This window comes from Eretmochelys imbricata, chromosome 7, assembly GCF_965152235.1.
Source record: "Eretmochelys imbricata isolate rEreImb1 chromosome 7, rEreImb1.hap1, whole genome shotgun sequence".
In the NCBI taxonomy this organism is placed as follows: Eukaryota; Metazoa; Chordata; order Testudines; family Cheloniidae; genus Eretmochelys; species Eretmochelys imbricata.
The window spans coordinates 23,088,650-23,208,827 of record NC_135578.1 but is presented as its reverse complement, the minus strand read 5'-3'; the positions used below and the strand labels follow the sequence as shown (position 1 = coordinate 23,208,827).

Below are 120,178 nucleotides of genomic sequence, written 5' to 3'. Positions count from 1 at the left end.
GTTAAAACCACAGGAAAGAATTCTCTGCCAGGGTACTGTCACTTATTCACCTTCTTAAATAAGGCAGAGATGTTTTTCCCCTGGTCCCTTCTCTGTCCCCATGCAGACCTGAACTCTGGCTTTTCTTTTAGACCTCCGTTTGAACATGTTGAATCTGAACTTTCCTGGTTTACCTTTCCTGCGCCCCATCCAGAGGAGCAGTCATATATGTAGCTACACTGCGGCAGGCTGGATAATTGTGAACCAGTTTTATAAGGATGCACAGGTGCTTTAGGATGTAAGGTAGATGTGCTAGAGAGTCTAAACAACACATGCTCTAGGAGCCTCATAAAACTCTAAAACCAGGATTAAGCAGTGCTGTCTGGTGTCTAAGCACAAGAAGATAAAATGTTAATAATAGGACAAATCCTGAAGACTTAACTTAGTTCACTTCAATGAGAGCATGGATGGAGTAAGGGCTTCAAGACGTAGCCTAATCCACAATACCTTTCTCCTGAAGGATCCCAACTACATTACAGACCAGGCCGCAGATACATCCAACACCAGAGATGTATGGATCACCCACCTCCCCACTGGAAGGCAGCCACTTCCTTGGTGAAATATGGCAGCCACCACACAGCCGTTCTCAGAAGGGAGGATGGTGAGACTAACTCTGGCTACATCTGCAGGATAGAATTATTACCCAGAGCAAGTTATGGTTATCTGAACCACAAGGAAATCATCTGTGGACTCACAGTCCCAGAGTTTCCTGGGACAGTGGGAAAAGGGTACAGGTTCCGCTATCAGTTACACGGGTGTGAATCCATTGAGTACAGTGGAGCTGCTCTGGTTTTACCCTACTGTAAGAGCAAATCTGGCCCGTTTCCTGTTGGGATGTTTCCCAGTCACTCCAGGCGCGACCCTCTCTCAGTGGTGCAGAAGGAAGAAGGTTTCCAAAGTTGATACTCCTTGGGGGTGGGAGGAGAGACCAGCTGCCCCCACCGTGGGTGCATGGAAATGCTGAAGAGTCAGGAACATGACAGGATATTTAAGGCCAAAGCGCCCCCTCTCCTGGCTGCGTATTGATAGCACTGTCACTCCGAGCAGCCAGCATCACCTCCAGCTTCACTTTTTGATTAATGTTCTTCCAAACTTTCCTTGGCTCCCCGCGCTCCCACTTTCTGTCACACTTCTCATTACGGATGTATCTTTGCATCAAGGAAAGCGGGAGGAAAAATTGTTCTTTCAGGGTGACAGCTGAGCGAGGGCTATATTATTAAAGGTACCAATCATAGGTGCCGAGCTATCATCGCACGATGAATGCACTTGTCAGGAGACCGAGGCAGCCGGGGGAGAGAGGGAGGGAGGTGGCGGGACACCAGCACTTGCTTTCTCTTTTTTTTTTTTTTTTTCTCCTCTCCTCACCCCCACTCTCTCGCTTTCTCTCTCTCTCCTTTAACGTTGGCCACCTCTGCTTGCCTGAACTTGGACCTTCAGCGGCGACAATTTCTCTGGCCTCGACAGCACGATTAATTTCTCCTGCCCTCTGCGGGGCCTCTGAGTGCTGTGGAAGTCCAGCTGGCCTGCTGCTGATAAGATGTACCTTTTGATTTGTTTTGTCTTTGATTGCCTTTTCTGTCACCTACAATGGCTGGCCGCCTAGAGACCTCCACATTGCCTGACTGACGGATCTATTTATCTATAGGCTGCTCCCCAGCTTCTCCTCCCCCCCCCCTTCCCACCCCCACTCCCCCCTTTTGCAAACCACCACCTTGTACCACTGAAGTCCCAGCCTAATAGAAGCCGTGAAGGCTCATCCACCATAAAATACATCTGCCATCCTCCTTCTCTCCAAGATAAAAGCCTGTCAGTGTTACTTTCCAATTCCAGGCAGCTTGATTAATGGTGAAAAGCCACTGCAAGATCGACTTCTGGTTTTTACAAGCGCTGTCAGTCGGCCCAGGGTTATGCGAAACACACACTCGTACAAAACAAAACAAAATGAGAAACGGTTGGGTAGGGAGGAGGGGGGCAAGTGTAACCAAATCATATTAGGCTCAAGACTAAATAAAATAGGAACCTGGAGCCATCAAATTGCTGTCACCCGGGTGCAGAAATACGTGCTGCGGCTCATTGTACCAAGGCAAATTATGGCAATAATAAATCATTGTTGAAGGAAGATTGTTGATAATTTTTTTTTTTGGATGGTGGCATTCAATAGGGGCACTGGGACACCTGCCACTGGGCTCGGAGCAAGAGCTGGAGCACGTTATTACTCTGTCATTCACACCACCACCCCCCCTGTAGGAATCACAGGGAGTGGGACTAGAATAAAAAAAGTCTGGAGAGAGAGACATTCAGAATTATTTGATTAAATAGTGAAAGTGTTCTGAACCGAAAAAGGGGCCGATGAAAAGAATCTCAGCATCGTTTGCAATATTTATTTTTAATTAATAATATTTTATAGCCATACTGTGTCTTCCATCTCAGTATTGCTTCACTAGACACAGGGATCACATCACCAGCCACTGTAATGTAGCTAAGTCTGGAGCGGAGCGTAGCAACAGTTTAACACGGCACAGCAATGCTGCACAACAGTTTAGAAAAGGAAGTGAAGAACCCTATCTCCATCTGAAACCACAGGGGGATTTAGAGAGTAAGAATGAAATTATCTAGACTGGAATTTCAGCAGGATATCCATGCTGCTGCGACCCACCCTCTTAGAACAAGTGACATAGGTGCTTTAACAGCCACAAGTGATCAGGGCTCTGGTTTTGTATCTTAGGTGAAAGATGGCACCTCCAGCAATATAGTCCCCTGACCAACATGCTGGGGCCTTGGTTCAGTTCTGACACAGAGGGAAGAGTGAACTCTACTAAACCACTTACTGAGGCACCTAGAGCTTTGTTGGAAGTCTCCTTTCCAAGTGTTGACCAAGCCAAACCTACTTAGCTTATGAGATCTGACTGCATCACACTCAAAGGTGGAATGACTGCAAACCACCTACCACCTCCCCTATCCCCTCCAACGCTCAGTATTCAGAACATTAAAAGGGGCTTCTCCTAGGCCAGGAATAGTCAAACATGGACTGAAGAGCTAACAAATGCGACCAGTGGCTACCCTCTCCCAGTAACCAGAGTGAGGAGAAAGCTGGTCAATTACAGATTTTATTGCTGGTGACCTAGCACAGTCAAAGGCTATTTCTGTGCAAGTGTCAAGGATAATAAAAGAACCAAAAAATTAAGGGTGGTTCTCAGGAACCTAGCAAGTTGTCAGTTCAGCTCCCAGGGGTGCCCGGGCCAGGGACCACGCTAATCTATCTGCTGTATTGGCATAGTCCTGGAGACAGAATGCCACTGTCGCAATGCTTTATGCTGTATCTACTATCTGGTGGCAAAATGCCAGCGTGGACTTGTCCAAGAATTAGCTCACTCCCTCAGTCTCTGGCTAGGCGCAACTCATGTGTATTCCATGTGTTACTACAGCCACAATGGATCTCTTCTCAGCCATAGGCAACAGCTCTGCTAGTTGAGCCCAAGGGAATCCTCCCGCCCAATGAGCTGGACATTGCTCTTTGCAGATCTCACAGGCCTAGATTCCGTTGTCTCTTCCACTCATGCAGCCCCATCGACTTCAGGGGAGTTGCCCACAACAGGATTTGCCCTGTAGAATCATCAAAGCCAAACATACATTCTGCTCCATGTCTCAGTTCCTGGGGGCTACATGCTGCCAGGAAGGAGCACCATCCGAGAGAGTGGACTTGGCAGTCTGGCAGGAGTGCGGAGGTTCTCAAAATGGGAAGGTCATTGTGAGGCTCCATGTGTCTAGAACCCAGGCCTGCTGAGCTGTCACCCAGCAGCAGCTGTAACCAGCCTGCACTCCACTGCCCATGCCTTGCTGTGGCCACCAGACCATGAGAAGTCACACCTCAAGGGGTCTGACAGGCAGCAGCCTCATGGCTCCTGATTGGCTCCCCACCCTATATAAAACTAAGGGGCATTCCAAGAACTGTCCAGGCAACAGTATGGATCTCCTGTAGCTGCCATGACCATTCCTGGCTTGATTTGGACTTCACCTTCTGATTCTGACCCTCTGGCCTGGATCCTGACTACAAACTCCTCTGCTACTCCCAAGCCTCAGGTTTGCCCCTGCTCTGACCCTTGGTCCCGACTGCCCTTGTTGAGATCCTGACAGTCATCATACCTCTCTCAGGCTGTTGTGCACTGTGTGAGTAGCATGTTGGTCTTGCTCTTCAATATGGGTGTGAAGGAGATAAAGCAGAGAAGACCTACAATGAAGAAACACAAGGAAGTTATTCTGGGCTTGCTCACCCATAGTCTTTCCTCAGTTATCCTCACTTCATTACAATGGTGCTGAAGATATGGGAGAGAATGGAGGGCTTGGTGTGACGAAGCAGGACTGTTCTTAACGTTTCCTCTGAATATTGTGGGGGTGCCTCAGTTTCTCCTATGCAGTTCTTAAGTATCTAGGTGGTGGGATAAGGGTGTATGATCGTTGCAGAGCCTTAGGGGGCAGGTGTGTGCAGGGGTCTGGACACAGAGAATGGCCAACACCCTGTTTCCTGGCAACTGATGGCCTGGCCCTTCCCCCCCCCGCAAGGTGAGAGCTAAAGGATTGGAGAACAAAGGTATCAGGTGCCCTCCTGGCCCGGGAAAGGGACAAAGCCCAGAGGAGGAAGGGCTGGAGGGAGTTTCAGTTTGGGGCTGGCTGGGACCTGGAGTGAAGTGCAGATGTGGTTGTCTGGCTCACTGCCCCCCAAAATGGACCCAGCTGAGGGGTCCTGTTCTCTGCACCTACAAGCTCTGTGTTAGACCATGTTCCTGTCGTCTAAGAAGCCATCTGTTTTACTGGTTGGCTGAGAGTCACGTCTGACTGCGTAGTTGGGGTGCAGGACCCTCTGGCTTCCCCAGGAGCCCCGCCTGAGCGGACTAGCTATAGGAAGCGCACCGAGGGGCAGAGGATGCTGAATGCTCCGAGGTCAGACCCAGGAAGGTGGAAGTTGTGTGAGCTGTGTGTCCTGAAGACAGTCCGCTCGCAGAAAGGAGACTTCCCCAGAGTCCTGACTGGCTTTGTAGGGAGCAGTTCCAGAGCATTGCCCAGGGATTCCTTGACACTTGGGAAGAAGGTAAATGGAAGGAGAGAGTGAGAGAACAGTGAATTTAAGTTGTAGGGGGTAGAGTTAAGAGAATGCAGGTAGCTAATGAGAAAAGGGAGAGATGGGGTGGGGAAGGAGAGAATACAGGAAAGGGGAAAGAAAATCTAGAGAACACAGAAGAAAGAGGGAGAGGAGGGAACTAGGTTAACAAAAGGGAAGGCGGGGGGGAAACCAAAGGGAAGTAATGACAGTGTATTGGACATGATACCACAAAGGAGCAAGCAACTAGTGTGGAGAGAAAACAGAACAGGAATATTTCAAACATGATTGAATATTACAGGAAATCCAAGAGGGGAAGAGACACAGGAGGTAAAGGAGAGGAAAGATGGGATGGAGAAGAGGGCAAGAGAAGGAACAACATTGCTAAGGAAGACACAGCTGATATTCTTTCCTAGAAAGTTCGAGGCCCGTAAAACACAGTGAAGTGTTTGACTAGGAGACAATCAAGAAAGAGAGCAGATAGAGGCTGCTCGTGGAGCTATGCGTTAGATCTACATTCATTTTACAGATCTGCACACACACACACGCTTACTAACCCATTTTGGAAATGTACACACAGGGCCGCAATCCCTGCACTCTCTGCTATCATTTTACAGTTGGCTTCAGCTGCTTTGTATCCTGCAATAATCCCAACTGGTGAAAACACTGTGACAGTTACTCTGAATGCCTTTTACATTTTATATTCATGGCTGTGACATCATGAATCCAGCCTGCTGGGATACAGGGACTCTCTCACTAGCTGGCAATGCGGGGGAGGGGTGGTCTCGCTACTCTGTAGACCAGACAGTACATACAGAAACCTTGACATAATGTCCCCATTGTCAGAGAACGCCTTGATCTTCCTGATTCACATACCAACGATGAGAGAGTCTCAGCAACAGCCATCCAACTGGGACCGTGCCGTACCCTGAAGCCTGCACAGATGTAAAGGAGCTTAAATGAGAAATGACAGAGGAGTCCAGTGGAGCAAGGGAGAACAGAAATGAGAGGAAGGAGCCAGAGGGCCAACAAAAGGGAGCAGGGCAAAGCCACCACTGCATGTGTTCTCCATGCAGAGGAAATAATCAGTCAGCCCCTTCCGGAGCAGGAGCCCAAGCAATTTTTCATTGGGGGGAAAATTAACAAATTCCACACATAAGGGGGTGGAGAAGAGCAGCTTGGGACCACCGGCCTGCATAGATCCCACAGGGAAAAGTTCCCCAATCCCTTCTTCCTTTCTCCAGTCCCATGCACTAGAAGCTAGACATGGATCCAAATTTCACATCCTCTCTGAAGCTCAGGGTTGCTTGGATCCAGAACATGATTCACATTTTCCCAGATTCAGCCTGAAATACTCACTTGAAGGTTTTTAAACTCTCTTGGGTGTGTGCAGCCAGAGCTCCTACATCCAGGTGGAGAAGGGAAGCATTTCACTATAAACTTGTGGTGTCAGTGCTGAGCTCAGAACCCGCTGAGCCTCTAACTTGGCCACCTCCAACTCCAGGGTGCGAATGTGACACAATCACCCTTGCAGCGCTGGAATTTAGCATGCAATCAGGGCCATGAGACTATCCTCTGCAAAACTAAAACTCAGGGGCAAATTCATCCCACGGGTAAGCTATGAATTTGATGCTGACAGCTTGTAGTATATGGCCCCACGTCTTTCTCCCAGTGGTTTCAATGAGAGCAGGAGCAGGCCTGCACCACAGTCACACAAAGGACAGAAAAAGGTGATGCTGGTGTTTCCACCACATCTACACAGGCTCCTCTAGTAAGGTTTCTGCTAAGTGCAGTTCATTCCTAGATGAAGCTGCTTTGCAGTGTCACTGAAATCACAAACTTACTGTCTGGAGCATTAGAAATAGAAACAATAACAAACACCTGACCAGTGGCTCTTTTGTCTAATCCCTTATCAAAAGCAATACTAGCATCAACCATCCATAACATTTTTAGTTGGCATTATTGGAACCTGCAGCGCCAAATGCTGCCCACAGGACAGTTCTCTAGGAACAGAGGAATGTCTAAATTCTGGGTCATGGGCAGCTCATTGCCGCTCTGACTAGACTATTGTCAGCAGCTGGGGTCCTTTCCTTCTCTATCCCAAACTCTACCGGATTCTTAGAGCTGTATGTTATCTCCTAGACCACTGGGAGTGACATGCTAAGGCTCAGTATTAATGTAAAGAACTATCAGAGCAGCTTTATTGAATGCATCCACTCTGTCTGGCCATCTATCTTGTACTAACTTGGATTTCAAGGTGTTAGGCACCTGAGATTAGAGAGACAGATAACTAAATACTCCAACAGAGTCCTGTCCCGCTGGGTAGATTTTTCACGGGCTGTATTTATTTTGCTCAGTCCAGAATGCAGCAAGGCTCTTTCCAGGAACATTCAGACTCTTCTCACTTCCTCCCACTGCCCCTGTTGTTGCCCCCACCCCAAATCCTCAAATCTTGTAATTTTAGTTTTAGAAACTCCCACCCCCCCTAGTCTGCCTCAGGATCAAAGAATGAACCATCTCTCCCCCCCCTCCAGGGGTGGAAGAGGAGGGAATTTTATAAAAGACACAGAATTGGGGGGGGGGGAGGGGAATGGAGGAGACAATTCCAGGCACCTCCCAGAGGGTTTCAGACCTGCATGTGACAGAACAGAAACAAAAGAATTAACTCAGTCAATTGCTCAGTGTCTGTGTGTGGGGGTGGGGGGGTGGCATGTCAGGCTAGTTGCAGGGCGCCGGTCTCTCCCAGGACTCATCGACTAAGGGGATGAAGCTCCTGGTGCTTTCCAGTGCACATTGTATTCTCCATTTCGTACGGGTGCAAAGGTCTGATGTGTGATGAAGAAAGGCCGACTCTGCCCTCCATCGATCACCTGTCAGGGCATTCATCTCCACTCCCTAAATCCCCTGGGACTTTCAGGACACGTTTGGCAGGAAGCTTACGTGCTTGCCAAATGGTTTACAAGAGACACGCAGAGAGGCCGGGCTGTCAGAACTGCACATTATGGCAGCAATAACTACACTGCACATAGAGTCTCTCTCCAGAGCAAAGGCATCCTCCCTCCCACAGGGCTGAGACTGGAGGACATCGCAGGAGGGAGTCAGCATGTGTAGTGCTCACCTTGAGGAGCCTACAGAAGAGCTCCGGCCACACAGAGCTCCGGCCACTGACCCATAGGAATGAGGCTTGTCTAAGCACAACCTACAGTATGTCCTTGTCCTCGTCCTCAAATTTAACCCTTCACAGGCTTGGGCCTGGCTATCTTAGAGACTGCCCTGTTCTTGGCAACAGCTCTGTTCACTGGAGACGGTGGAGCCAACACAGCCCCAGGGAAGGGAAGGGGATTTGGGAGTCATAGAATCATAGAATATCAGGGTTGGAAGGGACCTCAGGAGGTCATCTAGTCCAACCCCCTGCTCAAAAGCAGGACCCATCCCCAATTAAATCATCCCAGCCAAGGCTTTGTCAAGCCTGACCTTAAAAACTTCTAAGGAAGGAGATTCCACCACCTCCCTAGGCAACACATTCCAGTGCTTCACCACCCTGCTAGTGAAAAAGTTTTTCCTAATATCCAACCTAAACCTCCCCCACTGCAACTTGAGACCATTACTCCTTGTCCTGTCCTCTTCCACCACTGAGAATAGTCTAGAACCATCCTCTCTGGAACTACCTCTCAGGTAGTTGAAAGCAGCTATCAAATCCCCCTCATTCTTCTCTTCTGCAGACTAAACAATCCCAGTTCCCTCAACCTCTCCTCATAACTCATGTGTTCCAGACCCCTAATCATTTTTGTTGCCCTTCGCTGGACTCTCTCCAATTTATCCACATCCTTCTTGTAGTGTGGGGCCCAAAACTGGACACAGTACTCCAGATGAGGCCTCACCAATGTCGAATAGAGGGGGACGATCACGTCCCTCGATCTGCTCGCTATGCCCCTACTTATACATCCCAAAATGCCATTGGCCTTCTTGGCAACAAGGGCACACTGCTGACTCATATCCAGCTTCTCGTCCACTGTCACCCCTAGGTCCTTTTCCGCAGAACTGCTGCCTAGCCATTCGGTCCCTAGTCTGTAGCTGTGCATTGGGTTCTTCCGTCCTAAGTGCAGGACCCTGCACTTATCCTTATTGAACCTCAGATTTCTTTTGGCCCAATCCTCCAACTTGTCTAGGTCCCTCTGTATCCTATCCCTGCCCTCCAGCGTATCTACCACTCCTCCCAGTTTAGTATCATCCGCAAATTTGCTGAGAGTGCAATCCACACCATCCTCCAGATCATTTATGAAGATATTGAACAAAACCAGCCCCAGGACCGACCCCTGGGGCACTCCACTTGACACCGGCTGCCAACTAGACATGGAACCATTGATCACTACCCGTTGAGCCCGACAATCTAGCCAACTTTCTACCCACCTTATAGTGCATTCGTCCAGCCCATACTTCCTTAACTTGCTGACAAGAATACTGTGGGAGACCGTGTCAAAAGCTTTGCTAAAGTCAAGATACAATACATCCACTGCTTTCCCTTCATCCACAGAACCAGTAATCTCATCATAGAAGGCGATTAGATTAGTCAGGCATGACCTTCCCTTGGTGAATCCATGTTGACTGTTCCTGATCACTTTCCTCTCATGTAAGTGTTTCAGGATTGATTCTTTGAGGACCTGCTCCATGATTTTTCCAGGGACTGAAGTGAGGCTTACTGGCCTGTAGTTCCCAGGATCCTCCTCCTTCCCTTTTTTAAAGATTGGCACTACATTAGCCTTTTTCCAGTCATCCGGGACTTCCCCCGTTCGCCACGAGTTTTCAAAGATAATGGCCAATGGCTCTGCAATCACAGCCGCCAGTTCCTTTAGCACTCTCGGATGCAACTCATCCGGCCCCATGGACTTGTGCACATCCAGTTTTTCTAAATAGTCCCTAACCACCTCTTTCTCCACAGATGGCTGGCCATCTATTCCCCATGTTGTGATGCCCAGCACAGCAGTCTGGGAGCTGACCTTGTTCGTGAAGACAGAGGCAAAAAAAGCATTGAGTACATTAGCTTTTTCCACATCCTCCGTCACTAGGTTGCCTCCCTCATTCATTAAGGGGCCCACACTTTCCTTGGCTTTCTTCTTGTTGCCAACATACCAGAAGAAACCCTTCTTGTTACTCTTAACATCTCTCACTAGCTGCAGCTCCAGGTGTGATTTGGCCCTCCTAATTTCATTCCTACATGCCTGAGCAATATTTTTATACTCTTCCCTGGTCATATGTCCAACCTTCCACTTCTTGTAAGCTTCTTTTTTATGCTTAAGATCTGCTAGGATTTTACCGTTAAGCCAAGCTGGTCGCCTGCCATACTTACTATTCTTTCGACACATCAGGATGGTTTGTCCCTGTAACCTCAACAGGGATTCCTTGAAATACAGTGAGCTCTCCTGGACTCCTTTCCCCTTCATGTTAGTCCCCCAGGGGATCCTACCCATCCGTTCCCTGAGGGAGTCGAAGTCTGCTTTCCTGAAGTCCAGGGTCCGTATCCTGCTGCTTACCTTTCTTCCCTGTGTCAGGATCCTGAACTCAACCAACTCATGGTCACTGCCTCCCAGATTCCCGTCCACTTTTGCTTCCCCTACTAATTCTTCCCGGTTTGTGAGCAGCAGGTCAAGAAAAGCTCCCCCCCTAGTTGGCTCCTCTAGTACTTGCACCAGGAAATTGTCCCCTACGCTTTCCAAAAACTTCCTGGATTGTCTATGCACCGCTGTACTGCTCTCCCAGCAGATATCAGGAAAATTAAAGTCACCCATGAGAACCAGGGCATGCGATCTAGTAGCTTCCGCGAGCTGCCGGAAGAAAGCCTCAACCACCTCATCCCCCTGGTCTGGTGGTCTATAGCAGACTCCCACCACTACATCACTCCTGATGCTCACACTTCTAAACTTAATCCAGAGACACTCAGGTTTTTCTGCAGTATCGTACCGGAGCTCTGAGCAGTCATACTGCTCCCTTACATACAGTGCTACTCCCCCACCTTTTCTGCCCTGCCTGTCCTTCCTGAACAGTTTATAACCATCTATGACAGTACTCCAGTCATGTGAGTTATCCCACCAAGTCTCTGTTATTCCAATCACGTCATAATTCCTTGACATCACCAGGACCTCCAGTTCTCCCTGCTTGTTTCCAAGGCTTTGTGCATTCGTATATAAGCACTTGAGATAACCTGCTGATCGCCCCTCATTCTCAATATGAGGCAGGAGCCCTCCCCTCACAGACATTCCTGCCTGTGCTTCCTCTCGGTATCCTGCTTTCCCACTTACCTCAGGGCTTTGGTCTCCTTCCCCCGGTGAACCTAGTTTAAAGCCCTCCTCACTAGGTTAGCCAGCCTGCTCGCAAAGATGCTCTTCCCTCTCTTCGTAAGGTGAAGCCTGTCTCTGCCCAGCACTCCTCCTTCATGGAACACCATCCCATGGTCAAAGAATCCAAAGCCTTCTCTCCGACACCACCTGCGTAGCCATTCGTTGACTTCCACTATTCGACGGTCCCTACCCAGGCCTTTTCCTTTCACGGGGAAGGAAAAGTCACTTACAGGATAGTCTCAATGGAAGGACCTCATCAGTGGAACCTCTGGCCCAATCTGCGCTGTCTTCAGGGTACAATGCAAGACCCAATGTAACCCACACCTCCTGGGTGTGGTGCTCTGTCCCCTCTAGTGGCACTGAGACCACTTAGAGATTAATAAACCTGCTACAGCCTTAGCTAAGAGCCATGTGGCTTTTAACTCATGCAGTAGAGGCTCATGCATTTAGCTCCAGAGTAGGTCCCAGATTCTATCCTGCCCACTGACAACTGGGATCTGTCGGTGTTACACCGACTTTTACCACATACCTGCCCAACAATGACGGCAGCAAATTGGCCCTGTGATGTGTAATGGAGAAAACACAGAAAATCACCTCCTCCATCAACACGAGCAGCTTGAAAAACCAAAAGGAAGGTGAAAAGATGATGTCTTTTATGGATACACTCAACCATTTTAATGTTGTCTCCGTCATCTAGATACCACAGGGATGGGTGTATTAGAAATTGGAGAGATCAGAGATTAGATCATGTAGAATTACATCGATATCCGTCTTCCTTTAAATATCCCTATTCTTGATCTGCTTATGGGTTTACATCCGTGGTTTTCAACCTGGGGTCCACAGACCCCTGGAAATCTGCAGACTATGTCTAAGATTTCCAAAAGGACTGCACCTCCATTTGAAATTTTTTGGGGGGTCTGCAAATGAAAAACGGTTGAAAACCACTGGTCTACATTACAAAGATGTGCATACTGTTGGCTTATGCAGACACAAGGTCACTGCTATCCCTTGCTCTCTCCCATTTGTTTGTCACTTGTTGCAACTTGTCTTAAATCAAGACTAACATTTTTTAAAAGTCCCTAAGTGATTTAGGAGCCCATATCCCATTTTCGAAAGCAACTTAGATAAGCGCCTAAGTCTCATTGAAAGTTAATAGGATTTAGGCACCTATGTCACCTTTCAAAATGGGATGTAGACTCCTATGTGACTTAGGAGCTTTTCAAAATTTTATCCTAAGACTGTAAACTCTTCATGGCGGGAGCTTCTGCTTAGTGCAGTGGGGGTTTGATCTGGCTGTGGGGGCTCTTGACACTGTTGTGATACAAATAATATAGTAACTGCATAATTTCCAGTACAATGTTGTTCAGCCTTCAGTAAAAGACCAACTTAAGAAAAGTGGCCACTTAAGAAAATTCACAGTGGAAGGAGGAAGTGACTCCATTTGAGTCATTCATTAAAACAACACATGGCTTTTTTATCCGTGTTTTTCCACACTGCAAGTTTCAGAGCACTTCATACCACTCATGAACGAAGTCTCGCATCCTGGCTTGAGGAAGGTCTGCAGTATCCCCATCTCACAAGCAGGCAGTTATTAAGTGACCTGCCTGTAAGCTATCACAGTGAGTCTGTAGCAAAGGTAGACCAGAACCTGGAGTCCTGACTCCCAGATCCCTGTCTTAGTCCCAGAGAACACTGCCTTCTGTTAACTTTGGGAATGCAAAACAAATTCCATTTCCAGCTCAGTATCTCCAGCATTAGACATACTAGGGAAGATTTTCAAAGGTTCAAGTGAGAGGTAGGCACCAAACTCCCATTGACTTTCAGTGCCTCGCTGGGGGTCTAACTATCATGAGTGCCTTAGAAAATCTCCCCCTCATTTTTATATAGAGAGTGAAATGTGTCTAGTTTCCTGAGGTATCAAGTGATTTCCCCACTACAAGGCATCAGAGGCATAAGAGAATGAATCCTCTCACACTACTACTGTGTCTAAAGACCTGGGGGTGTTAGCAGAATCCCTCACACACATACCATGTACTGGTCAAAGCCACAAAAGAATGAATCCTCCAACCAGATCTATCATACTTACAAGGTCTCTATTACCACAGTATGTGAGCGCATCTTTGATGAATTTATCTTCACAACATCCCTGTGAGGTATTATCCCCATGTTACAGTCAAAAAAACGAAGGTAGAGAGAGATTCAGTAACTCACCTGATGTCACACAGGAAGGGCAGAGCATTGAGATGGTGTCCCCCAAGTTCTAAGCTCACCCCTTACCACAGGACCACCATTTTTCCTTATTGCTAGAGAGCCCTTCTACTTCATTCTACTCATCATATGAGGCTCCCACCCGAGTTGTCACCTACCACCCCACAACTGGAACCCATACAGGGTATCATCAAACAACTACAACCCACACTCAAATACCCCATCCTGAAATAAATCTTCCCTAAACCTCCTCTTCTGGCCTTCATACAACCTCCCAACCTCTCCAAACACATCATCAGAAGCAAACTCTCCACAGACCAGGACACACCAACTCAAAGCGGCACCATACCCTACCAGAACAACAGATGCAAAACCTGCAGACACACACTATACATACATATACCACGGCAATAATCAACACTGCTTCTTTCCCCCCACAACACACCTTGGAAGCTCCATGGGTCCTCCACAGGCATATCACAACATGTCGTCTACTTCATCCGGTGCACTAATGCCCCAACAACTATGCAGGTGAAACCAGACAATCATTATGCTCTTGAATGAGGTTACACAGGAAAATGATAAAATACAAAAACATCACCTCACCTCTGGGTGAATACTTTTCACAAAGTGCTCACTCTATATCTGATCTATCAGTCCTCATCCTCAAAGAAACCTGCACCACACTTTCAAAAGACAACCCTGGGAGCTTAAATTCATAACTCTGCTAGACACTAAAAATCACATACTGAATAGACACACTGGATTTATGGTTTATTACAACAATCTATAACCTGCTAACAACCCCACCCCACCCCCCGGAGCTGCTTTCTCCCCTTCCTTCCTTTCCTCCCTATGAGGGTGTCAACTGCATCCTCCAGGGCTAGCAGGCCTATGAGGTCAAGAATGGGGTCTTCCTCATTCCTTCAGTTCTGTTTGCAGAACCTTATAGCCAGTTCCACGACTGTCGCCTCACTCCAGCCATAAGATGAGGCTTTTTAAAAAATATATTTTTAAGACACAAGAAAATTGTTTTTCTCTTCTCCTTTAGTAAATATAACGTGTCGATGACTCACAAACACTCAGAGCTCTGCCCATCACCTACTGGACTCATCAAAAGGAAGCACTCTCCCTGCTGCTGGGGACATTCTGCATGAGTCAAAAACGAGGCAGGACTGCGATCAGATAATCAGCCAACGAGAACAAAGACATGACTATGCTGAGGCACTGACAGCGCTCTTACCTCACCCCCCTTTTGACTCTCTGACACCCCACCCCTTTGCTTCTTACAGTCTGGGGCTCACTGCAGAAGTAACAAGCTTAGGGTTGAGGTGGAGAGATTATAGTTTATCACTGTCCTGTTACAGTGGTCTCCTGACTGTAAGTTCAAATCATAAGGAATGTACTGCTGCACCACAAGGTAGCTAACTACTAATGATCCTCACTATTTAAGCTATGGAGTAAGCAGGACACTGCGGCTCTGACTAGCTACCAGGGATGGTGAGAAGAAACTGAATAGTAGCTAGGGCTGCTCTGCCTTTATACCCCCCATTGTAAGGGGCGTTATAAGGCAAATGTACAGACCTAAATGACACTGCTAGCTAAACGGTTCCCAGCCTTGCATGCCTATGGCACCTACAGTGGGATCCGGGTGGAGAAATGCTCAAAGAGCCTCTTTTGTTTATTAAGAAGAGACTAACGGACCAACGGCCTTTTGCTCTCTACACTGTCATGTGGGAGACCTGGCTCAGGGCAGCATCTCTCCTGTTCCAGGGCCCAGCAACGGAGGCAGCAGGTTTGCTCTCTGCAGGAGACAGTGATCCCACTTCACCTAGTTACAGCACTCACAGTGGAGTCCAGATCAAATCTCCTCAGCTGGGAGAATGATGGAGATGATGTGGGGCCTGAGGTACTAGAGATGCATAAAACAAGTGGAAAAATTGAAATGCCCCCAAGCTACATCAAGGAGCTGAATATTTATCCTAATTCTTCACCTTATATTTACCCCTCCTTCGCCCTTCATACAAACAGAATCAAGGGCCAGGACCCATCGAGAAAAGCCCTGTTTACACATGCACCCCTTGGTCTCCAGCAGAACAGACTGTCTCCAAAGGGTTAATTCTGCAACTTCTTTTCCACAGAATGCTCTTGAACTGAGCTTCAAGGTAAGATAACACAAGGATTTAATTAGAAAGGAAAATTATTTATTATTTTAAATTATAGTTTATATGGACCCAAGTTGAATTGTAAAAATGTGTAAATATGTAAATTATTAAAAAGCATCCTCTTCCCCACCTTTGTCTTTTTCTAGTATCTTGCAACTGAGCATCTCAGAGCTTCACCAACAAAGGGTGAAACCTTGGCCCCACTGAAGTTAGTGGCAAGACTCCATTGAATTTAATGTGGCCCGGTAAGTGGTTTAAGAAAAAGGAACACTACTTACTCTTGATCACTTATTGGCACAGTCCCTCCCAGTGACAAATTAACCTCTCCTCTTGCCCATAGACTAAAAATAGTCTCCAATATGCATCACAGGAAGTAAAGAGCTTGTCCCACCTCCTCGTCAACTTGGTCTAAAGCGATCATCAAAGCAGCCAGGCAGCCATTATAAAAACAAACAAAAGAGCTTGAAGCAGAATGAAAATATAGAAGTTTATATTTCTCTCAACTGTGGGCAGTTGTCTAAGGCCATGCTCCATAATTAAACCATTACTGGTCTCATCATTTAAGGAGAAAGTTTATTACAAATTCTGGCCTGCTTTCACTATCCTGGACTGCTCCAGAAATGCACAGCACTGAACAAATCAGAAAAAAGCTGAAGAGTCTTGCTCTTCTTTACCCAGCCAGAGGGAGACTCTGTCAGGAAAACCTGCATATGGTCTTCTCTATACCACAGAAAGTACGGCTACCACAGAAGAATCCCATGCACTGCTACAGACTAGGGACTGAATGGCTAGGCAGCAATTCTGCAGAAAAGGACCTAGGGGTTACGGTGGACGAGAAGCTGGATATGAGTCAACAGTGTGCCCTTGTTGCCAAGAAGGCTAACGGCATTTTGGGCTGTATAAGTAGGAGCATTGCCAGCAGATTGAGGAACATGATCGTTCCCCTCTATTCAGCATTGGAGAGGTCTTATCTGGAGTACTGTGTCCAGTCCAGAAGGATGTGGAAAAATTGGAAAGAATCCAGTGAAGGACAACAAAAATGATTAGGGGGCTGGAGCACATGATTTATGAGGAAAGGCTGAGGGAACTGGGATTATTTAGTCTGCAGAAGAGAAGAAGGAGGGGGGATTTGATAGCTGCTTTCAACTACCTGAAAGGGGTTCCAAAGAGGACGGATCTAGACTGTTCTCAGTGGTGACAGATGACAGAACAAGGAGCAACAGTCTCAAGTTGCAGTGGGGGAGGTTTAGGTTGGATATTAGGAAAACCTTTTTCACTAGGAGGGTGGTGAAACACTGGAATGGATTGCCTAGGGAGCTGGTGGAATCTCCTTTCTTAGAGGTTTTTAAGGTCAGGCTTGACAAAGCCCTGGCTGGGATGATTTAGTTGGGTATTGGTCCTGCTTTGAGCAGGGGGTTGGACTAGATGACCTCTTAAGGTCCCTTCCAATTCTGATTTTCTATGATTCTATGATCTGTAAACCAATGAGTGGCTAGACACAATAACATTCAAAAACAGATGTTTCAGGTTTCAGATAGCTAGTGTCTTCCTCAGTGCTCACTTCATACGTGGGAATCATCAGCTGCAGCTTGTCTACAGCATACAGGACAGGGGGGCTGGGACAGGATCCATACAGGTCATCCTTGTGATTTCACTAAAGCAATGCAGAAGTGTTTGAATCATAGCTTATCCAATGGTATTCCTTCTGTTCTTAAAACTAGTACATTCAGATCAACAGGCCTGATGCCTGGAAGAGGCCTTCTTACCCCCCTCATCCCCGATCACCTGTGTCCCATTTTGGACAATGAGCATCCACTCCATGGTGACAAGGCTTGGCAGTCTCTGTCCCTTGCAGTCCTTAGCCTCTCCTTAGCCTCCGGAAACTGCCAAGAGAGGTGCCAATTGCCACGGTATTTCCTTTCTACCAAGTGCTGCCAACTTGGCTAGTATGATATTTGTAACAGCCAGAGGGTCAACAAGAGACTAGACCCTAGAACACAGCCCCGTTTTAGTGGGCCAGTCTGTTCTCATATTGTGAAATGGAAGCTTAAAGTCTTGCTGACTAATTAGGACCCGAACATAGAATACATTTTTGTTTTGTTTTTAAGATTGTTCTTCCCCCTGCAATTTCATGTAATAGTGTCTTCTCAATCCTGTAAAAATTGTCCCAATCCAGGCATCAATTTCCCACAGATTGTGTGGTAATGTTCAGCAGATTAAGTGACACTGACAGCTGCGGCCTCCCTGGGATGCAGGTTGTGTGGCCCAAATGCTTTCATTGATTGTAAACACTAAAATAGGACTATAATTTTATGCATTTGTACAGCTCCCGCAGTGGGGCATCAATTCTGATTCTAGGGGCTATGCCAATATATTTGATAACACTGTTCCCTTCATTTTACCCTGTACTGCAAATCAGTGCAACACATCGAAACAAACAAAAAAAAAAGTAAAAAGACAACTACACCTGTGATGCATGTTTAACTGCGTTTTCAACATCAAGGAACTAGTGCCTTGAACTGCAGTAGAACAGCACCCCCCAGTGGGAAAGCTGCCATTACAATTTCAAGAGAGTTCTTCAGGGATGTTTGGATAAACTGGAAGATCCTCTTTCACAGAACAAAAGAAGTTTCAACAAGCAGTCATTGTTTGAACACCTGCAGATGTCCCTGGACAGCTGGGAGGATGCCAGCGATGTTGATCCTTGCTGGCCAAAGTTCAAACTGCGACCTTTTTAGGCAGGAAGTAGGCAAAGGCTAGAATTTCATGTAAAAAATCTGGCAAAGGGAAAGGTAGAAAAACTCTAAAGGTAGACAGTCCAAGCAGCATACGAAATAAGAGAGCTTCAAAATTTTGTTAGCTTTCCTCCATATCCTTGTACACTTCTTTGTGAAAGCCTCGTCCTCCATCAGTGAGTACATCCACTGGGCCATAATGCCCTTCCCAAGGGCATAAACTTCAGTCAGCATACTGAGATATCAGGAAACTGCGTTAGCATTCCAGACACCCACAAAGCTGACTGAGCACCTGTCAGTTATGTCATACCCTGTCAATAAGCAAACAGCAGTGCACAAAAAGGTGCATGCGACTTTGTGAAGCTGGAGGGAACTGAAGGCCACCAGAAACATGTCAACGCTTACCGACACTGACTGAAAGGGAGATCAAGTGGGAAAAGCAGAGGCTGGAGTCAAGATTCCACATTTATTGAAGATTTAACCTAACTAGCATATTGCGCAAGTCATAATTTGTCTTACACCTCAGTGACAGACACAGAGGTGCTCAGTAGCTTAGCTGCAAAGTGCTTTGCCACTGTAAATAAATTCTCTATAGTGCTAGCTACAGTTGTACCAGGGACTGGCCCCCTCTCCACACAATCCATTTAGAATATTGCCTACAACAGGGGTTCTGAAGATTTTCCTTGGTGCAGACAACTTTTTAACAGAAAAAAACAACCACAAAAAAAGAGTACTTGTGGCACCTTAGAGACGAAAATTTGGGCATAAGCTTTCGTGGGCTAAAACCCACTCCATCGGATGTATGCAGTGGAAAACACAGTAGGAAGACATATACACACATATATACATACACACACAGACACACACCACGAAAAATGGGTGTTGCCATTTCAACTGTAACGAGACTAATCAATTAAGGTGGGCTATTATCAGCAGGAAGAAAAAAACTTTTGTAGTGATAACCAGGATGGCCCATTTCAAACAGTTGACAAGAAGGTGAGAGTAACAGTAGGAGGAAAATTGGCAAAAAAAACTAATTTCCCCATGCTAATTTTCCCCTTACTGTTACTCTCACCTTCTTGTCAACTCTTTGAAATGGGCCATCCTGATTATCACTACAGAAGTTTTTTTCCTCCTCCTGCTAATAGCTCATCTTAATTGATTAGTCTTGTTACAGTGTGTATGGCAACACCCATTTTTTCGAGTTCTCTCTGTGTGTGTGTGTATATATCTATCTATCTTCCTACTGTATTTTCCACTGCATGCATCTGATGAAGTGGGTTTTAGCCCACGAAAGCTTATGCCCAAATAAATTTGTTAGTCTCTAAGGTACCACAAGGACTCCTCGTTTTTTTTGCTGATCCAGATTAACACAGCTACCACTCTGAAACATTTTTGACAGCGATTACCTTATGGATGCCTCCCTTCACATCTACAATTGTGTGGACCACTTCCTCTCATTTGTGATCACAAAATATCCCTCTGGCAACTACAACTATTGCTTACGAATCAAGTATTTACATAATTTCAGATGTCCTTTTTTCCAGCTGCTAAAGTGCATTGAACAGCACCATAACCCCATTCTGCTGCCCACAGCACTTTTAAGAATCTCTACTCTACAGTGGCATTACAAATGACAGCACAGGTTGAACTTCAGAAGAGCAGGGAGAAGAGTATTTTCAGGGGAAGGAAAGAACGCCTCCTAAAAGGCAAATTAACGTCTTCCTTCCCCACCACATCAGAAACATGCAACCTCAGAGGACAGGGCAGAAAATAGTCTGAAACCACTCACCCCTTGATTCTTTTAATTAAATAGGGTTATGCTACACAGGACGTTGGTAGAGACACATTTAGTAACGTTTAGATATTGGGCAATACTTCAGCTGTTATCAACCTCTGTTGGTTTTTTCACCTCATCATCCCCATCTTGATTCTCATTTGCGTGTCTTAGACACCTGCTGAATCCTGCTTTATACCTAGATCTTAAATTTTCTCTGGGGCAGGAACTGTCTTTGTATACTCTTTAGTATGCATCAGTCTTACCATTCATTTTAAGAGTCTTTTAGGCATGCACTTCAGTATTTAAAGCACTAAAAGTCAACTGTTAGTTCCAAAGATGTACTTTATTTAATTATAAAGCAGATTAGAATAAAAACAAAGAGCTAATGCCTAACCAAACATCCACTGTATGATCATCAGATCCTGCCTTCAGGACGTATCTGCTTGAAGATGTACAAAGTTCCACCACTAGGCAACAAAATACAGATGCACAGAACAAGTGCTATTCACCAGAAACTCCAGAACTGTTGGTCTAAACTGCAGCCAGTTCAAAGAGAAGTTCTAACTGAAAACGCAAATACAGTTCTAGCCCAGCCAGAACTGTGTGCCCAGAAGTGAGGCCCTTGACTGGTCTTTCTGAAAGACACCCCCTTTCCCCCACATCAAAAGTCACCTCTGAACTATCTCAGATTTTGCATCAAAAACTCTGTTGTCACATGCTGCTATTTCATAACAGACCCTCGATAAAAAAAACAGACAATGTAGTGTGAAGTTAACAAGTGGACTTTTATGACATTTTCTTTATTCATGGCTACTTTATTCCATTACTTTTGCCCTTTTTCTAATTCAGGTCCTTGTCCCATTTTAAGCGTTTAAGTTTCTATTGATAGGTACATAGCATACAGAGCCTGCAGAATTCTCACACATTTGTTAGAGCTTGGTGGCAAATACAGCAAGAGTTTCTGGCTCTGGCTCTACTTTTCTCAGGAACATATAATAGAAAAGATTCTGTCACTCAAAGCACAAACCATCTTTTACGTTTTCAGAGTAACAGTAGAATATACAGTCATATTGGTGCAGTACAGAGAAACACTTCAACACTACCCCTTCCCATTCTGGTTCCCAGGTTGACCAATACTGTTTGAGGAAGAAACTTTACTTGCAGGATTCCTTTGCACACAAAATGTTTGCATTTGTCAACATTTAAGGTGCCAAGGATCAATCTAACTTAAAATTAGAAGTTGAGGATTTTTTCCCCAGTTTCCTTTAAGCCTTTTAAGGTGACTTCTCCATTTTGATAGGAGCGGCCCTCAAAACAAAACAGGAGGCCACAGGTGTCCAGGCAAGTGTTTTCACTCCACACTATTCAAGTCAGCACGGGTATATTTTAAACATACTTCAGAGATGGCAAAAGGATGCCTTTTACATGGGCAGTGACAAAGTTATCAGACTAATCTCCTGTCCAGGACCATAAATTAGGTACTTTGGGACAGATATGTCAATTACACTTGTGGCATTCTGTAGCAATGAATCTCATACAATTCACTAGAAACAAGCAGTCAGATGAGGATATCCTCATTGCTGCTAGACTATTACTTATTTTTAATGAGAAAAGCCTTGGTTTATCAAAAGACAAAATTAAGATTTGCCTCTAAAAAGTTGTGACATGCAATCCCCAACTAGTTTCACTGCCAGAGCTAGAAATCACTGTGGTCAGTGGTAGTTAGAACATTTACAAGGCTTCCCCATATTACCAAGTTTTAAGGTTACAACTCCTAGGCACAGTAATTGCTTCCCCCTTGAGAAACCTAGACTGACCTGAGTTTTCAGCTTACGGAAGGGAAAGCACTTCTAACCTCTACAGAAGCTAGGCAACAGTCTCAAGCCAATATTCAGCATTTGACAAGACCTAGCTTAGTTTACAAGACATTTGGAAGTAGAGACACCTTTGTAAAAATACACTGAAAATGCTTCACCAAATATGCCATATTCCAAAAAATATACAAAACTGAACATATTAAACATTGTTTGTGCTTACAACCATAATTAATGAACTCCAGCATCAGAGGGAGAGATTTCTCTCAGCTAATCCACTGCAGAGGAGTTGCAAACACAATATATATAGAAAAAACATCCCTTCCAATACATAGCCCTCCCCCCATGTCTATTTATCTAAGCCTACAAAGGCTTGATTCATTCATCCATCTATCATTCCTGCAAGGGGATGAAAAATTAAAGTGTCAAACTAAATCCAATTCAGGAAGTTGGTTTTCCTAATAAGTAATTAAAAATAAACAGTTTTCTTTAAAAGTGTTTTTGCACATTTTCCAACAATTTATAAAAACACAAACAATATGCTAAAAAGTGAAGAAAAGGAAATGCACTTTGGAAACATTATTAAAATACATGTTCCTATAGCATGATGTGCCCGAGTTTGTTTTATTTCTTTTCACCTGACTGGATAATTCAAGAATACGCCTCCCCCTTTCCTAGGTCCATCAGAAGCTGGGTTTAGAAAAGAAGAGCTCCCATGCTCCCAACTTCACTCTGTTCCTTTACAAAAATTTCAAAGTACTGGTAAATGATAGTAACAGCTAGTAAGATTCCAGTTCCAGACCCAATTGCCCCAAGGAAGTCTGCCAGGACAGAGAGAGCACCAATGCAGAGACCACCAAACGCAGCAGCTGTGGGAATGTACCTGTAACATACAATGGTAAAAGGAAAAGCACAGTCAGACATCATGCTACCTTTCGCACCAGGGATTGGTATTCCTGTAGGACAGTAGTCCCCAAACTTGAGGGTCATATTCCGCCCCCACCCCCACCAGCACTGTATCGCTGTCCATGCCCCCCCGCAGCCCGAGAAGTGGCCAGTGGTAAGGGGGCCAAGGCTGGGGCCATGGCCATGGGCCAAGGCTGGGGGCAGGAGTGGAGTTGCAGCTAGCCTGCAATGGGGGCTGGCAGCTGGGCCCACGGCCAGGTGCGGCTCTGCTCCCAGCCTCAGCCCCAGACCAGGAATGGAGCCATGGCCAGTGGCCGGTACTGGTGCGACGCCAGGAGCGGAGCCAAGCCATGATAGGGGACAGGGCTGAGGACGGGGAGGGCCTGGGTGGCACTCCCTCCCCACCCCCATAGGGGCTGGCCCAGGCCACAACATGCCGCCCCAAAGGTTCCTCCATGCCCCCCTAGGGTGCCGCACCCCACACTTTGGGGACCTCTGCGGTAGGATATACCTATCTGGGAGAACAGTCTGAATCAACGAGGTGAGTGTTTTCTATGAGGGAAAAAAATCAATCCCTTTAAAAGAACAGGAAGCTAGACCTCATACAACTAGGCATCTTAAATACCTTTTCAGCAGCTCCCCTGCAGCTTAAGGTAACTATTACAAATAAAAACAAAGGCCCTCAGTAGCAAAACACCCTCTTCCTCCCTGGTCCAGCAATCCAAGAGGAGGAACATGCACTAGGCTCGGCATACTAGGTAAGGAGCCCCAAGCATGGCCCAGCTGAGGACAAACATCACCAAGCTGCCTGGGAATGGAATGGAGTAGACTACAACCAGCCACATCTTTAAACACAGCGGCAGCCAATGGCAATTCGATCCTAGAAAATGCACCATCTCATTTCAAGTGACTTGGAGCAAAGCAGGCTGGGACTTGTAGTCTCTCCACATATTACACCTCCATATTAGAGGTGAGAACTGCAGTGGGAAGCGCTGCAGAACTAAAAGGGTCACTTTGTGCCCCACCTCTGCACCAAGTAGTTTATTAAATACTTATTTGGGATTCAAAACAACATTATTTAGCACACCGTAGCTCTTACCCATAGAGGTATGTAACTGAGACATCTGCGAATATGATTAATAACATTTCCTGTAACAGGTCACATTTTCAAAGCGTTGCAGAAACATTAAAGTGCTATTTAAGTGCTGAATATATTACTGACGATGCAGTAAAAATGCATGAAAATTGTTGCGTGCATGCAACCACAGCTCTTAAATTTTATCTTTCAGGCTTTTGCAATCCTCACAGCCACCAGCAGACTCAAAACCAATTAGAAAAGACAGTTACCTTTTCCGTAACTGGTGTTCTTTAAGGTGTGTTGCTCATGTCTATTTCACAGTAGGTGTGCGTGCTCGCCATGTGCACTGGTGTTGGATGTTTTTCCCCTAGCAGTACCCGTAGGGGAGCACCCCTAGCAACCGCTGGACCGGCGCCTCCATGGTGCGGTATAAAGGGCGCTGCGCGCTCCCCCCACCCTCAGTTCCTTCTTGCCAGACAACTCTGACAGAGAGGAAGGAGGGCGGGATGTGGAATAGACATGAGCAACACATCTCGAAGAACACCAGTTACGGAAAAGGTAACTGTTTTTTCTTCTTCGAGTGATTGCTCATGTGTATTTCACAATAGGTGATTCCAAGCTATATCTGTTGGAGGTGGGTAGAAGTTCACAAATTCCCAGCACGGAGCACAGCCTTGCCGAACCCAGCATTCTCCCTCGTCTGGGAGATGATCGCATAATGCGAGGTGAACGTGTGAACTGAAGACCATGTGGCAGCTGTGCAAATGTCCTGAATGGGGACATGGGCTAAAAAGGCAGCAGACGAGGCCTGCACCCTAGTCGAGTGCGCCCGCACAATCGAAGGCGGCGGAATTCCAGTCAGGTCATAACAGGCACGACTACACGAGGTGATCCAGTTGGAGAGCCATTGAGTGGAGATCGGCCAACCTCTCACGCGTTCGGCCAAGGCAATGAACAGCTGCGAAGACTTCCTGCACGCTCCAGGTAAAAGGCCAGAGCCCATCTCACATCCAGCTTGCGGAGGCCGCGCTCCTTACTGGACGCATGGGGCTTGGGGCAAAGGACCAGCAGGAAAATGTCCTGACCTATGTGGTAGGCGGAGAACACCTTTGGGCGGAGCTGTACCGTATCCTTATGGAACACCGTGTACGGGGGCTTGGAGGTCAGGGCCCCAAGTTCCAAGACCCGCGGTGCCAACGTGATCACAATGAGGAAGGCTACCTTCCATGAAAAGTGCAAGAGCACATAGCTAGTGGCTCAAACTGGGGGCCCGTCAGCCAGGCCAGCATCAAGTTCAGGTCCCACTGCGGGACAGGGGGCCTAATGTACGGAAAGAGACGATCCAATCCCTTAAGGAATCGGCCAGCCATAGCATGGGAGAACACCATGTGCCCCTGCACCGGTGGGTGGAAGGCTGATAAGGCAGCCAAGTGCCCCTTGACGGACGAGGGCGCCAGGCCCTGGGCTCTAAGGTGAAGGAGGTAGTCCAAAATGAGCTGGACCGGGGCAGTCACGGGGGAAGCGCCCTGCTCAGCTGCCCATTGGGAGAACGTAGACTATTTTGCCAAGTAGGCTCGGCACGCGGAGGGTTGCCTGCTTTCCAAGAGGACACAGTGAATCCTTTCCGAGCACATACTTTCCTCCCGGCCTAACCATTGAGCAGCCACATGGTATGGTGAAGTGCCACCAGGTTGGGGTGGGGGAGGCAGCCCTGGTGCTGGGAAAGCAGGTCCAGGCGGGACGGTAGCGGCCATGGCGGGGCAACAGCGAGGCTCATGAGGGTCCCATACCAATGCTGCCTGGGTCATGCTGGGGCATTCAGGAGGACCTGGGCCCTGTCCATCTTCATCTTTTCCAGGACCTTGCTGATCAGTGGGAATGGGGAAAAGGCATAGAGAAACTGGCCTGACCAGGACAGGAGAAAGACATCAGAGATAGCACCCTGCCCCAGCCCCCCCAGGAGCAGAACCGGAAACAGCGACTCTTCTGTCAAGTCGCGAACAGGTCCACCTGGGGAGTTCCCCACTCTTGGAAAAGTCTGTGCTCCACCTCTGAGTGAAGAGACCACTCATGCTAAGAGGAAAAGTCCCTGCTCAAGTGATCAGTCCACGAGTTCTGGGTGCCCGGTAGGTGGTAGGCCTGTAGGCAAATGTTGTGGGCTATACAGAAGTCCCACAGCTTGAAGACTTCCAGGCAGAGGGCAGACGATCAGGCCCTGCCTTGCCTGTTGATGTAAAACATCGAGGCCGTGTTGCCCGTGAGAATCCTGACCACCCTGCCCTCCAGGTGCGAACAGAAGGCCATGCATGCCAGGCGGACCACCCACAGCTCCTTGACATTTATGTGGAGGGCCAGGTTCTGTGCAGAACACAGACCTTGGGTCTGAACATCTCCCACATGGGTTCCCCACCCCAGGTCCGATGCGTCGGACACCAGTTCCAGCAACAAGGGCCTGCCTTTGAACGAGTCCCCACAGACCATGTTCCCTGCGGAGGACCACCACTGAAGGGAGGCGATCACCAGTTTGGGCACAGTGAGGACCTGGTCCATCCTGTCTCTGGCCCAGGAGAATGCAGAGGCCAACCAGAGCTGGAGGGGCCTCATACTGAGCCTGGTGGCACGAACCACATATGTGCACGCCAACACGTGACCCAAGAGCTGGACACACGTTCTGACTGTTGTCATTGTGACTGTGTTGATGAGCCCTTTCAGCTGCGAAGACTTCCTGCACGCTCCAGATAAAAGGCCAGAGCCCTCAAAACTGTCCGGTGGGAGGGAGGCTCAGGACCGCCCCGATTGTACTGGGACTAATGTGACTTGGTGTCATTCACTAACAGGCCCAGAGTGGTGCATGTGAACATAAGGAGCGCCATGTGGTCCCATACCTGCGATTGGGTGCTGCCCTTGACCAGCCAGTTGTCCAGAAAAGGGAAGATCTGGACCCCACTGCGCCTGAGGTAGGCTGTCACCACAGACATACACTTTGCAAATACCCTGAGAGCAGTGGACAGGCCAAACGGGAGAACTGTAAACTGGTAGTGTTCCCATCCCACCGTGAAATGTAGGAAGCGTCTGTGCCCCTCGAATATATGGATGTGGAAGTACACAGCCTGCAGATCGAGGGCGGTGTACCAGTCCCCGGGATCCAGGGAGGGAATGATGGAGGCCAGGGAGACCATGCAGAACTTGAGTTTCACCATATACTGTGTGACAAAGTTCCTCCTCTGCCTTGTGAGTCCTGCACTTATTGGTGGATTTTCTCACCTCAGAGGTTCATGGCAGCCCTCAGTTTGGCCACTTTCGTGGCTCAAACCTGCCTTTCACTCAGTTAGCCTCATCACTGGCCAGCATGGGGAAAAGGAAGAACAATCCCCACAGTCTCTGCTGATCCACCCAGTGGATTGGGGAACAGGCCAGAGACCTTCCCTTCTGGTGGAACCCACAGTCCAATTCAACTCCTCTGGCATCAAGTAGGGAGTTAGGGGGATTGAGGGAACCCGGTCCCAGCCTCTACTCTGGGTTCCAGCCCAGGGCCCTGTGGATTGCAGCTGTCTACAGTGGCTCCTGTAACAGCTGCGTGACAGCTACAACTCCCTGGGCTACTTCCCCATGGCCTCTTCCCAACGCCTTCTTTATTCTCACCACAGGACCTTCCTCCTGATCCCTGATAATGCTGGTACTTCTCAGTCTTCTAGTAGTACGCCTTCTCACTCTCAGCTTCTTGCACCTCTTGCTCCCAGCTCCTCGCACACACGCCACAAACTGAAGTGAGCTCCTTTTTAAACCCAGGTGCCCTGATTAGCCTGCCTTAATTGATTCTAGCAGCTTCTTGATTGGCTGCAGGTGTTCTAATCAGCCTGTCTGCCTTAACTGTTTCCAGAAAGTTCCTGATTGTTCTGGAACCTTCCCTATTACCTTGCTCAGGGGAAAGGGACCTACTTAACCTGGGGCTAATATATCTGCCTTCTAACACTCTCCTGTAGCCATCTGGCCTGACCCCGTCACAACTGGTTCAAGCCTCGCAGGTCCAGGATGGGCCTGAGCCCCCCTTTGTTCTTCGGGATAAGGGAGTAGCGAGAGTAGTACCCCTTGCGCTTGAACTCTGCTAGAACCACCTCCACCGCTCCTAGGCCAAGGAGCCACCCCACCTCCTGATCGAGCAGAGCCTCGTGAGAGGGCTGCCCCTACGGGTACTGGGTGGGAGAGTGGTTGGGCAGGGTAGAGGTAAACTGGAGGGTGTAGCTCCGAGAGATAGTGCTGAGGACCCATCGGTCCAAAGTCAGCTGCGACTATTCCGGGAGAAACGCACACAACCGGTTTGAGAAAGGAAGCTTTGAGGATGGATCCCTGATGTTAACTGTTAAGTCGCCCCCAGGCGTACCATCAAAATTGCCGTTTCCCTGCCTGTTTGCCCTTGGAGGACCCAGGCTGGGGGGCAGACTGAGACTGCCTCTGTGGGTGTTTTTTTATAGTCCTGCGACTTTTTATAAGGGAGCTCGTATTTAGAGTGGGTGGCCTATCTTAAGAGTCTTAAGGGTAGTGCGGGAGTCTTTCAGGCCATGCAGTTTTATGTCGGTGCCGCAGCAGGTGCCTCAATGGACAGCCCAGACAGCAGGAGCCATGATGCCCTTCTCATGGACACCGCGGAGTCTATGGACCACACGGCTGTGTCCGCCACATCTGATGCTGCCTGCAGAGTTGCCCTGGCAGCAGCTGTACCCTCCTCCACCAGAGCTTTGAACTCCTTCCTGTCATGCTCCTGAAGGGAGTCCTCGAACTTGGGCAGAGAACATAGACTGAACTCATAACAGTCCAGGAGAGCCTGATGGTTTGCCACCTGTAACTGGAAGCTCGAGGACGAATAAATTTTTCTGCCAAATGAGTCCAGCCTCCTTGAATCCTTATTTTTCAGAGTAGGGGCTGGTTGGCCCTGCTGTTCCCTATGGCTGACTGACTCGACCACCAGGGAGTTAGGAGCAGGGTGGGTGTATAGGTATTCATGTCCTTTGGTGGGCACAAAATATTGCATTCCGCTCTCTTCGAGATGGGGACCAGTGAGGCCGGGGTTTTCCACAAGGCATTTGAAATTTTCACCACCCCTTCGTGGAGTGGCAAGGCCACTTTGCCCGATACCGAGGCAGACAGGACATTAAAAAGAGTCCAAGGGCTCCTCCACCTCCTCTGCCTGAAGGTTGAGGTTTGATGCCACTCTTTTCAATAGCTCCTGGTGGACTTTAGAGTCCTCCTGTGGGACAGAGGGAGGAGGGATCATAATCACCTATTCAGGGGAGGGCGAGGAGACAGGCGCAGTACTTTGCGTGTCCACCAGCACCGGAGGATCCACCACCTGGTCGCTCTCTGGGCACAGCACCAAAGATGTGCGTCCTGCCAATTCCTTCCTCGGAGGCCAGGAGAGGGTGGCCGATGGCTGTTCTGAGGCTCCTGCCACAGAGCGAGCCCCCACCAGGAGATGCATCGGGGACCACGGTGCCCACTGGTACCACTTCACCGGCCACAGGGCTCAGAGCCACTGCACCTGCTGTGGCACCGACGGAACTGGCTGTGGGCCTAGCTGGCCTGGCCCATCGGTGGACAACTATGAAGAAAGGCTGGGGCTGACGTATGACCTGCTGCTGTCCCTGGACCGGGAGGAGCGCCAACCACAAGACCGTGACCCCGACGTGAAGGAACAGTACTGCTGGTAGCAGCTGCTCTGAGATCGGCTCCGGCAGGTGGATCCGAGCCGGCAATTGACGCCTGGGGCTGTGGGAGCAGTGTCATGGCGGGGTCCTGGAGCGCGACGACAAAAGGGAATGGCATCGATGTTCATGTCACGACTGGCTACTACAGCCCCTCTGAGATGAGTGTCATCTGCCTCAGTCTCATCGGTGTCCATTCCTCGAGGTGGAACGGTGCCTGGAGTCTGTCAGATGGAACCCAGCCAGACAGCCTGGTGGGGAGGTTGACAGCAACCTACGTGGACTACGCCCGGCATGGTCACTGAGCGGCGAACGGCGTCGGGAACATTCCCTGGTACAGAGTCGAAGGCAACTGCGGAGATCCCAGCAGCAGCTTGCCTCTGGACCGTGGGGCCAACATTGGCAGTGCTCCTGGTACTGGCATGGACATAACATCCTGGGCTGCTTGCAGGGCCTCTGGGGTGGAGGGCATCCGGATATCTGGGGAAGCCTGTTCCGAACGGGCCAGGCTACTCAGCTCAACCTGAGTCGGAGGCCTACCCAACACGGACCTAGCCTCTCCCCCCAGTCTTGCTCCGGTGCAGCGGCAGCGAAGGCCTCTTCTTAGCCTTCTTGGCATGCCCCACAGACAGGGAGCGGTGCCAACTGGTAGATGGCGCCGGGAGGTCTTCACGCACCGACACCACGGTATCCGGTGCCAACTCGGAGCGGTGCGCCGGAGTCAGGGTCAATGCCGACTCCAACAGGATGGCCCGCAGCCTAACGTCTCTCTCTCTCTCGGTCCGAGGCATGAATGACTTGCAAATCTTGCAACTATCGCTAAGATGGGTTTCACCCAAACTGCAGAAACAGTCTGCATGCGGATCACTCACAGGCATTGGCCACCTACAAGTGTCACGCGACTTAAAACCCAGGGCGCAGGGCATGCCCCAACCTGGGCACGCTAACTAAACCAAACCTAACTACAGATACCATACACTGAACGAACAAGAGTTCTGGGGGCGAGCTGCAGCAAAGCTGGAGCCGAGCAGTTCCGAAGCACCTTCGCTGACGTCAAGAAGGAACTGAGGGTGGGGAGAGCGTGCAGCACTCCTTATACCACGCCATGGAGGCGCCACTCCAGGGGTCGCTAAGGGCGCTCCCCTATGGATACTGCTAGGGGAAAAACTTCTGACACCGGAGCACGTGGCGAGCACCTGCACCTATAGTGGAATACACATGAGCAATCACTCGAAGAAGAATAACGGCTTACGAAGTTAGGTGATTCCATACTCATCACCCTGCAATGGAGGGCTTTTGGAGGTACCTTGGCCAGCTGATTGCTAGCCTGTTTGTGTGAGAGCTTTTATATTAGTGCGAGGACCCATATGTTTGCATGCTCACACCATGGCTGTCAGCAAGGACTGAACCCAGGACCTTCAGCACCAGACACAGGTCTACTACTTGAGCTAAATCCTTCAGCTGTGTGGTAGCAGTAGATTACAGTGTTTATAGGCCCAGCCTCCAGCAGGAGACATGACCTTATGCAGTAGGCTAGCATGTCACCCTAGAACTGAGCTTGAAAGGACATCCAAGTTTAATCTTCTGAAGACAGGGCCTATTGTAGCACTGATATTACATGAACATTTGGTACATATAGCCACGGACATATTTGTAGCTCACCTGTTTAGTTCATGGACCATGGAGGTTTCTCTATGGCCCCTCATTACCATCTGTTGCTCTTTTAGTTGTTTGGCAACCTGTATTGAGCCAAGAAATTTAGTAAAGAAATTTAGTTTCATTTTTTTAGGTTAATTTCACAGAACCACCTAGGTATCTGGAATTGAAAGCATGACATTTCTGTGGTTACATGTCAGCCATCTTCCAAGAAGCAGAATAAAAACGAAGTGGAGCTTTTCCCAATTATTATGTTTAAAGCGTAAAATGCCTTGTTCCAGTATTCTAAGCCATGATTAATAGAGTGACACACAAGCAAAACCCAGGCAAGATCTGTACAGAGTTCCAAGCAGGACCTCGGCCACATTTGGCAGCAAGCAGCCAGATCCATCCCAAATGAAAATATTCATTGTGCAAAACCTATTTCTTCCTAACTAAAACCTGCCATACTGTCAGCCACTTTACCATCTCCAATAGCAACAAGCAATTGAATTTAAGAATGAAATATTTTGTTCTTGAGTGTTACACATCTGAATGATTGAAGCTTAGATAGGCCAGCTACTGGTATATAGATGTGCTGAACTATTTTTAACATACCACCAATTAAGCAAGTTTGAAACACAGCTACTTCCAGTTATCAGTCCCTACAAAGATCCCATGAGAGCTTGTTTTTTTTCCAGGCACAGAAGTATTAAAATACTGTGTGTAGGTATTTAAGGAGATAATTACCCTCACACAGTGCAGCTGTCATCTGACCGCTATGCTCCATATGTAGTGCTCCAGGCTACACACTATGCTCCTTATGAAGTTTCTCTTTCATATTGTTCTGTTTCTTTCTATGCTACTCAAGTGATATTCAAGCATCTCAGATACATCTCTATTCCTACACCACCCACCTAGGGTTTTTTGGTGTGATCCAGTGAATAGGGCCCCAAATGGGAATCAGGAGATCAGGGTTCTACCTGTGTGCGTGTTTTCCCCTCTGTAAAATGGGGACACAAATGCTTGCCCAGCTTTAAGTGCTTTGCAATCCACAGACAAAAAGGCACTCCACGTAAGTAGTGGTATTACTAAGAGGCAAGGCTGGCACCAGGCTATATTGTCCATTTCACAATATTACTGCTGAAGTAGTAATTACTGCAGGATAATTCTCCTGGTTTTATCCTGTAAAACAATTTCTTTAACTTACATCTTTGGCAGAGGAGCCAGAAACTTCAATCCATGTCTTGGAGAAGAAAGCACAGGAGCCCAACATAAACACTATATAAACAACTGCATGGACAGGGTCTTCTAACACTGAACCAAAGGACTCAGGGGGTGAGAGATAGTAGCAAAGTCCACCGACTGGATAAGAGCGAGCAGGGCCTCCAGATGAAGTATCCTGAAAACAAACAAATAGGTTTGTACTGTTTAGTTTTGTGTCCCTATTTATTAGCAGTTAGACTAACCCTGGTTAAATGCATCATCCCTTTTTTAATAGGTAGAGTTTGTGTGTGCACATGGGCTGCACAAGGGAATTCAAGTTTCAGATTATGAGCAGTTTCTAAAGATGGGAACACAAGGGACAAATGAAAAAATAAAAGATACTGGGTTTGCAAGGGAGGAAAAAGTAATAGCAAGCCACAGATTAAACACACACGGTAAATGTATTCCACAGTCAATAATGAAGGGAAAACATCACATGTTGGGCTGTTAGTCTCAATGTGCATAATTTTGCCAGGGAAAGTGTCACTATGTTTACAGAGATCATGTCGGAAGCTGGGCATTCTAGTGGAGCCCCTGCGTGGTGTAAAACAGGCTACAGAAAACAGGTGCATACTTACAGACCAGGTGCCCAGCAGGCTAACCAACAAGTTGCCACTGAAGCGAGCAGACAACATCTGGGAGATCACATACAGATTAGATACCAAGGCAGACTGAAGAATGATCGGAATATTGGAAGTATAGAACAGCTTGATAGGATAAGTGTTGTACTGGCCACGGTAGCGGGCAGATTTGATGGGGAGGTCCACTCGGAAGCCCTGAAAAATGCCAAGTGAAAACCCCACTGTAACTCTGAAGTAAAACACAGACGGCAGAGGCACCACACAACTGCAGCACATGCAAGGTCTCCACAAAAATCTTGCCGTGAAGCATGTGAGTGTCAAAGACTCTGCTAGCTCAGCCCTTTACTTAAACCCTTCTGCCAAGACCTCAGACCCATTTAGATCGTTGCACAGGGCAGCTTAAATATGTGAATTTATGAAATGCCCAAGATATTCAAAGGTGAGTCTGAAATTACAGGAAGAACTCAGCATAGTGCCCAGAGGTGGAAATTCCAAAGGTACACACAAAAAAACGGTTATTTGCTACTTATTGGCCATTTTGCTGCAATAAATTCCAAAATGAACTCAGGTTTTTATGGGCTCATGGTATTTTCAGCAAAACGTTGAGGCATTTTTAGCAAGGTCTGTTAGTACACATCCATCATCTCTCTCAGTCTACAATAGTTCTCAAGCCTTTCAGGGGCCACAGAAAGCCAAGGGTGGAGTTCCAGCCTTTTCAGATCAAGTAACTGAAGCCCTGGCTGTTGCATGCACACCCAGAAGTCATTAGGAGTCTTCTGCATGCACTAAAAAGGTGAAGTTTAACTCTTCAAGCTGCAGGAAAAAAATCAATTTTTAAATACTCAGCCATGTCAATTCTGATTTAAAGCCACAAAAGAGTCAAAGATTTTGAACGTCTTAAATTCATATTTATCTTCACAATTGTCAGCTTTTCTATGGAAGTGCTGTCAGGATCTGTACTCAAAATTTATCAGACTGCATTTGTGAAACAGGTGACTTTACTACATCTACCAGCAATGGTTTTAAACATTATTTTAGATTCTGACTGACCTGGAAGTAAATGACAACAGCAAAGACAAAAATGGTGGCAATCAGGTTCATGAGGTTAGGGAGGTTCTGGCGGTAGAAGGCCTCTCGGAGAGCTCTGACTTTGTCCGTACGAGTAGCCAGCAGATGGAACAGAGCAATAATGGCTCCTTCAAACTCCATTCCTTAAATGAGAAAGGGAGAGGGGAAGGACAATGAGTTCAGGTATCTTAATACCTGAATTAAGACATTAACTAGTCTGAAATACACTATTTAGGGTGGGATTATCAGAAGCACTTGCTGTTGTCCTAACTCTGCTCCCACTAAAGTCAGTAAGGGTTTTACCATTGATTTCTATAGGATCAGTTAGGCCAATGCTGAGCACTTTTGAAAAATCACACCCTAAAGGCAATTCCTTCTATAAGAAACGTGTTAATACAGGGAAGAATGCAATTGTCTTCATAGCATAAACTACATCTGCTAATTTCATACAGGTATAGATTCCACACCATTTGACTATTTTAGACAGTGCCAAAGAACATACTAGAAGACAAAACAATGATTCTATAAAACACAGGGAACAAGAGAGATGTAAACAGTACACTTTAGACCCACAGAATTCAGAGCATCCTGAAGCACTGAATTATCCAAAAAAGTTCGAGCAATTTGCACCTGAGAACACATTTCTTGTTAGAAATTTAGGTTTTCCAGAGTACCTATCAGCAACACAGAGCAAAACACAGCAGCATGGGATTAAAAGGGAAACAGAGTTGTAATCACTTTTTATGACAGAGTTACGTTTCAAAGAAATGCATTGGTCTGTTTTCCTACTTTGAAGTTCTGTGCTTTGAGAACTCGCTATCACAAAGCAAGCGATTTTGACTCTCCTGTCCTGCTGAAAAATCACACAGAAAGAAGAGCGTTCAAAATTTATGGACCCAAGATTCTTAAGCAACAGCTTGGATTCTGCTATAACTATGAATTCTGTACGACAAAACCACTGCCCTTTAAATAAAAGTGACATTTTGAAATGACAGACTCTCATGCCTCCCAGCAACCAATTCTGAAGATTGGGAACCATTAAGAAAGGGATTGATAATGCCACTACATAAATTCATGGGATGTCCACATCTTGAATACTGCACACAGTTTTGGTTGCCCAATCCCCAAAAAAGCTATATTAGAATTGAAAAAAAGTACACAGAACCGCCATAAAAATGACTGGGGTATGGAACACTTCCATCTGAGGATGTATTAAAAAGGCTGGGACTGTTTAGCCTGGAAAAGAGATGACTGAGGAGGGATATGCGAGACGTCTAAAACAATCGTGACTGGTGCGGAGAAAGTAAATAAGGAAGTGTTATTTACCCCTTCACAGAACACAAGAACCAGGGGTCACCCAGTGAAAATAAAAGGCAGCAGACCAAAACAAACTTAAGGAAGTACTTCCTCACACAATGCAGTCAACCTGTGGAACTTGTTTCCAGAGATGTTGTGCAGGCCAAAAGTGTAACTGGGTTCAAAAAAGAATTAGGTAAGTTCATGGAGGATAGGTCCATCAATCTCTATTAGCCAAGATGGTCGGACCCATGCTCTGGGTGTCCTTAAGCCCCTGACTGCCAGAAGCCATGACTGGACGACAGGATCATCAATAACTGCCCTGTTCTGTTCATTCCCTCTGAAGCATCTGGCACTGAGCAATGTCAGAAGACAGGAAACTCAGCTAGTTGGACCATTGGTCTGAGCTAGTATGACCATTCCTCATTCCAGATTCTGATTAAAGCATACATTTAAGGAGACAGTAAAAATCTGGAGGAGGTATTCTGCAGACTTACAATAAACAATGTAAAGTAAATGGAGAAAGCTGTGGACTGAACACTTGATCATCCTATATTATAGAGTTACAGCTTATTTGCACAAATGAAATTAGTTGCCTTCCTGTGAGCACTCAATACTTCCATCTCCTCTCTCTACAGTTCTTCATGTCCCCTATGGAACCTCATTCCCTATCCTTGCAACTGAGGATGATTTGATTAGTCTTTGGAAAAAGTGCCACTCAAATCAACAATAGGGGTAGCTGCTGAGTGGCAGGAGGCACTCCCTCCCTCAAGAAAGGTAATATGCTGCTTATATACCATTCATCTTAAACCTCTGGAGTCTTCCCTCTCAGTATTTGCATTACACATGCATTTCTACCTTGCATACAAACATCTCTATTATAATTAGGATTCCACTTGAAAAAATTACAGGAGTTGAGAGGTCAAGAGCAATATTTACTATTTAACTTAATTTCCTTAATTTTTTTTTCTTTTGTGCATAGAAACAACTTTTCTGTTGCTGAAATTCTCTGTGCTCTGGAAGGTTACTATAGAAATTGCTATGTATGAGTGGAGCTTTAGAATGTGGGAAAAGTGCACATGAAGCTACTCAGATAATCTAGTCATCTTTCATATTACAGAATACTTAAATCTTAACACAAGCAAAGAGTCACCTCGGCCTGTGTTCACAGTGGTGGGGCTGAATGCCTTCCATACAATAGTCTCACAGATGTTGGTAGCAATGAAGAGAGAGATGCCAGAACCAAGACCATATCCTTTCTGTAGAAGCTCATCCAATAGTAGAACTATCAACCCAGCTACAAAAAGCTGCAAGAAAAGAAATAGCATTATTTACTGGAGACTTCATCCCTTTTTATTTTTTGTAATAATGCTGACTTAATGGAACAAAACATTTGTATCAACAATAACAAGGAGAAGATCAGATATCCTCTTTGGTTGGCAGACATGTGTGCTTTCCATTCTCCTCGCTCCTTTCCCATCACTCCATGAGGTTGCATAACTGCACCCTCTTGACTCCTTTAGGATAAAAGGGAAGTATCGTTTTGAGGAGTGATGTAGAGGGTGTGGTATAAAAGTTACCTGAATTGTGATAAGCAAACAGATACCAGCACCCATCTCAGATGGGTCTCCGTACATCCCTGTCATTACATAGACGATAGACTGACCAATTGTAATAATCATGCCGAACACTGTAAAAGACAACAAAAAATACTGTCAGTTTATAAGACATTTGCAGACCAGTGAAAAAAGGGTAGCAGGGGGAAGGAGTATACAAAAAACTAATGAAATAGACATCTAAATGCAATGTCAAAATGAAGTTTGAGCACTGAAGTCGGTCACTGGAAACTCTAGGGTCAACAAAAACACTGCACAGCAGCAATGAGAGAAAACTAATCTAAACCTAAAAAAGATGAAGCAACATTCTCAATGTTAAACACTCTTGTTTGCAGGAAATATTTTTTTTAAATACAAAGTAAAACATTAAGCTGATACGTAAGCAATTTAGGTGAGTTTTTCTTCAGTAAACAGATTTTGGAACTTAATTGTTCCTTGTACAGAAACAAGTTGTAGAGAAGATCTGACTAAAATTAACTGAAATCTGTACATTACAGAGATATCTAGCAACATTTACTACTGAAAAGAGCCAACTTTGATGAGACTCAAGTCCTTTTAAAGTTCACACAAGAAGGACAGCAGCAGCACAGAATTGCCTCACCATTCTACCACATCAAATATGCCTCAATTACATTTAGAGGTCTGTGCGGTATTGGTATCTCCATGGTCCATTTAATATTTGGCCTCTCTGCTGAAACTGCAGCAGGGACACCATCACGTGACAACCACTAAGAACTCAACTGAAACCCACCAGAAAATTTTAGATGGGCCAAGAAACAGCAGACAATAAATCAGAGTATTGAAGTACTAACAAATTCAGAATCAAGAAAACTAACATCTGGGGAGGCCTACACGTGCGATTTCAAGATTTTTCAGGCGATCAAGTTCACAACATACATTGTTAATGTCAGGCCTCATTCTAGATGAGCCTCCTTGATATCAGCTGCTACTTACATTTTTGCGCCCCATTGAAGAGAGCTCTGTCTTTTGGAGTGTCCCCAACCTCAATTATCTTGGCACCAGCCAAGAGCTGCATGATGAGCCCGGAAGTGACAATGGGTGAAATACCCAGCTCCATCAATGTTCCTGTCAGATGCAGAAAGCCAATTGTTGCAGTTCACCATTTCCAGACCCCCATAAAGTGCAAAGTTTGACTTTTCATTCCTCCCACCTCCTCATGGTACAGACAGAACAATAAGAGACACGTGGCACCTCTTTCTCTGAGTCAGTTTAAAAAGAAAAGTTTTAGAAGCTAACTGAAGTTTGATTAAAATTAATTTGCAAGACAATGAATCATGCCTTAGTATCATGTGCCCTGCATTAAAATTATTGCTTTCTGGCATACCTATGCCAGATATAAGATGGTGTAGAAATGGTAAAGCTTCACTCTCCTCCTTTGAAGGATGACATTCTAATATTTTTTGGTATAATCATGTTTCTCAGTTACATGCACATCTCTGCACTTCCCATTTTGCTATAATCAATTGATTTGACCAGATACATATACACATACCTGAACTAGTATCAAATGGTGCACCGAAGTGATTGATACTGTATCTGATTTACATCAGCACAAAAAAGCTTCAGTGAGCAACTGGACAACTGAGCAGCCAGCATAGGTTTTACTCTGTGTGACCGACCAAAGGTGTCCGTAAGAAAAAAAAAGTACAAAGTACTTATAGCTGGGAATGTGCATCAGAATACATGGAATGTACTGCAGGAGTTTTATAATTTCTATTATATATGGGTATTTATGAGCTGTCTTGTTCCCACTTTCTCTCCAAAGGCTATTTTTCCTCCACCTGGCTATATGCAATTGATAATGTGTCTATTCATATATAATTTTAATGCATTTGTGCCAAATTCCAATCCCCAGATTTATCATTTTTTCTATTATGCCATGTTTATTGCTCCAATCCAGATGTTCACTTCATTAGAAAAAAAATCTATAAACAGACTAAAATCCCAACTGTTCAAACAAGCCAAGTTACACAGCCAGTGGAAGAAACCCTACGCTGGCAATTAAGTTGCCTGAAGCAGGATCTTACCTCTATTTGAAGCCAGAATCACTCTCATCCAGTAGAAAGGATCTGCCGAGTCTGATGACATGATACCAAATAGGGGAATCTGAATTTCCAAGCAATGAAAGTGAAGTGGGGTTAAATTAAAGCGCTGACTTTGTTCTCCTCTTTATTTGAAAGGAAAATGAAAGAACATTACAAACATACCTGGCAGCATACTAAGAAGATGAAAAGCGTAATAGCTGTCCATAGCACTTTTTCCTTAAATTGAATCTGAAGAAAAAGAGAAAAAGACAGGAGTTAAACTGAATGGGTTGTCACTGGTCACAACAGCTCGTCTATTAAGCAAGTCAACTAAACTCTATCATGTAACTGCATACTTAGAGTAAAATACTAGAAAAAAGCAAATTATCAAGTCCCTTTTCATCCCAACTACACTATATGAAGTCTAGAAGGAAAGATGGTAAATCTTTAATGAAACTTTCATCCAAGCAAACAACCTTATGCAAGCAGTATAAGGTAATTCCAGTACTGATCCACTGAAATGGATTCTTAGTTTAACGGCCTACCCAAAAAAAAGCTCTCGGCAAAAATTCCAATCTAAGGTTATTTGTTCAAATCAGCTGTCTTTAAGGGAGATGGGGGAAAAAGAAGAAGAGTATTTTGAATTTTAAGATACCATTTTTAGCTACTCTGAAATTAATTCTCTCTCATATATATATCATCATATACCTCAGGCCTTGCCGACACACAGAAGTTGTACTGCTTCAATTGTACTGCTATAATTACAGCAGTACAACACCTACCATGGATGCACTTATGCCAGTGTAAAGATGATTTATACTGGGTACAACTGTTCACACTAGGGCTGCAATGGTGCAACTATTTCAGTTAAAAGTAACTGCACTGCTGACAGTTACACACCTTAGGCTTAGAAACCTTATCTCTTACAAATAGAGTTCTGAAGAACATCTCAAAAACATACCTTCCTTTCTGGCTTTTGAATTTCAGGCAAGATAACACAGAAGGGCTTGATCACTTCAAGAAATTTAACTGTAAAACAAAATAAAAAGTTAGATGGTAAAGTGAACATACAGATATGGAATTTATGGCAATCCTGATGATTAGTCACTGACATGTTAAAAAAATGGAAATTTCTAAATTTGCAAGGGCTAGGGACTAGGTGGTCACCTCACCCTTACCTGTCCTAGGTACATCTGGCTAACTGCACTAACAAGGCAGTTGCACCTTTGAACGAGTGTGATAACAAACAGCAAACTTATTATACATGGCTGATCTGGATATTTTGTAACTCTTTCTTGAGAAGGATGAGGAAGAGAATGTTAGTTTCATTAACTTATTTTGTCTTCTAGAGATATACTCTTCCACATCCTTCCAACTTCTATTTGATGGTGGTTATTTGAGGCATAAGGTGAATAACTGAATTTATGTGGAAAGGTGAAATTACTTTGGGGATGAATGAATGAACCCCTTAAAGGCACTAGTTAAACAGTTACTCAAACAATCCCACAAAATTTGTGTGTGAAACTGCTCACCAGCATGAGGAGGTTTATCCTTAGAAAGCCAGTGAGGTCTGAAAGTTACCATTTAAGGAAATGGGAGGTATCTATAATACAGGCCTGAACTATGAACTCTTCTTTCAGATTTAACAGTTATAAAATAAACTGTTTTTCCAAGACAGGAATATAAGGTCCAAGGAAATTCAAAGGGAGGTAGGCTGAATCTCTCAGGACAACAGTCGAATCTCAGACTGCAGAAATTATGTGGTAGGATTTACTTCCTTTATATCCATTTCATGAAAGACAGCACAAGAGCACTGAAACATGAACGCTTTCAGTAGCTCTCTGGAAATATGAAATTGATACTAAATGTACCCTGTTTAAGTCTAGACCAGAAACAGTTTACTAGATATTAAGCTATTAATTTCCAACAGAAATTTCTTAGATTGTGGTTTTTCCACTTTCTGCAAATACCGCATCTACCTTTTACAACAATGAAACCAAAATTCTTTTCCAGAACCTGACCAGTTCCTCCTCCTCAAACAGACTACCTTGAAGCTTCTATTAACTAGGGACATGAACATCTTTCATTGCTGTGGGTTTCTGTTATTCAGGAAGAATGACTGATTTTTAGCTTAGGGCTACAGACCATGATCCACTCAGCTTGCAGTTTCTTTTACTATGGCACTCCTACTAAACTTTAGATGATCCACAGGCAAGTGAAGCCAAGAGTACCTGTCAAGTAATCTAGCCTGACCTCCTGGAATCATACAGAGCCTTCCCTACCATAAGAAAATTTGTATTTGCTACTTTGCATGCTGCTGAAAATTTCTTTCCTGATGTCATCAAAATTAGAATGCCCAGCTAATAAGAAAAGCCTAAGCAAGGGTAGAAAGGATGCCAACATGAGAAAGCTAACCCTGATCCTAAATACGAGCAAATTTACAAGGCAGCAGAGACAGGAAAGGAAACGAGGAAAACTGTGTTTGACTGCTCAGCGTGCACATTCATATTACAAGAAGATAATCTTGTTTTAATAGTTTGATAAAAAAATAAGACCTATAATGTGTCAAAAACAGCATTATGAGCCCAACACGGCTCTCAGAAATGTAACCACTCCAATACCCCCTATAGGGCCTAGAGCCAAACACAGGTTAGTGGGGAAGAAAAGGGTCCTGGACAGACCCTGGGATAGCAGCAGATTTCAGGAAGCAATAGCACCTCCCAGCCCCTGCACAAAGAGTACACTGCCAACCCGGGGCACAGCTGGGGGGGGCCGGGAGGGAGGGCAGCGGGGCGCCGCCAACCCGGGGCACAGCTGGGGGGGGCCGGGAGGGAGGGCAGCGGGGCGCCGCCAACCCGGGGCACAGCTGGGGGGGGGGCCGGGAGGGAGGGCAGCGGGGCGCCGCCAACCCGGGGCACAGCTGGGGGGGGGGCCGGGAGGGAGGGCAGCGGGGCGCCGCCAACCCGGGGCACAGCTGGGGGGGGGGCCGGGAGGGAGGGCAGCGGGGCGCCGCCAACCCGGGGCACAGCTGGGGGGGGGGGGAGGGAGGGCAGCGGGGCGCCGCCAACCCGGGGCACAGCTGGGGGGGGGGGGAGGGAGGGCAGCGGGGCGCCGCCAACCCGGGGCACAGCTGGGGGGGGGGAGAGGGAGGGCAGCGGGGCGCCGCCAACCCGGGGCACAGCTGGGGGGGGGGGAGAGGGAGGGCAGCGGGGCGCCGCCAACCCGGGGCACAGCTGGGGGGGGGGGAGAGGGAGGGCAGCGGGGCGCCGCCAACCCGGGGCACAGCTGGGGGGGGGGAGAGGGAGGGCAGCGGGGCGCCGCCAACCCGGGGCACAGCTGGGGGGGGGGGAGAGGGAGGGCAGCGGGGCGCCGCCAACCCGGGGCACAGCTGGGGGGGGGAGAGGGAGGGCAGCGGGGCGCCGCCAACCCGGGGCACAGCTGGGGGGGGGGGAGAGGGAGGGCAGCGGGGCGCCGCCAACCCGGGGCACAGCTGGGGGGGGGGGGAGAGGGAGGGCAGCGGGGCGCCGCCAACCCGGGGCACAGCTGGGGGGGGGGAGAGGGAGGGCAGCGGGGCGCCGCCAACCCGGGGCACAGCTGGGGGGGGGGGGAGAGGGAGGGCAGCGGGGCGCCGCCAACCCGGGGCACAGCTGGGGGGGGGGAGAGGGAGGGCAGCGGGGCGCCGCCAACCCGGGGCACAGCTGGGGGGGGGGGAGAGGGAGGGCAGCGGGGCGCCGCCAACCCGGGGCACAGCTGGGGGGGGGGGAGAGGGAGGGCAGCGGGGCGCCGCCAACCCGGGGCACAGCTGGGGGGGGGGAGAGGGAGGGCAGCGGGGCGCCGCCAACCCGGGGCACAGCTGGGGGGGGGAGAGGGAGGGCAGCGGGGCGCCGCCAACCCGGGGCACAGCTGGGGGGGGGAGAGGGAGGGCAGCGGGGCGCCGCCAACCCGGGGCACAGCTGGGGGGGGGAGAGGGAGGGCAGCGGGGCGCCGCCAACCCGGGGCACAGCTGGGGGGGGGAGAGGGAGGGCAGCGGGGCGCCGCCAACCCGGGGCACAGCTGGGGGGGGAGAGGGAGGGCAGCGGGGCGCCGCCAACCCGGGGCACAGCTGGGGGGGGAGAGGGAGGGCAGCGGGGCGCCGCCAACCCGGGGCACAGCTGGGGGGGGGAGAGGGAGGGCAGCGGGGCGCCGCCAACCCGGGGCACAGCTGGGGGGGGGGAGAGGGAGGGCAGCGGGGCGCCGCCAACCCGGGGCACAGCTGGGGGGGGGGAGAGGGAGGGCAGCGGGGCGCCGCCAACCCGGGGCACAGCTGGGGGGGGGGAGAGGGAGGGCAGCGGGGCGCCGCCAACCCGGGGCACAGCTGGGGGGGGGGAGAGGGAGGGCAGCGGGGCGCCGCCAACCCGGGGCACAGCTGGGGGGGGGGGAGAGGGAGGGCAGCGGGGCGCCGCCAACCCGGGGCACAGCTGGGGGGGGGAGAGGGAGGGCAGCGGGGCGCCGCCAACCCGGGGCACAGCTGGGGGGGGGAGAGGGAGGGCAGCGGGGCGCCGCCAACCCGGGGCACAGCTGGGGGGGGGGAGAGGGAGGGCAGCGGGGCGCCGCCAACCCGGGGCACAGCTGGGGGGGGGAGAGGGAGGGCAGCGGGGCGCCGCCAACCCGGGGCACAGCTGGGGGGGGGGGAGAGGGAGGGCAGCGGGGCGCCGCCAACCCGGGGCACAGCTGGGGGGGGGGAGAGGGAGGGCAGCGGGGCGCCGCCAACCCGGGGCACAGCTGGGGGGGGGGAGAGGGAGGGCAGCGGGGCGCCGCCAACCCGGGGCACAGCTGGGGGGGGGAGAGGGAGGGCAGCGGGGCGCCGCCAACCCGGGGCACAGCTGGGGGGGGGAGAGGGAGGGCAGCGGGGCGCCGCCAACCCGGGGCACAGCTGGGGGGGGGAGAGGGAGGGCAGCGGGGCGCCGCCAACCCGGGGCACAGCTGGGGGGGGGAGAGGGAGGGCAGCGGGGCGCCGCCAACCCGGGGCACAGCTGGGGGGGGGAGAGGGAGGGCAGCGGGGCGCCGCCAACCCGGGGCACAGCTGGGGGGGGGAGAGGGAGGGCAGCGGGGCGCCGCCAACCCGGGGCACAGCTGGGGGGGGGAGAGGGAGGGCAGCGGGGCGCCGCCAACCCGGGGCACAGCTGGGGGGGGAGAGGGAGGGCAGCGGGGCGCCGCCAACCCGGGGCACAGCTGGGGGGGGGAGAGGGAGGGCAGCGGGGCGCCGCCAACCCGGGGCACAGCTGGGGGGGGGAGAGGGAGGGCAGCGGGGCGCCGCCAACCCGGGGCACAGCTGGGGGGGGGAGAGGGAGGGCAGCGGGGCGCCGCCAACCCGGGGCACAGCTGGGGGGGGGGAGAGGGAGGGCAGCGGGGCGCCGCCAACCCGGGGCACAGCTGGGGGGGGGGAGAGGGAGGGCAGCGGGGCGCCGCCAACCCGGGGCACAGCTGGGGGGGGGGGAGAGGGAGGGCAGCGGGGCGCCGCCAACCCGGGGCACAGCTGGGGGGGGGGAGAGGGAGGGCAGCGGGGCGCCGCCAACCCGGGGCACAGCTGGGGGGGGGGGAGAGGGAGGGCAGCGGGGCGCCGCCAACCCGGGGCACAGCTGGGGGGGGGGGAGAGGGAGGGCAGCGGGGCGCCGCCAACCCGGGGCACAGCTGGGGGGGGGGAGAGGGAGGGCAGCGGGGCGCCGCCAACCCGGGGCACAGCTGGGGGGGGGGGAGAGGGAGGGCAGCGGGGCGCCGCCAACCCGGGGCACAGCTGGGGGGGGGGAGAGGGAGGGCAGCGGGGCGCCGCCAACCCGGGGCACAGCTCGGGCACCCCTCCATCGCTCCCAGGCCCCGGCTGCGCGCCGACACTCACTCCCCATCTCGGCCGCTGTTCCTGTCCAAAGAGGGAGCAGAGGCCGGGCGAAGGCTCCTGCTCACTCCGAGAGACACGTCAGTGCTCGAGCCCCACCGGCCCCCTTCCGCTTCCTGCCACGCACGGGGTCGCCGGCCGAGCGCCTCCGCGCAGGCGCTGCAGACTTCCGGCACCCCCAAGAACTACAATTCCCGGGCAGGCACCGCCGCCGCGTCCCGCCCTGGCCAGAGGCGCTATCATTCCCATCATGCACTGCGCCCACCAGACACTACAACATCCAGCATGCACGACGGCAAGACACAGGGCGCAGACTATTCCCTTGTACCTATTGGACCCAGGAGACTATAAATCCCAGCATTCCATGCGCCTCCTTGGGTCTAAACGATCCCCCAAGGTGACCCATGGCCTGCTGGGACTTGTAGTCTTCGCGTGTTTAGTCTCCATCTTAAAGCTAAAAGAAAAGGAGTACTTGTGGCACCTTAGAGACTAACCAATTTATTTGAGCATGAGCTTTCGTGAGCTACAGCTCACTTCATCAGATGCATACCCTGGAAACTGCAGCAGACTTTATATATACACAGAGAATATGAAACAATACCTCCTCCCACCCCACTGTCCTGCTGGTAATAGCTTATCTAAAGTAATCATTAGGTTAGGCCATTTCCAGCACAAATCCAGGTTTTCTCACCCTCCACCCCCCACACAAATTCACTCTCCTGCTGGTGATAGCCCATCCAAAGTGACAACTCTTTACATAATGTGCATGATAATCAAGTTAGGCCATTTCCTGCACAAATCCAGGTTCTCTCACTCCCTCACCCACCTCCAAAAACCCACCCCCATACACACACAAACTCACTCTCCTGCTGGTAATAGCTCATCCAAACTGACCACTCTCCAAGTTTAAATCCAAGTTAAACCAGAACATCTGGGGGGGGGGGGGGTGTAGGAAAAAACAAGAGGAAATAGGCTACCTTGCTAGGTTTCAGAGTAACAGCCGTGTTAGTCTGTATTCGCAAAAAGAAAAGGAGGACTTGTGGCACCTTAGAGACTAACCAATGTATTTGAGCATGAGCTTTCGTGAGCTACAGCTCACTTCATCGGATGCATACCGTGGAAACTGCATCTTAAAGCTGTGGGTCTAGGCACATTAGTTTTCTTACAGGAAGGGGCAACCTGGAAGTTTTGGAGGGGGAGAGGAAGAGAAAGGGAGGGGAAGGGTTGGCTGTGAAAAATCATGAGGTTGAGATGAGATTTTAAAAAATGAATACACGTATGGCTTAGGGTTGCCAACTTTCTAACCGCACAAAACTGAACAGGCTTATCCCATCCCCCTGGGCCTGCCCCTGCCACGGCCATTCTCTGCGGCCCCATCCCCATTCATTCCAACCTCCTCCCTCTGTGCCTCAGTCTCCCCCAGCCTCTCCCGCTCATTTTCACCTGGCTGGGGCAGGGGATTAGGGTGTGGGCTCCAGATGGGGGTGCAGGCACCCGGGTGGGCCAGAAATTACAGGTTCAGGATGCAGGAGGGGGCTCCGGGCTGGGGCAGGGATGCGGGGCAGGGTGTAGGTGCAAGCTCCAGGAGGGAGTTTGGGTGTGAGAGGGGGTTCAGGGCTGGGGCAGGGAGTTGGGGTGCAGGAGGGGGTGCAGGGTGTGGGCTCTTGGAGAGTGTTTGGGTGAGAGAGGGGGCTCAGGGCTGAGGTGCGGAGCTGCCAGGGTCCCCTTTCGACTGAATGTTCCAATCAAAAACTGGACACCTGGCAACCCTAGTATGGTTCGGTTGACTGGTCTTTTTTGTTTTTTTGCCCAATGCCTGTTTTTAAGCCTTAGTAGCTCCCATTTCAAGTTTTTCTTTGCATCCGTGAAGACTACATACTTACTTTTTTTTCAGAAATGAAAGCCACTGTTCTCATGCACTCACCGGACTCCAAGAGCTGGGGTTTTACGAAAACACCACTTATTGCAAGACTCAGGATGAAGCTGCGAAAGTCACTGATACTGTGGTGTCAGATCAACACATTATACTGTTACATCAGAATGTCATAAATATGATGGCATCATAATTATTATTTATTATTATTGTATTTGTTTATGATGTGCTAGGTACTTTCCAGACATTTGTAGAATCACAGAAATGTAGGGCTGGACAGGACTTTGAGAGGTCATCAAATCCAGCACAGTGTGCTGAGGCAGGACTAAGTAAACCCAGACTATTATTGACAGGTGTTTCAAACCTCCAGTGATGGAGATTTCACACAGCCTCCCCTGAAAGCCTATTCCAGTGCTTAATTATCCTTATAGTTAGTAAGATTTTTCTAATATTAACCTAAATCCTCCTTACTTCAGATTAACCCAATTACTTGTACTACCTTCAATGGGACAGGGAGACCAATTAATAATAGTCCTCCGAATAATAGCCCTTATCTTATTTGAAGATTGTTGTGAAGTCCCCCATCTGTCTTCTTTTCTCAAAATGAAACATGCCTAGTTTTTTTTTTAATCTTTCCTCATAGGTCAGGTGTTCTAAACTTTTTATCATTTTTGTTGCTCTCCTCTAGACCCTCTCAAATTTATACACATCTTTCCTAAAACATGGCCTCCAGAACTGGACACAGTGCTCCAGCTGAGGCCTCACCAGTGCCAAGTAGAGTGAGATAAGTACTTCCTGTGTCTTACATATGGTACGCCTGTTAATACACCCCAGAATGATATTAGCCTTTTCAGCAACTGTATCACATTATAGACTCATATTTAATTTGTGATCCAATATAATCCCCACTCCTGTTCAGCAGTACTATGGACTAGCCAGTCGTCCCGCATTTTGTAGTTTTGCATTTGATATTTTCTCCCTAAATGTAGTACTTTGCACTTGTCTTTACTGAATTGACTCTTGTTGATTTCAGACCAATTTGTCAATTTCAAGGTCCATTTGAAATTCTAATCCTGTCTTCCAAAGTACTTGCAACCCCTCCTCGCTCAGCTTGGTGACATCTGAAAAATTTTATTAGCGTGCTCTCCATTTCATTAATCAAGTCAGTAGTTAAAATATTGAATAATACTGAACCCAGAACTGACCCCTGCAAGACCTCGCTAGATATGACCCCCCACTTTGACAGCAAACTGTTGATAACTACTTTGTGTACTGTCTTTCAACCAGTTGAGCACTCACCTTATAGTAATTTCATCTAGCACACATTTTCCTAGTTTGCTTAAGAAATCGTCATGCGAGACTGCGCCAAACACTAAAATCAAGATATGTCATGTCTACACACTTCCCCCTTATCCAGTAAGCCAGTAATCCTGTCAAAGAAGGAAATTAAGTTGGTTTGTCATGATTTGTTCTTGACAACTACATCTTCGATATTCCTTATAATCCTATTAGCCTCTAGGATTGTTTAATAATTTGTTCCAATTTCTTTCCAGGTATCTAAGTTAGGCAGACTGGTCTACAATTCCCCAGGTTCTCTTTGTTTCCCTTTTTAAAAACTTTTTTTTTTTTAAATAAGATACGTTTGCCCTTCTCCAGTCCTCTGGGACCTCACCTGTCTTCCATGAGTTCTCAAAGATAACAACTGATAATTGTTTCAATTTCATCAGGCCCTGCTGACTTGAATTCAACTAACTTATCTAAATAGTCTTTAGCCCGTTCTTTCCCTATTTTGGTTTGCATTCATTCCTCATTGTTGTTAATATTAGTTGTGTTAAGTAGCTGGTCACAATTTACCTTTTTAGTGAAGACTGCAGCAAAATAGGCATTAAACGCCTCAGTCTTCTTGATGTCATTGGTTATTAGCTCTCCTTCCCCACTAAATAGAGGACCTGCAATCTCCTTTGTCTTTCTCTTGCTCCTAATGTATTTATAGAAACTCTTCTTATAGCCTTTTAAGTCCCTTGCTAGATGTAACTCATTTTGCACCTTTGCCTTTCTGATTTTGTCCCTACACGCTTTTGCTATTCTTTTGTCCTCATCCTTAACAATTTATTTGTTTCTACTTTTTGTAGGATTCCTTTTAGATTTTCACGTAATCAAAGAGCTCCTGATGGAGCCATATTGGCCTCTTACTAGTCTTCCTATCTTCACAGGAGGATAGTTTGCTTTAATATTCTTTCTGAGAAACTGCCAGCTTTCCTGAACTCCTTTTTTCCCTTAGATTCATGAAGGGACAATCCCTGCCCTGAAGACTCAGGACAGACAGACAAGCAGACAGAGGTTAGGAAAAGGGAAACAACAAATAGGGGTTTTAATACAAGTCAACTAGATTCACTGTAGGCATCCTGGGAGAAGTGGGTCTTTCAGAGGACTTAAATGTGGACAGAGTAGGGGACTTGACTTTGCATTGAAGCAAAATATTCAAATACTGTGACAAAACATTAACATGACATTAAATAGTATGTGTGAAAATGTCGTTATGTTGTATCAGGATGTCCTTACCTGTGATACTTGTGGAAAATGTCTTTTGTGCTGTGTCATCATTGTACCACGGTACAGCTTGATGACATTTCGGAGCAACAGAATAACACTGCATCAAAATGCCATCATGCTGTGACACAATATGATGTTATGTCCAAAAAGTGTCACATTGCTTCAGAACATCTTCACACCAAGAGATGGGCTTATGACCTTATGTAAAAAAAGTAGAGAGCTCTGGTTTCGTATATTAAGCATAGTGTTGTGATTCTGGGTTCTACGCCAGACTATTCCCCTGACTCATTTTGTGAATTTGGTCAATTCAGATACATTGTGCTCCTCAGTTTCCCCATCACTAGTGTGGGTAATGATCTTTACTCACTGTTGTAAAGTGATTGGAAATCCTTAGATGAAATGTGTAATAGAAAAGCAAAATCTTTTTATCCTCATCACAGTAAGCCAGAATGTTATCAGATCTGGCACATGGTGGCATTGTGTCAAAACAGCATCATGTGGACACTAAAATCCATCCTCTCCCCAGAGATGGTACCTCTGGATCATGCTGTGGCACATTGACAGGGTAGTGGGGAAAGAGTGGAAAAGCTTGTCATGCAGCTGCCTCTGCTGCACTTGCTCTGTGAATAAATAAATAACTTAAGTGTTCAGAGATCTCAATCCAATTCTTTTCACCAGCATTAAATCCACTCTTAAAATTGGCTTCTTGGAGGTATGCGGTCCCTCTCCTCCTCCCCGATTGTTTATATTGGTAGCCTTTATTTGTGACATAAGAATAGCTAAAGAAACAGATTGTGCTATTCTTGACACTGCCCATCTGTCAAATTTCTTGATTTGTTATTGGTTTTGGAAAATAACTTTAGACAATGAAGCATTTTGATTTGTTTGTTACAGTAAGAAAAATAAACTTATCACTAGATACAGACCTGAGCCAGATCAGTGGAACTGAAGCCTGCTAACTCCTTCCCAGAACTTGGTGGAAGTCTGGGTTCATCTCCAGATTTGAACCCAATGGTTCTGTTGAAGAGCAAAACAAACTGGGGATATAGTTATAGATGGATGATTATAGTCAGTCAAGAAGAGACAATGGGCCAAATGCCTGCCTGGTGTAACCCAAATGACTTCAGTGGATTTAAACAATGAATATATTTGGCACATGGACCAGGGTTATAAACTGAGTCATTAAAAGAAAATGTCACAGATGACGATTTTGTTTTTTTACTCTTTGTTTGTACCTATACAACAATATCCAGATCCTGATTGGTGCCGCTAGATGCTATTGTAATAGAAATAGTCAATAATACTAATAATGTAATTAATGATATAATAATAAGTCACTGTTCAAAAGCAAGCAACATCTGAAGAGAATCAGGCATAAGTTTTAAACAGTTTGTTTTTTTCATGCCTTGCCATTCTTCCTTGAACCAAATCAGTCTCTCTTATATAACCATGATAATCCTGCAGCAGAATTGAAGTGCAATTTAGGACCATTAAAAACATTAATATTCACTTACTGGCTGCAAAGTCTGTTAGCCAATGTGTTCCACTGTTTCACACAGTGAAAATTTTAAGCATTTACTGCAAAATTATATATCTCATTATACATCGATTACATTAGTGCAGAATTGACATTTAATTACTGCTTTTGGAATTGGGCTGCATTCTGGCTTGGCTGATTTGGGATGGTGGACCCATCTTGTATTGAATTATCTCCTAATGGAACCCACAAAGAATAGCAAGATTGCTTAAATAGCCACATGGGAAATGGGAAGAATGGCTGGGGGTGAGAATAGGGAGGAAGGCGTGGGAATTACTCATCCTCTTTATGTGCACTGACCTGCTCACCTGTGTCATTCATGGAAGCTGAGCGGAAAGGGCTAATTTTTTTCCTTTTGTCAAGACCACATTCTCATTCACTTTCCACTGCAATACTTTAACCAGTAGGACAAGATTTCTAGGTTGCAATAAACACCAGCCTCTTCCACTAGAGCTAAAGCAGCCTTTTTGTTAGCTGTTATGATGCTAGGTCTTACATCATCTTAGACAGGGCTCCGATCACAAGAGGGCAACTTAATCGCATTCACTAACTTAGGTGTATGCGTACACTTTATATACTTAGCATTCATGTTATGTATATGACTGAAGTTTATTTGTCTAGTATAAGTGTATGGGGCAGGGTTTCACAGTAGCAGTGGGGTTTTGCACAACGTGTCCATTTAATGTTACTTTTCCACTTGCTCTTGTCTGATATTTAATGCAAAAATCTCACTGACTAATATTCTGTTTAACCACAAGGTGGAAGAACTGCTTTACTTATGATGCCATCTTGGTTAACTTGCATGAAATATGCATGCACATTAGGCACATATCATTATTGTTATTATTTAATAGTTCTGTTACAGTGGCACCCAGAGGTTCCATTCAGGACCAGAACCCCTGGTGCTAAATGCTGTACAAACCTAGTCCACCATCCTGCAAGTAGCTCCAGGCACATGGATCCCTGTGGCACACAGAGCCCCATTGACTTCAACCAGGCTTCCCATAGGGATCTGTCTGCATGGAGCTCCTTGCAGGACTGGGACCTTAGATACAGACTCTCTAATTAATCAATTGGCTAATATACAAGATTGATCAAATCCAGTGGTAAAAATACTACTCCTTGGGTTTACAAGTAGCACTGAAAACATTTCCAAGATAAAGTGAGTTTGAGAAACTGCTCTGCTGTTCCTTAGTAGAATAAATAAAAATCTCAAATTCAGAAATGGAAAAAAAACAAAAAAACGCACAAAGCGCTTGCAATCTAAAGAGTTATTTTAATAGAATCTAAGAATTTTAAAGACTTAGGAAAACATTTCTGTGCTTATCGGGTTTTGTGCAAGCATAAAACATAAAATAAAATCCTATATTCACTTGTGAATCTAAGCAAATTGGTGCCCCTTTAATCAAATCAGGGGTTGGCAACCTTTCAGAAGTGGTGTGCTGAGTCTTCATTTATTCACTTTAATTTAAGGTTTCGCATGCCAGTAATACATTTAAACATTTTTAGAAGGTCTCTCTCTGTAAGTCTATATATTGTATAACTAAACTATTGTCTTATGTAAAGTAAACAAGGTTTTCAAAATGTTTAAGAAGCTTAATTTAAAATTAAATTAAAATGCTGATCTTACGCCGCCGGCCTGCTCAGCCCGCTGCCAGCCTGGGGTTCCGTTCACTGAGGCCGGCAGCGGGCTGAGCGGGGCCTGTGGCCAGGACTCCGGCTGACAAGGGGCTGGCAGCCAGAACCCCAGACTGGCAGCGGGCTGAGCGGGGCCGGTGGCCAGGACCCCAGACCGGCAGCGGGCTGAGCAGCTCAACCCGCTGCCACTCAGCCCACTGCCGCTCAGGGGTTCCGTCCGCCGGCTCCTGCCAGCCAGGGTCTCAGCTGCCGGCCCTGCTCAGCCCACTGCCAGTCTGGGATCCCGGCCCTGCCCACATACAGTGGGTGCCTACCTTCTCCCTGGTACTAGCCCATTTTCTTCTTCTCTCTCTGCACTGAGCTGAGGGTGGGAGTGCACTGAGCAAAGGGCTGGGGGTGAAGGAGCAGGCTGGGGGTTGGGGTGCAGGGTCTGGCTAGGAGCTAGAATGAGGGAGGGGGCTCAGGGTTGGGGCAGGAGGTTTGGGTGTGGAGTGCTTACCTGGGCAGCTCTCATTTGGTGCGAGGGGTGCAGGTGGGAATGTGGAGGGGGGGGGTGCAGGAGCTGCCGTTTGGTGCTCAGGGTTGGGGTGGGAATGTGGGGGGTGCAACAGTCAGGGCATGGAGTGGGGGGGGCTGGGGGTGTGTGAGAAGGGTGCAGGAGTCAGGGCAGAGGGCTGGGGGCATGTGTGGGGGTGCTGGAGTCAGGGCTGGGGTCATGGGGCGGTGCAAGGGTCAGGGCAGGAGGCTGGGATGTGTGGCGGGTTCAGGGGTTAGGGCAGAGGGCTGGGTGTGTGAGGGGGTAGGGGTCAGGGCAGAAGTCTTGGGGCTGGGGGTGTGTGAGGGGGGTGAAGGGGTCAGGGCAGGGGGGTGGGATGTGTGGGGGGTGCAGGGGTCAGGGCAGAGGGCTGGGGGGGTGCAAAGGGGATGCAGGTGTCAGAGCAGAGGACTGGAGGTGTGTGGGGGGTGCAGGGGTCAGGGCAGAGGGCTGGGGGGGTGCAAAGGGGATGCAGGTGTCAGGGCAGAGGGCTGGAGGTGTGTGAGGGGGTGCAGGGGTCAGGGCAGAGGGCTGGGGGTGTGGGGGATGCAGGAGTCAGGGCAGAGGGCTGGGGGGGTGCAAAGGGGATGCAGGTGTCAGAGCAGAGGGCTGGGGGTGTGTGAGGGGGGTAAAGGGGTCAGGGCAGGAGGGTGGGGTGTGGGGGGGGGTGAAGGGGTCAGGGCAGGGGTCGTGGGGGGTGCAGGGGTCAGGGCAGAGGGCTGGGTGTGTGTGTGGGTGGTAGTGGTCAGGGCAGAGGGCTGGGGGTGTGAGCTGGGGTCCTGGGGGTGCTCCCAGCCCCCTACCCGGAGCAGCTCATGGCAGGGGGCTGGAGGCGATATGCCCTGATTCCACCTCCCTTCCCCAAGGCCCCATCCCCACCTCTTCTCCGCCTCCTCCCCGGAGCAGCCAGGGCGCTGCGGCTCCGCTTCTCCCTCTCCTTGCAAGGGCCATCAGTGGATCAGCGGCAGGGAGGGAGAGGAGGAGGGGCAGGAACCCAGTACGTTGGGGGAACAGGCCTGGGGGGGACCTTGCCTGCCCTGCAGCAGCAGCTGCAGACCAAACTTCTCCACCCTGCCCCCTCAGCAGGGGATTGGGCGGGGAGGGAGGCGCAGAGGCGCAGAGAAGAGCTTGCCGGGCTGGGCAGGATTTTTAATGGCACGCTGCTGCCTGCCAGGGTCCCGGCCGCAGGCCCCACTCAGCCTGCTCCGGCCTGGGTTCAGCATTGGGCTGAGCGGGGCAGGCGGCTGGGACCCGTTAGGCAGCAGCGTGCCATTAAAAATTGGCTCGCTTGCCGTCTTTGACACATGTGCCATAGGTTGCCGACCCCTGAATCAAATGGAGGATGAAATCCTGACCCCATTGAAGTCAATGGCAAAAATCCCAATGACTTCAATGGGGCCAGAATTTCACCTGGAGTCTTTTGTCGGGAGATGCTCTTCCCCAGCCTACATATGAATCTTGAAGGTGTGTTGACAAATATGTTCATAGATGCCAAAAAAAAAGGTAAACCGTGACAGCTTCTTAATAAACCTGCAGTGGGAGATTCATTTACAGAGTAATTACATGGTAAATATAGTCAACGGAGACACATCACGTAAAATGGAGTACTAGTCTTTCTCTCCCCCAAGATACACACAAACTAAAACATTTTCAGGGACTAAGTCATCTGGGTGCTTAATGAAGGAGGTAATTTTTAAATTTAATTTCCCTATAGCCCATCTGATTGCCAATTGAAGCGACTACATGCTAAATGATGGTACTTTCAATTTCTATGGGATATGGTATTATCTTTACTTCCTGCCCGAAACAGAAATAAACCTGAGATGCAAAATTTGGATGCAGATTTCAAACAGCGCAAAGTGCCTGGGAGATATCAATCTGGGGGTGGGTGCCAAAATTTTCAAACTTGGGTGTGTAAACTGTGGCACCTAAATCCAAATTTAGGTGTAATGGCCCTACAGATTTTAAAAATAATTGGTTTTGTTTTCCCTTCAGGCCTGAGTCTGATATTTTAGTGAGCAGAGGAATTTCCAATATCATCACCAGGACATGAGAGCTTAGCCCCATGACCCTGTGTAACTGTGCATCAGATGTCTTGAATTCTGGACTACATTTACGACTCAGACCTCTATTTCTCCAATTTTATCACCCAGGCTCCTGGCACTTCACTATCCTGCATGTACTCAGTGCTTAATTTGTGCCAGGGCTGAGCCCCAGCACCTCTGGACTTGCTGCATCAGTTATGAATGTAAAAAAAAATTGCTTGCACCCCGGCCCCGCTTTCATTATAACTTAAGCTCTGCAGGTACTTATGCTGCGACTCACGTAATAATTTATGAATGATACTTTATAATACTGTATTTTTGTTCAGCTATGTTCTTAACTGGCAATATTACAACTCTACTCTTTTATAAGGTGGTCAATTACCTGGCTCTCATTACAATACATCCCTTTTAATAATATATGCCTTGTTCACATATAAGACCAAAGGCAAAATCCTGATCCCACTGAAGTCAGTGACAAAATTCCCATTGACTTCAACAGGGCCAAGATTTTGTCCGGAATCTTCAAATATGGCCTCCAGATTATATGCACACACTCATTGGGGTAACAATTCTAGAACAATTTTTAACAAAAGAAATCTCTGTAATAAACCACACATTTATTTGCTAAAATGCACTCACAGAGGATACGTTATAACCAAATTATGCTGATCACCTGAGGCCATGCAGAAATTCCCCCCCGTCAAATAAAAACTCAATTAGGTGCATTATGGTGCAGGGATGGGGCGGAGATGAGGGAGGTTTGCATCTTTCTCTGAAGCGTCTGGTTCCTCCCACTGTCAGCAACAGGATTCCATGACAGCACCTGACATATCAGTCATCGTGAACCAACAGGCTATGACGGGGTGGGCAGACTACGGCCAGTGGGCCGGATCCGGCCCATCAGGGCTTTGGATCTGGCCCGCGGGATTGCCACCCCCTGTGGCACCACAGGCCCTGCGCTGCTCCCAGAAGCGGCCAGCACCACGTCCCTGCGGCCCCTGGGGGATGGGGGACAGAGGGCTCCACGCGCTGCCCTCGCCTGTGGGTACCTCCCTAGCAGGCTAGGGCACCACGCGGCGCGCTCTGTCTCCCCGCCCCCTGGGGCCGCAGGGACGTGGTGCTGGCCACTTCCGGGAGCGGCATGTGCAGGGCCAGGGCAGGGAGCCAGGGTGCCTGCCCTGGTGCACGCTGCTACCACCCTGGAGCTGCTCCAGGAAAGTGGCGCCGGGCCAGAGCCCGCACCCTGAACCCCTCCTGCACCCCGCACCCCCTCCTGTACCCCAACCCCCTGCCCTGAACCCCTCCTGCACCCCGCACCCCTCCTGTACCCCAACCCCCGCCGCACTCCTCCTGCACCCCAACCCTCTGCCCTGAGCCCCCTGCCGCACCCCTCCTGCAATCCCAAACCCCCTGCTGCACCTCTCCTGCACCTCAACCCCTTGCCCTGAGCCCCCTGCCACACTCCTCCTGCACCCCGCACCTCTCCTACACGCCACACCCCTCCTACCACACCTCTCCTGTACCTCAACCCCCTGCCCTGAGCCCCCTGCCACACCCCACACTCCTTCTGCACCCCAACCCCCTGCCCCGAGCCCCCTGCCAGACCCCACACTCCTTCTGCATCCCAACCCCCTGCCCTGAGCCCCCTGCTGCACCCCGTACCCCTCCTGCACCCCAACCCCCTACTGCACTCCTTCTACACCCCAACCCCCTGCCCTGAGCCCCCTGCCACACCTCACACCCCTCCTGCACCCTAACCCCCTGCCCTGAGCTCCCTCGTATACCTACACCCCTCCTGCGCCCCAGTCCCTTGCCCTGAGCCCCTTCCTGCACACTGCACCCCCTCCCACACCTCAACCCCCTGCCCCAGCCCTACATTCATGGCCCTGCATGCAATTTCCCCACCCAGATGTGACACTCGGGCCAAAAAGTTTGCCCACCCCTGGGCTATGACAAAAAATGTCAGTCGTGAACCAGCGGGCTAATATTTCAACAAGATTATAAAGCCCAAAGAATGGTACCAATAACTGCAGGGAGGGATGTGTTTTGCTCCACTTCTGACCAAAGCAGGTCTGAGTTATTTTAAAACACCCAAATTCTTGAATTGGCTACAGCTTTACGTATGTTCTCTTTGATTTAAAAAAAAAACATTTGCTTCTTACAGTCACCATAACAACTTTGTGTGCATAAAGAAATACAAGAAAACTTTCTTTCCTTTAGAGAAATGTCCTTTTTCATTGGCTTACTTGACTCATTTTATTGTGGCCTTTCTGAGTGGATTTTGTAAAGGATGATAGGCCTCAAGTTCAAATCCACATCAGGCACTTTCAGTACAACACTCCCAAGGACTGAAATTCATTTATATTTTTATTTTCAGAGCGATGGCCCAGGACCAGTCCTTGTAAAAAATGTACTGGTCTTGAAAACATTTGTACCGGTCTTCCCTAAGTGTTTGTAGCCCTGGCAGGTCACAAGATTCATGTCATTCTGATTATCTTGTTCTCCAAATACACTTAATTCCTAAAGTGATTTTAGTAACTGCTGTCTTGAAATCATCAAGCACCAGAAATCATTGCTTCATGCTTTTTCAGAGCCTGGAATCCAGTTAATGGTATAAAGCATTAATCTTTACCTCTGACATTTCTTGAGATATCAGCTAAAACCCATTTTGTGCTTAAAACACACACGTTTGGAATTGAAATTGGGAGAGGGCAAAGCAAGAAGGTAATAGGAATGATGTGACTTCAAGGGCAGATGGTTTTCAAGATATTGGACATGAAATTGTAACTGATCTCTTCAGTCCAGCAGGTTTATTTTGACATTGGGCCAGGACTGAATATAAAACTAGAACTTGGACCAGGGCCTACAGCCCCTTAACCTTTTGTCTATCAAACCTGTGTTCGGGCATGAATCTCAAAAACCCAGGCATTCAATTCCATGTGCATAATTACATACTTAATTTGTACATGAAGTTACTGCTGTTGTGCACATAAACCGGGTATCTGTGCACACAGCCATTTGTGTGTCCAACTATGCTTGCAGTTGTAAGAATTTTGCATGCAAATTAAGCATGCAATTGCATGTATACGTTTGTGTGCATACAGTACTTGAAAAGCAGGCTCTGTATGTAAAATTACATTGTTGATCCTTAAAGTAAGCCACCAATTCAGTGTCCTGTTTATCCTATGGATCTTTGCATCTTACAAAGTAGTTCCTTCAATCTTGCACTTCTTGTCTCATGACAATATCAACATTTAAATCAAAACTGTCTGGAAATCATTCTTTTAGCAACCGTGCTCTTTTGATTTGGAATTCTGCGTAGTAGTAGAAATTCATCAAGCAAATTCCCTCTCTGGTTTTAAAACCAAAGCTGAAACTGGACCTGTTTTATTTGGTACAGAATGAATGAGCTTTGATGTGATTTGATTTTTATCATATTTCATTTGAACTTTTACATCTCCCAGGGACCCTTGTGAGCAAAAACCTTCATAAATAAAAATTGTATTGAATTTCCAATCTCTGTCTGACTCTTAAAAGTTATTTGATAATTTTTTGACCATGAAATCTTATCTCCATAATACACCAATATGCGGAAGGTGACTGCAGATGTTTAGTAATGGAGCTAGATGTCTCTGTAGGGTTTTTCTAATGGGTTTTCCGTTCCCTTATTAAAATAGGGGATAGGTTGTATTACTAACCCATAAACAGTTCTTTTGTATTCTGACTCGTGGGCAAGCCCTGAGATGCTATTGATATTTCCATTATTCCCTGACTTCAGTTTTGCTTTGAATGGTTTTGTTAACATCAAATTAATGGTAAGGTGTTTAATTGACATCCCCCCAAAAGCTGCTATAATTTAAGTAGAGCAGATGGTGTTCGTAGTCGCTTAGTAGACTTAGGCGATTAGAATTTTTATACTGACTCCTTAAGAAGTTGGGTGCCTCTGCCTTAGAAATGATTCTTCTGGTAATTTTTGGTGGAACAGTGACTTCCAGCAACTGGTTAGGTTAATCACAGGCATGTATTCCAGACGGATATCCCACGAGATATCTTAACACTTGCTTTCCTACTTAAAATTCATATTGTGGATGCAGATTAAGTATAAATTTCTCACCAAGTCTGGTCCATTTTTTAAGTCACCTTTTAATGCCTGCTTATTTCCATATCTCAGAGTGGGCTCCTCTGAGTGCCAATGGACTTACAACATAGGTCTGACCATGCTCCCACAGCAGTCAATGGCAAAAATCCTACCGATTTCAGCTGGAGCTGGATCAAGTCCCCAAAGTGGTATCCTTCCGACTTGTGGTATAGAATGGATTATGCCCCTCTGATGCCTAACCAGAAATATCATTTAAAGGTGGTCTAACCAACATTTACTTTGGAGTCATATTTGGAAAGATTTATTTTCCTGTTGCTGCTAGAGATCAGCTAAGCAAATAAATCAGAATCTAGACGTTGATCTATACAATTTCACAGGAGCACAAGAATGTTAAAAATCCTCCTTGAACTCAAAAGAGCTAGGACACTGGCCAATTGAATGTTCAGGAGACAAGTCTGCTGTGTCCCCAGAAAAGTTAACACTCTGAGTTTTACAGACATTATCAAGTGGCGGAGAGATTTTCATGGTACGTTTTTAGTACTGTGGCTTTTTTGAACTTTTTTGCCCTCCATCAGTTAAGGGATTCAGCTGTTCAGGGAAAATATCAAGTTTCTTGGCACAATAAGTATTATTTAGTGCACTAGATGACTGTTCCAAGCTGCATTACTTCACATGGGAGGACACTCATTCAATTTTTAAATAAGTATTTTAACACAGAAGGTTATATCATATATCAGATATGAATAGTGGGAAGGAGCTTTCAACACCATGGCCTTGTGCCTGTTCTCCTTGGTATCCTGGTATGAGAACATGGGCAGGCCAACAAATGGCAAAATACTTAAGCTATTAACGTGCAAATCACTGAAGAACCCAGGCTCTTGTGCATGTGTTGCCTTTGCCTATTTGTCTCCATAAGGCATTCCAGAGAATGAGACTTACAGGTCCAAATTCAGAGTGAGGTGCATGCTGCTATGTGTCAGTCTGCCTTACACTCCCTCACCAACACATACATGACGGTAAGGGAATTTAAGTCAGTGTAACTGAGGAACTGGAAGGTATAAGTCACATCCTCCGGTTAGTTGCTTTTCTTGCTACATTCTTCTCTTCTAGCATGTGAGTGAAACCGTTTGAGACTCTTTTACACTCAGCTACCTGCAGCAGGCACAATTCAGAGGTGATGGGTGAGGACAGAAAGGTGTACTTTACAGTTTGGAAAGTGGGAGTGCATCCTGCAAATCAGGATGTTTAAGGGAATCGAAGTATGTGTATGGGACTGTAGGAGGTGTTTAAATTGGTGTAACATGTGGGTACATCAACTTAGACTCCTCTAGATTCACCCCTGAATTTGTCCTGCTGTCTGAAGGGTATTCTGATGTAAACATTTCACACAATGACTACGGCTCAAATCTTGGTCACACTGAAGTCAATGGGAAATTTGCCATTGACTTCAGTGGGATCACAATTTGGCCCCCTGGCCTCACTACTCAAGGCACCTTCAAAGAATTAGTGTATTAAGAATGCTCAAGTTATTGTATCTTCTGAATTACAGGTGAAATTTGCAAACACCTTGCAATCTAGGAATGCATGTTGTGTGCATGATGTCCTGTTTAGCATGAGCATCTTAGAAAAGACCTCTTCAAACTTGTTTGCTATGGCCCTTCCCAGCAGCTAGCAAGGAAGCCAGAGGACAAACCAGAAACCCCACATTTCATTCAGGGAGCACACCACTTTCTCCTGACATTTTCATCTTGGCTATTATGTAACAGGGGCAATGGATTCTATCACTGGCATACATTATAACAGTCAAAGATCCTATGGCAGCCACATACGAAATCAATCTCCATATAAAATACTTGGCAGGATCAACTCCTTCCATTGGTTTATCATGGGATATTTTTTTAATCACCAGGAAAAGCCAAGGTACCTGTTCTTAGAGATTTGGTTAGCGACTCAGTTATACCAGCATAAACACATTGATTTCAGTGGTATTCTCAGTATAACAGACAGCAGAATTTCACCCTCAGCTCAAAGACATCTTAGGACACACCAGACCGACAACCTTGCCCATTATTCTGAGAGTTTTTATCCAGGCACAGTAATAAGCATACCAAAACTTAACACGGCTGAAGTGTCTGCTGTGACATTTGGGACAGAGACAAAATATTGCCTTTCTCCTCTCCACAGGTGTTAAGATGACCTTAGCTTGATAACTGGTTATACTGTTTTCAACATGTTCTTTTCTACTGTGAGTGGAGCCAGACAACAGCTAAGGTGAGTTTAAAGACAAGGTTAGGTATGAGAGAGGGTTCTTCTTCCCCCACCCTATCCTCTTTCTATTTATCTTCTTAAGTCTGAAAAGGAGGAGTTTAGTACTCATGAGAGATGCCAGACTGACAGTGCTGGGTGTTGACCCCTTCCCATCCATAGAAGAGGTACAACTACAAGCAACAGCAGTGCAAGCTTCCTCCAGACTGTTATGTCAATGTTCCTCAACCCTGACCTGGAGGAATGATGTCTGAGGATCAGAGCGGAATGCGAATCTCCATGGTCCATTTAGACCTTGACCTTTCTTCTCAGAGTGCCAACAAGGAAACCAACCATGATGATACTTTTTTAGTAATTTGGATATCTATCCACTAGGAGCTAAACTGAGACCCACCAACTCACTTCACATGGGACAATGTGCAGCCATCAGCTGGGAATGACTTTCAAACCCTGCTGACCAGCACTAGATTTGAACCAGTGATCCAGAAGGAAAGGTGCACTATTCTATTAGCAATCCCTCAAGCCATGTATTCCTCTTTCCTTTTCTGGTTCACTAGAGAAAGGAAGAATCCAACACTGGGAGCCTCTTCCTGAGATGAGTTTGAATTTTGGGAAAATATTAGGCCTGATTCTCCTCTCACTTACACTTTTATTACACCAGTGCAACTCCATTGACTTCAAAAGAGTCAGACCTATTTTACACCAGTGCAAGGGAGTAAAAGTCAGGCCCCCTTCTCTTTTTATATTGGTGTTTACTCATTATTTGCTTGCTTGTTTTCTTCTTTAAGAAGTTATCAATTAACTCTAACACAGGCTTTCAATTTAAAAGGTCAAGTGAAACAAAGCAACTAAACCAGCTTCCTAATTAAAATCAATCTTGTCCTGCAGCATAAACTTCACTGTGTATTTTATCACTGCAAACCACAGCAAACAGTCAACATACCTCACCACTGATTAAAAAATAAAGGTGATTTCTGCACAATTTGCCCATCCCTGGAAGAAGGGAACTTTTGGGACCCAGAGCTTAAGCCTTATACATTATTTGTTGGGTCAGCTAAAATTAGCTACATGCAGAAGGATGGATAAGGTCTCATTAATCTGGGTTGTAACTCCAGTAATTTCAACAAATAGATCACGCTATGTTTACATTTAACAAAGTCCTGATGCTCCCTCTAATAAATGTTCTTTTTCAGGTGATTTCTTTGGCACAATTGTGCCTTGAAGCAGCCAGTTAGGTGAATGGCAGATGTATATTCCTGATAGGAATCCCAGGAGACTTCCAACAGCTGCTTGCCTAATCAAAGCTAGTGAGGTGTATGGTCTAAATTCAGCTCAGGTATCAGTTACCCAGTGAGTCTACTGCGCCCCTATAAACCACTTTCTATTTTCTGCCTATTACCAATTGTTGATGGCTGTCTGTGCACTTTGTCAAATTACATCATTTACTAAATCAGAAACACTTTCATAAGAAGCACAATTTATTGATTTTTAAAGATTACAGCTCAAATTTAGCTCCAAAGAGTGACCTCTTTCATTTCTGTGATTAGTGCTGCATCTCTAGAAACACTACTAGCAGCCAAGGAGTACACATATACACCTCGTTCCTCCCTTCCCTAGATAATGTACAGTGTTCCTTATACATGAATTGATATCCTTTATTGCCTTTCCTGTTAAGGAGTGCACAAAACACTCCTTGTTATCTGCAAATACCCAATATCTCCTAATGCAAGAAGAATAGGTTTCTGAGAGCTTTGAAGAATGGTGTTGACAAAACCAGAGGGACGGCAATTGTAGAGTAATAATAAAACTTTGCCTTTCTACCGTGCTTTTGATCTGTGGATCTCAAAGTGATTTACAGACATTAATTAATTACACCTCCTAACAGCAAAGAGCATAAAGTAGATGTGTTTTTATATGTGCTTTATTCATGGCTAAACCAAAACACAACAAAGTTTCGTGATTTGCCCAAGTTACAGAGCTGGAAATATAAATCAGGAGTTCTAATTCCCACACCTGTGCTCTTACCTCTAGACAACTCTCTCTGCACTTGCTTCTGTATTAGAAAGTTCACATTTATTTGCCTGACTCTAACTGGGAATCACTATTTTTAATTTTAAAATACTGTGGTGATCTCAGCAGCATTTTTGAAGGAAGGGGTCAGGTGTAGGGTCCATGTGAGAAATGGGTTCTCTTTCATTACTGTATGCCTAGTGAGGTAAGTTTTCCCCACTCTGAAGCCAAGGAATGAGACAATGAAATTGTGGAGCTGAATAACATTTTAGCACCAGCACTTTACCTCTGGTAGTGAAGAATCAGAAGCACCAGCAGGCCAGAACAGGGCATGTTCTCCATAGAAAAGCTGGCAAAATCATGCAATTTTATAAAGGGTAACTGGGAAAAGGCGAAATTCAGAAGAAGTATCTATATTAAGACTTTACACTTTAGAGACTGGGTTCTCTGGTGAGATGTGGACCCTTTGTAGTCACAGGAGAGAATCTGGTCTGAGGTAATAACCCACTCTGCAAAAAGGAAGGTAGCATCATCTATGCTTCAGACTCTTTGTGCAGCAACTGAAGTTCAAAGATCAGAGACAACAGTAATACTTTGCACAGGTTACTATTATTGGTGTGGCATGAACAATGTACTAGGCACTTGGTTCTGTTCTCTTACCTAGTCCTTTTCTTCCAAAAATCTCAGAGCCATTACAAACACAGATTAATCCTCCCACCCCATTCCGAGATGTGTCAGTATCATTACGTCCATTTAACAGATAGCGGAACTAAAGCAGACTGGTAAAGTGACTTGCCCAAAGTCGCACAATGAGACTGTGGCACAACTGTGACTACAACTCAGGTCTCCTAGCTCTGAGGTCTGTGTTGTAGCCATAAGACCAAGGGCATTGCAAAGCCCAGCAAACATAGAGAAAGAGGTGATCTTTATTAGCCATGAGACTGAGCCGCAAAATTTTGGTTGGGATCTGAACTTCCCCCAGTGTTGGGGTGTTTTAATCCAGGGATTCAGTATGGGATCCTCTGTACTCTTTGGGTATGTCTACATTGCAATTAAAAACCCAAAGCTGGCCTGTGCCAGCTGACTCTGGCTCACAGTGCTTGAGCTATGGGAGTGTTTAATTGTGGTGTAGACATTTTAGCTCAGGATGCAGCCCAAGCCTGAATATCTACACCACAATTAAACAGCCCTGCAACCCCAGTCAGCTGCCATATGGGCCAGCTGTGGGTTTTTTAAATGCAGTGTAGACATACCCTCTAAAGCTAGAATGGTTCATGGAACAGAGGGATCTTAAAGAGGTTTTTGGAGGAGGAGGAGGAGGAGGAAGCTGGGTAGGGTAAACATAAATGGAGACGTTGTTCTAAGCCTAAGGGACGGCGTGGAAGTAGGAGAGAAGCTGGAAGCTTGCCAAGGAGACAAATGGAATGATCAAGAGAGAAACTAGAGCATAGAGCATGGGATGAGATGTAGGCAGACATGAGAGGAAAGATACAGGAATGGCCAGAGTTGTGCAAGGCTTTGAAAATGAGGATGGGAAGCTTTGAACTTCATCTGGAAGGAGAGTGGCAGGCACTGAAGGGACTGGAGAAGCAGGAAGACATGGTCAAAGCATCTAGCCCTAGTAATTTGCCTGGGGCCTGAGGGAAAAAAGGTATCTTTTCAATTCAATTGATTTAAAGCAGAGGATGTTAGAAACACAGAGGATTTTCCAGTCCAGTTATTGGTTCCTGTTCAATAAGGTACTTCAGCAAGTGTCAGACATTAAACATGTGAATAGTCCCTTTGAATCCAATGAGAATATTCACATGCTTAAAGGCAAGCACATGTTTATGCTTTGCTGAGTTGGGACTTGGGCAGAATTGCCATGTGGCTTGGTGGAAACGACCACATCTCCTGCAGTAAAGAACTTATAAAAAAAATCTAGAATTAAGATACACAGCATATCTATTACAGAATGCATTATTATGTGCAACATAATTTAATAACACTTCCTATAGCAAGGCAGGTCTGCCTATATGGCATCACGGCCCTCTAACACTCTGCTGCTCTTTGCACTGTGCAGCATAAATTCACGACCCATATTGCAGACTACGCTGTGGCTGAAATCAGAGGGTGGGTTATTAAATCATTCCATCAGACACTCAGAGGGGATGGTACAACATACACGGAGATGAGATGTTTGCCAAGGAAAATAAGGGTGGTGCACTTATGAGCATATCCCGTGTATATTTCAGCCAATTTTTAATAAATCCTTTACTTCCAACCTCCAAGTATCAGATGGTAGTAAACTGCTAACGTTCTAGTTCCAGCTGAGCACAACTGGGGGTGAAATGCCTTCTTTTGGAAACTGCTGGTACATGATCTGTTATGTCTGCTTCAAAACCTTTAGGGAGAGGCGCAAGTGTAGCTGGTATTCTGACCTACGGATTCAAAGCATGATGGTTCATGAATCAAATTGCCAGAAGGGCTTCATATGCCATAACAGAGAAAGAGAGGACCCTCAAAACTAAACATTCAACCAGTGGGAAAAACAGATGTTAAAAAGAGTACCCTAGTTTTACAGATTTGTAGGAAGCCAGCAAAATATAGACCTTCATGAACACGTTCAAACATTTTTTGCATTCCTTTTTCAAAGAAATAATTGTTAGCATGTTTTTATTGCACCTAAACTGATTGAAGGGACTCATTATACATTTTAAATTGTTTGGATGAATTGGGCATAAATGTGAGGTGCAGGGATCAATCCTCCCACGCCTCTGAGCTCAGGTATGTGGAAAGTGGGGTGGGGGGGTGCCATTCTACCCCATCTTGGCTCCAGTGTGTATTAGAGCATCATAGAAGGTGCCCTAAATTACATCACTGCTGTAGACCCTTCATGGATCCTATGCCAGTGGAGGATTTGCATAGTAGAGCTCCACTATGCCCTCAATCTGCCCCCTATGCTGGAGTGTATGTGGGGGGTGCTGGTGTGGGAGCTAGTTCTGACGGCTTTATACCCACTAGGGGAATTATTTGCTGGCAAATTAAGGCCAGAATCCAGTTCTTTTGAGCTAATTGAGAGACACAAAGGGGCAAGAACATAATGCAGAATCTGGCCCACCAGACTTTCAGAACTGCACACACACACACTAACGTGTGTTTGTGTATATAATCACTGCACATGCAAACTATGGTCCCCCAAGCAATCACAGTCACTGTTTGTGCACACGGACAATTAGATATCTACTAGTGGATTGTCTGCATGCACAGTTACCATGAGTGCATATGGAAACACAATGATTAGACGTGCAAATGATGAACATGGATATTTGTGCATTCAGTTGTGCATGGACACCACTAAAAAAAACCCAAGACAGAATGGACACAGTGCCAAGTAACTTTTTATAGAGTTTTCATTTTTTCCTCCTCTCCTTTGTTTGCAATACTCTAAATTACCTCTCAATTGTCCCTTCCAATTTTGCAAACGGTGATGTATTTCAGACTTTCAAGTAAAACTGAAATTAATATGTCTGCTTTTGCTTAACAGCCTCCATTTATACAGTGCCACATCTTGCCAATACTTCTTTGTTTGCATACTAGCATTACGGATGTCAGCACAGCCTTGGGAAAAATCTGAGTTAACATGTTAAAGGGCAACTTTACTGTCGTTTTGATTCTGTCAGTAAAGAGCATTTAAAAACCTGAGTGTTGAGGAGAGGTCCTAAGAACTGGCCACCTCAGGTAACCAGAGATGGGCCATGGATGAAACAAATAATTATTGTGGGTATTTGCGAACTTTCCCATGAGTGTGAAATTAACTCTGAAATCATGAAGGTGGCAGTGGGATTGCAAGAATCAAGAGATGTGAGAAAGACTTTGGCTCAAAACTGTATCTACCAATAAGCTTTCTTGCTCCTGTCCATGTCAAGCTTTTATTACAGTACTAATTATTGGTTTAGAAAGTTTAGAGAACCTGGGCTTTCCAGATCTTTTAGATTGACCCAGAATTTCCAGAGCTGTAAGAATTTCCAGAATTCCACCTTGAGCAACTGCATTGGACTTTCTACCATGAGACACTTGGGTGGCTTCAGCAAAATCTAAAACCCCCATCCTCTCCCCACCACCCCCTAAAGAGCAGAAAAAACAACTCCAAAGCAAAACAATCCTCACCCCACAAGAAGAAAGGAAAATGAGTTCAGGACAAGGGACGAAAGTTTTGCTAGCTTTGATTAGAATGCTGAAAGTGCTCCGGGCATGCCAACGCTGATTGAGCTTCTGCACTTCATGAGGTATCTCTAATGAGAGGAGGCCACACTAAATGACAACAGCCCCCAGAACCTACCCCAGCTCTGACAGCGGGATCCAAACACACGATATACAATATATCAATCGGTACTGCCTTCTGCTAGCAAGACAGACCTTGATAGACTACACAGTTTTCACTCAGTTCTTTCAATAACTATACAAAAAACAATAGATATGGAGTGGGGAGGAAAGGTCACTTCATCCCAGGCATGCAAGCTTGATGGAGGGGCTTTAGCTGTGTCCACCACAAACTGGAATGTCCTCACTTAAGTCCCCCTAGGATCTTCAGGGGCAGCTCTCTATAATGGAGTGTATTTCACATCCCCTGTAGATTTATTTAAGTTTTAAACCTTAGGAAACTTAGAAGCCAGAGCAGGAGTAGTCATAAAAACAAACAAAAACAACACATTTTTCCCCACTAAGCTGTAAATGAAAAATAATAAAGGAAAGAAACAAAACTGATCCATGTTGATGTAGTGTTCAAAGTAACCTTGAGGATAGATACTATGTCTTTAAGAACTTTCCACCTAAGTGAGTTGTCATTCAAGAGTATCACTCCTTGTCAGCTAGAAAGCTGTGTAGCTGAACTGTAATGACTCAACACAGCAGATATAATTTTTCTGCAGTGAAAGCAAGGGTTAAGGAAAATGTCCTTTGTTACAATTTAAGAAATTGTGCAAACTCTCTAGTGTTTTTTACAACACGTTAACGGGCAACTTTAATGTCACCTGGGTGCTGACAGCAAAGAGCTTTTAAAAACCCAGGTTTTCAGAAGAGATCCTAAGAACTGGCCACCTTAGCTTGTACCACTGAGGCAATCTTGGCAATCTTGACCCTAAAGTTACACTAGGTCACATGTCAACATAGGAAAGGAACAAGAATGATTTAACGTTACAAAGGCGAGAGACACAAATGTGAACGTTTAGACTATCAAACATATCCTACCTAGGGAACATGCAGGGAGATATAGGCTGACTCATAAGGCTCACAGCCTCATTTCTACTTTCCTTCTAAAAACCAAAATACCCACTGCCCAACTGACCCTCAGTGCAGTATTGTATGTATTGAGCAACCTTTGGTGAACTTCTTGTTGAGTGTTTTTATAAAACAGATTGATAGTCCCACTGGATAGTCAAGGGAATAGTTAGTGAATCACAGAAATTAGAGCGGGGAAAGGCCATTCGGGTCATCTTTTCCATCCCTCCTGCTACTAGTCACAGCAGGGAGAATGATAAACTGCTGGAACTTTTGGAACCAAATATAGAATTCAAGAAGAGTGTGGAGCACCATTCCAGTATGTGAATCCTGCTCTGCAAGTGACTGTCCTCAAACTCTCGGAGGGGATTCAGGCTGTCTTTCCTGATCACTTCTTGCCCTTTTTGTTGTTGGTCTTGTGACCCAAAGCAGCAACGTTTTGCTGCAAATGAATTCTCGAGCATTTCAGCACTTTATAACATATTGCTATGTTCTCCAAAGATGGTCTCATTTTATGAGTAAAGCAGCATCCTCTCAATTGTAGTTTCAGCCCAACAGAACTGCTCAGATTCCCAATCCCCTTGCCTGTACTGCCTAGGAATTGACACTCAGATACATTATGAGGCAGGCATCAGAGTACACATGAAAGGATATTACTAATTCAAACTGGATATCAGCTACCTGGCAAGACTTCAGCACATTTCTAGTCTACTGTCATCTAATCCTGTGAACCTAATGCTGCTTCAAGAAGCTCAATGTGATCATTCTGTCTGAACTACTCTTAAGTCCCTCTGGAAACAGCAAAATCCCTCTTTTGGTGCAGAGTTTATCCCGATGCTACATGAAAGCTACTTCTATTTAAACAATAGCCTGATATAAACAATGACTGCTAGACTGCTGAGGAGCTGCCGTCGCCATCTTTGTTCTCTTTGTGTGGATGCATGGCAGCAAATCTCATTTGCTGATGATAAAGTTGGTTTAATTTTTATTTTTGTGTTTCATTTCTCTCCCCCCCCTTTTCAAATATTGTATTCAAAGTTGTAACTAATAAGGGCTTCAAAACTGAGCCAAACTGTACCTTCAAGGTACTGGCTACACCTGGTCACACAGCAGCACAAGCCCCTGAGCACTGGATTTCCTCCTGACACTGGTGCAGGAGCTTCAGAATACTGAGAGAAGATGCAGGATGCTCTCCCCCAAAACTGGTTCACCTCCAGAGGGGATGGAGGCAGGGCCACAGCCTACATTCATCCCAACCTCTTTAAGGTAGTTAGTATTACTGTTTGCTCTAGTCTGTGCTCCCCACTGGGACTATGCTTGGCCCCTCTGCAGGAGTGCAAAAGAAAGGAAGGCTCCTTGCCTCTTCTCTCCCACTACCACTGCTCATGCACTGGGCCAGCTTCAATCTACCCCTTTGGGCAACTGTACCAATTTCAGACCAAGTTCTGCAAGCTCTTAACACCCACGTTAACCCTGCTGAAATCAATGGGGTGCACAGCATGTACGTGAAGGCAGAATCTTCCCTTGAAACTTTATCTGCACCTGCTAGGGCTCTCATTCAGTTGTGCTGCTTTACCCTGCAATGGGCCTTGAGCTGCAGCTATGATGGTGAGGCTAAGGCCCACAGCAGCCCAACCTGCGTTGTACATTACAGCTTACACGGCTAAACGATGAAGTGCTGTGGTAGGGTGCCTGGGCCAACTCCAGAGGCTTATTGGGATGGGAAGCCCATAGTACCAATCACAAAAGCTTGAAGTATCAATACTGAGTACATAGCAGTGGCTGAGATCACAGGTCTAAGGCACTGCTTGCTTGAGCATGTCACAGACTCATCTCTGTAGAACCCAATTTTCACCTCAGGCCACTTCCGAGGTCAAGCTGCACATCTCTCTCTATTCTGAGCTCTTCAGCTACAGCAGAATCTGGAAGCACAAGGAACAACTGCATTTCTATTGATCCACTAGGTCAGAGGGTGGGGGGATAAGATCTCGGGGGTTCAGTCTAGCTACAAGGCAGACATCGTAGCTGTCATGCATGAGGACGTTGATGGCCACCACATTCCACTGGTTTTCCCACGTATCCAGCTCTAGGATCTCTTTGGTGATAATTTCATGGCGAGCTGAAAAATAGTAGCAACAACAAAATATCAAAGGCAAAGTCAACAGGGTCAAAGAAGTTTGCAAAAATAATGAATTAATCCTTCCTCTTTGTGAGGAACTTGTCATAAACCATCAGGGTAGAGCAACCACATTAAATCACAGCCATTCTTACAACAAAATGCTTTTTATTGAGGCTGACAAATCTTAACTTAACAAAAGAGCCACCAGAGAAGGGAGAATTTTGCTTCTTTAGATGCAGCGCCGCATTACACTTCCTGGAAAAAGGAAAAACCTTTTCTTTGCTAACACAGGACCTGAACTTTCCAGCAGTTTTGCTACTCAAAGCCAAGTTCTTTTCTATAAATGAAAAGGGCTTTTATTTTCCTCACTTTTTCTTTTCATTTCAAAGTTAGGTTCTCACAGCAAGTGACCTTAATCTAAACTTTGCTTACTTTGAGAAGAGGATGTCAATGTGTTTTGCTATTAGTCTCCTTCCTCCACATCAGATGACTCTCTAGATGGCTTTACTAAAAGCTGAGTCTCAAAGATTCGCAAGCACAGGCATTTCACAACCATCAGGAGAAGAACTATCACAATAAGAAACATTAAATACCCAACATATTTTCTCTGAGACTTAATAATCTGGTGACAGGTTTCATTGTGCAGTGTGTCCAGACTGGCACTCCCATTCATCTCTTCCTTGGAGGCTGCTCTTGATCCTTTTTTACATGCCCTCAAAACCTATGCCTTTATCTCTAGTGAGTGTATGTGAGAGCATTTGTACCTTTCCCTTCTTTGAGGCTGACAGCAATTTTGCTTTGTGGATCAACCAGCAAAGGAAAGAAGAGGAAAGAAAATGTTGAAGTTCCAGAGAGCTGCAAAGCTTGTAACCTTGGGAGCACAGGCCATTCATTCTCTCCCATGAGAACAGTCTTAGCAGTTCCCCAGTCTTATCCACAACATCCATGTCTTCTTATGATTTAGGAGCAACAGGTGAAAACAATTGTGTCACAATGGCTCAATATCACGAGACCTAACATACATCCAGGGCTCTTCAACTGTCCTGGAAGGTTGGCTTTCAGGATGCGGGGGACAGTCATGTGGAAAAAAGAATTTCAGGATAAGTTTCCCCACCCTGATAACTGGGGGTAAATCTACATTAGTGTAGCTCCCCCACATCAACTGGTGTGGTGAGCACCCAAAGCCAACCCTGTTTCCAATTACCTGTGCCTTCTGCCATGTGTACATTCCTAAAGAAACTATTCACCAACTCCAATCACATCGTTTCTCATATGGTAACACAAAGAGATGCTTCTGTCTCAGTTCAGAACCTCAAATCATAATTTTTTCTCAGTTTTGCCCACAATTAATTGTGGAAGAGGGGAAAACAAGTTTGAACAAGGGGTAGGCTGCATTTTTCACTGAACTAAATCCTGAGCCCTTACTTTAGCTTTAATTCCCCTTCAGGAGTTTTCTTGAGTAAAGCCTGAATATAACCTGAGTAAGACCTCATTAGGATTTGTCCCTATCTAAATACCCCTTGTTCCATTTTTTCATACAGCCCGGGGGGAGCTAACCAGTCGTGATGTTTTGCTTATCAAACTCATGCAGTTCAGCAAGGAAAGAGGAAGAATAATAGGTAGGAAAGCACCATCCATCCATGAAAGAAGAGAACAAGCTGCTAAAACACCCAGTTAAAATATGGAGAAGAAAGGTTTGATTGACAGAGACTGTAAACAAATGACATCTACAAGCACCAGCAAAGAGCTCTTGTTTCTATATGACCCAGCAGGAGTGAGAAGGGTTTCTTTCAAAGCAAACAGGAAGACACAAGCAGCCCCAGTATGTGACACTGGAAGCTCCAGTCCTGTTATTTATTATTAGATCAACTCCTTTATGCCATAAATTATTATGCCAGGAATTTCTTTGGCGTGGATCACGACAAAATGAGACAATCGAGTGAGAAAATCAAACAGTGGAGCTGTCTAAAACATTCTGTGGAGGATTGCAACACTTGAAAAAAAAAATCCTAATTAAAACATCAAAGGAAGATTCAGAAATCCTCCCCACAAGTCTTGCTGTGTCTTTTCCTGACCCTCATGACTCATAACCTTTAGTGTCTTTTGTTTCCCTTTTTTGTAGGCTGTTGTAACCAGTTTTGTTCCTCTCTCTACGAATTCTGTTTTCCAGCACATGGGGTGTTAGTTAACGCTCAACTCTTGAGAGAAAAAAAGAGAGTCTATGTTGTTGGAATAAAGGATGTAATAATTTCTCTAGTCTTATCTCGCTTAACTTAAAAGGAAACTACACCTATTTGGTTCACATAAAGAGAATTATCTGAGACAAAGAAAAAATATGTTAACAAGAAATGGGCTAAAATTGGTTCTTCATCTCTGAAGCCCTTTGAATTTTGGTGGGAATCAAATTCAAATCACTGAATTCAAATGTAGTTCTGTGATTCTGGTTCCAGATTTTGGGTCTAAAAACAGAAAGGACCAATGCTGCAGATCCAGTTTGTGCACAGCCAATGCATTCTTGCAAGGTTTCAGCCGAAGAGGGTAGAAATCTCACAAAAAGAGATGATCTCATAAGACTTCCACTGCTATGTAAGAGCTAAGTATTATTTATTGCCACTATTGTCTAATATTATTTTGGGCCAAAATTTTGCAAGAATACCTTGTGTGAGTTTGGGGCCATTGGTTCCAGTCTCTAGTCTGGATTCAGGCTTTAACGCGAATCCCAAACCTTAGCTTAGAGGTAACTCAAGTGATGCTCTAAGCACTGTCTCATCAGTTTCTCTGTTATTTTAATTATAATTTGTATTTCTAAGCTTCAATCTCTTATAGTAGCTTATTTTGCTGAAAAGTGATTTTATGAGTGCACAGTAGAACCTACACTCACTCAAGAGATCACCCTTATTGGGCAACTTCTCTTAAGAAACCACCCCACAGTATCCCCAAACAAATTTAGCACAGTTCTGCTCCACTTTTATATTCAACCACCTACATTAAGCAAATTATTTCTTTTTAGTGACTCAAATGGTCACTTAATAGATTTCACTGTTACACAAACTGAGATTTCATTCTGCTAGAGATACTGATTGAACCATCAGAAGTAATCCTGAGAGGTATTTTTTTGAGTAAGATCCATAAGATTTTCTCACAGGAGCCTACATAGAACAGACACGTTCTCCTACAATACACTGTGAATGGATTCAGAGAGTAGTCCAGTTTAATACTCCACGAAGAACAATGGGATATCCTGCTAGAAATCCAGCCAAGCACACAGACTAGTAAAGCACCAGTGGGGATGCAGTTCCATGGGTCTAGATTGGGTAGGACTTTGCAGAGGGGATGCTTCACCCATGGTAGGTTAGCTCCGGTTAACTCTGCCTATGGGCTTGTCTACAGACAGAAGCTGTACCACTTTAACATACTGGTAGAGTTAAAGCGGTGCAATACCCCTCTCCCCAGTGAGAATGCAGTTATATCACTATAAAAGTATTTATAACAGTATAGCTTATTCTTATATAAGAAGGGGAATAGGCTATACCAGTATAAGGCATCTTTATACCAGTATAACTTTGTCAGACTAGAGATTGTGTCGATTCAACTATATTGGTAAAAATCACACCCCTAACTGGCATAGTTATACTGGTACAAAATCTGTGTACAGACCTAATACTGCGCCTATAAAACCACCTTTTCCAGGCAATAAAGACCTTGTTTTGTAATTGAGGCTTTAATTTGCCAATAAAAAATAACATTTCACATATGCAAACTATAGTATTCTGCATGTAGAATTTGCAGGCATAATCTTCAAAATCCTGCTTAACACTTTGGCCCATAATGTTTTGTTTGTAAACAAAATGGTATCATTTTTTACATAACAATGTTCTTCTCTCCATGTGTTTAAAGCAGGATGAAACTGACAGAGAGAATGTTACTTTTCAATAAGATGGCCGCCTCCATCCATATGCTCAGAAACATCCAATTCTATTAAAAGCTATATTTTTTAATGCATTTCACTATCCAGCATTACTGGACTGATTTTTCATTGTATGATTTCTCATGCCACTTGAATCAAGATGGACCACTGCATGTTAAGACCTACAATATTGCTTCAGGCAATGCTATAAATATTTTATTTGTTTTTCTGTTCTGTCAAATTGCATTCCATATGTGGTTTGGGGGTAACAACTTTGCCTTGTGGATATAGGTTATGTATTACTTCTGATCTCTTTGATATTTATTTTCCATCTTGAAGTGTAAGCACCACTTGCAAATCTAGCCAAGTATTTGCATGGCGCCATCACTGTATTATCTGAGCTGCACAGTCATTAATGAATCTACCCCAACAACACCCTTATTTTATCGGTATTATTATTAATGTTTTACAAAAGGGAAACTGAGGCACAGGAAAATGAAGTGACTTGCCCAAGGTCACACAGGAATTCTGTAGCAGAGCTGGCAACTGGAACTCTGGAGTTCCAGTCCAGTGCTTTAACCATAAGAACATATGAGGAAAATATTTGAACAGCACTTTAGAGACAAGGGAACAAACTAAACCTTACTAATTTTACTTCAGTGGAGTTACACCAGGCCCAAATTTGGTCCAGTATCTAATCAATCCTTAATAGCCCATTGGTGTAAATATTATTGCCTCCATTTTACAGATGAGGAAACTGATGCATGAAGTGATTAAGAGGCTCGACAAAGGCCACACGTATGTCACTGTCACAGCTGGAATTAGCATTCATGTGTCTGCTTCTCATCAGTAGGCTTCTGTGGTCTGTGAAATTCCTGTCCCAAGCTCCTTTATGCACACCTGCCGATCTCAGTCCTGGCTTTTCCCCCCACATCGTCATACCACTTTTCTATGTCTGACACACACATCTCCATACTGCACCCTAACTCCTTGTCCTGGATCAGCTTCAAAACAGCCACTAAAACTCTAGCTGCTAAATTGTTAACTGGCTGCTCTTAGCTTTCCTTGAAGGGTTCATTCAGGCATTACAGACCCACCAGATCCCCAAAATGTCTGGCAGATCCTCATTCTGGTCTTTATTCTCCAACACCTCCAGCCATTGGCGTTTACCAGCTATTCTAAATCTGACTTGTCACTGTTGAAATGCTTTGATTCCAGCATTGGTTTGTTTACCCAATGGGGTTTTTACCTGTCTTTTTAAGGTCCTTTACAATTTACACATCTCTGATTTCTGTGATTCTCTGTACCAGAAAACACATAATGTTCTCTCCATATAGCATGACTACAACACCTCCCGCCACATTATTCATGGCCATTCATAGCTGCCTTCCTAATTACCTGTTACAATGTTACAAGCTTGGGGGCAGGGGAATGCACATGCTTTTGCTGCAATGGGTTAAATGGTTTGTTAGCCTGTCATCATGGGAGACATGAAATCCTGACTTGCAATTGGACAAAAGAGGAAAATGTTTTCTCCAGGTCTGTCGTACTCAATCCCATTTCTGTCCATCACTAGGAGCCAGATCATGAACCATCCTGTGTGCCCATGCAGGGGAGCACGGGGGCATACGGTGCTCCCTAACTCCTCTGAGCTGGCTACCCACATCACAGAGCACACCCTTTGCAGAGTCACTACATCTCCTTATCTGTGCATGTGTGCAGGGAACAGGGAAAGCCTGGGCTTCACCCCTCAGCACACTGGCCAGTGCACATTGTGCCAGGCTTAGAATTGGTGCAGGGTACGGACCTACCAGAGCTCGGGGAGAATTGGGAGGCACATTGTGACTTGGGTGTACAGTGGTGCGATGTATCTTACAGTTCGGTGCATCTGTTCAGAGAATGAACCCAATTCAGACAAGGCCTCTATCGATCTGCCTACCTAGCGTCTAATGCTTCTAGCCCCCCAGTCTCAACTTCATGAGCGGTCAGTGCACTCACGACCTATACGCTGTTTTTAAAAGTTGGATGTGGTGGCTTAGAGGGAGGACCTCCCATTTCCACTGCTATTTCAACTGTCTTTGTTTGGGTTTCAATATCCAGAGCCTTTCTAATTATTTATCCTTTTATCTTGCATCCCTTACGCTCATGCGTACTCTCCTCAGGCCTGATTTTGTTCCCACTGAAGTTAATGGCAAAACTCACATTAACTTCAACGGTCACAAGATTAGGTGCATTGACTTCAGTAGCACATGAGTAAGGGCTGCAGGACCAGGCCCTTACAGAAACAGAATTACTGGTCCCACTCTGTGCTAAGATCCCATTGATAAATGGTTTAGAAAGGATTAATAAATGTTATAAGCATGTTGTAGACACAAGCAGTATATTGTTATGAGGTGTGTGAAACATTGTTAGGGGTTGAATTAAAACTTCATTCAAACTGATGTGTGACCAAGTCCCACATTTAAGACAGTTGTAAGAGACACTTAAGGGTCACACCCAAAACAAACCCTAACAGAGTCTGCTCAGAAACTAGCAGCAGGTGAGCGGAGGGTTTGACTAGGCATTGTGACCAGGTGGGCTGGTGTGTGGGTGGAGAGCACACACACTGAAATGGTGAACAGGTAAGAATAGAACAAAAGCAGAGGCAAAAAACCACAAGAAAGCTTAGCAGTAGCCTCTCAGCACAGGGTGTCCCTGGATAAAGCTACAGAGACAGCTTCTGGGTCTAAAGCGGCTTGGGTAGGATTGCCAACCCTTCAGGATTGTCCTGGAGTCCCCAGGAATTAAAGATTAATATTTAATTAAAGATTATGTTATGTGATGAAACCTCCAGGAATACGGCCAGCCAAAACTGGCAACCCTAGGCTTGGGCTGAAAGCTAAGAAAGTGCTCCTTTTGTTCTTGGTTCCTTCTGCATTCAGAGACACAGGACTTTGTACATTCTTTATAAGTGAACAAAACTGCATCAAAGAAATCCCGACTATCACCAGTTTCTGCTGCTAGCTGGAACAACCTACTAGACCCCACATTTTGGCCCCAGGGGGTAACAATATGTTATAGACAGTTATAAGTACATCAGCAGATGTTATACATGGCTGTAAGCCATGTTTATAAGCAACCTATTGGACTCTATAACAATTGTTGAACATTTATTGAACATTTATTAACACTTTCTAAACTAGATATAAATGGAAACTTGATCTGAAGTGTGACTGGATTACTAATATCTTCCCATCAAACACGGGGTCAAATTCAGAACCTGTAGCAAGCAGGTGCAGATCGTCATTGCTTCTGTGACCTATATCAGCCTTAGTTACTGTTGTGTGTTTTAGGTTGATGAATGCTGGATAAGTGGGCAGCCATCTCTAGGAACAGAGCTTGCTAGAGCGCTCTCTCTCTCTCTCTCCCCCAAGGGCTGAATTACATATTACTCTGGTTAGTGTGAAAATTAGGTGAAAGGTCATTCAGCAGCTTCTTAGTGTGGATTCCACATGCAGGCTTGATAGATGGTTGAGAGCCTGCAGCTTGACAGCTTATGATGAGCTAGTTCTGTGCAAAACAAAACAGGGATTCTGCATCCCATTTATTAATAGGAAAATGTATTCAAAACATAATAACTGTGGACAGGAGAACTTTAAATATTCAGTGTTACCTAGTAAATTCTAACTGATCAGGGAAACAAGCAGGGTTGCAAACAGGCAGCAATCAGCCAAGAACTTGCCCTCCTGCTTTATTTAACTGGGAACATAGCAGGGTGCTTGAGAAACAGTTTTGTTCCAATCCCACATCCCCCAAACTTCACAAGTACAGTATTTACTGTGCCAGGCTCCTTAATATGTCTAAATTTAATTTGCTTCAAGTAATGTACTGTAACCACTATAATCCAAAACAAGCACAACAATTATTCTCCATCTAAATCATATAACAGATGAGACTGAAGGGAGCAGACGTTATGGTAGATTAGTCAAAATAAAAAACCGTTAAGCTAGTCCACTCTCAGAAAAGGATGGTGCTGAGATCCAAACTCATTAGCTCGGCTGGAATACAGTAATTACAACATGGCACTGCCCTGCTAGAAACTAAACACTATTCCAATTTATATATTTGTTTTCAAGAGCACGTCATGTAAATGATGATGATGAGGCAGTTAAATACATTTGGGTTAGCTATTTAAATATCTGTATTGTGACAGGGTCGGGCCGGATGGCTGCAGGAGGGTAATAGAAGGCAGATATATTAGCCCCAGCTTAAGTAGGTCCCTTTTCCCTGGGTAAGGTAACGGGGACGGTTCCAGAACAATCAGGAACCTTCTGGAGACAATTAAGATAGACGGGCTGATTAGAACACCTGCAGCCAATCAAGAAGCTGCCACAATCAATTAAGGCAGGCTAATCAGGGCACCTGGGTTTTAAAAAGGAGCTCACTTCAGTTTGTGGTGCACGTGTAAGGAGCTGGGAGCAAGAGGCGCTAGGAGCTGAGAGTGAGAACGCTGACTGTTGGAGGACTGAGGAGTATAAGCATTATCAGACACCAGGATGAAGGTCCTATGGTGAGGATAAAGAAAGTGTTGGGAGGAGGTCATTGGGAAGTAGCCCAGGGAGTTGTAACTGTCGCACAGCTGTTCCAGGAGGCACTCTAGACAGCTGCATTCCACAGGGTCCTGGGCTGGAACCCGGAGTAGAGGGCGGGCCCGGGTTCCCCCCAAACCTCCCAACTCCTGGTCAGACACAGGAGGAGTTGACCTGGACTGTGGATTCACGAAAACGGCCAAACTGAGGGCTGCCGTGAAGCTCCAAGGCGAGCAGATCTGCCAATAAGTGCAATACCCACCAAAGTAGAAGAGGAACTTTGTCACAGTATATAAACGTAACAATTCCATGATTGTCTAGGACTTCATGAGTGTCCCTATGCTGCATGCCGTGGCTACTTGGAACTTCATAATAACTACAAGGATGTAACTCAGGCCCTCCTGCTCCAAAATCAGAGACTCCCCTACCACTTAAGCCAAAGGAGAATCTCCAGTTGTTATTAACAGGATGGGTCCTATGACACACAGTTAAGCATCTCTGATTTCATCCAGGAGAAGGCAGTGGTGCACAAACATACTAGCTACGTCTTTAATTCATTGTAGCAACATTGGTATAAACATATATTACTGCTCTGAACTGTATTTGAGGTAGAGAAGGGGTTAACTGCCACTTCAAATACACCTAGCTCAGTATCAAGTGGATTTAATTGATGAGGTTCGGAGGGACTTTTATATGTGATGGACCAATAGCAGCAGACCCTGTGTTTGAGGTAGGGCCTTTAATAGCTGAATTCAGGTAGTTTTCCTTTTGTTTTGCAAAACAGCCAAGGACATATGAGGGTGGGTAGTTTTGAGTGACAGCCTAGGCATGTGCTCTTAGCAAACAATAGTATTTAATTTTTAAAAATAATTTAAGAATTATATCTGCATGTATGCCCAGAATTTATTCCTACAACTCTACTAATTATACAATTGGGTCAATATCTGTAAACAAAAACCCCTAGCAAAAGTACAGCTTCTACCAATTCCTCAATCGATTCAAACCCTCCCCCAAGCCTAGGAAAGCACATAAGCTTGACAACATGATGTGAAGGTCAACAAATTTGCACCTTGGCAAACCTAGAGTGAAAGCAAATAACCCACTTCTAACAAGCACGCACACACACACACCCCCCCACACACCCCCCTCCACGATTTTAACCCATGAACATTTTTATCTTCAGAATCAGTGAAAGAAATAGGAAACTTAACTGGCAGGCATTTTATAAATATGTAATGCTGAATAACTTAACATGAGCTTGCCACATCCTTCAGTGAAGCATGCTAATGTGACTGCTTATGCCATACACACAGCTCGAAACACTAATAGCTGTCAACCTGTGCAGGGTCTAGGGTTTCATTTTATGTAAAAAGGCAAAGGAAATATAAAATGTATCAACAAGACCATTATGCAGGCAAGCTACAAAAGCTGGTTTAAAATCCGTAGCTATGGCAGTAGCTCAGCAAAACATCTAGTAGAACACGAGATGGCTATTGCCCATTGCATTATTCTGAATGTTCACTTTAAGAGCAGCACTTATCGTCATTGTCTGCAAAACTATAGATTAATTGTCAACAAGATTTTAATTAATTAAAACACCATATTTCTGCGCATCTTGCTGGGGGCTGCAATATTGCTGACAGATAGCATTTGTGACACTGGAATGCCTGGGGGAGCAGAGCGTCAGAGACAAATAGATTAATAATTCCTCCTGACTTAATATTAGTTCACTTCTTAGGAGAACCAAGCCAGTTAATGTGGACACCATTGTTTTAGTGGCTACAGAATTAAGCTTCCCAAGTCAAGTTAAAGCAGATTTGAAACTGGAATTTCAGCAGAACAGAAATGGTTTTTCACATACCTAGAATGGCCATTGTCAGAAGTAATATTACGGGAAGATGGCGCCTCTCAGCAGGACAACACACATGAGCCAGGGTCCAGATCTGGATCAAGGATCAAACTAAAAAAAAGTGGTACTTTCCAAAGCTCCACCCACAAATCAAACCCTGCCCTACAGGAAACATCCAAACAAAATGCCATTATGCCATCCCTGGGGTTCAGAGGCCTACCAGGGCTCAGCTTACCCTTGGTGAGTCTTGGAGACATCTTGGGCTCAGCTCACCCTTGCACACTCTGCATGTTTGGCATGCTCTTCTGGGTTCAGCTCACTCTCAGCAGGGCTCAGTAGGCCCACTGACTCCCCCTTCGTGGGGCTTTGGATTGTTGCCTGTACAGTTGCTCCTCCCGTGCTACTGAGGTGGCTGTTACTGCTACTCTGGCTGTACTCTCTCAGGCAGGCTGAGAGACTTGAGAAGTGGCAATGAGTGGAGCCCCCAACGACGGGAGTTTAAAGCAGTGGCAGCCCAGGGACTTGGTGGCAGGAGCAGTAGCCAGTGTGCGGTATTGACTTTCCCCTCATTCAAGTCTGGGGCCTTCAGGTAGTTGACAGCTGGTGCTTTTGAGCCCAGGTGTGTGTTTGCATGTGGTGCCTCTGGCCTCTGATTCTCCAGGGGTGCCGATAACAACTCAAGATGGCTGTTGAGTGTCAGCTAGGCAGTGTGAAGGGCACAGGAGCAAAATCAAAATGGCAGCCAGCCAAAAACACAAAACAAAAACAAACCATACCAGTTCACTAAGGAGGTGCAATCTGAGCCCTGGGCTGGATCCAGATTAGGTTTAAGTACAAGCAAAGATGAATCAGGGCTGTGGGGGTTGGACTGATTTATTATTATAGGGAGAGCTGGTAGCAACCTTGATATTTAGGTTGCCTAACAACTTCCATTATAAAAATTGCTTTTGACCTTTTTTGAGAAGCTCTGACACCTCCAGAGTTCACAGCAGCAAGCACCCCTTTGAAATTCGGCTGAGGTTACAGATGTGCCATGAGCTTGTCCTGTGAAATACCGTTTAGGTTTGGCTGAGTGATAAACATCTGAAAATTACCAGACCCCTTTCTCTCTGTTGCAGGGCCGCCCAGAGGGGGGACAAGTGGGGCAATTTGCCCCAGGCCCCGGGCCCTGCAGGGGCCCCCAGGAGAGTTTTCAGCGAAGTGCCCCGAAGCAGAAGGACCGCACCGCCAAAGACCCCAGGCCCCCTGAATCCTCTGGGCAGCCCTGCTCCATTGTGTGCCTGAGGAAAACGTTGCCAGAATGCCAAAATAGCAGCCAAACAGGAATATTCTAGAGAGCTGCGCCCAGGCTGCTCCAAAGCAGCAGAAACAGCACACACTATTTTGGAAATGCTTGGGAGCTGCTGGAGCAGCTATGTGAGGGTGAGGGGAGCCCAGCTAGGCTTCCTCCATAAACCCCAGTCCTCACCCCAGCCCGAACCCAACACATAGCACCAGGGGCTCGTTCCTCCTCCTGCCTCAGTGGCACCACATGGGGCAGGAGCTCCCACAATGTCCAGGGGACATGGCAGAGAAGAGAGAGAACCAGGCTTACCCCAACCACGCCTCTGGGCCCAGCACATGGTCCCATCTGCCCATTTTTGCCTCTGGAATAATAGCCTTTTGCTGCCAGTTAGTCCTGCAGTATGAGTGGTCAATGTCTGTGCTATCATGCTGATGACCTAGAGTTCAAACCCTCTTGATGATGTGTGATTGGTGGTTGCTAGAGTTGTGCATAATAAAATCTGGCTTTACCTTTCTCCTTTAATGAAACCCTTGGAAATTGCACCCAAAAAAAAAAAACCACTATGTAAAGGAACATGATTTAATTTGCAAAGTCAAGTGTTTGAAAGTAAGAAAACCAAACCTCCGGATTGACGGTTGTCAGTGCAGCTGTATTTTGGCCCCCTTATGCACAGGCATTAGGGATGCAGTTTTCAGTGACATGATTGCATCCTATTCTTCCTGCAGGGACCCTGCCTCATTAGTGCATTCAGGGCAGAACGGAAGTTGTACTGGCAACTGTAAAACTGACATTTACTAACTTCCAAGTGCTGGATTTGCAAGCTAAATAAAAAACCCCAACTACATTAAAAGAACATTATGTCATTATTTATTTTTGCACTAGTGGGGACCCATTATGCTGGCATTGTACAAACACATAACAGAAAGATTGCAAGAGGGGCAAATCAAAAAGCGTCCACTCAAACCTAATTTCTGATAGTCCATAGATCCATACCCTGAAGGGATAATTATGATCATCTAGTCTGACTTCCCATCTAATGCACCCACAAAACTTCATTTGAGATTAAATTTCAGGAAAAACTTCCTAACAGTAGGACAGTGGAACAGACTATCTAGGGAGGTAGTGGAAGCTCCTTCACTGGAGGTTTTCAACAGGAGGCTGGATAGCCATCTGTCTCTTGGATGGTTTAGTGACTGCGCACAACAAATCCTGCAACTTGGGAGGGGGTTAGACCGCATGACCCTTGTGGTCCCTTCTAACCCTATGATTCTAAGATTTTCACCATCTTGAAATCCACCTGGGGACTTTCAGACACACACGCTGACTCCTCCCTCTCTCCCTTTTCTAATCCCAGTACCAGCACCCTTTACATATGACTCAGTGCCAAAGTGTGATGGTATTCAGACTGGGTGTTTTTGATGTCTCTGAAGCTACCATAGTGCCTTTATTCAGAAAGTTTCATACTAAACAGTTAGTCATGATGAATGTAATTGCTTCATTTACTGTTGCATCTGATCAGTCTTTTGAAATTTGCACTTAGTTGGTTTAGGCTTTTTGTTTTTGAATCCGAATGTTGCTGTGAGAAACTAGTAAAACATGATAGCACAATGTTTGCCATGGAAACACAATGACGTGTCATAACCACTAGTGCTTTGAGGTCACAAAATTCTTGGCTGAAAGATGACACAAAATATGCCTGTTAGATAATATTCATACTGTGACAAAGTTCCTCCTCTGTCTTGGTGGGTCCTGCGCTTATTGGCGGATTTGCTTGCCTCAGAGGTTCACAGCAGCCCTCAGTTTGGCCACTTTCGTGGCTCAAATCTGCCGTTCACTCAGTTAGCCTCATCACTGGCCAGCATGGGAAAAAGGAAGAACAATCCCCACAGTCTCTGCTGATCCACATAGTGGATCGGGGAACAGGCCAGAGACCTTCCCCTTTGGTGGAACCCACAGTCCAGGTCAACTCCTCCGGTATCAAGTAGGGAGTTGCGGGGGATGGAGGGATGGGGGGAACCCGGGCCCGCTCTACTCCAGGTTCCAGCCCAGGGCCCTGTGGAGTGCAGCTGTCCACAGTGGCTCCTGTAACAGCTGCGTGACAGCTACAACTCCCTGGGCTACTTCCCCATGGCCTCCTCCCAACACCTTCTTTATTCTCACCACGGGACCTTCCTCCTGATCTCTGATAATGCTGGTACTTCTCAGTCTTCTAGTAGTACGCCTTCTCACTCTCAGCTTCTTGTGCCTCTTGCTCCCAGCTCCTCACACGCGCGCCACAAACTGAAGTGAGCTCCTTTTTAAACCCAGGTGCCCTGATTCGCCTGCCTGTCTTAATTGATTGTGGCAGCTTCTTGATTGGCTGCAGGTGTTCTAGTCAGCCTGTCTGCTTTAATTGTTTCCAGCAAGTTCCTGATTGTTCTGGAACCTTCCCTGTTATCTTACCCAGGGAAAAGGGACCTACTTATTATTAATCACTCTCCTGTAGCCATCTGGCCTGACCCTGTCACAATACATAACCTTTTTCCCCTTCACAGTGGTAATGGGAAAGAAGGTGAGTTAGAAACCTATGTGACAAAACAGCATTATCATTCAACTAGACAGGCAGCTTTAAAGGAGAGTTTACTGCACAAATAAAATGTACATGAAACTCAAAGCAACAGGAGTCATTGCCATGTGAAGGATACATGTCTCATAGTGATATCATGTGAAGACAGTTAGGCTGACATGACACTCAGTGCGGGAGAATATGTTTGCCTATCCACTTTCTCCTAAAAAAAGATATGGGGCAGCTGGTGCTATCTCAGGAGGTTTTGTGTGCATATTTTATGTGCATGCATGCAGATAATAAAAGTGTAGTTTTATATACGTGATTTTCATCCCAAAGTGATTTACAAAGATTCTGTATACAGTGCAGTAACCTATGATATGGAGGGCAGATGCCAGCACACTGAGTGCAAGGACGTAAACCTTAGCGGGAAAGGATGGTCCAAAATGTTACGATGCTAGCTTGGAATACAGCAGACTTGAGTTCAGTTTCCTGCTCTGTCTCAGACTCACTACGTGATATTGTGAGTGGGAAAGTAGAGAGTGCACTTATAAAGTTTGCGGAGGATACCAAGCTGGGAGGTGTTGCAAGTGCTTTGGAGGACAGGATTAAAATTCAAAATGATCAGGACAAACTGGAGAAATGGTCTGAAGTAAACAGGATGAAATGCAATAAGGACAAATGCAAAGTACTCCACTTAGGAAGGAGCAATCAGTTATGCACATACAAAATGGGAAATGACTGCCTAGGAAGGAGTACTGCGGAAAGGGATCTGGGGGTCATAGTGGATCTCAAGCTAAATATGAGTCAACAGTGTAACGCTGTTGCAAAAAAAGCAAACATCATTCTGGGATGTATTAGCAGGAGTATTGTAAGCAAGACACGAGAAGTAATTCTTACGCTCTACTCCGCGCTGATTACGCCTCAACTGGAGTATTGTGTCCAGTTCTGGGTGCCACATTTCAGGAAAGATGTGGACAAATTGGAGAAAGTCCAGAGAAGAGCAACAAAAATGATTAAAGGTCTACAAAACATGACCTATGAGGGAAGATTGAAAAAATTTGTTTTTTTTTAGTCTGGAGAAGAGAAGACTGAGGGGACATGATAACAGTTTTCAAGTACATAAAAGGTTGTTACAAGGAGGAGGGAGAAAAATTGTTTTTCTTAACCTCTGAGGACAGGACAAGAAGCAGTGGGCTTAAATTGCAGCAAGGGCGGTTTAGTTGGACATTAGGAGAAAATTCCTAACTGTCAGAGTGGTTAAGCACTGGAATAAATTGCCTAGGGAGGTTGTGGAATCTCCATCACTGTGGATTTTTAAGAGCAGGTTGGACAAACACCTGTCAGGGATGGTCTAGATAATACCTAGTCCTGCCTTGAGTGCAGGGGACTGGATTAGATGACCTCTCGAGGTCCCTTCCAGTTCTATGATTCTATGATATTGGATAAGTCCCATTTCTCTGCTTGTAAAAGGGGAATAGCAGTACTTTCCTACCTCACAGGGGTGCTGTGCAAAGGCCTTCTTAGAAAACAAGCTTTTGAGCTCCACAGAGCTCTTCTTCAGGTCTGGGAAACATATGAGCTTCTCCCGTCGACATAACTACCGCCTCTCGTGGAGGTGGATTACTACTCCGCGGGAGAAGCTCTCCCAATCAGTGTAGTAGCATCTTCACCAAAGCGCTACAGCGGCACAGCTGCACGGCTGCAGCGCTGTACGTGTAGACAAGCTCCCGGAGTGTCACAGCTAAATACAAGGTGGAACAGATTGTTTAGCATAAGTAGTTAACACATATTTCAAGGTACCATTCAAGGTGAAGTAGCCCATAAATATCTCTCCAGCCATAGGATGGAAAGGGGGGCAGGAAATGAGGTGCTCAAATACTGTGGTAATGAAGGCCAAGTAGCTATGCTGAATAGAAATTTTGACTCAGGACAAAGCCTTACTCTTAAAAAAATATCCAAAACTTTTTAGTGTGCCTAACATAGAAACTTAGGGGCAGACTCTGATCTCAGGTACACTGATGTAAATCTGGAATCACCCTACTGAAGTTAGTGGAGTTTGATTTTCACAGGTGTAGCAGAGATCAGACTCTTGGAATCTGAAACACCTTATGTGTTTCAGCCAAAAGTCTAAAAGCAAGTAAACAGCATGGTACTCAATTTATATTGACATTAGGAATCAGAAATACAAATGGCTGAATCAACTCTGCTAGGGTGCAACTCTGTGGGGCTGGGGAACTTCGGTATTTTAAACCTGATGATTAGGCTACTCAGTCATCCCTTCAGTGACTGTATGTGTGATGGAATGGTAAAGCTTAAATTGTGGAAGAAACATCAAACTCCTTTCAGATGTATTCAATACCTGCTCCATGAAATCCTCCGCAGAGATATAGCTTCCCTTCCACCGAGCCTGCACTAGTGGAGTTGGTTCGTAAGCTGAGGAGAGGAGAAGGCATCGGAGGCCCATCTCTCCAAAAATCCCCATCAGGGTTATAAATCTCCACTGCATCAAGACATTGCCGTGCCTGTCCCCTGTCTCGACCCAAGCAGCCAATTCCTCCTGCAGAGAAAGATATATATCAAATACACAGGACACCAAGACAGAAATACGGCAGTCCCAGAGTGCCACTGAAACTGGCTGCTTTCTTGTCTTTATGGAGTTATTTTTTATTTACATGCTCTCAGTTTTTCTCCTCATAGATTTTCTCTTTTCATCTCCAGAAGCTTGGTAATCAGAGGCTTTCAAATTAAAAGCCACGCCCCTTTACTACAGAGTTCACGGCTGCCCCAAAGGAGCTCCATTCTCACCTAGATATGGCAGGAAGGGCAAGAGGCACTTTTGCAAAATGCCAAGGTACTCGACCTCCTTTTTTTTTTTTTTTTAATTACACAGAAGAATTTGACTGTAGTGACTTGTTGTTTGTTGGTAGTAGCCAGATCACATGATCATTCAGTTATAAGGATCAAAAATTGCTTTCCAAAAGTAATTTGGTGTCAGTGGGTTTGCCCTTCACTCTCACTAATCAAGAATCATTTGGATTTTGTAAAAGATAGGAAAGAATTTCATCCCTTTGTAAGGGCAAACTGGCTGCAGATAAAATAGTTGTCCAGTTTGCAGGAATGTCAGTTAAAGACAGTTAATATCTGTCTGACCTACCACCCGGGTCTTAAGATGCCTGGTAAAACGTGCTGTATACATATGAGATAGTGACTTTGAATGTCTGTATGCATCTGATCTTGAAAATTCACTGCTTTACGGCTCTGGATATAGTGATCATTCAGTTGTAAGTCAAAACAAAACCTGACCAAACTGATCCTTACGGGTTACCACTGTATTTCAGTGAAATGCATAGTAAGTATCAGATACATCAATGCAAGTTTTCAGATAGGTACTTAAAAATAGAGATATTTCATATAAATTTTGTTATTTGCACCTTCTACCAGAGGATCCAAGTTGCTGTAAATAATTTACATATGCTAACTGATTAAACTTCAGAACACCTCTGAGAGGCAGGTGTTACAAAATCAATTTTATAGATGAGGTAACAGACATCAATTTGGCCAAGGTCATAACCAGTCAGTGTCAGATTCAAGATTAGAACCCAGTTTTCTTTAGTCTCAGTCTGTGTAGAGACTCAAGAAAGACTAGTCTCATAACATTCAAAAACCAGTAGGAGAACACTTCAATCTCCCTGGTCACTCAATAACAGACCTAAAAGTGGCAATTCTTCAACAAAAAAACTTCAAAAACAGACTCCAACGTCAAACTGCAGAACTGGGATTAATTTGCAAACTGGGCACCATCAGATTAGGCCTGAATAAAGACTGGGAGTGGTTGGGTCATTACAAACCTAAACCTAATTTCCCCAATACTAATTTCCCCCTATTGTTACTCACACCTTCTTGTCAACTGTCTGAAATGGGCCACTCTCATTACCACTTCAAAAGTTATTTTTCCTCCCTGCTGTTAATTGATTTGTCTCATTAGACTGACCTCACAGTTGTTAAGGCAACTCACATCTTTTCATGCATTTATACCTGCTCCTGTATTTTCCACTCCATGCATCTGATGAAGTGGGTTCTAGCCCACGAAAGCTTATGCCCGAATAAATTTGTTAGTCTCTAAAGTGCCAAAAGCACTCCTCCTTGTTTTTGCTGATACAGACTAACACGGCTACTACTCTGAAACTAGTCCCATAATGGTTCAAATGGGTAAATATGTAGGGTTTTATATTCCTTTCAAATTCTGTTCTCAGACCACATTCCAAACAGAAACACATAATGCATTGTGAGGGCAGTAGCAGCAGTTGAATTTTAATTCTTGTTTTTCTTGTGAATTAAAACAAGCCCTACCAGTTGAGACTTAATTAGGATGTCTGGATTCTGGTTTTTAGAATAGCTGGGCCTTCAAAAAACTGCTCCTGGTTTTCATTTCTTGGAACATATTGCAACATTCAGCACCAGTATCTCCCCATCCTCACTCCATCTTCGGTGTGCAATGTTTGCACACTGAAATTGTGCGGCAGGCACTGTGTCTCTAAATATTTTCCAGTGAGCAGCTCTGGGTTTTGAATTCACAGCCTTTAGATCTCAAGGATTAATATGCTGATGTACTCCAGCAGGTTCTGCATCTGTGCCACTCGATACAATACCCTATAATGAGCATTGATGGCATCTCCATGCTAAAGCAGCTCTTTTGTGTGTGCATGTGTGCATGTGCCCACTTTTAAATATAAAATGACAGCAATATTCATGCAATTTCCAAATTAATGGCCAGATTTCCAACAGGCCTCCAAATACACATGCCCATTCAGGACCCCACAAGTTTATGAGACCAAAATGGATGCTTCTGCACTTAATTACTCACTTACGTTTAAAAGGGTATGGCTGCAAATATTGCTAGCACAGTTTTGGGGAGGGGCCTTTTGAAACTTTGCCCCTAAAATGGTGTCATTTAAAATGGCCAGTCAGTGAAAGGAGCCTACAGTAGGTAATGTTTTAAATAGAGTTTTTTTATCTGCCTCTTCATTGGGATTGTTTTTAACTCGGGCTGTTGATTAATCACAGTTAACTCATGCCATTAACTCCAAAAAATTAACTGCGATTAATTGCACTGTTAAACAATAGAATACCAATTGAAATGTATTAAATATTTGTGGATGTTTTTCTACATTTTCAAATATATTGATTTCTATTACAAACACAGAATACAAAGTGTACAGTGCTCATTTTATATTATTATTTTTTATTACAAATATAATAAATTATAAAAAATAGTATTTTTCAATTTACCTCATACAAGTACTGTAGTGCAATCTCTTTATTGTGAAAGTGTAATCTACAAATGTAGATTTTTTTGTTACATAATTACACTCAAAAACAAAACAATGTAAAACTTTAGAGCCTACAAGTCCATTCAGTCCTACTTCTTGTTCAGCCAATCGCTAAGACAAACAAGTTTGTTTACATTTATGGGAGATACTGCTGCCTGCTTCTGAGGCCTGGTCTACCCTGGGGGAGGGGGGGGAAATCGATCTAAGTTACAACTTCAGCTACATGAATAACGTAGCTGAAGTCAATGTACTTAGATCTACTCACCGCGGTGTCTTCACTGCGGTGAGTCGACTGCTGCCACTCCCCCCGTCGACTCCACATGCGCCTCTCATGCCAGTGGAGTATAAGAGTTGATGGGAGAGCGCTCGGGGGTCAATTTATCGCGTCTAGTCTAGACACGATAAATCAACCCCCGCTGGATCGATCGCTGCCCGCTGATCCGGCGGGTAGTATAGACATACCCTTATTTACAATGTCACCTGAAAATGAGAACAGATGTTCACATGGCACTTTTGTAGCTGGCATTGCAAGGTATTTACGTGCCAGATATGCTTAACATTCGTATGCTTCAGCTACCATTCCGGAGGACATGCTTCCATGCTGATGATGTTCGTTACAAAAATAGTGTGTTAATTAAATTTGTGACTGAACTCCTTGGGGGGAGAATTGTATGTCCCCTGCTTTGTTTTACCTGCATTCTGCCATATATTTCATAGTATAGCAGTCTCGGATGATGACCCAGCACATGTTTGATTTACAAACACTGTCACTGCAGATTTGACAAAATGCGAAGAAAGTACCAATGTGAGATTTCTAAAAATAGCTACAGCACTCGACCCAAGGTTTAAGAATCTGAAGTGCCTTCCAAAATCTGAGAGGGATGAGGTGTGGAGTATGCTTTCAGAAGTCTTAAAAGAGTAACACTCAGATGCGGACACTACAGAACCCGAACCACCAAAAAGGAAAATTAATCTTCTGCTGGTGGCATCTGACTCAGATGATGAAAATGAACATGCATCAGTCTGCTCTGCTTTGGATCATTATCGAGCAGAACCCATCATCAGCATGGATACATGTCCTCTGGAATGGTGGCTGAAGCATGAAGGGACATATGAATCTTTAGCACATCTGGCACGTAAATATCTTGCGACGCCAGTTACAACATTGCCATGCGAACATCTGTTTTCACTTTCAGGTGACATTGTAAACAAGAAGCAGGCAGCATTATCTCCGCAAATGTAAACAAACTTGTTTGTCTGAGCAATTGGCTGAAGTAGGACTGAGTGGACTTGTAGGCTTTAAAGTTTCACATTGTTTTATTTTTGAATGCAGTTTTTTTTTGTACATAATTCTACATTTGCAAGTTCAACTTTCATGATAAAGAGATTGCGCTACAGTACTTGTATTAGGTGAATTGAAAAATACTATTTTTTTTGTTTTTTACAGTGCAAATATTTGTAATAAAAATAAATATAAAGTGAGCACTGTACACTTTGTATTTTGTGTTGTAATTGAAATCAATATATTTGAAAATGTAGAAAACACCCAAAAATATTTAAATAAATGGTATTCTATTAGTGTTTAACAGTGCGATTAATCGCATCGTTAATTGTGATTAATTTTTTCAACAGTTTGCCAGCCCTATTTTTAACCTTTTGTACCATCTCCAAAGGCATTTGTGAGGGGCTCTGTAAAGGCGGGGGCTGTAATGCCCTAGGCACATCTCGCTATTCCTGATCAGTATTTTAGAGCAACCAAAGAGGAGACCACTCATCCCCACTTTTACCTTGAGTTCACAGCAGTGAACTGATACAGGAGTTTGGGAGCTTAGGGCCTGATCCAAAGCCCAGTAAAGCCAATGAGAAATCTCCCTCCCATTTATTTTAATGTGCCTTGGATCATTATTATTATTTGTATTACCGTAGCACCTAGATGCCCTGGTCATGGCCCAGGCATGAAATCAATGTTGTGTATATATCCCTGATCAAAAAAGTTTCATAGTCATATACCTCACCATCAAGGGTCAGTGGGTTCATTCTAACAGGCCATAAATCTGGGAGCTGTGGTCACTTTCAGGTAGCTGAGGATGCTCATTTCTACTTTACCTGACCTGGTTGGGGCAGTTGTGCAATTGATTCAGAGTTTGTGCAATTGATTCAGAGCTGGGCCAGGGGGTTGGTTGAGGGCAAGATGGCTGAAGCTGATCCACACACAAGATGGAGATAATGTGGATAGGTTGGTGAGGCATCCAGAAAAAGTGGCAGAGATGGGAAGTGGTAGCTGTTTGGGGGAGGCTGTTGTTCTGCAGAGCAATCTGGCAGGAGAGCATTGATATAATGGGGCAAGATCTCTTTATTCTGGTCTTTTACCCTTTTGATTGTGCATATCAAACTACCTAGAGCTGTGTAAAGGTGCTAGAAAATATACGTGATGTGGTTCCAGTGGCCCACAACTCCGGCACAGGGTGTGTGGAGGGGCAGTAACTGCTATTTCAGTTAACAGACTGGACCGGCAGCTGTGGAGGGTCTGTAATTTACTCAGTGTTCGGCTGCAAGTGGCGGGTTGGATGAGGGTGAGCTGATCAAAACTCAACCTGCACACAGTGGAGATACTGTGGACAGGATGGATAAGTATCCAGAAAAAATGGCAGTGGTCCCATCAATCCTATTGATCGACAGAGGAAGAGCACATGCTGCCTCTTGCACAGGTTTGCAGTTGGAGGTCATATTCGATCCTAAGCTATTCCAAGAGGCACAGGTGGCAGCTGTGATCAAAACTGCTCTTTTCTATCTGTTCCTGGTGAGAAAAAGGCAACCTGCTCCTTCAATTCACACCTTCTACAGTTATTCATGCCTTCGTTATAATCCCATTTCAATGGAGCTATGCCTTAAGACTATTTGGCAATGAAAGTCTGGACAGCTGAATTCTGCACTCTTATTAAATGGTGCTTCATACCAAGAGCATACTAACTGGTGCACAGTACTCGGCCCTGACTCTTTAATGGTTCCTAGCAGGATTTAAGATGCTGGTCTTAACCTATAAAGGTGGGACACTGTTTCTTCCTTAGCTGACCATGTTTTCGTTTCTCAAGGGTACCTTTAAAGTACCCCTTGGTCCTTTAATATGACAGCCAGGCTGTTTAATCAAGTGGCCTCCCAAAAGCACTGCTTCTATGGTATCCACTGGTGGAATGTGAGTAACAGTGTAGGGTGCAGAAGTATCTGCTCCTACGTGGATCCTTCATCTGAAGGATGGAAGATCTTTGTTGTTTAAATTAAAGCTGTGAATAGCAGTGGATGGGGATGGCAGTAAGTTTATTTGACTCTGATTAGTTACCTAGCTTTTGTGAACATGGTATTGTCCCAAGTGCCTCACTGGGAGAGCCACCTCTGGAACTTTCTAAGGAACATTATTACCATTCTTTTAATCATCTTGTGAATTTTGTAACTACAATAAAAAATGCAATAATCATGGGCACTGCAATTTGGGAAGGAATGAAAAGGACAATTTACACTGAACCAGAATAGAATTCAATCAGCACCATGTGTGTAACATGCCAGTAATCTGCTTTAGCAGAAAATCCAAAACTTCACCAAATACAGGAACTCATGGTGGCAACCCTGGGAGAGAAGACTGAAACATTTTCCTTGTATAATTATTAAAGAAATAAACTTTAATGGTCTATCACCAGTCACTTTCAAAGTCTAAACTAAACACTAGTATATTAAAAAAATTAAATAAACTGCCATCAACCAGTTTAGGCCTTAAATTTTACCTGTCTAAAAGTAGTTATAATCAGATGGGAAAAGTCCTCTAGATATGAAATGTCTAAGTTTTTATGTGTACCTTACCAAGCCATTACAGAGAAATCCAATTTCAGCTTCATTCAAGACAGACAAAAATCAATGCTTGGCAAACAGAAAATGAGAAAAAAAATCAGATGGGAATAAAATATAATTTTCAAGCTTCTAAAAGGGTATTCTAAGCAATGAGGAATCAGACCCAGAGGAGAATGGCTTTATGCTTCTCTTTTAAGATAATGCTAACACTGAAATAAGCTAGCAGATAATGCAAAGGAATCTGCAAACTCCAGATACTGCTAGAGTTGCTTAGCCACACACTTGCAGGTAGCAACTCAAAGCTCCTGCACTGTCTCCAGGATCTCAGTAGGCATGACTTGCCTATACTCCAAGAAAGAAGACACAGATTCCGTTCCGCAGAGGCTGACAATTAAAGCCCGTCCTTTCAACTTTTATCCACAATGCAGAAATTCCTTACAGTGAAGGAAACTCAAACTGGCCCTTGAGTGGAGGCATGGTTGGAGATGGTTGGAAATAAAGAAACTTTTCTTTGTCAGAATCTACCATATATTGCAACTGCTCACACTCCAGTCCAGAGGGTTCTACCTTATTGCCCTTCCTGTACAATGAGTTTATGAAGTCGTCAAGAAGGTTAGTCAGAACATGTGGACTGCTGTGGTACCTTCAGGCTGCATTTCTACCTCATTTGACCTGGCTGCAGCAGTTAAGTAACTGACTTGGTGTTTGGCTGAGACTGGGAAGTGGATGAGGGAGAACTGTCTGAAGCTCAATTCACACAAGATGGAAATAGTGTGAAAAGCCTTGGGAAGCATCCAGAAAAAACTGAAGAGATTGGATGTGATAGCTGATTGGGGGAGGCAGCTGTCCTGCCAAATGTTCTGGCAGGACAATGTTGATATGATGGGGGCATGCCTCTCTATTCTGGACTTTTACCCTTTTAATTGTGCATATCTTAAACTACCTAGAGCTGTGCAGAGGTGCCATGAAAAATAAATGGCTCCACTGACCCAAAACTCCTGTATATGGTGTATGAAGGAGCAGCAACTGCTGTTTCAGCCTATAGTCTGGAACGGCAGCTAGAAGGTCTGCATTGTTTTCCCCTTCCCCTACCCCATCTCCCTGTGGACTTTTGCCATTAACAGAGTGGGTGAATTCAATCTCTTTCCACCACCACCCAGCTTTGTTCTCTGCGCAAAGCCCGATTACTTGACCTTTGTGCAGGGAGAGGTGGATTTCACTCTGGGAGTTTTGAACATTTCTCTGCCTGTCATTTTCACATCTGTCTCAAAAGAGGATTTAATTCCAGAGCACTGTCCCTTGCAAACACACCATTTCAACATATAGACTCTTTATGTTATTTTCTTTCCCCAGGAGACAGTTCAGATGCCACTGTGGGACTAAAATAAGTCGGCAAAGCCACCTTTGTGTTCCCAAAGCCGTTAATGCTTCAGAGCTTTCCCTATCATGCTTGGATGGTTCTGCAATCAAACACACTTTCAAGGGCACTCTGCAAGCAGCAGTTCTAATGGACTTTAAATTTAACCTGAGGCTCCATTAGTAAAATAAATATATAAATACAATACCTAGTCTTTATTAAGAAATCAGGATTACAAGACAAGGCTTTTGATGAAAGAAGACGATGCAGGGTAGGTGATGTGATCAGTACATCCTCAGAATTTCAATGAGATACAGTGCTGTGCCTTACATATACCCACACGTTGTTGATTGGCTGAAGGCAAAGAATATTGTTTCACTTTAGGACAACTCTCTTCCCCTCCACCTCCCTTATTCTTACACAGTGAGACTAAATGGGATTTGAGTCACATCCATCACAATAACTAAACATAGGAAATGGTAAAGGGAACAGTGGTATGAAAAGATGGGTAAACTTAAACTCATGGAAAAATTGAGTATTCAGGATTTTGGGTGGGTATCTCTGTAGAGATGGTGGGGGAGGGATGGAAGTAACTAGTAGTACTCCCCTGTGCTAGTGCTTAGTTGGAGTGGTGATTAGAGCCTTAAAATACCCATAAATATATCCCTTTTGTGCGGGAGTGGGGGTTGGGTCTGATACCGACCTCGGCATCAAGAGACACGGGTTATATTACCTCAGCCATGCTACTGAAGCCTAAATTTCCGAAAATGGCCACTAATTTTGCGTGCCTTAGTTCACTGATACTCAACTTGAGACACATGGGGCTTGATTTTCGGTAGAACTGAGCACCCACAAAGCCCACAAACTTCCATGAGTGTGGTGGGTATTTGCCACAGAGGGGTCCCAAGTTGGTTGTGCAAAAAAAATGTATGCAGGTGAAATTACAGATCATCTAAGCTCTGTCAAATGGGGACTGTAATACTTCCTCACCTTCTCACGTCCTTTGATCACAATACACAGGCAGTGTAAAGTATTCTCAGTCCTTGTTTGAATTTTTATCAAAGAGAAATGAAGATGAAAAAACAGAGCAGGTTCACCAATAAGCAAGTGAAATCTAAGCTCCTTTGCTACCTCTCTTTCTGTAAAATAATTCACTATTAAATTGATCTCTGGAATCCACAATGGATTTAATAGCTCTAAACCCTTACATAACATTTCCCGTCATTACTCTTTAACAGCACTCAAGCTGAGTATTAGGACTTGCATTGCTCTCTCACTCCCTGTAAACCAGTGCTGCATAATTGGTTTCAGGGAGAAATAAGGGAGCCATAATGCTAGCTCTGACAGACTCTTACGGAGATGGAATTGAAAACCACCTGCCATTCTTTACTATTGCAGAGAAAACAGATGACGTAACGTGTCTTGTAGCAAAACATGAAGGAAAAGCTTGACTGGAAGCAGGCATGAGAAAAGCAAACGGTTGCCAACAAGCCACAATTTCAGTTCCAGCTTCTCCTACAACCTGCTGGTAGCCTCTCAATGACATGGGGGAGCTTCTGATAGCCAGAATCAGGCCAAATTCTGCTCTTGGTTCAACTGCCATGCAAGCTCACTTACCACAGTCAGACGTGAATGGGGTAACCAAGGGCAGAATTGGGCCCATTATCTGCTACTCAGAGGAAATCCAGAATGTATTTATGAATAGACATGTTTACTTTAGAAGCACCATAATTTATTCAAAGGCACAGTTAATACTGAAGCATGAAAGTTAAAATTTCTCCTTCTACTTCCTCCTACACAAACCTTCCTTCCCAGAGAGACCCCTGAGTACCACATTCAAATAAGTATTTTATGAGGGAAACATTCAGAATTTAATTGAACCTCATTTAACTGCTTAAAAGTTTAAAGAGAAGCTCTCAGCAAGAGCTCAGGGAAAACTCTGTTTTAATGAGGTGGTATTCCAGAGTAAGGAGGATAAACAAAGATTCTTTGATTCCCAAGTCCTTACTAACAGGATTTTTCATTTAATTCCTTCTATATTTTCTTATTTATAAAAACAGGGATTACATAACATAAAAACAATGCAGAACTAAAGCCCTTATGCTGATGCAATATCACTTACCACTGACCTATATTTCAAAGACTGCAGTTCTTTTGAAAGTGTTTTAGCATGAGCTGGTGCATTTGGCAGGTCTTTTTCTAATTTACTCATCAGTCGTAATGAGTTTTCACAGTCTCAGATGCAAAGGATTTCTTTTTTTATTTTTAAGCAAGAGATTAAAATGCATGACCTTAAATAGAGCCTTCCCATCTGGTTTTCTTCCAGAAGTATCTCAATTGGCTCTGTCATTAAGAACACAATACCACTCTTTCTTGAGCTTTCTAACGAATATAGTTATGTTCCTGGGAAAATATGGAGAGAAAGAGCTAAGATCAGTCGAATGTGGTGAATAGGAGAAAGGATTCTGAGCCTCAGGAAAGGCTGTTCATTTACTTGGAAGGATTATGTATGCCATTTAAATAGCATAAGAGTCTCCAGGAACATTATCTGTTGCAACAACCAATTCTAAGTAGAACAGCTGATAAAAGACACATGGTATAGGTTCTGTGAACAATACAATCACTCAAACAGTATGAATGTTTTTCATATCCCTTACATCAGTGTAACACAGGAATAACTTAATTTAAGTAAGTGGAATTACATAGGTGTAAAGTTGGTGTGTGACCAGAATCAGGCCTTATGTAGTTATCCACGTGTATTTCTAGTTTGGAATTTAAATAAAGCACTGTCCATATTCTGTCACAGGTTCTCTCACACCAAAGGATCTGGAGTAGTTAGTCTCCAGGGTCAGCATGTTCAGTTCTCATTTGGACTGAGAATATTCTTGGGCAGTGCCTGTGTATTCTATGTTCTGTGCCAACAGTAACACATGAAAGACTGAAAGCCAGATACTGATCTCAGCTAGAATGGTGTAAGTCTGGAGTATCGCCACTGAAGTCAACAGAGTTACTACAGAGTTACACCATGGAACTGAGAGCAGAATCTGGATCCAAATATAAAAAATTATGTTATGGCAATTTACTCAAAGCAAATATGGCATGCATGCCTTTTGCTTCATATTGGTCTTAGCTAATTTCTTTAGTTATTTATTTGAATTCCAGTAGCACTCAGAAGCCCTAGTCCTGCTTAGGGCCTCATGGTGCTGGTGGCTGTTCAAACATACAGGAAGACACGGACCCTGCTTCAAAAAAACCCAAAATCTTATTTAGTTTGGATGCAGGTGTTAAATTTTGTTTGAAATGAGTTAAGTCTAGCCTTTCTGCAATACCATTCTTATGAGCTGAGCATTTATTCAAGGAGAGGCTATATTCTCTCCCATTTATTTATTTAAATCACACAGGCAGCAGGGATCTCCATGAGTTTTCTTTCATGGAGTTTCCTTCTCATCATTCTATTAAGAAGACAGGGTTTTCCCCTTATGGAAGCGGGGGGGCGGGGGAGGTGAGGTTTGTTCCACAAACCAGTGGACCCTCTAAGATGCATGCAGCTCTCAGGGAACCTACGGAGACAATGTTCTTCCACACAAAGGCCACAACTACATTTACATCAGATACCATAAGTGCAGCCTAAGAAGAGGGTAGCACTGGGAGGGAGAGAAGCATGTTCAGAGTCTCTGCACAGTAGGTTTGTTCAGTGCCTCCTCAGATGCTCCCAAAAGCAGAGCTTTTATAGAGCCCTGGTGGGAATTAAAGCCATACCCATCATCTGGAATCCTCACCGAGGGTAGAGGGAAGAACACTACCTCACCTCCACTAGAGTAACTCTCTCCCCAGGTCACAGTAATTTAGCAACACAGGGAGGTAAAGTTACACCTCCCTTTGCCAGCTCTACTGAAATTACACCATAATCTGCAAATTGGCTGCAGATTTATCAAGTCTGCATAGCTTCTCTGGAATGGCAGCCATAATGCATAGTATCGCGGGGGGACACAGTACACAGGGAGTCCCTCAGAAAGTCTTCAGAATCTGGCTTTTGGAACAAATTGGCATTGTCAGTCTTTTTTTTGTCTCCCACAGTGCTTGACATTCCCTGTGAAACAATGTAATGTCCTGAGGATCCATGCCTTTGAGCAGCTGGCCATGGATTTTAACCATTCCCCATGACAGTTATTATTCTTTGGCCTGTCCACATCAGCCCTGGTTGTTTCCACTCTCATTCTCTCATGGATGTCATCTGCATGACCAAGAGCTTCGGCAACCAGATTAAGAAAGCTTTCAACTTGTTCTTTCTACTGTCACAAGTTGTCTGTCTGCCTAGCGAGGACACCATCACAATTGTCTTTATAAGGAGAAGTGTATCGATTTTTGTAGCCCAACAATCTGAGAATTCACAAGGTAACACACACTTGTCACTGTGAATAAACCATGGCGTGTATTTTTTGTGCAAGGTTTTAATTCTAGTTGGCATGTGGAAGCCTAGTGCCAGAGATGAGACCATTTGTGACACTAGCAGAATGAAACACCAATACCAGTGACTACCAGGCTGTCACCAACCTGTTTTAATATTAGAATTCTTTTTCAGCTTGGAGAGGGAAAATGGTTTGCAATCTTTTACACAGGACTCTCAGATGGTTACTGTTAGGAATTTTAAGTGCAATTGTGCCCTCAGTTGCGTTGGTGTAAATCTGCAGTAATTCTGGTGACATAACAGAGTTTCTCCAGTGTATTTAAAGGCACAATGTGTCCAGAAATCTGTCTTTTGTTTTCTTTCTGTAGGATTTTTTTTTATTATTATTATTTTACTAGAAAAAACTGTCTTGTAAGCAAGGTGGTCACTGCCAGCACCAGCCTACAAAATGCCAATTTTAACTGAAGTGCAAATATGGTCAGCAGTGTGACTGGAAACATAGCACTGTCTTTCTCAAGAGAACTGCTCCCTGGAGCAGATTTTGATCTCAGTTAATGCCAATGTGAATTCCAAGTAACTCTACTCGCTTCAGTGGAGTTACTTCCAATTTACACTGTTTTATGAGAGATCAGATTCTGGCCTCTGTGCCTTTAATCCCATTTGCTTATTTTTAGTAACAAAACTAAAGGTCTGTGGCAGCACAGCATCCTGATACCCCTTTGTGACCCGCTGTGACATACTGCAGCAGGGACACTATCTGTTCCCCTCCTAGTCCCAACCACTGTCCTGCCACAGACACTGTCAAGTAGCAGTCTCCAGTCCAAAGAAAATATAAAACAAAAGGGCCTTCTGCTCCTTATAGGCTACCCTCCACTCTTGTAGAATGCAGACCCTCCAGACTTTCTCCTGAAGAGGCTCTGCTCCTACCAAGCTGCTGACCCTCTAGGCTTGTTCCCTGGATTCCTTCCCTCAGTCTGATTCTCCCCAGGCTGCATCCTTAATCCCAACCTATCTCCAGCCCATCTGCTTGGGAGTTGGCTTTTTCCTAGGCCTGCCGCAGGAGACTCCTTCTTCCCTACCACCTCTTCCCTTCAGTGTCCCCGTCTGGTTCCCTTCATTTGACCCTTTGACCACACTCCTGTCTCTGTTATTTCATTAATTGTCCCCCGGATTTATTTGGTGTCCCGGTCCTGTGGATCCCCCTCTTAGGCTGGAGGGGGATCCTTTAGCAGTGGACGGGCTTCGCCCGCCCACTTCCCGGGTCGCAATAGGACCTCTTCCCTTCAGGGCCTGTCACAGGAGACAATCACCCTCCTGTAGCTCTCTTCCACAAATAAGCTCTCTCACTCAACTCTTCACCATCTGGGTCTGATAAGTGAATTGAGCCACCTGATCCCCAGCTGATCACAATCAGCTGGGTGGGGAGGGTAGCTGATCTGTTACAGGTGAACCTAAGTCCAAATCCTCTTGAAGGACCAGCAAGTCTATGACAGGGCCCAATCCTGCAAATCCTTACTCACATGAATAATCCCCTTGATTTCAGTGGAGCTGCTATAATGGAAGGACTATGCATGTAAAGGTATGCAAGGTCAGCCCCAATGTTTTAACCTCCTTTTGCTCTGTTAGACCTGAAGAATTGACACAGTGATGGGAGAGGAGCAGGCTTCTCGTCTGGCTCACACATCATCAACAGAATTGTTAGCAAAGTTCCACATACAGAATCTTTGTTATTGGTATTGACTGGCAAGCAAGAGAGAACACAACTTGACGTTCAGAACTCTGGCTCAGTTTGTGGCACTGACAGTTTTAAATAGCAGAATACAGCTTTTCATTTGTGAACAAAGCAAATCTTGAGTTAAGGAAGAGACCATAAACATGGAACTCCACATTGCCATTCTTGCAGCCACTTTTCAGACTAAAATGTCACTTTCAGCAAAACTATATATATTTCATTCTTTTATTCATTGCGATACATGTTTCTTGCCATATGACATTTTAGACTGAGGACACTTAATGTAGTTTTTCTTTACTAACCACAGCTCTTCAGAAAGCTTCTCTGTGTTACAGTATCACATTTACTGTACAGAAGACTGCCAACCTATTTAATCAAATGCATCCCAAGACTGCTTCATTTTTCTCTCCCTGTCTTTTTTGTATCATCACAGAATTCTTGGTCTTGATCTCAGGACACTTGTTCCAGAAATACTTGAATAGAGCCCCTTTCTTCCTTGCCATTGCTGCTGCTTCTACTTATGCACTACATGGCCTGTTTCAAGCTTTCATTATTGTACCTACCACAGAGGACTGGACTTCATCTATATTTGGTTATCTCAAAGCACCTTTGAACCTACATAGGCAACACTACCTTTATCTGACAACATGCTGAAGTTCACCTGCCAGTGACCTTTGGCACTAACCGTTTTCCACTTTTTGATGCTTATTCCTGGCTATGCCTATGGGGACACTCGGTTCCGCTGAAGACAAGGGTCTCTCTAAACCAAGATAAGGGCAGGGTGGAAGTCATCTTCCTCCTCTGCTACTCAAGGATACTCCCCTCATATCACTCTCCTCTTGGAAACCCTCTACTGACTGCCTCTTTTATTCCATGTCACATTCAAGTTTCTCACCCTCATCTTTTCAAGGCCTTGCACAGTCAAGCCCTTGCCTATAATTCTGCTCTCATTTCCTCCCATTCCCCTTCCTGTTGTCTACTCTCCTTCCAAGCTATGTATTTTTCCTGCTTTTTCCCCCTATGCCTGAAACGCCTTCATTCTTTTTCTGCATTAAACCATCACCTTCTCTTCGTTCTGGTTTGACAGTAGCAAAGTGGATGGGAATCTTCCCATTGACTTTAATGGAAGTTGCACTGGACCCCAAAATAAAAAAGACTAGTCCTGAGGTTAAGGCACGAGATTGGGATAGCCGGGGTCTAGTCTCTCCCTGCCAGATCTCTTGGGCAAATTACTTCACCTTTCTGTACTTCAGTTTCTTCAGCTGTAAAATGATAGTAATGATACTTCCCTACCCAAAAGGGCTGTGTTGTGAGTCTGGATTCATTAACATTGAGATCCTCAGATGGAAGGGGTTAAAGAAACGATATTAAGCCAGAGCAATAAAGTTTCATTTCAGGTTCACCTAACTGAATTTAAGAATGCAAGAAATTATGAAAAAAATGAAAAACTCAATCCATTGAGTCCAATATACTTTTCCCTACTGTTGAAAACAAAAGGGGCAGTCTTTCATTTCACGGAGGCAAATTGCTGGAAAGAATAAAAAGTGGTTGTGCTATCTGTTAAAAATCTGTTTCCTCTTACCCAAGACATAAATCTCACTGTTGACTACAGCTGTGCTGAAACGGTATTTGGAGTACTTCATTGGTGTGCACTCTGTCCATTTGTCTCGGCTTGGGTCATACTGCAACATTCTGTTACTTAATCGATCCAGCTCATCGTCAGGGAGATCCATCTGTATGAAATATGACAGTCATATAATAATACAACATTTGGAGCCCTCTGGACATGCCTGCGTGCAATTAATCACAGGAGACAGCTGAGCAGATAAATAACATAAACACATCAATTATAGCTGTGAAGTGATTAATACTCACTACGATTTACCAGCACCCATGACTTGTGGCTAGAAGTACATTGTAGAAGACAGATGAATAACAGTGCATTTATATTCTATGGCAAAAAAGCGGAGGATTTGGGTAATAACAAAACATCTATGGACGCAGTTCTGACAGAACATAGCTCTTTTACAAGGCCTCTGTGAAGCTCTAAGAATAAGTCAAAACCTTTCTCCTGAAGACTGAATTTCTGTTTACTTGGTTACTGATGCTGTACCATGAGTTTTGATGGGGTACTTTAAAGGCTGTTTTAAGAACCTCTTTATATACAATATTTGTTCTGAATTAATGTCTATTTATTTAATCAACAAATAATTAAAACTGAACAATTGCTAAATCTTTCCATTTAATAGTTTTAATAATAACCCCCTGGCTTCCAACTACAGCTTTGTTCCCATTATACCCCTCCCATACCCACTCCTGCCCCCCCGTTCATTCCAGTCTTCCTCCCCATTTTCTCCCTCTTTTGGTGTTACATAAACAGCTATAATTATGTTTTTCAGCTATAATTATGTGACAGCCCCTTTAAATGTAAGTAGTCTGCTGTGGGGGAGGGCTCTGAAGTATTTCAATGAGAGAGAGAGCACACACACGCATACTCTGCTTACTCATGGGGTTGTTATATTTGTTCTTTTTTGCTTGTTGTTTTCCTTAGTATAAAGACACTCTGACATCATGGCAATGGGCAAGGAATCAAAGGCTAGATAATGAAAGTAATTTACACTGAACGTGCACGCTTTGCTTTTTGTGTACAGAACACTCAACCTCACACTTTTCTTCCATTCTGCTCCCAGAGTCCACAACCATCTCACTGCCCTCATCAGCCTCCTCCCAAACCTACCTGTGATGGTGGTCCTCACTCCTGGAGCAGCCTTTCAGTATAGCATCACAATTACATCCCTGCCTCAGTTTCCACAGTGGGCTTTCACTAAGGGCAACAAGACACATGTGTATTGAACTGGGCCCCTGCAGGGGTCTAGTTCATGTAACCCAAAGGTGGAACCGTATACAAACAGGCCTCCCCCTCTGCATCTCTAGCTGAAGAGGGAGGGGGCTGAATTAAACTTAGTCCATCAACCCCACTTATGTCCAGGTCCCTTACCAGCAAGGACCTCTTGTCCCAGAATCATCTTCTGAAGCCAGGGCCTTTTGTCATTGGCTGGGAAGGGTCTCTCATTCTGGGTCAAGATCCTCACAGAGATCAAACCATGACCACCCATCCTCAGAACAGCCTAGAATTCCTCTGATCAGGGGCTTCTGTTGCTACCTGACGAAGTCCTTCCACAGGGGCCACTAAGCCTTGGCATTCATAGCTCCTCTCCTTTGGAGCCTCTCCCCACCTAGGAACATTCTTTATTGGTTTCCTTTTCTGGTGAGTCCCCTCACTAGGCTCCCCTTGAGAACTTTCTCCTTGTAGGGACAGTTCCCTTCCCCAGGAACCTCTGTTCTCTGGCCCACCCCCACTGAGAGTAGCTTCCTTTTATGATGCCGAGGTGCTTCCCTGCCTAATTAATGGCCTCTCAGTTATTCAATGATGTATTTAGTCCCAGGTGAACCTGGGCTGTCTCATGTACCCCTTGTTGAGCCTTCATAGGTAGGCTGAGCCCCGGACCCCCTCAGAGGGCCAGCTACCCTCTGACAGAACCTCTTCATAAAATCTTTCTTTCCTTCTCGTTATTAACAACTCCCAGTTCCATAGGCCTGATTGATACTCACTGCACTACTCCAATTTTACACTGACAGTCAGTGCAGTTACACCAGTGCAGAACTGGAGTAATGCTGTGCTGAGTCAGGCCCTCCCTCTCCTGAGCTGTTGTTATATGTCCGGTCTTGAGTTTGCCTGGTCTTATTTCAATTATAAGGTCTCGGGGGGAGAGCATATCTTTGACTATGTTCTGTGAACTGACATGTACACTTATGGCACTATAGCAATGTTATATTATTAATCTTTGTCAAGGCTGATGGAGCGAGTGCTCAGGGTTGCGCAAATATAAAGATAACCCCTAACCTGAGAAACTTTAATATGCTTTCATACTGCTCATTTGACAATATCATACATATACACCAGGGGTGGGCAAACCTTTTAGCCCAAGGGCCATATCTGGGTATGGAAATAGTATGGTGGGCCATGAATGCTCACAAAATTGGGGTTGGGGTGCAGGAGGGGGGTGAGGGCTCTGGCTGGGGGTACGGGCTCTGGGGTGGGGCCAGAAATGAGGAGTTCAGGGTGCGGGAGGGGGCTCCGGGCTGGGGGTGCAGGCTCTGGGGTGGGGCTGGAGATGAGGGGTTTGGGGTTCAAGAAGGTACTCCAGGCTGGGATCGAGGGGTTCAGAGGGCGGGAGGGGGATCAGGGCTGGGGCAGGGGGTTGGGGCACGGGAGGGGTTCAGGGGTGCAAGCTCTGGGCAGCACTTACCTCAAGCAGCTCCCAGAAACAGTGGCATGTGCCCCCTCCGGCTCCTAAGCAGAGGTGCAGCCAGGTGCTTCTGTGCGCTGCCCCGTCTGTAGGCGCCACCCCTGCAGCTCCCATTGGCCACAATTCCCAGCCAGTGGGAGCTGCGGGGGTGGGCGCTTGGGGCGGGGGCAGCACGTAGAGCCCCCTGGCTGCCCCTAAATGGAAGAGCCGGAGCGGGGACATGCGCTGCTTGCGGGAGTCTTGTGGAGTGGTGGCATGCACATGCCGAGCGACCCCCGACCCCACGCTCCGGCTGGAGTGCAGGAGCAGGGCAAGCCCCAGACTCCGCTCCTCAGCAGGAGCTCAAGGGCTGGATTAAATTGGCTGGCAGGCCGGATGTTGCCACGGGCCATAGTTTTCCCACCCCAGTATACACCCTTAGTGCCTGAGAGGGGAATACTAATACTGAAGCAACACACCTACCGCTGGGTCATTGGTCTTAAAATCTTTATTTCACCACTGTGGCTAATGCATTCTGACCTGTGCAGATAGATTCTTATGTAACTCCTTACCAGTTAATGCTAAACTGCTCATCCCAAACAACTGTATGCATAGATATGTACTCCTGAATTGTCACAGAAAGTGCTAGTTGGCAGGTATCAGTTCCCAGGTGCGTGTATTTTTAACAGTCTTGGCTCAATATTCAGGACAATAGCTTCTCAGGCATTTTTCTCCTTAGTTTTAGAGAGCTATCAAGCTAGACAAAAGCTGGGCGTCTACCTTAACATCTATCTTTGTTATATTACACACCACCCAGCTTGAGCTTTTTACAGCCATATTATTTCCATGTTAAGTACGTCCTTGTATTTTAATTATTTAAAAAAGAGAAAGTATCTTTGCTCAGTTTCAGTGTCAGACCTACTCTCTTAACATTCTCTTTCCTCCTTAGGGATTTCCAAACTCAGAATATCTTAACAGATGGAAATTGTGTTTTCTGAACATGTTTTAGTCTTAAATTTTTAAAGATTTGATTCTAAAAAGTGGTCCCAAACCAATGAGACGTGATCACATTTTTAATATCCTACAGACAACAACATATATTATAAATGTCCCAAATAAAGTCTAACAAATTATTTTGGTGGAAAATTGCATTTGTGACCAAACTAATTTTTTGATGAAAAGCTTGGTTAGTCTCTAAGGTGCCACAAGTACTCCTTTTCTTTTTGCTTTTCCACTGAAAGTTTTAACTTTTTATAAAAAAAACACAAACAAACCCAAACACCTAAAAACGGAAAAGATTCCCCAAGTAATGGAGCTGAGCTGTGAAGCTTGTATATGGATTTGGACCTGAAATTTACCAAAGTTTATAGGTGTTGGATTTTGGATTCCAGTATGGGTCCATGTCTTAGAATCATAGAACATAGAGTTAGAAGGGACCGCAAGGGTCATCTAGTCCAGGGGTTCTCAAACTATGGGTCAGGACCCCAAAGTGGGTCACGACCCCGTTTTAATGGGGTCACCAGGGCTGGTGTTAGACTTGCTGGGGCCTGAGGCTGAAGTCTGAGCCCCATCACTTGGGGCCAAAGCCGAGCCAAGGGTTTCAGCCCTGGGTGGCAGTGTGGCTCAGGTTACAGGCCGCCTGCCTGGGGCTGAAGCCCTGGGCTTCGGCTTTGCCCCACTTCCCGCATGGGGTGGTGAGGGTTGAGCTTTGGCCCCGGCACCTGGGGTGGCGGTGCTCAGGTGGGCTGAGGCTTCGACACTGCGTCCCAAGGTCATGTAGTAATTTTTGTTGTCAGAAGGGGGTGGCGGTGCCATGAAGTTTGAGAACCACTGATCTAGTCTGACATCCTGCCAAGATGCAGGATTTGTTCTGTCTCTTATTTAAACACAAATATTTGCTGCTGATAGAAAAGTTATAGAGGACAGTTATTAACTAGTGGGATGTGAAAGTGCCGGGGAAGACCCAAGTATAATCATCACCATGATTTCTTTTTAATTAATGTTTTGCTGGATTAAAAACTGAGTAAGGACTTCAGGATTTACCCCATGACTATTTAAAAATGGAACATGAGTGAAACTGTGTTTAGACAGGATGCATTTTTAATTTTTTTCTCACTGAGAAACTCCCTTTGAAACAACTGCCTTTATTACGGGTAGCATATAAATTGAAGATTATATGACATGGACATTATTCCTCCTTGGCCTGCTTGATTTTCCCATTAAAGATGTGAGAGGAATGAGTGCAATTTATTTTTTGCTTATAACTGAGGTATTTTAACTATGCAAGAAGAGCCACAAAGTTAGGCAGCACATAAGCCAGGTTAGCTAGCTTTTATAGAATAAAATAATTAGTACACTTCTTTACCTGTGGTGTCCAGCCTCCCATCACATAGAGTTTATTATTCACTGTTACCACAGCATGGCAGGCCAGTTGCACTGGAAGAGGTGCCACGCTTCTCCAGCTATCTTGCTCCAGGGAATACTTCTCAACACAGTTTGTGACCAGATATTGATTTTTCAGTTTCATTTGCCCTCCTATGACATACAGGTCATTATGAACAGTGCCCAAGGCATAGAGTTCACGAAACTGAGCAGTGCACAAACTTTGCCAAAACCGGTTTCCTCTATTGTGGTACCTGTAGGAAAATCCAAAATTAGAAACTGTGGTTCTGATAAAATCATATCAATTTTGTATTTAAATCTCCCTTCTCCAGTTTCAGATGATGTTACAGTGACAACAGAAGTTCTTTCTCTTGTCAACAGAGAAGAAACGTTTCTAGCCTTGAACTTAGTGGGATTAGTCATGTGTATTAAATTACTCACATGCATAAGTGTTTGCACTATCAGGGCTTTAGTAGGGACTTAGGAACCTAATTCTAGGCACCCAAGTTTGAAAATATTGACCACAATTAAAGTGTCCCTATTTTGCATGAGCTGAGCGCTCATAACTCCCACTGCACTCAGTGAAACCTGCAGTAGAACCTCTGAAACAAAGGCCACATTTATTTAAGTGTCTAATTGTGGATTTATGCGCCTCAATTTAGGCCCCACATTTGCTGATGTTGGCTTCAGTTTGTAATCAGTCTTGATTCTGGCAAAGCTCCTATGTTCCTTAATGCGGGTTTATCTGAGTGAGGAATGAGTAAAAACAGAGTGAAGGTTTCAATATTATTAATAATTATTTATTATTATGATTATGATTATTACATTTTAGCTCCCATGCATCATCAGCATGGTATAGTTAAAGCTGGGTGTAGATTCACGAATGACCAAACTCATTCATTAATTTCCACATCTCAGACATCAGCACCACTATTAAATAAATGACCTGGAGGAATGATCCAGGAAAGAAAATACTAACAAACTGATGACCTTTCGGTTAGGGGAATATGAGGTCTACAGAAAGAGACTTAGGATGAAATCCAGTTCACTTTACTTATACAAGGATTCCATCTAAGTCAATGGGCCTTCTCATGAGTAAAAGGGTCAGGATTTGGCCCTTAATATAGAAGGCAATGCCTCAGTGTTTCATGGAGAGGGACAGATTGCCCTTTGTAACAAATTGCTTTGGGTACCTGAAATCCGCATACAAACATATGGGGAGAAGAATGCTTTCTCTAGTGGTCTTTTCCTGCTCCAGGAACATTATTTATTGTTTAACTTTAAAACAATGATTAATTTTTTCCTCCCGTTTGAGGATACACACCTATAAATTTCAATGTTCTTGGTTTTTTGTCTAGACATTTTGGCAGCACTGGCCTCCCCTGCCACAATAATATCATTGTTCTCAGTGACAACACCGGTACACACACATCCTAAACCCTCACCATACTTTGGGGAGGAAATGAAGTAAGTCTTTTGTGTTGCAGGAGCGTAACAAAAACTGGCATCTGCATAGCTACCATGTCTTGATCGAATCCCCAGAGAATTATTGCCGATGCAAAGTAGAAGAGTGGTGGTCTCCATGCCATAGCGAAGACTGAGAGAGGGGTGGGTGGATTTCTTTATAGTTTCTAACGCTCCATCAATCATATCATGACATTCTGAGTTAGAGAGAAGAACCGTGTTCCTTTTCTGAGCTTCCACTAGGAAAGAAGGACTTACAAGTTCCAGTCTCACTTGCTTCAGGAGTTCAATCAGGTACTTGGCACGTGATTTTCTGCTATGGTTCACCCATCTGAGGACCAAGTCCAAAATGCTCTCCTCCCGGGATACATTCAGATCATCTGATCTTATGAGACTCAGCAATTGCTGTGCTTCAACCTCTAATATTTCTTCATGCAAGCTCACCTCAGCAAAGTGCTGATACAAATATTGCCTGGTTTGATCGGACAATTCCTCTGCCCCAATGTGCTTTGAAAAATAGTAGATCCCCACACAGTTGGAAGCATCCATATGGTCCATCATGTATTTCTGACACACACTGAAAACATCTTCCATCTGCATAAAAAATGCAGCAACAGCAACACTTTGGACATTGAAATTAGTGAGGTGCAAATCTGCACTGTACATGTAGTTGAGTATTATGGACACACTCTCTGACGAGATGTCATAGAGCACCACTTCTCTTTGGGTGCACTCAAGCAAGCCACAGGTAAACATAGCTTTGAAATAGGGACTGAATGCAGCCAATATCAGTTTATGGCAGGGGAACTTCTCACCTTCTGCTACAAGGACCACATCAATCATTTGTGTTAATTCTTTCATACTGTTTAATTGATCCAGTAAAGTCAAGCTATGTCGCTGCTTCCTTTTCCCTTCAGTCTTGTGATCCATAATAAAACTCAAAATTTTCTATTTTTAAACCTCTTCAAGAACTTGCTTGATTTTTGGAAGGGCTACTTGCATGTCTGATTGCTCTCGAAGTGATATGCCTTCATCATAAAATATTTCTGGGGGGAGGAAAGCATATAATTTTCTTATAAGAATAAATCCTCTGACAGTTGAATTTTGCTGTTAAATCCTAATGATAGTAAGCATTTCTAAAGGACAGGTTATAAAACATTAATACATACTTGAGCATGTATAACAGTTTCATTTTCAAACTGAGCTTGATTCCAAGATGAGGACTATATTATTTTCACTCTCATTTTTGATGCCTGAACAAATGAAATATAGTTTTCATTCTGCATTTAAAATTGATACATATTTTAACATTCTGACAGGTCACTGGCATTTAATAGAAAAAATATTGTATTACGGTAATGTTCTAATGATGTAATGCATGCTACCAAATATTTATGGTATTGTTTAGAGAGATCCAAGCAATTAAATATTACGTCCCAATTGGAACTAAAATTGCAAGGACAAGTCCTCCAGGCCTCAGTCAATCAAAACTCTTACTGATATCATATGTAGACATCCATCTACCTGCTAACTGAAAATCAGGCCCTGTGTTGCTGCTTAGCCTAAAAATCAGTTATTGGTATTGACACTCATCAATTGAGCCTATTTTGACGTACGCTGTCAGGTTAAAAGTCATATATTTTATTGAGCTTACCTATGTGACAAATAGCTTTCACACCTCAGATTATTAAAATTGAAAGAAATTTAAAATTTACTTGTCACCAGTACCTTTTACATTTATCTCAGCCTGGATTCTGAGAATCAACTAGTCAGTTTCACTTCTGTTTATAGTCCATTTAGAATCACTTTCAGGCTGTCATAGGCTAGCACAAGGTTCCAGTATTTGCCTTGCAAACTCTGCAACCCAGTGGGAGTTCTGGGAGTGCAATTAATGCAGGGTTGATCCCTAATTAAAGTCTTTTGCCTGCCTTAACTAGTTTTAGATGTGATAAAACTCCAAGGGAAAAAATATACTTTCAACTACTATAATTTTATCTCTGCCATTTGGCTCTCTTTTTTTCTCCCTTTTTCCTGACAAGTCACAGATATAAAAATTAAATACAAAGGACCTGATTTCAGGGCATTTACACTGGCAAATAACTGGAATAACACTTTGTGAGTCAGTGTTCTCCAAAGACAAAGGCCACCTCAAATGATCTTTGGGGTTCAGTAATTTTTCCCTTTTATCCCCTCAGTTTTCTTGTCAAAGAAACCCCAAACCTCCCTTTCAGCGTTCTCTTTTGTGGCTCCCTGCTGTCACCTCTCTTAAGGCCTGATCCAAAGTCTATTAAAGCAAATGGAAAGATTCTCAATGACTGTAAAAGTCCATGGATCAGGCCTTCAAGCTTCTGTTCACACATAAAGAAAAGGAGTACTTGTGGCACCTTAGAGACTAACCAATTTATTTGAGCATGAGCTTTCGTGAGCTACAGCTCACTTCATCGGATGCATACCGTGGAAACTGCAGAAGACATTATATACACACAGAGATCATGAAACAATACCTCCTCCCACCCCACTGTCCTGCTGGTAATAGCTTATCTAAAGTGATCATCAAGTTGGGCCATTTTTCCAGGTTGGATTTGTGCTGGAAATGGCCCAACTTGATGATCACTTTAGTTAAGCTATTACCAGCAGGACAGTGGGGTGGGAGGAGGTATTGTTTCATGGTCTCTGTGTGTATATAATGTCTTCTGCAGTTTCCACGGTATGCATCCGATGAAGTAAGCTGTAGCTCACGAAAGCTCATGCTCAAATAAATTGGTTAGTCTCTAAGGTGCCACAAGTACTCCCTTTCTTTTTGCGAATACAGACTAACACGGCTGTTACTCTGAAACCTGTTCACACATACACACCCATAAAGAAAATCAGTCCACCATGCAGATGCTGAATGTCACCTTATAGTTCAGCTCATTTAGCTCAGACCACTTGATTATTTTGAAATCTTCTAGTCCATCAGTGGCACACTTCAGTGCTCACTGTTCCTTAAAGACTTCAGCAGGAGTTTTGTCTGGGTAAGGACTGCAGGAAATGTGCCCAAAAGGCTAACAACAATTGTGGGCTTGATTCTTCATTACGTCACACCTTGTATAGTCATTTACACTTCTGTGAAGCAGGTGTAAAATATGACCACCAATGCAAGTCAGTGAAGAATTCAGATTCACTACCATTTTACACCAGAGTAAATGTATATAACGCAAGGTAGTAGAGATTCAAGCCCACTGAGACCATAGAAAGGGACTGTTTACACAACAGACCTGGTTCTCTGCTCAAACTGGAGTCATTCTGTTATAATTCTGCTTAAGTCAAAGATGTAACGGTCAATGGGCAGACATTGGGTGGCACCACCTACCCATTTGTCCCCACTGCATCTCCCAGCTCAGCTCCCAGCATGTAGAAGGGTATTGAGAGAAAATCCCTGCACTTCTGTCCTCCCACTAGCAGGGACAGCCATGAGACAGCCTCGTACTCGGTGCAGTAACAGATACCACCCTGCCTCTCCCCCTGCTGGCAGCCTTCTCTGTGGGTTTGAGGAGAACAATAGGGTAGGCAGAGAAGATATCACTGAGGAAAGGCAACCCTGGTCCTGGTGCTCGCATGGCAAGGGAGGGGAGGATGACCCCAGGTGAGCAGGGGAAAGGCTGCAGGAAGTGGGGAGAGACCCACGGGGATACATAGGGTTGGGGATTGTTCTTAGATCTGAGGACAGCACGCTGGGGGCGGAGGAGAGGACGAACATTGGAACCAGTGGAGGGAAAGCAGAAGAAAGAGGTATGAAGGGAGAGAGTTAGGTTCTATCTACCTACCTGCCCATCACCATCACATCTGAGGGCCTCCACTCTTCCCGCGTGTTTAAAAATACAGTCCTGTCTGCCTGCACTATGAAATTTACCATGTTGGAGAACCCTGTTAAAACATGGCCATTCCTCCCAGCATGGATATTAACTTAAAATAATATGATCTGGTAGTGTTGTTGGGAGGGGCCTGGGACTAAACAATGTGCCTGAGTCTGCATTGTCTTACACCAGTGTAACTCCGTTTACTACTGATTTGCACCAGGGTATCTGAGGGGAGAATCCGGCCTATGTTTCTAAACTGTGTGCTACAGCCTTTCCGAAGGCCTTTATGTAATTCAGTGACATAGTTTAACAAGGTTTGATGCCATCTATAGTGGCCCCAGATGGTATTTTAATTGAATTTTAATTATTTATATACTGTATCTTTATGTTTATCCATAGGGAAAAAATGTGAAGGACACAGTGGTTTTGTAATCTTTGTCTTTGTGCCCCACAACCTCCCCAGTTCAGTTTAACAAGCTATGGACTTGGAATGCACTGATATAAAATCGGTATGAGGGGAGAATGAGGCTTGTAAACCTGTGCCAATGCACATGTATCTGTCATGTCTAGAGGAATCAGTGTTTTAACACACCTTTTGTTTGTAGGGTGATAATGAGACAGTACTGTTACAGAGCTGTGTTAAGGAATCATGTCACAGGGTAAGTGATTTGTAGACAGGCTGTAAAGCCATGGTATAGCCATGTTTGAAAGCTGTTATAAATACTATCATAAACCTGTTTCCAAATCCTGCAAACACTAAATAGGAATATTCAAATAAGAAACATTATACACAAGCAGGAGCAGGATCTCAGACTGCAGCAGTGGTGAGCAGCTTCCTGAAGCTTTAACAAGAAGGCTCTAGGTTGTAGGCTTATTTTTGTTAAAAAAAACAACACATCACTATGAAAAACATAAGTGTATGAAATTATCAAAAAAATCCACTAAGGGGCTCCTCACGGCAGAGTCCACATCTCTCTGTAGTGTCGAAGTTTAGAAATCATAATTATCTCCCAAGTGAGGAAGGGCTGTGCAGCTACAGTACCAGCCCCAGGACTGTGCTTTCAGTTTAAGATGTTTGCATAACTAGTCATCATGCCGTTTTAGCAAGTTGTGGATTTCTTACACTGAACCTGCAGTAAAAGCCAGACACATCAATTGACTTTGTCACTTCTTTCCATTTTCCAAGTCTTGAGCTCAACACAACAAATTTGAGCAATGGATCAGGATTATTACCGCATTTTAAAAATGTATCTGGAAAATAAACCATAACTTTGTAGTATCTCTGAGGGCCAAATTCTGAGCTTATGACTCAGTTTGTACTCAGTGAAAGGAAATGAGAGTTTTGCTGGAATAAAGAGTTAGGGGAGAAAGAAAAAGGATCTCAGGATTGGGCCCTGTGCTAGTGAAAGATGACAGTACAGCCATTTTTTGCTGTCTACATTGAAACTGAATATTTGAGAACCCATTACATTATTGATCTGGTAACTGACTTCACTGGGAGTTCTGGATATGGAGGGCTTGTAGGATTAATTGGGCCTTAATTAATTGGGCCTTGATTTTTTTAAGTAGGAGTTGTCTTTTTTTATACTTTGTTATGAAGAAGGATGAAAATTACTTCAACTTTAACTGCTGAGTTAACATTTTTCAGATCTGAAGTTATAATATTTATCTCTCCTCATAAGAACTGTGCATTTCTTTAGTCTCCTCCAATCAAAGATCTCAAAGTGCTCCACAAACATTACTGAATGAAATCTTACAACCCCCCTTGTGAGGTAGGGATTTGTCCCCATTCTACAGATGAGGAAACTTTGGCACAAAGAACTGAAAGGTTACTGAGGAAGATTGAAGATGAACCAGGAATAAAACCCAGGGGTGAAAAAATCCTTTCATTGACTTCAGTGGGTCCAGAATTTCACTCCTATGCCTCGGCTACAAAACCACCATTCTTTTCCTGACTTTCAGTTAACATTTCATTTAGGTGAGGTAACTGGAAGGACATTACTACTCTCACTTACACTATTAGAAAGGTTACTAAAAGGATAATAATAAAACGGGACTGCTCTGCTTTCTGCTCTGGTTTATAAAGGGAAAAGATGGAACATTTATATCAAGGAGAGGATAAATGGGACACAAATGTAAATTGCAGCCAGATACTGTATTTATATCAAGCAAAGGGCTTGGATGTCATTATAAAACCTCCACTACAATGCTTGAGTGCTTTGTAAGGTCACCAGGCGCCCAAAATATATTTATAGCCTTGTTTGCTGATTTCATATTTTTTGGCTATGAAAAATGGATCCAACTGCAAATCTTCAATTGCAAATGTTACTTTATTTCAGAGCAACATTGTTGATTTACCTCCTGTTCTGGTCTGCTACCTTTATTTTTATTTTACCTGTTTTGTTAGTTTAATTTAATATTCTTCTTTGTGAAGTGAACCTTATTAATAATAATAATACATAATGTTATGCAGAAACTAAAGCTTACCCCCTCCGAGGCTCTAGGGTGCTGCAGGAACAGTTAAAAATATAAATAAAACCACAGTTGTTATCTCAGAATCATGAATTTCGGCTTTTATGAAGCTATCATACTGTAAGCGTACTCTGTCCTCGATTCTCAGTTCCACTACAGCCCCTTTGTGCTGCTCCAAAGCAAAGGGACTGTAAACCAGGTAGAGCTACCCCCCCCCCCCACCACCACCACAAATTTCCCTTGTATAGAGAGATTTCTCAGTTGGGGTAGAGTCAGCACTGTGAGTCTGTCATTCCGTCTTAGTCCTTACACAGGTGGCCTGGCTGAGGGAAAGGGGTGTGGCTGGATTACCTTTGTGCTCCAACAATTCCCAGCCACCAGAATAAGCCCTTGTGGAAGATGGCAGTCAAATGTAAGATAGAGCAGCCTTCAGGCCAGTCCTAGAATCTGGAGGATACAAAGGTGGTACAAAGCCTTCTTTGTCCCATCTTCCTTTGGGTTCTGTACCAAGCACTGCTCAGTCAAAGCCAAAAACTGGGGCCTCTGACTACATATTCTTTATGTTTCTATGCTCTGATGAGCTATGAAGAAAATATGTTGATTAAATATACTTTTATGCCTTGGCTAGCAGCCACTGGAGAGGTAAATCAATATCAGGGTGATAACATTATAAACCGTGTGTTTAGAATCCCAGTATTATATTACTGTACAGCCTTTAGATGTTGTTAGTAATGGGCTTTACTTTCTATAAAACCTCCACCTAAATGACTTGGAAGCCCAAGTCCCATTTTCAAAAGTGATTTCGGCTTTCACTGTGACACAGGCTCCTAAGTCACACAGACATTTTTGAAAATTTTGCCCATCGGGCCTGATCCAAGTCCCAGTGAAGTCAAAGCAATGGCTCCCATTGATTTAAATGGGAGCTGGATCAGACCTATAACTAATGTCTCTTCATCGTTCTAGGTGATGTGCACTGAGTTGCTTTGAGCTGGAAGGGATGGGGGTGATGAGTCTTTACACTTTTCTGAGGTTGTAGACATTGCAAGTAGAATTCTGTCCTTGGGATGAGATTGGTCCATATAACATACAGTGTGTGTGTATTTTGCTCATTTTTTCTTTCAAAACCCTTTAGTATATATTTATTTTCACGCAGTCCTAGGAAACGTGAGGTCTTATGCACCCCACACATGGGCTGGCTTCTGCTAGAAAGCTTGTTGCTAGACATGCTCTTGATATGCTCCCCAGTGATCTCCAGCGTGCAAATGGTGTGCATGAGAACTTTCATTTAAAAAAAAACCCAGGATCATGAGTGACAAGCAGCATACATGACCTTGTGTTCCCTACAGTGATGTATTGTATATAGCTATGTAACTGTTATGACCCTGTTTGTGTGTACTGTACTTTTAAAATGCTAACTGCTGTCAGCAGAGACTGGCAGCCATTTTGTGTTACGTTCAGGTCAGATTGTTACAGAGGACACACACACGCATATACTGCTCCCTCATGGACACTTCTTCTTCCTGGTTTTGTTGCTCTCTTAAACTAAAGTAAAAATAATTCGGACTGAACATAACGTTTTGCTCTTTGTGTGTGGAGAAACAACACAATACTTAATGGGTTCTTCAGCATTTTACAATGCTACAAAAACTGTTGGCTGTGTCTTTGATCAGTGGATACTTGAAGATGCTTTGATTGCTTTTCAAAGGGGTTGTGTGGTGTGTGATCCTGGAAAGTTTTGACATTGAGAGCTGCATTTATTGCCAGCCCAGAGCCCTGAAGTGGAGTTAGATTAATACTGATTCAATCTCAGCAAATACCAGGAATGTTTTTTTCTTTAAAATCTTATAGATTCATAAATATCAAAGAGCTAGGAATAAAATGACCAAGTGGGCTACCTTTTCTATGATGCCTTAGCCTGACTTTAATTCGAGAATGCTCCAAAACCCTGGGAAATCAATGAAGAGACTCCCATTGACTGTAGTGGGCATTAGATCAGGCACTTTGTGCACATAAAAATTAGCACAAACAAATTCCTGTATGGGCAGTTTTTGTGCACTAATCAGTGGCACATGAAAGTGATATAAGTTATACATTTTTGTTCAGTTTGCAGTTTGCAGATGGTTTTTGCGTATATAAAAATATTATTTGCACAGAGAAGTGATAGTGAACAAAAAGTGCATGCATAAGTATTTTACACACCCAAAATTATGTGTTCAGAAAACGAGGCCATTTTTCTAAAATTTGCTCTGTTAGCTAAATCCATCTTCCAAAGCTCTCAAGTTTCTCTTTTTGTTTGCCTAGAACATGTTTGATATACCAGAAAATACTGGAAAGCTTGAAATATTATTCATGTTTTTGCTTTTATAAATTGTTTGCACTATTTTGTAACTACAATACGTGTAATTTAATAATTTGTATAAACCAATTTCCACTTTCATTTTTGAAATTGGCAAAACTTATGAAATATAATTGACAATAATTATTTGAAACTTTCACTTACCAGAGCAATCACCTGGTTAGCAAATGCTAGTATTCTAAGAGTTAACATCTCCTGTCGATCAACAGTGAGATTCAAATAGCTTGCTGGTTGTAGAACCCTGACCCCTTGACATCAGCATTTCACTAGTTACTGTGCAATTTATGTGAATCTATCCTTTCCTATAACTTCCCCTAGTTTCAGTTTCAGTCAGTAGCAGGAATATATCATTGTAGGGCTATTCCCCCCTCCCCGCCCGCACCAACTACCCTGCAACCCCTGGCAACAACATGGCAGTAAATCTAGAACAACCCCACAATACAGGTTCAATTCATAACAACCCCACAATTCACAATGACACACCTACACTACAAATTCAGAACTCCACGTCCAGGCCAGACCTAGGCACATGAAAATCCTAAAACAGCAGAGCAACTGGTTCTCCAAGAGCCCTTGCTGAAAGTGCACGTAATTTTCAGATTTGTGGAGAGTGCAAAGGTCCCTATATTGGTGTGTGCAGCACTGGGACACCCAAATTTCTACATCCGCAGAGAGTCTCTGTTTTCACATCTACTGCAAATCCATATAAGTACCAGACCCCTGGTCTGATGTTCTCAGGGGTTCCCATGTTGAGATCCCTGGGAATGAGTCCCATATCCCCATTTTGAAATCTACAGAGAGCCCTATATGGAAGTGAGAGGGCCTTTGTTTCAGCATCTCCAGGGGGTGCCCAACAGGTGCAAAGGGCTCCAATTTATCTGCCTCATGTAACTGCCAATGGGCCCCACTTTTGACATCCCTAAGTGGCCCCCTAAGATCTTCAGGGCCTCTCCAACCCTGCCCATGACAATAACACCCACCCAACAATCCACAGTAGCACTTGCTCACTGCTTTTGAGCCTCAGCAGCAAATCCCCTTCTCTCTTGTGCCGAGAGATGGGAGTGGATATATCTACCTTTCTCCCTATTGTCCCCGACGCCTCTGGATCTGCATATGTCTGGGAGACTGCGTGAGAGAGAGATGGGGGCGAGGGGGGGGGGCAAACGGGAGTGAAAGAGATACCTCATATGGCTGCTGCTTATCTGAGAGCCTCATGTGGACAGAGAGGGAGCCAGGGGCTATTATTAGGCCTGGCTGGATTCCTGGCTGTGAGAGGGAGCCGTATTAATGTCACATGCAGAGTACATTAGGACTAAATGAAAGTCCTTGGACTGGCACTGGCATCTCCTCACTACCCCTCTTCCTTCTACTAACTGATTTGTCATC

General features: G+C 45.1%; 2 protein-coding genes across 2 annotated transcripts; both read right to left on the bottom strand.

Annotated features, from left to right (window-relative positions):
- Positions 1–21,123: 21,123 nt before the first annotated feature.
- On the bottom strand, positions 21,124–45,352 carry SEC61A1 (SEC61 translocon subunit alpha 1). The gene is made up of 12 exons (XM_077821961.1): positions 45,237–45,352; positions 40,323–40,390; positions 39,545–39,610; positions 39,365–39,443; positions 38,271–38,402; positions 37,281–37,390; positions 36,854–37,007; positions 34,387–34,547; positions 33,334–33,531; positions 32,700–32,891; positions 31,517–31,593; positions 21,124–23,054 (listed from the first exon to the last, which is right to left on the bottom strand). The coding sequence occupies exons 1-12, from the start codon at positions 45,241–45,243 to the stop codon at positions 22,868–22,870; spliced, it is 1,431 nt and encodes a 476-aa protein (XP_077678087.1). The 5' UTR covers positions 45,244–45,352; the 3' UTR covers positions 21,124–22,867.
- Positions 45,353–68,768: 23,416 nt separating this feature from the next.
- KBTBD12 (kelch repeat and BTB domain containing 12) lies at positions 68,769–119,914 on the bottom strand. Its single transcript, XM_077821688.1, has 6 exons — positions 119,868–119,914; positions 109,986–111,171; positions 108,645–108,915; positions 103,573–103,723; positions 87,683–87,880; positions 68,769–71,166 (listed from the first exon to the last, which is right to left on the bottom strand). The coding sequence occupies exons 2-6, from the start codon at positions 111,053–111,055 to the stop codon at positions 70,997–70,999; spliced, it is 1,860 nt and encodes a 619-aa protein (XP_077677814.1). The 5' UTR covers positions 111,056–111,171; positions 119,868–119,914; the 3' UTR covers positions 68,769–70,996.
- Positions 119,915–120,178: the final 264 nt, after the last annotated feature.

Coding starts and splice junctions, on each gene's coding strand:
- SEC61A1 (XM_077821961.1), bottom strand. Junction 39,611..40,322: donor TTCAAAAGCCAGAAAGGAAG/GTATGTTTTTGA, acceptor CTTTTTCTTCAG/ATTCAATTTAAGGAAAAAGT. Junction 34,548..36,853: donor CACTGTGAACACAGGCCGAG/GTGACTCTTTGC, acceptor TTCTCATTTAAG/GAATGGAGTTTGAAGGAGCC.
- KBTBD12 (XM_077821688.1), bottom strand. CDS start 111,055: ATGGATCACAAGACTGAAGGGAAAAGGAAGCAGCGACATAGCTTGACT. Junction 103,724..108,644: donor TGGGAGGCTGGACACCACAG/GTAAAGAAGTGT, acceptor TATTTCATACAG/ATGGATCTCCCTGACGATGA. Junction 71,167..87,682: donor CGGAGGATTTCATGGAGCAG/GTATTGAATACA, acceptor ACTATTTTTCAG/CTCGCCATGAAATTATCACC.